Here is a 144179-nt window from a genome sequence, read left to right on the forward strand (position 1 = left end):
CCTACTTTGCGTCGGGCTCGACCAAAAAAGGGGGAGTAGGAGTACTGTTTCACAGGAAGATCCCCTTCAGTCTCACACAGATTGAAAAAGATCCTGAAGGCCGCTATATCATGATATTAGGTATCTTACATAACAGACCAGTAACACTCGTTAACATATACGCCCCAAATGCAGCACAGGCTGCCTTCCTCAAACGTGTAATACAAAAAACCTTGGAATTTCAGAAGGGAATTCTTTTTCTTGGAGGGGACTTCAATGTTCCCATGGACCCTCAACTTGACACCTCAGATGGCTCTTCCAGTGTTAAGCCCAAGGCCCTTAAAATGATATCACAATCCCTGAGAGACATAGTGGTTCATGATGTCTGGCGGATAACGCACCCACACACCAAAGACTTCACCTTTTATTCCCATCCCCACAATAAATACACCAGGATAGATTACATATACACAGACACAACGGGCCTTACCACCATTTCAGATTGCAACATACAAAATATCACATGGTCAGACCACGCCCCTGTCTCCTGCACGATTCATTGGCCAGAATCCCCGATTTCCACCTTTGTATGGAGGTTGGACGACACATTGCTAGATAACCCCACTACAATCACGGGGCTCACTAAGACACTCCAAGAATACTTCCAACTCAATCTAACAGACACCCTCCCAATAACTACCACCTGGGAAGCACATAAGTGCGTAATACGAGGGGAATTTATAAAAATAAGAGCTAGACAAAATAGGCTTAAAAGAGAAAGACTTCACTCTTTGCTGACCTCGATCTCCCACCTTGAACAACAACATAAGACTAGCCCCGCAGACACAGTCCTCCTAGCAGAACTAACACAAACTAGAATATCACTGAAGACACACTTGAATGAAGAACACCAAAAAAAAGCACTCTTTATGAAACAAGTATTCTATGAACAAGGAGACAAGGCAGGCAAACTACTGGCTAGGGCTTTGGCACGTAAAAAACTCAAAACATATATTCATGAGATTAGAGACCCCAAAAATGCCACATATTATGATGCAAAAAACATAGCAGACACCTTCAGAGAATACTATAAGACCCTTTATAACATAACCCCGACCCAAGGGGGATTAGCTAACCTGCAGAACCACGAGGAAGACCTACCTCAGGCACAAACCTATCTCGCGAAGGCCGTGCTGCCATCTCTTTCTGATGAAGAGAAGAACTCATTAGATGAGCCCTTTAGGCTCACCGAAATTTTACAAGTTATAAAAGACCAGCGGGCAAGAGCCCAGGCCCAAACGGCCTAAGTTCTAAATATTATAAAAAAATTGCCCCAATACTAGCCCCTCACTTACTAGGAATATTTAATGCCATCTTAGACACAACCTCCCTTCCAAGCTCCATGCTGGAGGCGCACTTAGTGGTACTGCCCAAACCCGGTAGACCCCCTATAAAACCGGAAAATTTCCGCCCAATTTCCCTGCTAAACTCCGACATTAAAATCCTAGCTAAGTTAATCGCGAATAGAATTAATAAGTTTCTCCCGCAACTAATCTCAACTGACCAAACAGGTTTTATACCACACAGAGAAGCAAGGGATAACACAATAAAAGTCATTCAACTCATTTCACATGCCAAAATAACATCTACCCCTCTCACCCTTCTTTCGACAGACGCGGAGAAGGCGTTTGACCGGGTTAACTGGTCATTCATGCTTTCTACCCTTAAGAGAATGAATTTCGGCCCGGGCCTTGTGAAATGGATATTGTCACTATACTCCACACCAAATGCCAGAATATATGTGAACGGAGTTCTGTCGGATTCCTTCCAAATTAAGAACGGAACGAGGCAGGGTTGTCCCCTTTCCCCTATTCTGTTCGCTATATCAATAGAACCCCTAGCTAGCAGAATAAGAGCGAACCCCTCCATCTCAGGTCTTAAAGTACACAACACAGAATATAAACTTGCCATGTACGCGGACGACATCTTACTCACATTCACAAACACCTCGCGCTCTTTACCAGAAGTACTGAAAGAAATGGAGTTATACAGCACTGTATCTAACTTCCATTTAAACCTAAACAAATCTGAACTCCTCAATATCAATGAATCAGATGAAAACTTCAACCTTATAGCCAGCACCTGCCCACTTAGAGTTGTTCGCAAAGAACTCATATCTGGGAATCATTATCAGGCCATCCTTGTCGGACACTATAGAGTCCAACTATAAAAAAATAAAAGACGAAATAATCGTTGACCTCTCTGGATGGCGGAAAAAATCTTTCTCGTGGATAGGTAGGATTAACATAATTAAAATGAACGTATTACCTCGTATCTTATACATCCTACAAACCATCCCACTGACATCAGCCACCCCACACATTAACACCATTCAAAGGGCGATGGAACACTACATATGGCAAGGAATTAAACCTAGAATAAACAAAAGTACCTTATATAGACCCCGCTCAGCGGGAGGCACAGGCCTTCCCAACCTACACACATATAGTCAGGCTATCTCATTACAACGCATAATAGAATGGAGCCAAAATCTAACACATAAGGCTTTGGTAGGGCTGGACTCTGATATCCTCCAATGTTATAACGTGGGATCCCTGGCGTGGACCCCCCAGAAACACCGCCCAACACACTTACAATCATACCCGCTCCTCAAGGAGACAATGTTGACATGGGACAAAATAGTGGCCACCCAGACCCACATCTCGACACCTACATAACCCCTCACTCCGATTAAAGGTAACCCAGCCACACACATCCAAGTACCCACAGGACAACTTAAACACACCCTACCTTTAAGCAAATTGTCGATATACAATGCTCTCTCCAACAATAAACTCAAAACACAACAAGAACTCAGAGAATGGGACCAGGACCTTTTTACATCCTGGTTCCGATGTGCACAAATATCACACTATGTAACAACACACCAACACAAAACATCTATTTTTCGGCCACTCACAGCTTTTGAGAAACTCTGCACTCTGACTATCCCAGCAAAACACCTGATCTCAAGACTCTATGAACTACTACATTGTGGAGGCCTCCACAATCTACCTGCATATGTGCAGGGATGGCACAGGGAATTGGGACAGGAATATGAACCCAAACTATGGCACAAGGTCTTTGACATAACAAAAAAATGCTCAATTTCGGCCAGAACCCAAGAAACCCAATATAAATTCCTGAGCAGATGGCACATGACCCCCATAGAATTAAAAAGATATACCCCAATGCTTCGGGGAGGTGCTGGAGGGGCTGTGGGGAGGAGGGCACTGTGCTGCATGTATGGTGGAACTGTCCCAAAATTAGAGACTACTGGGGAGGGGTATTTACTGAAATTAACAAAAAGCTACAACTCTCCATGCAACCAACCGCATCTATCCTACTCTATCTAGACCTCCCGAAATTCAACAACCAACACAACAGGACCCTATATATCATAATGCTAAACAGCGCTAAGGCCCTGATCCCTAAAAATTGGAAAACGGAGAACATACCTTCCCTACTAGACTGGGAAAATCTAGTGACCGCACAACTACAACTCGAAAGATACCACTACGCCAAGACAGGGAGACTAGATTTATACGAATATATGTCCCTAACATGGAAAGACACCCCTCCTTAACTAGACCCACCTGCACTCTGTATACTCTGCCCACTACTAATGAGGAGACCATTAACCTCTTAAACTGACCTTTCCCCCCCTCCACCTGCGGCAGCCCATAGCCTTCACCAAACCTTTTCCCCCATACTGACCTCCCTTTCCCCTCCCCCCTCTTATTCCCTACCCCCTTACAAAAAGATGAAACCCACCCCACCCTGTCCCTTCCTGATCTCAATCCTCCCCTCCTACACCCTACTCTTTCCTATAGACTAACCTTCCTACCACCCCCATCCATATTATGGAAACCCAGACTGTGAAAAATGTAAATTGAATTTATTGTTGTTTGTATTTGACAATCCAAAGTTTACTGTTCAAATTCTGAAAGGAAAAGAAAAGTTAAAACTAATGCAAAATGGACATAACCCACAATGGCCTTGATAATTGACTCAGAGACAGTTCCTGCCTTCGGGCAGACATGGACACTACTTCTCCACAGGAGGTTCCTGCGGCCTATCGGCCATGCGGACCCTCACGCGATGCCAAAAAACTCTCATGTACTGCCCTCTGGACTGTTAATATTGTACTTGTACCTACTTTCAAATGATTCTTGGTCTATGTAATGTATATCTTTTATTCAAATAAAGTTTTGCGCAAAAAAAAAAAGTCTTCCTCTTCCAAGAAGGAGCAGTCCAAGTCTTCTTGGAAGCCTAATCAGTCTTGGAATAAGGGGAAGCAATCAAAGAAACCCTCAGCTGAGTTTAAGTCAGCAAGAAGTGTCGACCTCCGGTCCGGGATCGGATCAAGTGGGTGGCAGACTTTCCCTGTTTGGTCAAGCGTGAAAACGAAATGTCCCAGATCCTTGGGCTGTGGACATAGTATCTCAGGGTTACAAAATACAATTCAAAACTTTCCCTCCCAGGGGCAAATTCCACCTCTCAAAATTATCTGCAGACCATGTAAAAGAGAGGCATTCTTAAACTGTGTTCAGGACCTTTCTTCCCTGGGAGTGATTGCTCCAGTTTCAGTAAGGGAACAGGGTCTAGGATTCTATTCAAATCTGTTTGTGGTTCCCAAAAAAGAGGGAACTTTTCGACCCATTTTAGACCTAAAGTGCCTCAAGGGTACCGTCCTTCAAAATGGAAACCATTCGTTCCATTCTTCCTTTGGTCCAAGAGGGTCAATTCATGTCGACCATAGATCTGAAGGACGCGTATCTTCATGTTCCCATCCACAGGGATCATGACAAATTACTGAGATTCGCCTTTCTAGACAAACACTTTCAGTTTGTGGCTCTTCTGTTTGGACTTGCCACAGCTCCCTAAATCAGGTATTGGGAAATTGCAGTGGCGCCATACCTGGACGATATATTGGTTCAGGCTCCATCTTTTCAACATCCGGAGGTGTTCTCCAGGTTAACCTTCAAATGGGGGTGCCGGAGTTGGATCTGATGGCGTCTCTGCAGAACGCCAAGCTTCCAAGGTACGGTTCAAGGTCAAGAGATCCTCAGGCTGCTCTGATAGATGCTCTGGTGGTTCCATGGGATTTCGGTCTAGCATATCTGTTTCCTCCGTTTGCGCTACTTCCACGAGTTATTGCTCATATCAAACAAGAGAGAGCATCGGTAATTGTAAAAGCTCCTGCATGGCCTCGCAGGATCTGGTATGCAGACCTAGTAAAGATGACCGCTCAGCCACCTTGGAGGTTGCCTCTGAGAAAGAACCTTCTAACTCAGGGTCCATTCCTCCATCCAAATTTTGTTTCTCTGAAGCTGACTGCTTGGTGATTGAACGCTTAGTTCTCTCCAGGCTCGCAAGGCTGTTACTCGAAATATTTACCATAAGGTATGGCATAAATACCTTTATTTGTGTGAATCTAAGGGCTACTCTTGGAGTAGGATCAGGATTCCTAGAATTTTGTCTTTTCTCCAGGAAGGTCTGGAGAAAGGGTTGTCAGACAGTTCTTTGAAAGGTCAGATTTCTGCATTATCTATTTTGTTACACAAGCGTCTGGCGGATGTGCCAGATGTTCAATCTTTTTGTCAGGCCCTGGTCAGAATCAGGCCTGTGTTTAAACCTGTTGCTCCTCCTTGGATCCTTAATCTTATTCTTAAAGTTTTGCAGCAGGCTTCGTTTGAGCCAATGCATTCCGTAGATATTAAGTTGCTATTTTGGAAGGTTTTGTTTCTTATTGCTATCTCTTCTGCTCAGAGTTTTGGAACTCTTGGCTTTGCAGTGTGATTCGCCTTACCTTATCTTTCATGCGGCTGTTCTTCGTACTAAATTGGTGTTTCTTCCTAAAGTGGTTTTGGATAGAAATATTAATCAGGAAATTGTTGTTCCTTCTCTCTCTCCCAATCCTTCTTCTCATAAAGAACGTCTTTTGCACAACTTGGATGTTGTGCATGCTCTAAAATTCTACCTACAGGCGACTAAGGATTTTCGCCAGTCTTCTGCCCTGTTTGTTTCTTTCTCAGGAAAGCGTAAGGGTCAGAAGGCTACTTCTACTTCTCTTTCCCTCTGGTTGAGAAGTATGATTCATTTGGCTTATGAGACTGTTGGACAGTAGCCTTCTGAGAGAATTACAGCTCATTCCACTAGGGCTGTCTCCTCTTCTTGGGCTTTCAAAAATGAAGCTTCTGTGGAACAGATTTGCAAGGCTGCAACTTGGTCCTCTCTGAATACGTTTTCCAAATTTTACAAATGTAATACTTTTTCCTCAGCTGAGGCCTCTTTTGAGAGAAAGGTTCTTCAAGCGGTGATGCCTTCTGTTTAGGTCTACCTGTCTTGTTATTCCTCCCTATTCATTCTGTGTCCTCTAGCTTGGGTATTGGTTCCCACTAGTAAATGAATGACGTTGTGGACTCTCCATATCTTAGGAAAGAAAACAAAATTCATGCTTACCTGATAAATTTATTTATTTACGGATATGGAAAGTCTGCGACCCCACCCTTTATTAAGACAGCTAATTTTGACTAAACCTCAGGCACCTCTACACCTTTGTGTTAATCCTTTTCCAATTCCCTTCAGTCGAATGACTGGGGATTATGGGTTAGTGACACTTAACAGCTTTGCTGTGGTGCTCTTTGTCTCCTCCTGCTGGCCAGGAGTGATATTCCCACTAGTAATTGAATGACGTTGTGGACTCTCCATACCCGGAAAGAAAGAAATTTATCAGGTAAGCATAAATTTAGTTTTTTTACCGTTCCTGCTGCAAGACATAGAAAAGGTGCACAAGGCTATTTGCAGTTTAATCTAAGGTAACACTTTAAGATGACTAAATTGTAGAATGCCTCTAAGTTTGATTTAACATATTTGTTTTTACCAAAAGGAGCACTGTCTAATATCCCTTTAATGCAGCAACCAAACAACACGCAGCTAGCCAGTTTATGTTGTACATGTCCAGTTTCTACCAGTGACTTCGACCACCCAGAAAGATTGGCAAACTGGAACCTCAGAGCAGTAGGGGTATGTTAAAGGGACAGTCTACTCCAAAATTGTTAATGTTTAAAAAGATAGATAATCCCTTTATTACCCATTCCCCAGTTTTGCACAGCCAACATGGTTATATTAATATACTTTTTACCTCTTTGAATACCTTGTAGCTAAGCCTCTTCTGACAGCCCCCTTATCTCATGGCTATTAATTTATTATCTATTGACTTGCATTTTAGCCAATTAGTGTTGTGTCAGGCACAACTCCACAAGAGAGAGCACAATGTTATCTATATGACTCACATGAATTAGCAGTCTCTTGTTATGAAAAACAAGTTAATATATATTGTTAATATAAAAGCATAAGATAAGAGGCTGTCTGTAGTGGCTTAGAAACAGGCAGTACTGTGATCATCCAAACATAATTGTATAGGGCCAAAATCAGTAATGAAAAAAGTGCTGCCTATAAACAATAAAAACGGCTAATTGATCTCCTCAACATCAAAACGGCTCATCTGCAGCAGTTAATATGCAGATAATTATTAAACAATAGGTTGTGACCCCCTTGGTTAGTATGTTACATATACTGGCATCTATTTATCAAGCCGTCAACCGCAAATACGCTGGAATTCTGCAGCGTATTTGTGGCGAGCCTGATTCCCCTTAGTTATCAAACCCTACAAACCGCAAAAGTAGAAATCTGTGACGTAACATACGATCCGCTGGACTCAGTCAGACACAGATCGATGCTTACGTCATTACAGATGTTCCGAATGCAAGTTCGGCACAATCTGACTACTTTTGCTAGTTATCAAATAACTACCAGGTACGCTCGGCACTATTCCGTACCTGGTTTTTAATCCGCCTGGAGGCGGCGGATGCCATAGGAATCAATGGGAGTCTGAAAGCAAGCGAAAGCTTCTGTTCGCTGCTGCCCGATATCCCATTGATTCCTATGGGAACGTTTACACCTAACACCCTAACATGTACCCCGAGTCTAAACACCCCTAATCTAACCCCCCTACACCGCCGCCACCTACATTATACTTATTAACCCCTAATCTGCCCCCCCTACATGCCACCACCTACATTATACTTATTAACCCCTAATCTGCCCCCCTACACCGCCGCCACCTACCTACATTTATTAACCACTAATCTGCCGCCCCAATGTCGCCGCCACTATATTAAATTTATTAACCCCTAAACCTAAGTCTAACCCTAACCCTAACACCCCCTAACTTAAATATAATTAAAATAAATCTAAATAAATATTCCTATCATTAAATAAATTATTCCTATTTAAAACTAAATACCTGTAAAATAAACCCTAAGATAGCTACAATATAACTAATAGTTACATTGTAGCTAGCTTATGGTTTATTTTTATTTTACAGGCAACTTTGTATTTATTTTAACTAGGTACAATAGTTATTAAATAGTTATTAACTATTTAATAACTTCCTAGTTAAAATAAATACAAATATACCTGTAAAATAAAACCTAACCTAAGTTACAATTACACCTAACACTACACTATAATTAAATTAATTCCCTAAACTAAATACAATTAAATAAAAATAAATAAAATTATCTAAAGTACAAAAAAAAACCCACTAAATTACAGAAAATAAAAAACAAATTACAAGTTTTTTAAACTAATTATACCTAATATAATCCCCCTAACAAAATAAAAAAGCCCCCCAAAATAAAAAAAGCCCTACCCTAAATTACAAATAGCCCTTAAAAGGGCCTTTTGCGGGGCATTGCCCCAAAGTAGTCAGCTCTTTTACCTGTAAAAAAAAATTACAACCCCCACCCAACATTTAAACCCACCACCCACACAACCTACCCTACTCTAAAACCCACCCAATCCCCCTTAAAGAAAAACTAACACTAACCCCTTGAAGATCAGCCTACCTTGAGAAGTCTTCATCCAACCGGGCCGAAGTCCTCAACGAAGCCGGCAGAAGTGGTCCTCCAGATGGGCAGAAGTGGTCCTCCAGACGGCATCTTCTATCTTCATCCATCCGGGGCGCGGAGCGGGTCCATCTTCAAGACATCCGACGCGGAGCATCCTCTTCATCCAGAGTCTTCTTCAATAATGACGGGTCCTTTAAGTGACGTCATTCAAGATGGCGTCCCTTCAATTCCGATTGGCTGATAGAATTCTATCAGTCAATCGGAATTAAGGTAGGAAAAATCCTTTTGACTGATGCAATCAGCCAATAGGATTGAAGTTCAATCCTATTGGCTGATCCAATCGGCCAATAGGATTGAGCTTGTATTCTATTGGCTGTTCCAATCAGCCAAAAGAATGCGAGCTCAATCCTTTTTACAGGTATATTTGTATTTATTTTAACTAGGAAGTTATTAAATAGTTAATAACTATTTAATAACTATTGTACCTAGTTAAAATAAATACAAAGTTGCCAGTAAAATAAAAATAAACCCTAAGATAGCTACGATGTAACTATTAGTTATATTGTAGCTATCTTAGGGTTTATTTTACAGGTAAGCATTTAGCTTTAAATAGGAATATTATTAGTAATATTTATTGAGATTTATTTAAACTATATTTAAGTTATGGGGTGTTAGGGTTAGACTTAGGTTTAGGGGTTAATATAGTGGCGGCGACGTTGGGGGGCGGCAGATTAGGGGTTAATAAATGTAGGTAGGTGGCTGCGGTGTAGGGGGGGCAGATTAGGGGTTAATAAGTATAATGTAGGTGGCAGCGGTGTAGGGGGGGCAAATTAGGTGTTAATAAATTTAATGTAGGTGTAAGGGGGGGCAGATTAGGGGTTAATAAGTATAATGTAGGTGGCGGTGGGCTCCAGGAGCGGCGGTTTAGGGGTTAAACACTTTATTTAGCTGTGGCAGGGTCCATGAGTGGCGGTTTAGGGGTTAATACACTTATTAGAGTTGCGACTGGGTCCGTGAGCGGCGGTTTAAGGGTTAATACATTTATTAGAGTTGCAGTGGGCTCCGGGAGCGGCGGAATAGGGGGTAAACAGTATAGTATAGTGTGGGTGTTTAATGACAGGGTACCAATAAAGCTGTAAAAAAGCTGAAGTGCAGCGAGATCGATGACTGTTAGTTAGCAACAGTCCGCTGCTCATCGCACCCTACTTGGTGCACGGCTTTTTGACAGCATTTTTGGAGAACGTATTCAGGTCCACGGCAGCGATGTTAGGCGATCTTAGGCGAGCGTATTGGTGCCGTCGAATGCAAGTAAGTTGACGGCTTGATAAATAGATGCCATTGAATACAGTCCAGGGGTTTACAATCTTATTTGGATCTTAGGAGACAGTGAAGAAACTGAAACAGAATAATAAAAAATTTAAAAAAAGCCATGGCTCCTTGCTGCCAGGATTTATAACATATATTACTCATTATTATTTGTTATCTCATCTATTAGCATTACTTGAAGCTCAGCAGAACTCTGAACCCTTCTGTCTTTGGGATGGAGTTGACTCATATTAGTTACTCAAATCAATCTAATGGTCTAGGAAGGGAAATATAAAAAGGCAGAAGTCATACAACTGCATAAGTCATACAACTATTCATAGATAATGGCTATGCATGGCTGTCCATACATTAAATATATTTTGACTTTGCATGTGTTGTGTCTCTATAGTGGTCACACTAGTCTGTTACAAGTAGGGAGGGGGCGAATGTTTTGCAACATTCCAAAAATTAAACAAATTAAACAGTTCGTTTTGAATTTCAAATGTTTGTACAACATTCTAACATTTGTTTCATGTAACAGTATTTCAAATGCTTTCTTTAAATGTAATATTCGATTCAAATTTTTCTGATAATTAGATTTGAATTATGCAATATTCAATTTTGAACAATTCAAATCGATATATTGATAATAGTATTTCTAATACTCTCTTTAAATGTATTATTCAAATTAATTCAAGGGCCAAGTCCTACAAAAAAATAGTGTAGGAACTCACCATGACTTCCACCCCCTCACAATTAATATTGTTTTTATATATATATATATATATATATATATATATATATATATATATACACACACACACACACACACACACACACACACACACATATACAAATACATACATATACACACACTGTATTTATATGTATATAAGCTATACAACCTTGGTTACTGAAAGCAAATTAAAACCAGTGAAGGGTTGATTGGTTGCCTTTGGGCCTGAGACTCCTCTTCTGTCACAGAGAGTCACCCACTTAAGGTGCAATAGTCCTATTTCTGCTGAGGTGAGCTAATTAGCCCCAGAGCAAGCAAGCCACATAGAAATGTAAGCACCATGTGTTCCACACAGTGCAGGGTGATCACACAGCAGGACAAGCTTGCATTTAGTGTATTGTAGGAACTGCTACTGCCTATTACAAGAGGATCTCACTATCCCTCTAACAAGACTGTGCTCCAGCACCTTCCACTAGCAGCAGCAGTGTTGACTGAAGGGATTCTGTTCTCTGTCTAGAGGGAACTTAGTTCCTCCTGAAAAAATAGAGCAGGAACTCCGTACCCATGCGTTCCCGCTCGACTTGACCCTTACAAATTATGCAATATTTGAAATAGAAAAATTCAAATTGATATATTTGTATCTATTTTGCATCAATTTACTAATATCCCTACCACATGAACTATTGAACTTCTGAATAATATTTGTTAATATGACTGTTACATTCAAAATCTAGAAATAACATTTGATAACCAAATTTTAATGGATTTTCCTTCTTAACAACATTCAGTTGCCAAAAACAAACGAATTACACTTTCGGCAAATTCGCCCATCCCTAGTAACAAGGTAATAATAAATCCAATAACACTTCCTACAGGTGAACTTATAAGCATAGATTAAGGAAGAACATAAATTGCTTTCAGACCACCCCCCCCTTCCCATGTTGAGGTTTGATACCAGTTGCTGTGCATATGTATGATGATGCAAATAAATGAGTCTGATATTGCAATAAAAAAGACCCAGTTTTAAAGAAAGTATGCACTGCATTCAGGAGCAGAATGAAAATATATTCGCAAGAAAGAAAAAAAAGATAATTCAAGGTGTCTCGCTAAGGGGCGTATACTGCATTTCCGTAAGGGAAGATCCATACAATATAAAAGTGCACAATGAAAATTATAATTTAAACAATATACAAAATTAATAATTGAACCATTCACACAAATATATTCAGGAAAAAAATTATATTGTTAAAGTGCATCAAAAATCGTAACAAAATTGTTCACCAAAAATCGTATTTGAGCAAAAACTTAAAATAAATTAAAAGTGAAATAAATGGTATTAAATATGCACAGTGTAAATCGTAATTTAAGTACACTGGATGTGCAAAAAACACATAGGCCTAGATTTGGAGTTTGGCGGTAGCCGTGAAAACCAGCGTTAGAGGCTCCTAACGCTGGTTTTAGGCTACCTCCGGTATTTGGAGTCATTAAAAAAAGGGTCTAACGCTCACTTTACAGCCGCAACTTTTCCATACCGCAGATCCCCTTACGTAAATTGCGTATCCTATCTTTTCAATGGGATTTTTCTAACTCCGGTATTTAGAGTCGTGTCTGAAGTGAGCGTTAACCTATGTACCCCTAAACCGAGGTCCCCCCACATCGCCGCCACTCGATTAAATTTTTTTAACCCCTAATCTGCCGACCGCCACCTACGTTATACTTATGTACCCCTAATCTGCTGCCCCTAACACCGCCGACCCCTATATTATATTTATTAACCCCTAATCTGCCCACACTTATTAACCCCTAATCTGCCGAGCGGACCGCACCGCTATTATTATAAAGTTATTAACCCCTAATCCACCTCACTAACCCTATAATAAATAGTATTAACCCCTAATCTGCCCTCCCTAACATCGCCGACACCTAACTTCAAACATTAACCCCTAATCTGCCGACTGGAGCTCACCGCTATTCTAATAAATGTATTAACCACTAAAGCTAAGTCTAACCCTAACACTAACACCCCCTAAGTTAAATATAATTTTAATCTAACAAAATTAATTAACTCTTATTAAATAAATTATTCCTATTTAAAGCTAAATACTTACCTGTAAAATAAATCCTAATATAGCTACAATATAAATTATAATTATATTATAGCTATTTTAGGATTAATATTTATTTTACAGGTAACTTTGTATTTATTTTAACCAGGTACAATAGCTATTAAATAGTTAAGAACTATTTAATAGCTAAAATAGTTAAAATAATTACAAATTTACCTGTAAAATAAATCCTAACCTAAGTTACAATTAAACCTAACTCTACACTATCAATAAATTAATTAAATAAAATACCTACAATTACCTACAATTAAACCTAACACTACACTATCAATAAATTAATTAAATACAATACCTACAAATAACTACAATGAAATAAACTAACTAAAGTACAAAAAATAAAAAAGAACTAAGTTACAAAAAATAAAAAAATATTTACAAACATAAGAAAAATATTACAACAATTTTAAACTAATTACACCTACTCTAAGCCCCCTAATAAAATAACAAAGCCCCCCAAAATAAAAAAATGCCCTACCCTATTCTAGATTACTAAAGTTCAAAGCTCTTTTACCTTACCAGCCCTGAACAGGGCCCTTTGCGGGGCATGCCCCAAGAAGTTCAACTCTTTTGCCTGTAAAAAAAAACATACAATACCCCCCCCAACATTACAACCCACCACCCACATACCCCTAATCTAACCCAAACCCCCCTTAAATAAACCTAACACTAAGCCCCTGAAGATCTCCCTACCTTGAGTCGTCTTCACCCAGCCGAGCCAAATTCTTCATCCAAGCGGAACAAGAAGAGGTCCTCCATCCGGTAGAAGTCTTCATCCAAGCGGGGCAGAAGAGGTCTTCCATCCGATTGAAGTCTTCATCCAAGCGGGATCTTCTATCATCATCCATGCGGAGCGGCAGGATTCTGAAGACCTCCGATGCGGAACATCCATCCTGGCCGACGACTGAACGACGAATGACGGTTCCTTTAAATGACGTCATCCAAGATGGTGTCCCTCGAATTCCGATTGGCTGATAGGATTCTATCAGCCAATCGGAATTAAGGTAGGAATATTCTGATTGGCTGATGGAATCAGCCAATCAGAATCAAGTTCAATCCGATTGGCTGATTCTACCCTATTCTAGTAATCTAGAATAGGGTAGGGCATTTTTTTATTTTGGGGGGCTTTGTTATTTTATTAGGGGGCTTAGAGTAGGTGTAATTAGTTTAAAATTGTTGTAATATTTTTCTTATGTTTGTAAATATTTTTTTATTTTTTGTAACTTAGTTCTTTTTTAATTTTTGTACTTTAGTTAGTTTATTTCATTGTAGTTATTTGTAGGTATTGTATTTAATTAATTTATTGATAGTGTAGTGTTAGGTTTAATTGTAGATAATTATAGGTATTTTATTTAATTAATTTATTGATAGTGTAGTGTTAGGTTTAATTGTAACTTAGGTTAGGATTTATTTTACAGGTAATTTTGTAATTATTTTAACTATTTTAGCTATTAAATAGTTCTTAACTATTTAATAGCTATTGTACCTGGTTAAAATAAATACAAAGTTACCTGTAAAATAAATATTAATCCTAAAATAGCTATAATATAATTATAATTTATATTGTAGCTATATTAGGATTTATTTTACAGGTATTTATCTTTAAATAGGAATAATTTATTTAATAAGAGTTAATTAATTTCGTTAGATTAAAATTATATTTAATTTAGGGGGGTGTTAGTGTTAGGGTTAGACTTAGCTTTAGGGGTTAATACATTTATTAGAATAGCGGTGAGCTCCAGTCGGCAGATTAGGGGTTAATAATTGAAGTTAGGTGTCGGCGATGTTAGGTAGGGCAGATTAGGGGTTAATACTATTTATTATAGGGTTAGTGAGGCGGATTAGGGGTTAATAACTTTATTATGATAGCGGTCCGGTCGGCAGATTAGGGGTTAATAAGTGTAGGCAGGTGGAGGCGACGTTGTGGGGGGCAGATTAGGGGTTAATAAATATAATATAGGGGTCGGCGGTATTAGGGACAGCAGATTAGGGGTACATAGGGATAATGTAAGTAGCGGCGGTTTACGGAGCGGCAGATTAGGGGTTAAAAATAATATGCAGGGGTCAGCGATAGCGGGGGCGGCAGAATAGGGGTTAATAAGTGTAAGGTTAGGGGTGTTTAGACTCGGGGTACATGTTAGGGTGTTAGGTGCAGACGTAGGAAGTGTTTCCCCATAGCAAACAATGGGGCTGCGTTAGGAGCTGAACGCAGCTTTTTTGCGGATGTTAGGTTTTTTTTTCAGCTCAAACAGCCCCATTGTTTCCTATGGGGGAATCGTGCACGAGCACGTTTTTGAGGCTGGCCGCGTCCGTAAGCAACTCTGGTATTGAGAGTTGAAGCTGCGTTAAATATGCTCTACGCTCCTTTTTTGGAGCCTAACGCAGCCTTTATGTGGACTCTCAATACCAGAGTTATTTTTATGGTGCGGCCAGAAAAAAGCTGGCGTTAGCTACGCGGGTCCTTACCGACAAAACTCTAAATCTAGCCGATAGAAATTCATACTTATAAATACAAAACACAAAGTATAATAACTGTTTTTTTCATAAAATGAGCTGAACATGGGTGTACCATAGGCGTATATGAAATGGTCTCTCAAATCCCAGCGTAATTCTGTAAGCATTTCCACTCACTGTTTTATCTCAAAACTTAAAAGATGACAAACTTTTATCAAAATACTCAGAAAATTAATTACATTGAGAAGAAAAGCTATGCATACAAAAATAATAGCGAATGTAGGGTACAGTGCAATGAAAACAGCGTAGTATTAAAATGTAAACATATTCTGGGGTCTCCCTTTGTACTAGTCCTCTATTGCAAACAGAGAGCTCTTGTTATTTCTATAGGAGACATCTCACCACTTGCAGGGACAGCCCCTTCCATGTGGGCTTCCCCTGTGAGTGTCAGCATGGAAAAACCACGTCTAGACTGGCGAACTTTATAAAATCCACCCCTTAAGAAGAAGTGCTATGAGGAATAAAGTTTTAGGGCTGATGGTTAAATAAAGTCAGGAAAGGGAGGGGAGCATGAATGTCGAAGAAGAGATGACAGAAAAATGCAAGGGGGGGAGGTGTAGGATAGCAGCAAGAAACTGTAAGGGAAATAAACTAACCCTGAACGTCTGCAGAAATGGGCACAAGGCATTAGATTCAGCTTAGAGAAAGCTCTATGACAGTAACACTGCAGATGATTGTAAGCTAAATAATAGTGCTCTCTGCTGACTGGGTATTTACAGAGGGTTATTTTTTGTTTTCCTTATGGCATCACAGAATTTTAGTAGATGTTTTGTAAAAGAACAACAATTTATCAATTGCACCACTTATCCAAGAGATTTTCATTTTACAACAGAAGTTTATGCTACAAGATAGGAACTGGCACCTTGGCTAAACTTTATAAAGACTGGTACAGTACTTTTTGCTGTAGCTGTATATAAATATTCTCATAGGGCCATATTGAAAAATATCACAATCTTCACATTGTAATAACTCAAAAAATACTATACTGGCTTATTTCACAGTTTCAGGGTTTGCAGTAATTATGAGTTTAAGGTGCTTTTGCAATCAATTATTAAACTTGGAATACTCATTTGAATCTAAACAATTAACCTTAGTGATTTAATTGAAGCATGCTAACTTTCCAGGGTTTAAATAAAGCATTGTTAAAGGGACATGAAACCCAATTTTTTTTTTTCTTTCATGATTCAGATAGAGCATGCAATTTTAAGCAACTTTCTAATATACTCCTATCATCAATTTTTCTCCGTTCTCTTGCTATCTTTATTTGAAAAAGAAGGCATCTAAACTTTTTGTTTGGTCCAGACTATGCACTTTTTTTATTGGTGGATGAATTTATCCACCAATCAGCAAGGACAACCCAGGTTGTTTACCAAAAATGGCCTGGCATCTAAACTTACATTCTTGCATTTCAAATAAAGATACCAAGAGAATAAAGAAAATTTGATAATAGGAGTAAATTAGAAAGTAGGAGTAAAATGTTATGCTCTATCTGAATCACGAAAAAGAAAAAATTTGGGTTCGGTGTCCCTTTAATTAAAGCATGCTAGCTTTCCAGGGTTTAAATAAAGCATTGTTAAAGGGATATGAAACCCACATTTTTTTCTTTCATGATTCAGATAGACCATGCAATTTCAAACAACTTTCTAATTTACTTCTATTATCAATTTTTCTTTGTTCTCTTGTTATCTTTTGCTGAAAAGCTGGGACATATACTTAGGAGCCAGCCCCTTTCTGGAGCACTCGATGGCAGCAGTTTTGCAAGAATGTTATTCATTTGCAAGAGCACTAGATGGCAGCACCATTTCCTGTCCTGCAGAACGCCATGGTATCTCTTCAACACAGAATATCCTGGGAATGAAGCAAATGTGATAATATAAGTAAATTGGAAACTTTTTAAAACTGGTCTGCTCTGTCTGAATCACAAAAGAAAATGTTTGGGTTTCATATCCCTTTAAATAAAACATTGATCCTCTCATTTCAGATAGGACTAAAAATATGAAAATGTAAAATGTTAGCTCATTAAGAAAAAAAGAAATTCACTTCTCAAAAACATCAATGTTATAAAATCTGAATTAAAATCATAAAATGTCTAAAGATTTTTTGTTTTTAGTATTCTTCAGTTGTTATATATGCAAATATTACAAATTCATGTCAATGATGATAATAAAGCACGGGAGTACCAATATTAACTATAAATGCACAGCTATTTTTTTTCATGGTTATATGTGTGCTCTGTAACATCAGCACCCTCTGCTGTTTTTTTTATTTATTATGCAACTGCAATAGTTTCTAGTTGATTAAATTTGATGATGCTAATTTGTAAAAATAAGGGAATATATTCTAAGTATTTATAAATAGATATTCCTGTATATATATATATCTATACTTATTATATTTTGTTTTTAACAATAAACATTTTATATATATATATAAGTATGTATGTATATGTATTTAAGAATAAATAGAACATATTCTGCAATGTCAAGAACATTAAAATGTTAAATATGAATATTTCATGTCGGGTCAGCACACTTCAGAAAACCGATTGGCTTTGCTCGAATTGTTGGGTGTTTTTTATCTCACTTTTCGTGCTTCATTGAAGTCTATGGGGAATGCATTAATGCGATCACGATATTCAAACTTCGGCTTTTTGCGTGCATTGTTTTTATTGTGCAAGCAAAAACTTTTACTTTCAACTTTTAATACACGCACACAAAAAAGCCGAAGTCAAGCAGAGTTAACACGAGAGCAGGAGCACACACTACCGCTCCACTCGTAATTTAGTCCTATTACAATAATCTTCCAGTGCAAACCAAATACATGAGATCAGCAAACTACAGACATTTTGTATGTCTTTTACTAAATGAATACAAGCAAATATACATTCTCAGTGTTTCCTGGAGGTATGCAGTAAAACCCATGCTGCTGCCTTACATTTGTGTGAACTATAGGTCTTTGCCTCCCAAACTATATAAGCAGCCCTAGTCAAGCATGTCATTATGTCTTACAAAACTTGTGCTTTCCTTGCTCATAGTAAGAAAAGAAATAAGTAATTTACACATAGTTTGCTTGAAGTGAGAAACAGAGTTTATTCAAAAATAAATACCACAGTATAATTTGTCCACATTTCTGCTCTGCTTCATCTCGACAAACTTTTTTAAATTGTTACAATTAGGACCTGTACAGTTTTTGGGCAATTGTAATGGTGACACTAGAAAGAGTGGTGCAATGACCCCATAAAACTGCTTAGAACTGCAACTCTTGCATGGTATCACACAAGTTTAATTAACTTCCGATCATTCTATATTATTTTTTTTTCAATTTGGTATAAGTAGATAAAACATGTTAAACAGACCGCAATCTGACAGTTCAGTTGCATCAAGTACAGAATTTTAAATGCAGTTTGAGAGTGTAAAATCAGCACTTCTAAAACCTCTGCTGGTTGTGCTTGCTGCCACTATCTACAGAACTGGAGCAGGAGGATATTGTAGCCACAGCTATCAGTAGCAGAACAGATCTGCCTCCATTATAAAACATAAGAGAAAACTAGCACAACACCATCATAATATGCATCATAATAGGCAGCCCCTTTAATCTAGGAATATGCAATCTGTTGAATACAGACATAATGTTGCACAGCAAAACAAAGTATATTTATTATAGCAAATTGTTTTCTATAAGCTTTACTTCCAAAAAGTACACTTTAAATTCTCACTGTAGCAGTTCTATAGTGCAACTATGTTATGTTACTAAGGTACTTTTTTTTTTTTTTTATGTGTCGATATTAATCCTAAATAGAAAAAGTGTTTTATCTTTTTTCTTGTGCGCTCAGGTCATACTTCTTTTTTGCTTATCTTTTCTTTGGGGAAGATATTCCGGGATAATTTTTCCACGTTTGACCCAGCTGAAGAGACACAGTTGCATGTAATATTTGTTGGATAAATAAATTACAAACCTTATGGTAGCTTAGCACAGTCCCAGAGACGTTTTTTTTTACCACAATCTCTTTTGCTCTTGTCTTCTAAATATATATACATATATACCGGTGTGTGTGTGTGTATATATATATATATATATATATATATATATACACGCACACACATAAATAAAGTTAACATTTAATTTATATGTATATTTATATATACTGTGTGTGTATGTATATGTGTGTGTGTGTATATATATATATATATATATATATATATATATATATATATATATATATATATATATATATATATATATATATATATATATATATAGGTCTGATGAATGGGAGCTGTCCCCGAAACGTCACGTTTGTTGTTGTTTTTTTTAATTCCACTCAGTCTCTTTAAACTTGAGTTTTACCCTTATCTATCTTTCCTCCTGATGACAATTAGTGACAGATAAAAACAGGCAATAAAAGAGACTGTGCAAACAAGGCTGTGTGAAACATAGTATTATCTTAAAAGGTTTCCACACTGCTTTGTTTGCACAAACAGACATAAATAGAAAACAAGTTCAAACATGGCTGCACCTATTACTAAAGTACTTATAGAAACTAAACCTTTACACTAATATTTTAAATAAACAACTAATATAATCGTAATATTATGTTTTGATTTGAATACATCACAGTGGGGCCTATCTATCAAGCTCCGAACGGAGCTTGACGGACCGTGTTTCTGGCGAGTCTTCAGACTCGCCAGAAACACAAGTTATGGAGCAGTGGTAACAAAGACCGCTGCTCTATAACCCTGTCCGCCTACTCTGAGCAGGTGGACAGGAATCGCCGGAATTCAACCCGATCGAGTACGATCGGTTGATTGACACCTCCCTGCTGGCGGCCCATTGGCCGCGAGTCTGCAGGGGGTGGCGTTGCACCAGCAGCTCTTGTCAGCTGCTGGTGCAATGCTGAATATGGAGAGCGTATTGCTCTCCGCATTCAGCGATGTCTTGCGGACCTGATCCGCACTGTCGGATCAGGTCCGCAAGACATTTGTTAAATTGGCCTCTATATCTTGAATGTATTTACAATTGAACATCTCTTTATTATATTTGAATATACCAGCTGCTTTATACTGGCAAATAATAATATTGTACATTTTGCAATATAATAGATATAACAGTATGCAGAAAGTAAAATATTTTAAAAAGAGTAAAACATTCTGACAAATATCACAAAAAAATCCTTCAAAATATGTAATATGAGGCGTTTCAATAAGTACATAAAGATCAAAGCCAACTTGTCATCTAATAGACAATTTAAAATTGACAATATCAGTATATCATTAACAATTATATGCATATATTAAAAATATAGCAAATTGTATTATTGTAGATAATATTGTTTTATATACACAACAGTGATAACTTACACACATTCCCAGTGTTGTCAAAGCTTGACAAAACATCAGCAACAACTAAGGTTCCAGGATTTTGCCTAGGGAAAAAAAAATTCAAAACAATATTTAATTGATGGCTTTAGGGACTTGTGTTTAAAGCAGATACATTCAGAAACTATAGAATTAAAATTAAATCTTAATACTGAATGACTTCATTTTAAAGGTAACCTAATTGTAATCTTAAATTGGCATTTAGTGTATGTGTAATTACACTGAGGAAATAAAACCAGTGTATGTGTTTATGTTAAAGGGTTACTAAAGTCAAAATTAAAAGGATATGAAAAAGTGCTGCGTTATAAAAAACAAATATGCTTAATCAAAGTAAACATAAAAAGTAACAGATAATGTAAAAAGAGCAAACAATTTACTTGTTTACTTTCAAAATGAGCACTTAGAAATTCTCAATGTAGCCACTGCCCTCTGGGAGACATGAGAGCAGACATGTTGGTAACTTAATTTGCATACTGTCCTCTTCTGAGCATGGGTAAAACAGACTGCCTGTTTCTCTTGTATTCACTAAACACTTATCCATCTTATAATAATTTAGTAGATTTATGAACTCAAGCTAAATACAGTAAGCCTTGTTAAAAAGACCCCAGTACCCTATTAGGGCTTTGACCAAAGTGGACACTGCATAAATGAAGTTAAAAATAAATAAAAGGTACAATACTTTAAAATGATGAATAAAACATATTGCATTGATTTCTATTAAGTATAATCCACTGCTTAGTGTTTTTATTTTACAACAATGAATGTTTTATATCCCTTTAAACATTCATAGTTTAAAAATCCAATTTAAGATACACCTTTTTAGTCAATTATTTTGCTTTCATTCAATAGTTTGCAGCATAGGCACCTCCTCTGGATAGAGTGTTGTTTCAGACAAAGCTGATAAACACCCTCAGCCAATCTCGGAACAGATTGCTAATTGCAATAAGATGATGTGCATGTGCACTTCCACTATCTATGTCAAACATTTTGTTACGTTTATGTGACACTTTAGTGAAATTACAGTTCACAGACTAAAAACTATAGCTTCTATTTTTTCTAGGCTATGTACTCTTATCATTGTAGTAAATCCAGCACTGATGGAAAAAATCTCTGTCTGGTATGTGCAGGCTGCACACCGGCATGCATTATGCCTAGTAAAGCTTTATCTTAAAGGGACAATAAACACTAAATAAATGCTAGATAGAATGAAGCATTCACAGAAAATACTAGTCTGAGAATAACATGTTCATGTATGTTTTATATTTTTATTAGCTGTTTAAATTTTGACAAAACAAGTGTAAAGTTTTAGTGTCTATAAACAATGGGAGCTGCCATGTTGTAACTTAGGTTACCTTATCTGCTGTGGCCAATTAGGGACAGTTATAAATAGGTCACTAGAGTGTGCAGCCAATGACTGTGGAATATAACAGTGTTCTGCACTTCCTTTTCTAACAGGAACTGAAAAGCTCACAATTTCAGAATGGAATTACAGGAAAAGGGGACAAAATAAATAATGAAAGTATATTGCAGACTTTATGAATATATATATATATATATATATATATATATATATGATTTATTTTATATTATCATATCACAGTGTTTAATGTCCCTTTAATGAATGGTGCAAGCAAGGTAAGAGCTAGTGAAGTTAAACATAGCATCCTTTGTGCTGGCTGCTCATGTGTGTCTCCCCTTATACCCGATACATCATCATCCATATGAACAACTTTTTCATTGGAGGAAAAGCTTTGACGAATCAACAATAAAAAAATGATGTTGGGTTTCCCTTTAAAATAACTTCAAGCTGGGACTGACTGGATCTTTAAGAAGCATGAGGGTCATTTGTTTATTTACTAGTTAGGGTAGCAACACCAGTGTTTTCACCAAGCCCTTTTTAATGGGTGCACCAACCGGCTGTTTTACCAATAACACCCCTAAAATTGTAGCCATAAATAAACTAAAATGGGCAATATTAATGTTTCTCAATGTTTATTGCTCAAATTATCATTAAATAAATGTATATTAAATGATGCAATAAATCTGTGATTTGGATAGCAGAATATTATAATATTAGAAAGTATTACACTGCCCCCAGACAGTTAATTCATAATGCCACCCGTCTGCCAACTTTATCTGTGGAGAACACTGAAAGCTAATTTGTAAGAGATGCATATTAAACTTGTTCATAAAGCATACTGTATATCACTTCTAAAATAAGATCCAAATGGGTTAAAAGATGGGTCAAAAGGCCAGAAGATGTCTGTGTCAAATGCCTTATAGATTACCTAGATCTGATCCATCTCTACTAGGATTACGCTAAACCAGTGTTTCTTAACTCCAGTCCTCAACTACCCCTAACAGACCAGATTTTCATGATATCTTAAGGGGATATGAAATCCAAATATTTTCATTTGTGATTCAAAAAAAGCATGCAATTTACTTTTATTAGCAAATTAAGAAAAATTATCAAACAAATACATTTTATAATAGAAGTAAATTAGAAAGTTGTTTAACCAGTTAAGGCATTTAGACGTAGATCTACATCATGCATTATGATTGATGGCGACATAAAGGACTCGATTTATCAAGCTACGGCGGATAGGGGAGAACATATGAGCCCCTGTCTGCCCCTACTCACCTCTGGCGGACAGAATTCCGCTGACAGGATTTAACATTGTACGCGAGTGATATTTTGTGCTTGCGTGCAATGCCGCCTCCTGCCTGCGCACAGCCAATTACGCGCGGGCAGGAGCTATCAATCTCCCCAGTCGGACGAGACCAGGGAAATTGAAATTCTCCACCTAAGGAGGTGGAGAAGAGTGTAGGAAGCAGTGGCCTGCTTCATAAATATGGACTGTAGGTTCTCTTGTGAGAACCAGCAGTCGAAAAGCAGGAGAAGGCTTGATAAATCGTGCCCAAACAAAATCCCTTTAAAAAAACAAGTGCAAAAGCATGTTACTCTGTCCCCCTCTGTCCCCCCCTCTCTTCCTCTGTTCTCCCCCTCTCTCTCTCTTACACTATTTTAACTTCTCCCCCTCTCTCTCTCCCTCTGTTCACCCCTCTTTCTCTCTCTCTCTACCTCTGTTCTCCCCCTCTCTATCTACCTCTGTTCCCCCCTCTCTATCTACCTCTGTTCTCCCCCCTCTATCTACCTCTGTTCTCCCCCTTTCTCTCATCCTCTGCCCCCCATCTCTCTCCTTCTCTGTTCTCCCCCATCCCCTCTCTCTCTTCCTCCCTCTGTTCTCCCCTCTCACTCTTCCTCTGTTCGCCCTCCCCACTCTCGCTTCCCCCCCTCGCTCTGTTCTCCCCTCTCTCCCTCTGTTCTCCCCCTCTCTCTCTCCTTCTGTTCTCCCCCCTCTCTCTCTCCCTCTGTTCACCCTCTTTCTCTCTCTCTACCTCTGTTCTCCCCCTCTCTCTCATCCTCTGCCCCCATCTTTCTACTCTGTTTTCCCCATCCCCTCTCTCTCTTTCTCCCTATGTTCTCCCCTCTCACTCTTCCTCTGTTCGCTCTCCTCTCTCTCTCTTACTCTGTTCTCCCCCTTCCTCTGTTCTCCCCTCTCTCCCTCTGTTCTCCCCCTCTCTCTCTACCTGTTCTCCCTCCTCTCTCTCTCTTCCTCTGTTCTCCCCATCCCTCTGTTCTCCCCCCTCTCTGTCTCCCTCTGTTCTCCCCCTCTCTCTCTTCCTCTGTCCTCCCCTCTCTCTCTCCCTCTATTCTCCCCTCTCTCTCTCCCTCTATTCTCCCCTCTCTCTCACTCTATTCTCCCCTCTCTATCTCTTTATTCTCACCCTCTCTCTTCCTGTCCTCCCCTCTCCCTCTTTTCTCCCCTCTCTCCCTCTGTTCTCCCCTCTCTCCCTCTGTTCTCCCCTCTCTCCCTCTGTTCTACCCCTCTCTCTCTCCCTCTGTTCTCCCCCTCTCTCTCTCCCTCTGTTCTCCCTCTTCTGTCTCTTCCTCTGTTCTCCCCATCCCTCTGTTCTTCCCTCTCTCTCTCTCTCTCTCTCTCTCCGTTTTCCCCCCTCTCTCTCTCCCTCTATTCTCCCCTCTCTCTCCCTCTATTCTCCCCCTCTATCTTCCTGTCCCCCCCTCCCTCTATTCTGCCCTCTTTTCTCCCCTCTCTCCCTCTATTCTCCCCTCTCTCCCTCTCCCTCTGTTCTCTCCTCACTCTCTCTCCCTCTGTTCTCTCCTTGCTTTCTCTCTCTCTGTTCTCTCCTCACTCTCTCTCCCTCTGTTCTCTCCTTGCTTTCTCTCTCTATGTTCTCTCCTCACTCTCTTTCCCTCTGTTCTCTCCTCACTCTCTCTCCCTCTGTTCTCTCCTCACTCTCTCTCCCTATGTTCTCTAGTCACTCTCTTTTCCTCAGTTCTCCCCTCTCTCTTTTCCTCAGTTCTCCCCTCTCTCTCTTCTTCTGTTCTCCCCTCTCTCTCTTCTTCTGTTCTCCCCTCTTCTTCTTCTGTTCTCCCATCTCTCTTCTTCTGTTCTCCCATCTCTCTTCTTCTGTTCTCCCATCTCTCTTCTTCTGTTCTCCCATCTCTCTTCTTCTGTTCTCCCATCTCTCTTCTTCTGTTCTCCCATCTCTCTTCTTCTGTTCTCCCATCTCTCTTCTTCTGTTCTCCCCTCTTCTTCTTCTATTCTCCCCTCTTCTTCTTCTGTTCTCCCCTCTTCTTCTTCTGTTCTCCCCTCTTCTTCTTCTGTTCTCCCCTCTTCTTCTTCTGTTCTCCCCTCTCTTCTTCTTCTGTTCTCCCCCTCTCTCTTCCTCTGTTCTCCCACCTCTCTCCCTCTGTTCTTCCCCTCCTCTCTCCCTCTGTAACCCTCACCCTGTCTGTCCCTTCCTCCTCCTCATGCAATTTGTTTTGTACACAGTGCTTAAAAAAAAATACAGGGAACATTGCACTTAAGTCAAAATTAAACTTTCATGATTCAGATAGAACATTCAATTTTAAATAACTTTCCAATGTACTTCCATTAACAAAATGTGCACAGGCTTTTTGAGTCACTGGCTCCTACTGAGCATGTGCAAAAATTCACAGAATATACTTATATGCATTTGTGATTGGCTGATGGCTGTCACATGATACAGGAGGAGTGGAAAAAGACAACTTTATAATTTGTCAGAAAAAAAATCTACTACAGTACTCATTTGAAGTTCAGACTAAGTGCTAATGTATTGTCTTTCTATAATGCATTTGTTGATTATGCAAATCTAATGTATTTACTGGTCTAACTTTTAAACTGTGCAAAAAACTGGAAAAATGTAAAACTTCTGCTCTCTATTATGTGAGATAAACTAAAATGAAAGGTACTGCTGTCAAAAAGCAGATCTGTGATGGCGAGCTGCTCCAATCACAGGATGCAACAATGCGCAAGCTACAAGATGGCGGCGCTCAGTATATAATGCAGAGCTTTACCAGCTGGATTTTGTTAAAATAAGAGAAAGATTTAAAAGAGAGCTGCAGATACAGGAGGAAACACAATAGCATGGTGAGTAGTAACCATGCTACTGTAGTTGTACTCAGAAGTTTAATGTCCCTTTAATGTCAGTAACAAAAAAGAATTAGATAGCACAGAAAAAAATAAAGGGTCGTGCTGGTGAGTTTTTGCTATTACTCGCCCAACAAGAAAGTGGATTATTTTTATTAATTATATGCCCTGTAGATGCATATGCATACTGTAGTTAGCCTGCAATTCCTGGTCTTACAATACACAACAGAGCAGCATCTGATTGGCCAAACCAAAGAACATGAATTTTCAAGAGGTGTGTGTCTGGACTGCTCTAAGACATCAAAACTCTGTAATTGCTAACAAAATGACAGTACAACAGAATTTCTGCAAAACAGAGCAGCATCTGATTGGCCAAACCAAAGAACATAAATTCCATCAGGTTTTTCAAGAGGTGTGCGCCTAGACTGCTCTGTAATTGCTAACAAAATGACAGTTCAACAGAATTTCTGCAATACAGAGCTTAACTGCTGTTATATACATTACAGTTTAATAAACACACTTTAATGGTCCTTTAAACAGAAACATTATTTCATTATTCAATACAACCACTAGAGGGAGAAAGACACATAGCAGCATTTCACTTTGCCAAATTTTAATTTGCATAGTAACCTGTTTTTTTGCAAATATTTTAGAAAACATAAACATTAGCTGCTAAATTTTTAATTTCACAAATAAAACTTTATACCAATACTACACTCTTAAAGGCATAATACAGTCAAAATTAAACTTTCATGATTCAGATAGGGCATGCAATTCTACTTATTTTATTAAGTTGACTTCGTTCTCTGGGTATTGTTTATTGCAGAGTAAACCTAGGTAAGCTCAGGAGCGTTATGTGTTTCCAGAATTTTATGGCAGCAGTGTTTGCAACAATGTACAACATTTTTTACTTTACTGTCTCTTTAAAACAAAAAACATAGAAGTGCTAAAGATTAAAACCAGGAACATTTATTAAATTAAGTATACAAAACATTTCCTCCTGAGACTACAGAAAAAATAAATATATTTTTTTATTAAATGGTCAAATCAAAGAGAATATTATATAATATATTTATGTCTGCAGGTCATATAAATAAGGTGCTTTGAACTACACACATGAAGGTCAATTATATTTTAAGGAGCCACAACAGCTGCAGAGCGTGATAAAATGCTTTATATACTTATATTTAGTAACCAGAAGAAAAATGTTATGAGCCCTGCCAAGTGGGTCACTGGTATTTATCGTCCCTACCAGATATAGTATCTCAAAATAATGTTTATATGAAACAATGTACAAGGACAGTAAGAACCTTTTGTGCTAAATTTACCAATTTTTTTATATCTACAATATAAAAGTAAATATGGTATTTATATTGCTAATTTTAAAGGGGAAGTAAACAAGGCATATTTTGCAATGCACTTTCAGAATTACAAGATGTTTGCTCATCTCTATGCTTACTAAAAAAAAAAAACATGTGCCGTACCTAGTGTTTGAAGCACTCCCATTGCAGCATTATTTGGCAGGCAGCCAGCACCATTCCTTTAAGCTTTTTTTTTTTACTTCAGGAAACTTGAGCCAACATTACAGACTATAAAATACAGTACAAGCCGCCCCATATACATACAGGAGCACACACATGACCTTGCATGTAAGTTCACAGGTCTACTTCTCCTATATATCATGCTTTAACAAGGTGATCTTCATCAGCTGGCAGATTGCAGACAAGGCCTCTAACCCTACATCAATTTTGTAGTTGCTTTCTTTGTAAATTATACCCTGGCATAATGCACCTAGGTTCTAAAGTTGCAGAATATGTTCACACTTTGTGAGAATACCTAAGTGTCAAGATGGTGGTGTCCAGAATGAAGACGCAGCGTTTCAGTGTCTTGCCACCTCGGCCATGTTTTCCTGGACACTTATGAGTTATACATGCTGCAGGGTGTGCAGACAGGAACATGAATAGTGCTGTCCAGTGTCACTATTTATGTGCTGATGAGCTGTTGTTCGTTCCTCGTAGAGCGCTTTTCTCTTTGTATGCAAATTAATATGACCCTGGGAAAGTCTCCCTATGGGTGATGGGGAAAACCAGACATGGACTCCTTGCCCAGTGTGCTTAGAGGAATGTGGCTACACCTCACTGACGAGTCCCAAAGAAGGCTGAAACGATCGGCTGGGGTTGTCATATTCCTTATTCAGAGGAGAACTGCCTGGTATTTTGGGGCTGGACTGACCTTACTTGGCGGGATCAGACTGATATATAAAGTTTTGCTCTGTGAAAAGCACACTGGTCTAAAAGAGGCTGCTCCTGGGTGGTAAATCACCATAGAACTAGCTGATGAGCTGTTGTTCGTTCCTGGTAGAGAGCTTTTATCTTTGTATGCAAATTAATATGACCCTGGGGAATTCTCCCTATGGGTGATGGGAGAAACCAGACGTGGACTCCTTGCCCAGTGTGCTTAGAGGAATGTGGCTGCACCTCACTGACAAGTCCCATAGGAGGCTGAAACTATCGGCTGGGGTTGTCATGTTCCTTGTTCATGTCAGGGTTTTTTCCCTGCTTTGTTTGCCATTTGCTGCTGGCAGCCATTTTACTTACCTCATACTGAATCTGGTGCAGAGTGTCTGATGCTTCTCATTTCCTGCACGCCCTCTTATGGCCAGACTGGTGTACATCATCCATGTGAGACAGGTTGCAGTCTCAGTATTGTGATGTCATTACTTATTATTTAAAGGGCCTCTGAGACAACGCAAGGGCAAAGCATACTGAACAGACCTGTTTGTGAGTTCCTGTTCCTGTGTATTACCTGGCTGTCTGACATCTCTCCTGGTTCCTGACTCGGCTCGTCTGACTACCAGCTCTGGCTTTGACTCCTGGCTCCTGGCTCCCATAGGAGGCTGAAACTATCGGCTGGGGTTGTCATGTTCCTTGTTCATGTCAGGGTTTTTTCCCTGCTTTGTTTGCCATTTGCTGCTGGCAGCCATTTTACTTACCTCATACTGAATCTGGTGCAGAGTGTCTGATGCTTCTCATTTCCTGCACGCCCTCTTATGGCCAGACTGGTGTACATCATCCATGTGAGACAGGTTGCAGTCTCAGTATTGTGATGTCATTACTTATTATTTAAAGGGCCTCTGAGACAACGCAAGGGCAAAGCATACTGAACAGACCTGTTTGTGAGTTCCTGTTCCTGTGTATTACCTGGCTGTCTGACATCTCTCCTGGTTCCTGACTCGGCTCGTCTGACTACCAGCTCTGGCTTTGACTCCTGGCTCATTTGACTTCTGGACATTATTATTTCTTTGTTATTAATAAAGTGTGATTATTTTTGCACTTCTCGTCTCAGTCTGATTCCTGGCACCCTGACATTATGCAAGGGCCATGAATTCTGCTAATAATTCACCTTTACCTACCATCATTTCCAGGATGGATGAACAGGATCATCGCTTGGATCAATTTGCACTAGCCCTGCTGACTCGCACTGCACATTTGGATCAGAGTGTCCCACAAGTTATGGCTGCTCCTGTTTCCGCTGCTGCACCTAGTCCTACCAGGTGCATGTTCGGTTCTGCACCTCTACCTCATCGATATGGAGGCGATTCTATTCAGTGCAGAGGGTTTTTGAACCAGGTTGGTATTTACTTTGAGGTGCTACCTCAGGCGTTTCCCTCTGACAGAGCTAAGGTGGGATTTCTCATTTCGTTACTCTCTGACACAGCTTTTGCCTGGGCTAATCCCTTGTGGGAGACTAATAAACCTGTGATTTCAAATTACCCTGAATTTGTGGCCTCCTTTCAAAGGGTTTTTGAAGTTCCGGCTCGCTCTTCCTCTGCTGCTAAACGACTCATGTCCATTCAGCAAGGTATGAGATCTGTTGCTCAGTATGCCATTAAGTTCCGTATGCTTGCCGCAGAGGTAGGTTGGAACAATGAAGCCCTTGTTGTCGCCTTCTTTCATGGGCTCTCTGATGCGATTAAAGATGAAGTTGCTGCCAGAGATTTACCAGAGGATCTCGAGGCATTGATATCTTTTTTAATCCTAATTGACATCAGACTAAGTGAGAGGCCCTCTTTCAAGGAGCGCTAGCGGAAGTCTCCTGTTACATTGTCTCCTACATGTTCGTTCCTACCCATGCCTCCCTGTCCTCCTATGCCTCCTGGTCTCGAGTCACCAGGTACTGTTGAGCCGATGCAGTTGGGATTCACGCATCTCTCCGTGGCGGAGAGGGCCTTTAGGAGGAGGGAGGGGCTCTGCCTCAAGTGTGGGTTACAGGGCCACTTTTTAAAGTCTTGTCCTACATGGCCGGGAAAACCTCGCACTTAAGGTCCTGTTGGGGGCAGACCTTGGGTGGTTTATCCTTGTCCCCGGAACCGCTAAAGGAGAAACCTTTGGTCACGGTTGTCCTTTCCTGGGTGGACTCCTCCATAGTCACCCAGGCTCTTGTTGACTCCGGTGGTGCGGGCTATTTCATTGACAGTGCTTCTGTATCAAAGCACTCCATTCCTGTATTGCCTCTGTCCGTTCCGCTTGCTATTGAGGCCATTGATGGCAGGTCCCTTCAGCTCGCACAAGTTACTCACGAAACCGCTCCGCTATCCATGGCTGTTGGGGCTCTCCATTTTGAAACCCTCCAGTTCCAGGTGATAAACTCTCTGCATTTTCCGGTAGTTCTGGGTTATCTCTAGCTCCAAAAGCACAATCCCAGTCTCGACTGGCGCTGGTCCAACATTTTCTCATGGTCCCCGCAATGTATCTCCAATTGTCTTCGGAAACCAGTCAAAGTCTTGTGCACTTCTTCCGTATCTCAATTGCAAGAGGAGTACAGAGAGTTCCTAGACATTTTTGACAAGGTGCGTGCCAGTACTTTGCCTCCTCACCGGTCTTAAGATTGTGCCATAGACCTGCAACCCGGAGCCATTCCTTCTCGGGGCCGGGTTTACCCTCTGTCTGTTGCAGAGAATTGTGCTATGGAGGAGTATGTTGCCAATGCTCTGTCCCTGGGGATCATCCACAAATCCTGCTCTCCTGCAGGGGCTGGCTTCTTCTTTGTGAAGAAAAAGGGTGGCGAGTTAAGACCATGCATCGATTATAGGGGTCTTAATCGTCTTACCATTAAGAATGCTTACCCTATTCCGCTCATTACGGAACTCTTTGACCGCCTCAAGGGAGCTACGGTCTTTTCTAAACTTGATTTGAGAGGAGCATACAATCTTGTTAGGATTAAGGTGGGCCACGAATGGAAAAAAGCATTTAACACCAGGAGCGGGCATTATGAGTATCTTGCAATGCCCTTTGTCCTATGTAATGCTCCAGCTGTTTTCCAGGAATTTATTAATGATGTCCTACGAAATATGTTGCAACAGTGTGTTGTGGTGTACTTAGATGATATCCTCATACACTCACCCACTCTTGAGGCTCATCATTCTGATGTTACACAGGTACTTCAGAGATTACGTGAGAATGGCCTGTTTTGTAAACTCGAGAAATGGGAGTTCCATCAGACTCAAGTAACCTTCCTAGGTTATGTTATCTCCGTTGCAGGGTTCTCCATGGATCCTGACAAGTTGTCTGCAGTTCTGCAGTGGCCTCGCCCAGTTGGTCTTCGCTCTATTCAACGTTTTTTGGGCTTTGCCAATTACTATAGGAAGTTTATTAAAATACTTTTCTTCCTTGGTCAAACCTATCACTCACATGACCCGTAAGGAGAATGATCCACTCCATTGGTCACCTACTGCCAATAAGGCTTTTGGGAGTCTTAAGATTGCCTTTGCTGCTGTTCCAGTTCTGGCTCATCCTAACCCTGTCCTGCCTTTCATTCTTGAGGACGAAGCGTCTGAGACTGGAGTAGGTGCCCTCTTGTCTCAATGTCCTACACCTGACGGTTCCTTGCATCCGTGCAGTTTCTTCTCTAAGAAATTGTCTGCGGCGGAGTGCAATTATGAAATTGGCGACAGGGAATTACTGGTCATAATTTTGGCACTCAAGGAATGGAGGCACCTTCTCGAGAGTACTAGCGTACCCGTGCTCATTCTTACTGACCACAAGAATTTAACTTATCTATCTGAAGCAAAACGTTTGTCGCCCCAACAGGCCAGATGGGCGCTATTTTTGTCTTGGTTTAATTATGTGGTCTCCTACCTGCCTGGTAGTAAGAATGTTAGGGCTGATGCCCTCTCTCGACAATTTCCGCCTCTGTCCAAGGAGGAGTCTGTACCTATTCCAGTTATACCTCCTAACCATATTTTGGCTACCATACAAACTAATTTGACTTCTCCCTTGGGAGAGGAGATCCTGGCTGCACAAACCAATGCACCTCCTGAGAAACCTAGTGGTAAGTGCTTTGTTCCTGAGAATCTTCGAACTAAACTATTGCACACTTACCACTATCCTAAAGTCGCAGGTCACCCGGGCAAGAACCAAATGATTTGGTCTGTCACTTGACAATTCTGGTGGCCAGGTCTTCGTTATGATGTTGCTGAGTATGTTGCCTCCTGCTCAGTCTGTGCACAGAATAAGACTCCTCGACGTCTTCCTGTGGGTCTTCTTCAACCTATTGCTAATGGTGAGCGTCCTTGGATACATCTTTCCATGGACTTCATTGTCGAGCTCCCTGTTTCCAATGGCAATACTGTTATCCTAATGGTGGTTGATAATTTTTCTAAAAGGTCACATTACATTCTCTTGAAGAAGCTGCCTACCGCTAAGGAACTTGCTTCAATTTTTGCCCGGGAGTTCTTCTGTTTACATGGGTTACCCAAGGAGATAGTCTCGGACCGGTGTAGCCAGATTGTCTCCAGATTTTGGCGTTCCTTTTGTGCTCAAATGGGGATCCAGCTTTCATTCTCCTCGACATTTCACCCTCAATTCAATGGGGCTGTGGAACGATCTAATCAAGCTCTGGAACAGTTCCTCTGTTGCTATGTCTCAGATCACCACAATAATTGGTCTGAACTGTTACCTTGGGCAGAGTTCGCTCGTAATAGTGCTATTAATGCTTCCTCCCACCCAGTTATCCCCATTCATGGCGAATTATGGGTTCCAACCATCCTTGTTGCCCGATTCATTCATGTCTCAGGGTATTCCGGCTTTGGAGGAGCATCTCCGGTAACTCTGTTCCATGTGGGTACAGATTCAGGATTGCCTTCATTCTATGCAGCACCAAAAGTTCCAGGCTGATTGTAGGCGTCTGCCCGCGACTTCCTACCAGGTTGGTGAGAGGGTTTGGCTGTCCACCCGCAACTTGAACCTTTGGGTGCCTTCCAATAAACTGGCTCCCTGTTATATTGGTCCTTTTCGAATACTCTGACGGGTCAATCCTGTGGCCTACGCAATGCGCATCTCCAATGTTTTTCATGTCTCCCTCTTGAAACCATTGGTTTGTAATCACCACTGTGTTGCCTCGTCCTATCTCTGTTGACAACCATGAAGAATATGAGGTCAGCAGCATTATTGACTCTCATATGTCCAGGGGCCGTGTACAGTATTTGGTTCACTGGAGGGGCTACAGTCCGGAGGAGCGTTCATGGGTTCCCTCCTCTGATGTTCATGCTCCCGCCCTCCTCCATGCCTTCCATGCCCGTTTCCCCAATAAGCCTTTTGTCCTCCTGCGGGGGAGGGGGTCGTTGAGGGGAGGCTACTGTCAGGGTTTTTTCCCTGCTTTGTTTGCCATGTGCTGCTGGCAGCCATTTTACTTACCTCTTACTGAATCTGGTGCAGAGTGTCTGATGCTTCTCATTTCCTGCACGCCCTCTTATGGCTGGACTGGTGTACACCATCCGTGTAAGACAGGTTGCAGTCTCAGTATTGTGATGTCATCACTTATTATTTAAAGGGCATATGTTCAGCATGCTTTGCCCTTGCGTTGTCTCAGACCTGTTTGTAAATTCCTGTTCCTGTGTATTACCTGGCTGTCTGACGTCTCTCCTGGTTCCTGACTCAGCTCGTCTGACTACTCGCTTTGGCTCCTGACTTGGCTCGTCTGACTACCAGCTCTGGCTTTGACTCCTGGCTTGTTATTTGACTTGTGGACTTTTTATTATTTCTTTGTTATTAATAAAGGTTTGATTATTTTTGCACTTCTTGTCTCAGTCTGATTCCTGGCACCCTGACAGTTCAGAGGAGAATTGCCTGGTATTTTGGGGCTAGACTGACCTTACTTGGCGGGATCAGACTGATATACTTCAGGAACGTTTTCCTCTGTTAAAAGCACACTGGTCTAAAAGAGGCTGCTCCTGGGTGGCAAATCGCCATAGAACTAGCTGATGAGCTGTTGTTCGTTTCTGGTAGGGAGCTTCTCTCTTTGTATGCAAATTAATATGACCCTGGGGAAGTCTCCCTATGGGCGATGAGAGAAACCAGACGTGAACTCCTTGCCCAGTGTGCTTAGAGGAATGTGGCTGCACCTCACTAACGAAGCCTATAGGAGGCCAAAACGATCATCTGGGGTTGTCATGTTCCTTGTTCAGAGGAGAATTGCCTGGTATTTCAGGGCTAGATTGACCTTACTTGGCGGGATCAGACTAATATACTTCAGGAAAGTTTTCCTCTGTGAAAAGCACACTGGTGAAAAAGGGGGTAGTGTACAAGCGCTAAGGTAATCCCCAAGCTGTATCCAAACAGAGATCCTAACCAACCTCCAAAAAATATGCACAAATAGTAAGAAGTGAATACAGCGCCATCAAGAGGCCAAGGGATAAATATACTCACAGAGAGATAAAAAAAGATTATTTAATGAACCATGTTAAAAAGCATCAGTAAAAAATGTAAAAAACACATATAGATAAAATTACAAAAACAGGAATATCTTGCAGGAGCAGCTAAAGCTGATAATTACAATAAAAACAGAGATAATCACAGGTGATCAGTGTGAGTGGTACACCAGATTAAGAGTGTAAACTAGTGAAGCAGAATAAGCCTAAGTACAACTATAACAAGTGCATCAAGCAAGAAATTAATAAACAATAGTACACACAGTAATGTTCAAAAAATAGTGTGTCAAAAAAAATAAATTTGAAAAATGCACTGCAGTGCAAAAAGAGGGTCAAATAGTAAGTGAGTGCAAATGGATATAACAAATGCTAGCTACTAATCCAGTGAGGTAAAGATATAATTAAATAAAATACACAATATGCAATAACATAAAAAATATATTCCAAAAAAGTGTTCCAAAAAGTTGATCAACAAATGTTAGTGAAGAACAAAAATAAGTCAATAAAAAACAAAAAAAATGAAAAAAATGGGTGATGAAAAACAAGGTGAAAGTGAGGAAATTGGTTCCTTCAATATTAGTTACTTTAACAGATCCAAATTCCTGAGTGTGGTAGCTGAAGTAGCTGATTGGATCCTAGCACCTGACAGCTGCTCCTATGATATCCTAAAAAGTGTCCCTGAAAAAAAGAAATTCACAACATAGTGTATCCAATATGAGAATGAAGTAAAGATTAAAATAATGCTTACCAATATGTCAACGCGTTTCTGCCCTCAAAAAAGGGCCTTTCTCAAGACTAAAATATTGGTAATGGTAGCTAGCCTTATATACAGTTTAGAAGTAGCCTATATGTTAGTTTAATTGATTAATTGTATTGTTTGGGCGCCAAATCCCTCCACTTCCTGTGTAACATCTAAAAGATTCCCCCATAAAGTGTAACATCACTTCCTATGTAACATCTAAAAAATTCCCCCATATGGCAAACAGGAAGTCCCTCCACTTCCTGTGTAACATCTAAAAGATTCCCCCATAAAGTGTAACATCACTTCCTATGTAACATCTAAAAAATCTAAAAAATTCCCCTATATGGCAAACCGGAAGTATATAAATCTTACCGGATTAATTTTATACATATCTAAATATATAAATCATTCAAAAGGCATATATATGGCCTTAGATTTATCCAGTTGTTTCTTTCTCAATTACCGGTATGTTTATTTTGACTTACCGGTTTCAAGCCCAATATCGGAGCTACCCGGAAGTGACGTAACCGTTGACGTCACTTCCGGTCTGGCGATATTACATAAACAAGCCGCTAGCCACGTTAGCATGCTGTACAATGCTAATATATGCGGCTGTCAGTTGCGCCTCCCATCTAGTATATTAAATCCTTAGAGAGCCCTGGGGATGAAAGTGTCAGAACAATGCCCACCAATGTGTCGCTCAAGGGGATAAGTGTCAAGGCACTATTGGCCCCCAAACGTTATAACAATAAATAAAGGCTATATCATCACAAACAGTGAGATTTACAAAAAACTAACACATATTTTATGTCAGTGGGACAAAGGAAACAGTAAAAACAATAAAGGCAAGTATTTTTGGAAATGAAAGAACGGTTTTGCTATCTATTTCTCTTAAGTCCAAAGGGAGTCAGATAATATTTTCTTTCTATAGCCATATTTTATATACCCATCATTACACTAGTAGATGGATTGAGTGATCTCAATTATTATAATATGTGTTAACATATTGTCAAAGTATATTTAAGATACACTAGTAGTGGATTAAGTGATCTTAAATATTATAATATGTGTTAACATATTGTTAAAATATTTTGAGATATGTTTGACATTTCATAAAGAGAAGAGGAGTTGTATGTACTTTTATGGATCCTTCAATGTCATTGAGCCATGCTCAGATGGTAAGATCTCGCATATTTATAAGAAATAAAGTTTTTTTTTATTTATTTTTATTTTTATTTAGTTTAAAATAGATCAGAATCATAGTGAGAGGAGGAAGAAATTGACCTGTGATTAATTATTTGCAGAGGGCAAACTGCTTAGTTATTAAAAAAGTCCTAGAATGTATTTATATATATATATCTCGTTTGCTCCAAAAATTGAGCATAGATAGATAAAAGATAAAAAATACAAAGTCCCAATGGAAACAATTTGGACTTAGTTGTCCATCTATCTGATATGCATAATCAGTTATACGTATATAAAGCTATAGATAAAACCAGGACATGGTATCTCATATTTAGCGAGAAGTAGGAGGGATATGTACCTGATTATGGTCGCATAAATATATTAGATTACAACGCCATCATAGTAATTGAATATGGAAACTAGTGATAGCTGGACAAGTCCAGTGTATAAATTTCTGTGTCAGAGAAAAAGAAACAAACAAGTGTATGCTCATAAGTGTAATTAAGGGTATATATATATAAAAGGGTATATAAATAGGAAAGAGTCTACATTTGCTATTTAATAGTTGAGAACTAGAACAATAGATGAAAAAACCTTCTTCTTATGTTAATAGGATAACTGTATAGATGTCCACACTAATTGCTTAGAAGGTTGAATCTGCAAAATCTACTTTTAAATCATTCTAACCCACAATTATATAGTATTGTGGAGCTTAGATTTTAGTGATGATCAGAAGATCAAACAGAGGTGGTAAACAAATATGTGGTAGGGTGAAGGGTAACCTTAAGCAGACAAAAATGGATACGCAATCAATGAGCAAAAATGGATGAACTTCTGTGTATTTAGTTGGAGGGCTAAAATGCCTATATAATGAGACTTTGGATTGGATATATACGATACCGGACCTTCTATAAATTAAAGTTAGGTCTTTATAAAGGCTAAATTGTTTAATAACCCAGAAGCTTTAAAACAGCGGGTTTTTAGAGTTCTAAATGATACAGCACTATCTTATAAGTCTAGGTTGTGTCTTTATATAGACTAGATTTTCAATAGCCCAGATGATTCAAAGGTTTTTTTATTTGTTAAAAAGTCTTTGGAGAGGAATTTTATGAAGACATTGGCAGATACATATCATAAATTGAAGAGGTAGATAAGATCCTCCCTATTATTCAGACCTTTCGGGTGTAAGCAGTCTAATGAGAAGATCCATTTGGATTCTGCTTTTAAGAGGCTCTTTTCAAAATTACCCCCTCTCCTGACAGTTCAGAGGAGAATTGCCTGGTATTTTGGGGCTAGACTGACCTTACTTGGCGGGATCAGACTGATATACTTCAGGAACGTTTTCCTCTGTTAAAAGCACACTGGTCTAAAAGAGGCTGCTCCTCGGTGGCAAATCGCCATAGAACTAGCTGATGAGCTGTTGTTCGTTTCTGGTAGAGAGCTTCTCTCTTTGTATGCAAATTAATATGACCCTGGGGAAGTCTCCCTATGGGTGATGAGAGAAACCAGACGTGAACTCCTTGCCCAGTGTGCTTAGAGGAATGTGGCTGCACCTCACTAACGAAGCCTATAGGAGGCCAAAATGATCATCTGGGGTTGTCATGTTCCTTGTTCAGAGGAGAATTGCCTGGTATTTCAGGACTAGATTGACCTTACTTGGCGGGATCAGACTAATATACTTCAGGAAAGTTTTCCTCTGTGAAAAGCACACTGGTGTAAAAGAGGCTGCTTTCGGGTGCTAAATCGCCATAGAACTAGCTGATGAGCTGTTGTTTGTTCCTGGTAGAGCCTCTCTCTCTTTGAGTGCAATTCATGTTACCCTCTGCACACCCTGCAACATGTGTAACTCATATGTGTCCTGGAAAACATATCTGAGATGGCAACCCTACCAAAGTGTAAGGTATTATAATAGGAGAAATGTTTTGAAAAGAGCTAAAGGCATAGGAGGAAACACAATTATATGGTGAATAGTTACAATTCTTCTGTAGTTGTGTATTACAACATTTGTTCAGCTCTCTGTTAACGAACCCTATAACAAGATGTCAAATCAATAAGTAAATACATTCTACTTTATTAGTAATGTTACTCAGGAGACTGAATACAAAATGAACATATAATTACAAATATCTTGCTCAACATTATTTAGGTAACTTTATATGTTAAATATCACAGAAGGGCTACACACTGTAAACAATGTAAAAGCATACTGATGTACAAAAGACATCAGCGTATGTAATAAAGCACTTTCATACAGAAAAGCACTTCTGACAATGTCAAAAAGGGAGCACACCTGATGCCAAAAGATGGATAAGGCAGCATTGTGCCTAATGTGTTGCTATGGCAACTGCTGCAATTGTAAAATGGTGCCCTTGACCTCTTTTGAGTATAATGAAATAAGCATAAAGTCATAAATGGCTTTTGATGGTTCAACTAGAAGGGCTAGTTTAAGTAGCAACCTAGATTATCAATGTTAAAATGCTCTAGATTTAGAAAACAGGTAAAGTTTGCATTAGAGCGTAAGGCAGAAATGACCGTGTGAAGGGATTACTTTTTGAAATGAAAAACCATCATAAGCCTACTTAGTTACTTGAGGTCAAGTACTTGGAAGCATTCATCCTATTTTTAAGGCAATAGATAAGTCTGAATAAAACTCTTGCACTGAGTTCACACTGGAACAAGTGTACTATTGCAATACTACCCGAAAAATTTGAGAATGTCACCTTCAACAACGATAGTAAAAAAAGGGTACCTCATGCTACTTTGTTATATAACAAACATAACTGTACTTTTTTTTCCAAAATCTAAGACATCAGAATTTAGAATGGGTGTAACAGGTTTAATGACAAAATTTAAAACTGGGATTACACAGTGCAATTCAAGCAATAAATAAAAAGTGTGAGTAAGTTGACAACTGGAAAAAATAAACACTTTAACCTTTTCGTTACTTAATCTTGTCCAACTTGCTATATCTATATTTTATATTACCATCTCAAAGGGTTTAATGTCCCTTTAAATTCAAAATAATGTATTAAACTAAAAAACATGAATTCTTAAACTCATTAATGAATTATAAATCAATCAATAAAAAGTGACTAGAACCTTAACACAATATATACAAACCACATCAAAACACCATAAGTTCCAGGTAAAGGCAGGTTCTTTTTAATTTAGAGTGGATAGATAACAGCAATGTTGACAGAAATCTTTAGGTTGGTTCCTCAAAAGGAGAAAACCATAGCTTGAAACTGTTTAATTCGATGATATACAGCAATGCAGCTGAGCAATCCTACTCACATGTTGCAGAGCTTCAATAACTCTAAAAATTGTGCTTTATAAGAGAAACCCAGGGTAATTCAAGATACACTGTAGTCTCCGGTGCTGGTTACAAAGTTTTTATTAAAAGATTACAAAAGAAACCAAATCACTTTCAACAAATTAGGGTGTGTGTCTGAATACACAGGACTGCTTTCTCTACACTGTGTTTTTAGGCTAATGCTGTACCACAATTTTGCCCTTCCTTGTGATCAATGTTCCTCCATTAACTCTGAGGATCGTTTCACTATATCCACATAGCTTTTTCACAGAGCTCCTTTAGATTTCTGTCAAAAAAAAAAGATGTCTGTCCTGTTTTCCATCCACTTTGGAAATTGTGGTGATTTGATGTAGTTTGTATATATTGTGTTAAGGTTCTAGTCCCTTTTTATTGATTGATTTATAATTTATATTATTGTTCACTTGTGTTAAGAACCTATCACTGTGATTCATTTTGGTTTTCACTAATGAATTATGTTAACATCACTTTAGCTCTGATCCTGTGAACTGTGGTCTTCTTGAAGCCAAGACAGCTTATCTCCTTTCTTTCATAAAACCCTAGCCTGGGCATCTCCACTGGTGGATAAACATTATTCTATGCTACATAAATAGTAATCAGTTTGATGCAGCCTTCAATAAGGTCTTTGAAACAATCAAAGGAAAGGATAAAATGGCTACCAGTATATCGTTGATCTATCTGGGCTCCCTCTCTGTAGCCATAGAATTTTATACCTTAAGATCTTTTATTGTAAGGGTTTATTTAAAAGTATAAAAGGATAAATTAGCACATCAAGAGATAAAAACAAGGGTAATGGTTTATATCTGAATATACAGAGAATTAATTATTACACAGAGATTCCAGCAGTGCTAGAAAATCAAATCTTTATTTTTATTTTTTTATTTTTTTGTTGAAAATTGCTTTTATTAGCATATGTTATAAAGTACAATTGAACATATTTTATATGAACATAACATAACTTCAGTGACTCATTCAGAAAATAAATTATTCCAGTTAACAGTCTAAAATTTTCAAATCATTCAGTTTAGGAAACTCTAGTAAATATGAAATACCTACATCCAGTATCAACATCTTCCCATGTGATAATGGGACCATCTGTTTCTAGCATTATCATATGTAAAGGGTTTGAAATGTACCAGCAACACAATCTTTATTTTTATTTTTTTAATGGAGCATTTCAAAGAAAAACAAGCTGAGATAGTGAGATCATTTAAGTCACACCATCAATTTTCATCTCAGCAAACTGCTTAGAAGCGTAAACAGTATTCAGGGACAACTGTGCTCTTCAACCAAGGACCGAATAAAATCTGTTCTTAAGACTAAATTGCCTCCAGCCTAAGCTGTTGCCCTTATCCTTATGGAAACAGAAGAAGTTTTTTTTTGCATACCCATGCTCTTTGTCTCTCTGTGTGGTTGTTTCATCAAGAGACAATCAAGATAGACAACTATTTTGATCTAGAAATCATATTGCCACTCCAATTTCTTTGTTTTGATAAGACCTTGATTGGTTGGACCATGTAAGAGTTTACCCCTGGAATCAACAGCATCACAAAGTGTGTATAATGATAACATGAACCACTTCCAGGCCTAAACCATAAAGCAAATAAATTGATTGCTATCATTTGCACTATAACTAAACTAAGTATTGCGAGATACTGGAAAACTGTAATCCTAACATTTTTGATAATCAGGAACAAGAGTGGTTGACTTCTATTACCAAATGAGTAGTGCCTCAGCAGATTTATTGGGCAACAAAGATCATTTCTTCTCGATTTGGGAACCCTGGATCATGTACATTGAAAATAGGAAGAGACAGCAGGTGGTTAATGTGACAGGCAGTTAGATATAATTAGGGTTTTAGGGGTGGGCCGCATCTTCTGCCTTCTCCGCTCCCGTCCAGCTTGTCTTTTCACACTTTTCCCCTTCCTTCGGGTCGAATCCCATTGTTCCTGAGGCAGGGGGTGAGCCTATGAGATAGAGCACCATATGGTACAATAGGGAACACATATATTGGTCACTTTAGGGCTGGGCCTCCACCCTGGTACGGGATCCTTTGTCTTGTGATAGATATTATGGTAATATGTGATTTGCCTGGAATATACAAACATTGTCCTCAAGAGAGACAGATGGACCGAAGTGTACAGAATACATGTTTGATGGCGATAATATGGCATGAATTTTTGTTGTATCAGAATTTCTTTGTATTTGGAAAACTCAATAAAAAACTTTTTCAATTAAAAAGTGTGTATAATATTTCAGCTTCTGGCAGAGATACTAAAACTTCCTCCTAAGGATCTAAAATGTCTAATGCCTCAGGATTTCTACGGTTTTCAAAAGGTATTACAAAAAATATAAAAGTACTTCCTCCACATTGAAAACATGAATGTTACCTATCACTTCTTTTCCCAAAAAAATAAACTCTCCTTACTCAAAACATAAGTCACGTAAAGGTATAATGCGTAAAATAGGTGTTAAGGTAGATCTGTCGATCCTCTATTCTTACTTTGACAGGGTTCTTTTTGCAAAGAAAAAGAAGGGCTGTCAGGTGCCCCACAATAACTGATTGAACAAGATTACAAAAAGAAAAGACTAGGAGTGGATCTATGAAAATGAACTATAAAGATTCAAATATCCGTACACATTTCACTATGGAAGACTTTTACTATTTTTTCTGTTCAGATAGTTTGGTGAGACTTGTGGTGGTCAAGGGAAAGAAAGAGTTCATTGTTAGGTGCTTACAGGGTATGAGAATGTTTTGAAAACACCTTACTGATAGGCATGGCTAGGTCTTCTGGGTGCAAGATGGGTTTTTTGATCAGGCACCTAGTGACATTACTTTAAAGGTGATGAGAAAATCCCGTTTAAAGGTGTAAAGGAGAATGTATGCTGTGTATAGTACAAGCAATTGAATGTCTGCAAAATTTGAGTAGACATGGTGTGTTTAGGTCAAATTTAAATAAAATAACATGGGGGAGAGTGTATAGGTTGTTTAAATTGGGATGGCAGAGAACTTTAAATTATTCTACTGATGGTGTGATAGTGCTTTTCAAGTGATTAATGCTTAAGTGAGCTTTCTAACAATCTGGAACTGTCTCACTAGCATCTTCTATGCCTCTGTATTAATCTGAACCTTTTTTCTGTTCTGCTTGTTCAGCTTACAGTAAGGATGATTTTCAGTCAGGAGGGCAATATTTTCAGTTATGATGATTTTTTAAAAGGAGGGACAGTATTTATTGTTACTAGTGAACAAACTTCTTATAGAGAGAAAAAACAGGTGATGGTCTGTCCAATGCTTAAGCATGTATGAATAAGATTGAGTTGGTTCTATGAAATGCTGAGTATAGTTCAGGGTATAATCAATACATGCATACTAAAAGGACAATGTAAAAGCACTTAGTTTGAATTTCAAATAAGTAGCAGATTTTTTTATGACAAATGTCAAAGTTAATTACATTTTCCTTCCTAGTGCATCATGTGACAGCCAACAGCCAATCAAAAAATGCATATACGTAAAATCCTGTGAAGGTTGCACATGCTTAGTAGGAGTTGGTGCCTCAGAAAGTGTGCACATCAAAAGAAACTGCACATGTAGATAATGGAAGGGAATTCGAAAAGTTGTTTAAAATAACTCAGATAAAGCACACCATTTTAAAGGGACGGTCTATTTAAAATTAAACATTCATGAGTCAGATAGGACATGCAATTTTAAACAACTTTCCTATTTACTTTTATCATCAAATTTCCTTTGTTCTCTTGGTAATTTTTTTTTGAAAGCTAAACCTAGGTATGATCAAACTGATTTCTAGCTAACTGTAGCCAGTAAATCAAGGATACCCAAACAGTAAATATGATGTACCTTCAAAAATATTGCACCTCCAGGTGCAATATAAGCAAGCTGTGACTTCACAGTCGCCCAGCTGACTGAAAACCTAGGTAAAACACAGGAATAGTTCCAGTGGTCCCAAATTGCAGCAAGCAAAGACAAGTGTATTATATATATATATATATATATATATATATTTATTAAAAACAACAGCGACGCGTTTCTCAGCCAAAAACAAGGGCTATTTCTTCAGGTTTAAGCTGCGAAACACATGGCTCAACCAACTTAAATTGCACCTGGAAGTGCAATATTTTTTAATCTACATCACATTTGCCGTTTGGACACCCTTGATTTACTGGATACAATTAGCTGGACAACTGCGAAGCTCCAGCACGCTCCATATGCGCCAGACAGGTGCTCCTCACTTGTGAGTTGAACTTATTTGTTTTTTTGTTTCCCTGTGTTGATACTGTACTACGCCATTTGCGCCTTTGTGTTCTTCATTTTCTACAGATTATTACTTTGAGAGGTTGACCACCTTTTCACTAAAGATCTGCCTGGGAGTGCATACAGTTTCTGGGGATTTGTACACATTTAAATCTTGTATGGACTTTTAAGTATTGCATATATATTACACTTGAGAGCGCCCTCTAGTGGCTATTTGTTTTTGTGTAGGCACCATTCTAGTGGGCACACATACACATAGCCCACATACATCTGTTTTCAAACTGATTTCTAAACTGTTGAAATCTGACTCTTATCTCAGTGCATTTTGACAGTTTCTAACACTTAGAGCTAGTTCATGTGTGTCATATAGATAACAATGTGCTTACTCTCATGGAGTTATTTAGGAGTCGGCACAGATTGGCTAAAATGCAAGTCTTTCAAAAGCACTATATAAAAAAAAATTCTCTGTTGACTTATATTTGGCATTTGTTGCCAGTTCTACAGCTAACATGACTAAATGTATTTTCATGAAATTAGCAAGGTGATGGCTTTTGACTTGATCTAATGCCCATTGGTAGTTGAATTTGATAAATTGTATTATTTTTAAGTAATTTAATACAAGTTAGCATTTGTTTTTTCACTATCCACAGTCTAGTAGAGTTGGTGAGTTATGAGTAAGAGATCTGATCTGAGGAGGGGCTGTGCGTGTAGAACGGTAAGACCAGCAGACACTGCTAAGCAAAGTTACTGTATACCTTTTCTTGGTGCTCCCAACCAAAATCTCCATTTCAAACAGCACTTAACAATCTGTGACTTCCCTTTTCTCTGTAGAGAAGATATCAGATATTATTTTTTTCTTGGTTGAAAAGAACTACCCACTTTAGTCTCAGTTCTTTTTCCTGATCTTTTCACATCCTATTAGAAATAATCACTGGTGTAATTAGTGCATTTTATGTACCACCACCACCTGCTGGCAGCAAGCAATATAGCAAAACCAAGAAAACTATATATGATACAGGATTCATAATCAATTCAAGGCACATTTTTACAATATTACCTATTTTAAGACAACTTCCACTATGCAGTGATGAGAGAGAAAAAAAGAGAGAAAAAAAGAGAGAAAGAGAAAAAGAGAGAGAAAGAGAAAAAGAAAGAGAGAAAAAGAAAGAGAAAGAGAGAAAGAGAAAAAACATAATTTATGTAAGAACTTACCTGATAAATTCATTTCTTTCATATTAGCAAGAGTCCATGAGCTAGTGACGTATGGGATATACATTCCTACCAGGAGGGGCAAAGTTTCCCAAACCTCAAAATGCCTATAAATACACCCCTCACCACACCCACAAATCAGTTTAACGCATAGCCAAGAAGTGGGGTGATAAGAAAAAAGTGCGAAAGCATAAAAAATAAGGAATTGGAATAATTGTGCTTTATACAAAAAAATCATAACCACCACAAAAAGGGTGGGCCTCATGGACTCTTGCTAATATGAAAGAAATGAATTTATCAGGTAAGTTCTTACATAAATTATGTTTTCTTTCATGTAATTAGCAAGAGTCCATGAGCTAGTGACGTATGGGATAATGACTACAAAAGATGTGGATCTTCCACGCAAGAGTCACTAGAGAGGGAGGGATAAAATAAAGACAGCCAATTCCGCTGAAAATAATACACACCCAAAATAAAGTTTAAATTTTATAATGAAAAAAACTGAAATTATAAGCAGAAGAATCAAACTGAAACAGCTGCCTGAAGTACTTTTCTACCAAAAACTGCTTCAGAAGAAGAAAACACATCAAAATGGTAGAATTTAGTAAAAGTATGCAAAGAAGACCAAGTTGCTGCTTTGCAAATCTGATCAACCGAAGCTTCATTCCTAAACGCCCAGGAAGTAGAAACTGACCTAGTAGAATGAGCTGTAATCCTTTGAGGCGGAGTTTTACCCGACTCGACATAAGCATGATGAATTAAAGATTTCAACCAAGATGCCAAAGAAATGGCAGAGGCCTTCTGACCTTTCCTAGAACCGGAAAAGATAACAAATAGACTAGAAGTCTTTCGGAAATTCTTAGTAGCTTCAACATAATATTTCAAAGCTCTAACTACATCCAAAGAATGCAATGATCTCTCCTTAGAATTCTTAGGATTAGGACACAATGAAGGAACCACAATTTCTCTACTAATGTTGTTAGAATTCACAACCTTAGGTAAAAATTTAAAAGAAGTTTGCAACACCGCCTTATCCTGATGAAAAATCAGAAAAGGAGACTCACAAGAAAGAGCAGATAATTCAGAAACTCTTCTAGCAGAAGAGATGGCCAAAAGAAACAAAACTTTCCAAGAAAGTAATTTAATGTCCAGTGAATGCATAGGTTCAAACGGAGGAGCTTGAAGAGCCCCCAGAACCAAATTCAAACTCCAAGGAGGAGAAATTGACTTAATAACAGGTTTTATACGAACCAAAGCTTGTACAAAACAATAATTATCAGGAAGATTAGCAATCTTTCTGTGAAAAAGAACAGAAAGAGCAGAGATTTGTCCTTTCAAGGAACTTGCAGACAAACCTTTATCCAAACCATCCTGAAGAAACTGTAAAATTCTCGGAATTCTAAAAGAATGCCAGGAAAAATGATGAGAAAGACACCAAGAAATGTAAGTCTTCCAAACTCGATAATATATCTTCCTAGATACAGATTTACGAGCCTGTAACATAGTATTAATCACAGAGTCAGAGAAACCTCTTTGACTAAGAATCAAGCGTTCAATCTCCATACCTTCAAATTTAAGGATTTGAGATCCTGATGGAAAAAAGGACCTTGTGACAAAAGGTCTGGTCTCAACGGAAGAGTCCACGGTTGGCAAGAGGCCATCCGGACAAGATCCGCATACCAAAACCTGTGAGGCCATGCTGGAGCCACCAGCAGAACAAACGAGCATTCCTTCAGAATCTTGGAGATTACTCTTGGAAGAAGAACTAGAGGCGGAAAGATATAGGCAGGATGATACTTCCAAGGAAGTGACAATGCATCCACTGCTTCCGCCTGAGGATCCCTGGATCTGGACAGATACCTGGGAAGTTTCTTGTTTAGATGAGAAGCCATCAGATCTATTTCTGGAAGTCCCCACATTTGAACAATCTGAAGAAATACCTCTGGGTGAAGAGACCATTCGCCCGGATGTAACGTTTGGCGACTGAGATAATCCGCTTCCCAATTGTCTATACCTGGGATATGAACCGCAGAAATTAGACAGGAGCTGGATTCCGCCCATACCAGTATTCGAGATACTTCTTTCATAGCCAGAGGACTGTGAGTCCCTCCTTGATGATTGATATATGCCACAGTTGTGACATTGTCTGTCTGAAAACAAATGAACGATTCTCTCTTTAGAAGAGGCCATGACTGAAGAGCTCTGAAAATTGCACGGAGTTCCAAAATATTGATTGGTAATGTCACCTCCTGAGATTCCCAAACCCCTTGTGCTGTCAGAGACCCCCAAACAGCTCCCCAACCTGTCAGACTTGCATCTGTTGAAATTACAGTCCAGGTCGGAAGAACAAAAGAAGCCCCCTGAACTAAACGATGGTGATCTGTCCACCACGTCAGAGAGTGTCGTACAATCGGTTTTAAAGATATCATTTGAGATATCTTTGTGTAATCCCTGCACCACTGGTTCAGCATACAGAGCTGAAGAGGTCGCATGTGAAAACGAGCAAAGGGGATCGAGTCCGATGCAGCAGTCATAAGACCTAGAATTTCCATGCATAAGGCTACCGAAGGGAATAATTGAGACTGAAGGTTTCGACAAGCTGAAATCAATTTTAGACGTCTCTTGTCTGTCAGAGACAGAGTCATGGACACTGAATCTATCTGGAAACCTAAAAAGGTTACCCTTGTCTGAGGAATCAATGAACTTTTTGGTAAATTGATCCTCCAACCATGATCTCAAAGAAACAATACAAGTCGATTCGTATGAGATTCTGCTAAATGTGAAGACTGAGCAAGTACCAAGATATCGTCCAAATAAGGAAATACCACAATACCCTGTTCTCTGATTACAGACAGAAGGGCACCGAGAACCTTTGTAAAAATCCTTGGAGCTGTTGCTAGGCCAAACGGCAGAGCCACAAACTGGTAATGCTTGTCTAGGAAAGAGAATCTCAGAAACTGAAAGTGATCTGGATGAATCGGAATATGCAGATATGCATCCTGTAAATCTATTGTGGACATATAATGCCCTTGCTGAACAAAAGGCAGGATAGTCCTTATAGTTACCATTTTGAATGTTGGTATCCTTACATAACGATTCAATATTTTTAAATCCAGAACTGGTCTGAAGGAATTCTCCTTCTTTGGTACAATGAAGAGATTTGAATAAAACCCCAGTCCCTGTTCCAGAACTGGAACTGGCATAATTACTCCAGCCAACTCTAGATCTGAAAGACATTTCAGAAATGCTTGAGCCTTCACTGGATTTACTGGGACACGGGAAAGAAAAAATCTTTTTGCAGGAGGCCTTATCTTGAAGACAATTCTGTACCATTCTGAAACAATGTTCTGAATCCAAAGATTGTGAATTGAATTGATCCAAATTTCTTTGAAAAATCGTAATCTGCCCCCTACCAGCTGGGCTGGAATGAGAGCCGCACCTTCATGTGGACTTTGGAGCTGGCTTTGGTTTTCTAAAAGGCTTGGATTTATTCCAGACTGGAGATGGTTTCCAAACTGATACCGCTCCTGTGGGTGAAGGATCAGGCTTTTGTTCCTTATTGTGACAAAAGGAACGAAAAAGATTATTAGACCTAAATTTACCTTTAGATTTTTTATCCTGTGGTAAAAAAGTTCCTTTCCCTCCAGTAACAGTTGAGATAATAGAATCCAACAGTGAACCAAATAATTTATTACCCTGGAAAGAAAGGGAAAGCAAAGTTGACTTAGAAGACATATCCGCATTCCAAGTTTTAAGCCATAAAGCTCTTCTAGCTAAAATGGCTAGAGACATATACCTGACATCAACCCTAATGATATCAAAGATGGCATCACAAATAAAGTTATTAGCATGTTGAAGAAGATTAACAATGCTATGAGAATTATGATCTGTTACTTGTTGCGCTAAAGCTTCTAACCAAAAAGTTGAAGCTGCAGCACCATCCGCTAAAGATATAGCAGGTCTAAGAAGATTACCTGAACATAAGTAAGCTTTTCTTAGAAAGGATTCAATTTTCCTATCTAAAGGATCCTTAAAGGAAGTACTATCTGCCGTAGGAATAGTAGTACGTTTAGCAAGAGTAGAGATAGCCCCATCAACCTTAGGGATTTTGTCCCAAAACTCTAATCTGTCAGATGGCACAGGATATAATTGTTTAAAACGTTTAGAAGGAGTAAAAGAATTACCCAAATTATTCCATTCCCTGGAGATTACTTCAGAAATAGCATCAGGGACAGGAAAAACTTCTGGAATAACTACAGGAGATTTAAAAATCTTATTTAAACGTTTAGATTTAGTATCAAGAGGACCAGAATCCTCTATTTCTAATGCAATTAAGACTTCTTTAAGTAAAGAACGAATAAATTCCATTTTGAATAAATATGAAGATTTATCAGCATCAACCTCTGAAACAGAATCCTCTGAACCAGAGGAATCATTATCAGAATGAGAACGATGATGTTCATTTAAAAATTCATCGGAAATATGAGAAGTTTTAAAAGACCTTTTACGTTTACTAGAAGGAGGAATAACAGACATAGCCTTCTTAATGGATTTAGAAACAAAATCTCTTATGTTAATAGGAACACTCTGAGTATTAGATGTTGAAGGAACAACAACAGGTAATGTAACATTACTAAAGGAAATATTATCTGCATTAACAAGTTTGTCATGACATTCATTACAAACAACAGCTGGAGGAACAGATACCACAAGTTTACAGCAAAAACACTTAACTTTGGTAGACCCAGCACTAGGCAGCGATTTTCCAGAAGTATCTTCTGACTCAGGGTCAATCTGGGACATCTTGCAATATGTAATAGAAAAAACAACATATAAAGCAAAATTTATCAAATTCCTTAAATGACAGTTTCAGGAATGGGAAAAAAATGCCAGTGAACAAGCTTCTAGCAACCAGAAGCAATAAACAATGAGACTCAAATAATGTGGAGACAATAGTGACGCCCATATTTTTTAGCGCCAAAAAAGACGCCCACATTATTTGGCACCTAAATGCTTTTGGAGCCAAAAATGACGCCACATCCGGAACGCAGACACTTTTGGCGCAAAAAACGTTAAAAATGACGCAACTTCCGGTGACACGTATGACGCCGGAAACAAAGAAAACATTTTTGCGCCAAAAAAGTCCGCGCCAAGAATGATGCAATAAAATGAAGCATTTTCAGCCCCTGCGAGCCTAACAGCCCACAGGGAAAAAGTCAAATTTTAAGGTAAGAAAAAAATTGATTTATCCATATGCATTATCCCAAATATGAAACTGACTGTCTGAAATAAGGAACGTTGAACATCCTGAATCAAGGCAAATAAATGTTTGAACACATATATTTAGAACTTTATATAAAAGTGCCCAACCATAGGTTAGAGTGTAACAGAAAATAAGACTTACTTACCCCAGGACACTCATCTACATGTAGTAGAAAGCCAAACCAGTACTGAAACGAGAATCAGTAGAGGTAATGGTATATATAAGAGTATATCGTCGATCTGAAAAGGGAGGTAAGAGATGAATCTCTACGACCGATAACAGAGAACCTATGAAATAGACCCCGTAGAAGGAGATCATTGAATTCAAATAGGCAATACTCTCTTCACATCCCTCTGACATTCACTGCACGCTGAGAGGAAAACCGGGCTCCAACCTGCTGCGGAGCGCATATCAACGTAGAATCTAGCACAAACTTCCTTCACCACCTCCATAGGAGGCAAAGTTTGTAAAACTGATTTGTGGGTGTGGTGAGGGGTGTATTTATAGGCATTTTGAGGTTTGGGAAACTTTGCCCCTCCTAGTAGGAATGTATATCCCATACGTCACTAGCTCATGGACTCTTGCTAATTACATTAAAGAAAGAGAGAAAGAGAGAAAGAGAAAAAGAGAGAAAGAGAGAAAGAGAGAGAAAGAGAAAAAGAAAGAGAGAGAGAGAAAGAGAGAGAGAAAAAGAAAGAGAGAAAGAGAAAAAGAGAAAAATAAAGAGAGAAAAAGAAAGAGAGAAAGAGAAAGAGAGAAAGAGAAAAAGAGAGAAAGAGAAAAAGAGAGAAAGAGAGAAAGAGAGAAAGAGAGAGAGAGAAAAAGAAAGAGAGAAAGAGAAAAAGAGAAAGAGAAAAAGAGAAAAAGAAAAAGAAAGAGAGAAAGAGAAAAAGAGAGAGAGAAAGAGAAAAAGAGAAAAGAAAGAGAGAGAGAGAAAGAGCGAGAGAGCGAGAGAGAGAGAAAGAGAGAGCGAGAGAAAGAAAGAGAGAGAGAGAGAAAGAAAGAGAGAGAGCGAGAGAGAGAGAGAGAGAGAGAAAGAGAGCGAGAAAGAGAAAGAAAGAGAAAGAGAAAGAAAGAGAAAGAGATTATATAGATTACTGTGATCTCATGGTATTTCACTGAAATCTCACAAGATTTCATAGTAAATTTCTTTAAACCGAGGAGGGACATGTCTCCCGGCTGCTTAAAGTCCCTTTACAAAGGAATGTGGCTACTAAGGACATTGAGGTAAAATATCTTCATTTCTCTTGCAAGGTGTATCCAGTCCACGGCTTCATCCTTTACTTGTGGGATATTCTCATTCCCTACAGGAAGTGGAAAAGAGAGCACACAGCAGAGCTGTCCATATAGCTCCCCCTCTAGCTCCACCCCCCAGTCATTCTCTTTGCCGGCTCTAAGCACTAGGGTCTCTCTACGGGAGGGTAAAGTGAATGTCGTGTTAGAATTGTAGTTTTATATCTTCAATCAAGAGTTTGTTATTTTTAAATGGTACCGGTTTGTACTATTTACTCTCTAGCAGAAAAGTGATGAAGAATTCTGCTGAGAGGAAAATGATTTTAGCATGTTGTAACTAAAATCCACTGCTGTTCCCACACAGGACTGAGGAGTACCAGAAAACTTCAGTTGGGGGGAACAGTTTGCAGGCTTGACTGCAATGAGGTATGTTCAGACATTTATTTCTAGACAAGACTGAGATAATGCAAGAAGACTGACAAGATCCCCATGTGGGGAGGGTAAGCTATGTTCTGAGACAAAGGGGCCTAGTTATCAAGCCGTCAACCTCAAATTAGCTGGAATTCCGCAGCGTATTTGTGGCGAGGCTGATTCGCCTTAGTTATCAAAGGATAGAGACCGGCAAAAGTAGAATTTTGTGACGTAAGCTTCGATCCACTGGACTCAGTCCGACACAGATCGATTCTTACATCACTCCAGATATTCCGCACACAAGTGCGGCACAATCTGACTACTTTTGCTAGTTATCAAAAAACTAGCAGGTACGCTCAGCACTTTTCCGGCCCAGCGTACCTGGTTTTCAATCCGCCACCCTGGAGGCGGCAGATCCCATAGGAATCAATGGGAGTCTGACCATAGCGAAAGTACAAGTTCGCTGCTGCCAGACATCCCATTGATTTATATGGGAGCTGTCTACACCTAACACACTAACATGTACCCCGAGTCTAAACACCCCTAAGCTGTCCCCCCCTACACCGCCGCAACTAAATAAAGTTATTACCCCCTAAACCGCCGCTCCCGGAGCCCACCGCAAGTTACTCTATACATATTAACCCCTAAACCGCCGCTCCCTGACCCCGCCGCAACTATAATAAATGTATTAACCCCTAAACCGTCGCTCCCGGACACCGCCACAACCTACATTATACCTAGTAACCCCATACTGCCCCCCCAATACCGCCGCCCTCTATAATAAAGTTATTAACCCCTATCCTGTTGATCCCGCACCTCGCCGCAACTAAATAAATTGTTTAACCCCTAAACAGCCGCTCCCGGATCCTGCCGCAACCTATATTAAATTTATTAACCCCTAATCTGCCCCCCCTACACCGTCGCCACCTATAATACATTTATTAACCCCTATCCTGCCCCCCACTACACCGCCGCCACTGTAATAAATTTATTAACCCCTAAACCTAAGTCTAACACTAACCCTAACACTCCCCTAACTTAAATATTAATTAAATAAATCTAAATATTATTTCTATTATTAACTAAATTAATCCTATTTAAAACTAAATAATTACCTTTAAAATAAACCCTAATATAGCTACAATATAATAATAATTATATTGTAGCTATCTTAGGATTTATTTTTATTTTACAGGTAACTTTCAATTTATTTTAACTAGGTACAATAGCTATTAAATAGTTATTAACTATTTAATAGCTACCTAGCTAAAATAAAGAGAAATTTACCTGTAAAATAAAAACTAACCTAAGTTACAATTACACCTAACACTACACTATACTTTAATAAATTATTCCTATTTAAAACTAAATACTTACCTGTAAAATAAACCCTAAGATAGCTACAATGTAATTAATAATTACATTGTAGCTATTTTAGGAATTATATTTATTTTACAGGTAACTTTGTATTTATTTTAGCTAGTTAGAATAGTTATTAAATAGTTATTAACTATTTAATAACTACCTAGCTAAAAGAAATACAAAATTACCTGTAAAATAAATCCTAACCTAAGTTACAATTAAACCTAACATTACACGATCATTACATTAATTAAATAAATTAACTACAAATAACTACAATTAAATACAATTACATAAACTAACTAAAGTACAAAAAATAAAAAAAGCTAAGTTACAAAAAAATAAATAGGTTACAAACATTTAAAAAATATTACAATTTTAAGCTAATTACACCTAATCTAAGCCCCCTAATAAAATAACAAAGCCCCCCAAAATAAAAAAATTCCCTACCCTATTCTACATTAAAAAAGTTCAAAGCTCTTTTACCTTACCAGCCCTTAAAAGGGCCTTTTGTGGGGCATGCCCCAAAGAAAACTGCTCTTTTGCCTGTAAAAGAAAAATACAACCCCCCCAATATTAAAACCCACCACCCACATACCCCTAATCTAACCCAAACCCCCCTTAAAATAACCTAACACTAATCCCCTGAAGATCATCCTACCTTGAGTCGTCTTCACTCAGCCGAGCAGCGATGGAACCGAAGAGGAGATCCGGAGCGGCAGAAGTTATCCTCCAAGGGGCGCTGAAGAAATCTTCCATTCGATGAAGTGATCCTCCAGTCGGCGCTGAAGAAGTCTTCCATCCGGGCGATGTCATCTTCCAAGCGGCGCTGAAGAAGTCTTCGATCCGGGCGATGTCATCTTCCAAGCGGGGTCTTCAATCTTCAATCTTCATCCCGCCGACGCGGAACATTTTTCTTACCCGACGGACTACCGACGAATGAAGGCTCCTTTAAGGGACGTCATCCAAGATGGTGTCCCTTCAATTCCGATTGGCTGATAGGATTCTATCAGCCAATCGGAATTAAGGTAGGAAAAATCTGATTGGCTGATTGAATCAGCCAATCAGATTGAGCTTGCATTCTATTGGCTGATTGGATCAGCCAATAGAATGCAAGCTCAATCTGATTGGCTGATTGGTGTAATTGTAACTTAGGTTAGTTTTTATTTTACAGGTTAATTTCTCTTTATTTTAGCTAGGTAAGCTATTAAATAGTTAATAACTATTTAATAGCTATTGTACCTAGTTAAAATAAATTGAAAGTTACCTGTAAAATAAAAATAAATCCTAACATAGCTACAATATAATTCAATATATTATTTATATTGTAGCTATATTAGGGTTTATTTTAAAGGTAAGTATTTAGTTTTAAATAGGATTAATTTAGTTCATAATAGAAATATTATTTAGATGTATTTAATTAATATTTAAGTTAGGGGGTGTTAGGGTTAGTGTTAGACTTAGGTTTAGGGGTTAATAATTTTATTACAGTGGCGGCGGTGTAGTGGGGGCAGGATAGGGGTTAATAAATGTAATATAGGTGGCGACGGTGTAGGGGGGGCAGGATAGGGGTTAATAAATTTAATATAGGTTGCGGCAGGGTCCGGGAGCTGCGGTTTAGGGGTTAATACATATATTATAGTTGCGGAGGGGTTAGGAAGAGGCGGTTTAGGGGTTAAACTATTTATTTAGTTGCGGCGAGGTGCGGGATCAGCAGGATAGGGGTTAATAACTTTATTATAGAGGGCGACGGTATGGGGGGCAGGATAGGGGTTACTAGGTATAATGTAGGTTGCGGCGGTGTCCGGGAGCGGCGGTTTAGGGGTTAATACATTTATAAGAGTTGCGGCGGGGTCTAGGAGCGGCGGTTTAGGGGTTACTAACTTTATTTAGTTGCGGGGGGCTCCGGGGGCGCCAGTATAGGGGGTAGAACAGTGTAGTTTAGTGTGGGTGCTTAGTGACAGGCTAGCAAGAAAGCTGTAAAAAGGCCGAAGAGCAGCGTGATCGGATGAGTGATAACTCTCACAGTCCGCTGCTCATGGCCCCGTACTTGGTGCGTGGCTTTTTGACAGCTTTTTTGATAACTTAGGCGAATTTTTGCAGGTCCGCGGCGGTGATGTGAGGCGAGCTTAGGCGGGCGTATTGGGCCGGCGAGGGCAGGTAAAGTAGACACGTTGATAACTACCCCCCATAGTATAGAATTGAATGCTTACATAACAGGGCTAAATAGGCTGGTTGACACTAATGCAGGGCAATCGATTATTTATTTAAGAAATACTCGTTGGAGACACTTTTTTAAGCACTTTGGAGTGTTTTACTGGGGTTATTATCCACATGGTATAAATTTAGTCACTTAGAAGTGATTTTTGTAGGCCTCACAACTCCGGAGTGGAGTGGGAGGGGCCTAATTTCGCGCCTCAGATGCGCAGTAAGAATTGAAAGACTGTTCATGCTGCTTCACATGGAGGGTCCAACTGCTGATTGAGGGCCTAAAAGAAGCTTTATTCCCCCAAAACTGATCCCTAAGGGCAGGTAGGGCCACAGCAGTAAGCTGTGGCAAGGTGCTGTAGTTAATTAACCGGTTGTTGGCTTTAGGCTGCTCCGGTTTGGGCATTAAGGGGTTAATCGTTCTGAAACGTGTGGTGCAATCATATTAAAGCCTTAGGTACATACTGTGAAAATTTCAAAATGATTGGTGCATTTTTCACTGTTTTGTAAAATTGTGTGCACTTTTTATTTCTTAAAGGCACAGTAACGTTTTTTCAGATTGTGTTTTTTATTTGATTAAAGTGTTTTCAAAGCCTGCTAGTCTGTTAAACATGTCTGACACTAAAGAAAATCCTTGTTCAATGTGTTTAGAAGCCATGGTGGAACCCCCTCTCAGAATGTGTCCCAATTGCACTAATATGTCTATACACTTTAAAGATCATATTGTTGCACTTAAAAGTGTGGCCCTAGATGATTCTCAGACTGAAGGTAATGAAGATAGTCCGCCTACCTCTCCCCATGTGTCACAACCAGTTACGCCCGCTCAGGCGATGCCTAGTACCTCTAGTGCGTTTGCCCCTATTACATTGCAACAACTAGCGACAGTCATGGATAATTCCCTTGCGGCCTTTCTATCCAAACTGCCAGTTTTTCCTGCAAAGCGCGATAGCTCTGTTTTAAGAACAGATTATGAGCAGTCTGAAGCTTTGGTAGCCTTATCTGATGTACCCTCACAGCACTCCGAAGTGGGGTGAGGGATTTGATGTCTGAGGGAGAAATTTCCGAGTCAGGAAAGGTTTCTCATCAGGCAGAGTCAGAGTCATTAGCATTAAAATTTAAACTGGAACACCTCCGCGTATTGCTCAGGGAGGTATTAGCCACTCTGGATGATTGTGACCCTATGGTGGTCCCAGAGAAATTGTGTAAAATGGACAAGTACCTAGAGGTCCCTGTATACACTGATGCGTTTCCGATCCCTAAAAGGGTTGCGGATATTGTTACTAGGGAGTGGGATAGACCAGGTGTCCCTTTTGTCCCCCCCCCCCTAATTTTAAGAAAATGTTCCCCATAACTGACCCCAGGCGGGACTCGTGGTAGATGGTCCCTAAGGTAGAGGGGGCTGTTTCTTCACTTGCTAAGCGCACAACCATACCAATTGAAGACAGTTGTGCTTTTAAAGATCCTATGGATAAAAAGTTAGAAGGTTTACTTAAGAAAATTTTTGTTCAACAAGGTTTCCTTCTCCAACCTATTGCCTGCATTATTCCTGTAACTACTGCAGCGGCTTTCTGGTTTGAGGCGCTGGAGGAGTCGCTCCAGACGGAGACCTCATATGACGAAATTATGGATAGAATTAAGGCTCTAAAGCTGGCTAATTATTTTATCACAGATGCCGCTTTGCAATTAGCTAAGTTAGCGGCAAAAAATTCAGGTTTCGCCATTATGGCGCGCAGAGCGCTTTGGCTCAAGTCATGGTCGGCCGATGTGTCGTCAAAATCCAAATTATTAAATATCCCTTTCAAGGGAAAGACCCTTTTCGGGCCAGAATTGAAAGAGATTATTTCAGAAATCACCGGGGGAAAGGGCCATACTCTCCCTCAGGACAAGCCCTTTAAGGCTAGAAACAAAGCTAATTTTCGTTCCTTTCGTAACTTCAGGAGCGGTCCCGCTTCAGCCTCTACAGCTGCAAAGCAAGAGGGTAACGCTTAACAGCCCAAGGCAACCTGGAAGCCTTACCAGGGCTGGAACAAGGGTAAACACGCCAAAAAGGTTACAGCTGCTACCAAGACAGCATGAAGGGGTAGCCCCCGATCCGGGACCGGATCTAGTAGGGGGCAGACTCTCTCTCTTCGCTCAGGCCTGGGCAAGAGATGTTCACGATCCCTGGGCATTAGAGATTGTTACCCAGGGATATCTTCTAGAATTCAAGGACTCCCCTCCAAGGGGAAGGTTCCACATTTCTCGTCTGTCTACAGACCAGACAAAGAAAGAGGCGTTCTTACGCTGTGTAGAAGATCTACATACGATGGGAGTGATATACCCAGTTCCAATTGCAGAACAAGTTCTGGGTTTTTACTCAAACCTGTTTGTGGTTCCCAAAAAAGAAGGAACTTTCAGACCAATCCTGGATCTAAAAATTCTAAACAGATTCCTCAGAGTCCCATCATTCAAGATGGAGACCATTCGGACAATCTTACCTATGATCCAGGAAGGTCAATATAGGACTACCGTGGATCTAAAGGATGCGTACCTGCATATCCCTATCCACAAAGATCATCATCAGTTCCTCAGGTTCGCTTTCCTAGACAAGCATTACCAGTTTGTGGCTCTTCCATTCGGTTTAGCCACTGCTCCCAGAATTTTCACAAAGGTGCTAGGGTGCCTTCTGGCGGTTCTAAGACCGCGGGGCATAGCAGTGGCGCCTTATTTGGACGACATCTTAATTCAGGCGCCGTCCTTTCACAGAGCCAAGGCTCACACGGAGATAGTATTGGCCTTTCTGAGGTCTCACGGGTGGAAGGTGAACATCAAAAAGAGTTCTCTGTCCCCACTCACAAGGGTTCCCTTCCTAGGAACACTAATAGATTCAGTAGAAATGAAAATATTTCTGACGGAGGTCAGAAAGTTGAAACTTTCAACTACTTGCCGAGTTCTTCATTCCATTCACCGGCCATCTGTAGCTCAGTGCATGGAGGCAATCGGATTAATGGTAGCGGCAATGGACATAGTCCCTTTTGCTCGGATACACCTCAGACCACTGCAACTATGCATGCTCAAACAGTGGAATGGGGATTATGCAGATTTGTCTCCTCAAATTCAGTTGGACCAGGAGACCAGAGATTCTCTTCTCTGGTGGTTGTCTCAGGACCACCTGTCTCAGGGAATATGTTTTCCGCAGGCCAGAGTGGGTCATTGTAAGTCTGTTAGGCTGGGGTGCGGTCTGGGACTCCCTGAAAGCTCAGGGCTTATGGTCTTGGGAAGAAACGCTTCTCCCGATAAACATTCTGGAACTGAGTGCGATATTCAACACTCTTCAGGCATGGCCTCAACTAGCTGCGGCCAAATTCATCAGATTTCAGTCGGACAACATCACGACTGTAGCTTACGTCAATCATCAGGGGGGAACAAAGAGTTCCCTAGCGATGACGGAAGTAACCAAAATAATCAGGTGGGCGGAGGATCACTCCTGCCATCTCTCAGCAATTCACATCCCAGGAGTAGACAACTGGGAGGCGGATTTTCTAAGTCGTCAGACTTTTCACCCGGGGGAGTGGGAACTCCACTCGGAGGTATTTGCCTAGCTGTTTCAGCTATGGGGCACTCCAGAATTAGATCTGATGGCGTCCCGTCAGAACACCAAACTTCCTCTCTACGGGTCCAGGTCCCGGGACCCCAAGGCGGTATTGATAGATGCTCTAGCAGCGCCTCGGTCCTTCAATCTGGCTTGTGTTTTTCCACCGTTTCTTCTCCTTCCTCGTCTGGTCGCCAGAGTCAAGCAGGAGAAGGCTTTGGTGATTCTGATAGCGCCTGTGTTGCCACGCAGGACTTGGTATGCAGACCTAGTGGACATGTCATCTGTCCCACCATGGACACTGCCAATGAGGCAGGATCTTCTAATACAGGGTCCGTTCAAGCATCCAAATCTAGTTTCTCTACGTCTGACTGCTTGGAGATTGAACGCTTAATTCTATCAAAGCGTGGTTTCTCTGAGTCAGTTATAGATACTCTGATTCAGGCTAGAAAGCCTGTCACCAGGAAAATCTAACATAAGATATGGCGGAAATATCGTTGTTGGTGTGAATCCAAGGGTTACTTATGGAGTAAGATTAGGATTCCCAGGATATTGTCCTTTCTCCAAGAAGGATTGGAGAAAGGATTGTCAGCTAGTTCCTTAAAAGGACAAATATCTGCTCTGTCTATCCTTTTACACAAGCGTCTGGTAGAGGTACCAGACGTTCAAGCGTTTGCTCAGGCTTTAGTCAGAATCAAGCCTGTTTATAAACCTGTGGCTCCGCCATGGAGTCTAAATTTAGTTCTTCAAGGGGTTCCGTTTGAACCTTTACATTCCATAGATATTAAGTTGTTATCTTGGAAAGTTTTGTTTTTGGTAGCTATCTCTTCTGCTCGAAGAGTTTCAGAATTATCTGCCTTACAGTGTGATTCACCTTACCTGGTGTTCCACGCAGATAAGGTAGTTTTGCGTACCAAGCCTGGTTTTCTTCCTAAAGTTGTTTCTAACAAGAATATTAACCAGGAAATAGTTGTTCCTTCTCTGTGTCCTAATCCTTCTTCGAAGAAGGAACGTCTGTTACACAATCTTGATGTAGTTCGTGCTTTAAAGTTCTATTAACAAGCAACTAAGGATTTCAGACAAACATCTTCCTTGTTTGTTATCTATTCTGGTAAGAGGAGAGTTCAGAAAGCGACTGCTACCTCTCTTTCCTTTTGGCTGAAAAGCATCATCCGTTTGGCCTATGAGACTGCTGGCCAGCAGCCTCCTGAAAGAATTACTGCTCATTCTACCAGAGCAGTGGCTTCCACATGGGCTTTCAAAAAACATAATTTATGCTTACCTGATAAATTCCTTTCTTCTGTAGTGTGATCAGTCCACGGGTCATCATTACTTCTGGGATATTACTCCTCCCCAACAGGAAGTGCAAGAGGATTCACCCAGCAGAGCTGCATATAGCTCCTCCCCTCTACGTCACTCCCAGTCATTCGACCAAGGACCAACGAGAAAGGAGAAGCCAAGGGTGTAGTGGTGACTGGAGAATAACTTAAAAAATATTTACCTGCCTTAAAAACAGGGCGGGCCGTGGACTGATCACACTACAGAAGAAAGGAATTTATCAGGTAAGCATAAATTATGTTTTCTTCTGTTAAGTGTGATCAGTCCACGGGTCATCATTACTTCTGGATACCAATACCAAAGCAAAAGTACACGGATGACGGGAGGGATAGGCAGGCTCTTTATACAGAAGGAACCACTGCCTGAAGAACCTTTCTCCCAAAAATAGCCTCCGAGGAAGCAAAAGTGTCAAATTTATAAAATTTGGAAAAAGTATGAAGCGAAGACCAAGTTGCAGCCTTGCAAATCTGCTCAACAGAGGCCTCATTCTTGAAGGCCCAAGTGGAAGCCACAGCTCTAGTAGAATGAGCTGTAATTCTTTCAGGAGGCTGCTGTCCAGCAGTCTCATAAGCTAAACGAATTATGCTACGAAGCCAAAAAGAAAGAGAGGTAGCAGAAGCCTTTTGACCTCTCCTCTGACCAGAGTAAACGACAAACAGAGCAACAGTTTTAAACACAGGCTTAATCCTGGCCAAAGCCTGACAAAAAGCCTGGACGTCAGGAACTTCTGACAGACGTTTGTGTAACAGAATGGACAGAGCTGAGATCTGTCCCTTTAAAGAACTAGCAGATAAACCCTTTTCTAAACCTTCTTGTAGAAAAGACAATATCCTAGGAATCCTAACCTTACTCCAAGAGTAACCTTTGGATTCACACCAATATAGGTATTTACGCCATATCTTATGGTAAATCCTTCTGGTAACAGGCTTCCTAGCCTGTATTAAGGTATCAATAACTGACTCAGAAAACCCACGTCTTGATAAAATCAAGCGTTCAATTTCCAAGCAGTCAGCTTCAGAGAAGTTAGATTTTGATGTTTGAAAGGACCCTGTATCAGAAGGTCCTGTTTCAGAGGTAGAGACCAAGGTGGACAGGATGACATGTCCACTAGGTCTGCATACCAAGTCCTGCGTGGCCATGCAGGTGCTATTAGAATTACTGATGCTCTCTCCTGTTTGATTCTGGCAATCAATCGAGGAAGCATCGGGAAGGGTGGAAACACGTAAGCCATCCTGAAATCCCAAGGTGCTGTCAGGGCATCTATCAGGACTGCTCCTGGATCCCTGGATCTGGACCCGTAACGAGGAAGCTTGGCGTTCTGACGAGACGCCATGAGATCTATCTCTGGTTTGCCCCAACGTCGAAGTATTTGGGCAAAGACCTCCGGATGAAGTTCCCACTCCCCCGGATGAAAAGTCTGACGACTTAAGAAATCCGCCTCTCAGTTCTCCACTCCCGGGATGTGGATTGCTGACAGGTGGCAAGAGTGAGACTCTGCCCAGCGAATTATCTTTGATACTTCCATCATTGCTAGGGAGCTTCTTGTCCCTCCCTGATGGTTGATGTAAGCTACAGTCGTGATGTTGTCCGACTGAAACCTGATGAACCCCCGAGTTGTCAACTGGGGCCAAGCCAGGAGTGCATTGAGAACTGCTCTCAATTCCAGAATGTTTATTGGCAGGAGACTCTCCTCCTGACTCCATTGTCCCTGAGCCTTCAGAGAATTCCAGACGGCACCCCAACCTAGAAGGCTGGCGTCTGTTGTTACAATTGTCCAGTCTGGTCTGCTGAATGGCATCCCCCTGGACAGATGTGGCCGAGAAAGCCACCATAGAAGAGAATTTCTGGTCTCTTGATCCAGATTCAGAGAAGGGGACAAGTCTGAGTAATCCCCATTCCACTGACTTAGCATGCACAGTTGCAGTGGTCTGAGGTGTAAGCGTGCAAAGGGTACTATGTCCATTGCCGCTACCATTAAGCCGATTACCTCCATGCATTGAGCCACTGACGGGTGTTGAATGGAATGAAGGGTGCGGCAAGCACTTTGAAGTCTTGTTAGCCTGTCCTCTGTCAGGTAAATCTTCATTTCTACAGAATCTATAAGAGTCCCCAGGAAGGGAACTCTTGTGAGTGGAACGAGTGAACTTTTCTTTTCGTTCACCTTCCATCCATGTGACCTTAGAAATGCCAGTACTAACTCTGTATGAAACTTGGCAGTTTGAAAGCTTGAAGCTTGTATCAGAATGTCGTCTAGGTATGGAGCTACCGAGATTCCCCGCGGTCTTAGTACCGCCAGAAGAGCACCCAGAACCTTTGTGAAGATTCTTGGAGCTGTAGCCAATCCGAATGGAAGAGCCACAAACTGGTAATGCCTGTCTAGGAAGGCAAACCTTAGGTACCGGTAATGATCTTTGTGAATCGGTATGTGAAGGTAAGCATCTTTTAAATCTACAGTGGTCATGTACTGACCCTCTTGGATCATAGGTAAAATTGTCCGAATAGTCTCCATCTTGAACGATGGAACTCTTAGGAATTTGTTTAGGATCTTTAAGTCCAGGATTGGTCTGAAAGTTCCCTCTTTTTTGGGAACCACAAACAGATTTGAGTAAAACCCTTGTCCCTGTTCCGACCGTGGAACTGGATGGATTACTCCCATTAACAAGAGCTCTTGTACGCAGCGTAGAAACGCCTCTTTCTTTGTCTGGATTGTTGACAACCTTGACAGATGAAATCTCTCTCTTGGAGGAGAGTATTTGAAGTCCAGAAGGTATCCCTGGACATCTCTTGCCCAAGCCTGGGCGAAGAGAGAAAGTCTGCCCCCCACTAGATCCGATCCCGGATCGGGGGCCCTCAATTCATGCTGTTTTAGGGGCAGCAGCAGGTTTCCTGGCCTGCTTGCCCTTGTTCCAAGACTGGTTAGGTCTCCAGTTTTGTCTGTAGCGAGCAACAGATCCTTCTTGCTTTGGGGCAGAGGAAGTTGATGCTGCTCCTGCTTTGAAATTCCGAAAGGAACGAAAATTAGACTGTTTGGCCTTAGGTTTGGCCCTGTCTTGAGGCAGGGCGTGGCCTTTACCTCCTGTAATGTCAGCGATAATTTCTTTCAAACCAGGCCCAAATAAGGACTGCCCTTTAAAAGCTATATTAAGCAATTTAGACTTAGAAGTAACATCAGCTGACCAGGATTTTAGCCACAGCGCCCTGCGTGCCTGAATGGCGAATCCTGAATTCTTAGCCGTAAGTTTAGTTAAATGTACTACGGCCTCCGAAATGAATGAATTAGCTAGTTTAAGGACTCTAAGCCTGTCCGTAATGTCGTCCAGAGTAGCTGAACTAATGTTCTCTTCCAGAGACTCAATCCAGAATGCCGCTGCAGCCGTGACCGGCGCAATGCATGCAAGGGGTTGCAATATAAAACCTTGTTGAACAAACATTTTCTTAAGGTAACCCTCTAATTTTTTATCCATTGGATCTGAAAAAGCACAGCTATCCTCCACCGGGATAGTGGTACGCTTAGCTAAAGTAGAAACTGCTCCCTCCACCTTAGGGACCGTTTGCCACAAGTCCCGTGTGGTGGCGTCTATTGGAAACATCTTTCTAAATATCGGAGGGGGTGAGAACGGCACACCGGGTCTATTCCACTCCTTAGTAACAATTTCAGTAAGTCTCTTAGGTATAGGAAAAACATCAGTACTCGCCGGTACCGCAAAATATTTATCCAACCTACACATTTTCTCTGGTATTGCAACTGTGTTACAATCATTCAGAGCCGCTAACACCTCCCCTAGTAATACACGGAGGTTTTCCAGCTTAAATTTAAAATTTGAAATATCTGAATCCAGTCTGTTTGGATCAGAACCGTCACCCACAGAATGAAGTTCTCCGTCCTCATGTTCTGCCACCTGTGACGCAGTGTCTGACATGGCCCTAATATTATCAGCGCACTCTGTTCTCACCCCAGAGTGATCACGCTTGCCTCTTAGTTCTGGTAATTTAGCCAAAACTTCAGTCATAACAGTGGCCATATCTTGTAAAGTTATCTGTAATGGCCGCCCAGCTGTACTGGGCGTCACCATATCGCGCACCTCCCGAGCGGGAGATGCAGGTACTGACACGTGAGGCGAGTTAGTCGGCATAACTCTCCCCTCGTTGTTTGGTGAAATTTGTTCAATTTGTACAGATTGACTTTTATTTAAAGTAGCATCAATACAGTTAGTACATAAATTTATATTGGGCTCCACTTTGGCATTGCAACAAATGACACAGGTATCTTCCTCTGAATCAGACATGTTTAACACACTAGCAAATAAACTTGCAACTTGGAATACAATTCTATTAGAATATTATTAAAAACGTACTGTGCCTTTAAGAAGCACAGAAGATTTATGACAGTTGAAAATTAATAAATTGAAACAGTTATAGCCTCAATCCTTGTAAACAACACAACTTTAGCAAAGGTATGATCCCATTAGCAAAAGACAACTAATTCTGAAAGCAGAAAAAAATTACAGAATAAACGTTTTTTATCTCAGTCAACTATAATCTCACAGCTCTGCTGAGAGAAATTACCTCCCTCAAAACAAGTTTTGAAGACCCCTGAGCTCTGTAGAGATGAACCGGATCATGCAGGAAATACAATGAGCTGCTGACTGAAATTTCTGATGCGTAGCAAAAGCGCCAAAAAACGGCCCCTCCCCCTCACACACAGCAGTGAGAGAGAACAGAAACTGTCAGAAAAAAGATCAAGCAACTGCCAAGTGGAAAAATAGTGCCCAAACATTTATTCACTCAGTACCTCAGCAAATGAAAACGATTTTACATTCCAGCAAAAACGTTAAACATAATTTCTTAGTTATTAAAAAGTTTTATGTATTTCTTACAGTGTAATTCCAGTGAAGTACCATTCCCCAGAATACTGAAGTGTAAAGTATACATACATGACATTATATCGGTATGGCAGGATTTTCTCATCAATTCCATTGTCAGAAAATAAAAGCTGCTACATACCTCTATGCAGATTCATCTGCCCGCTGTCCCCTGATCTGAAGTTTACCTCTCCTCAGATGGCCGAGAAACAGCAATATGATCTTAACTACTCCGGCTAAAATCATAGTAAAAACTCTGGTAGATTCTTCTTCAAACTCTGCCAGAGAGGTAATAACACACTCCGGTGCTATTTTAAAATAACAAACTTTTGATTGAAGATATAAAACTAAGTATAATCACCATAGTCCTCTCACACATCCTATCTAGTCGTTGGGTGCAAGAGAATGACTGGGAGTGACGTAGAGGGGAGGAGCTATATGCAGCTCTGCTGGGTGAATCCTCTTGCACTTCCTGTTGGGGAGGAGTAATATCCCAGAAGTAATGATGACCCGTGGACTGATCACACTTAACAGAAGAAATGAGGCTTATGTTGAACAGATTTGTAAGGCAGCGACTTGGTTTTCACTGCATACTTTTGCCAAATTTTACAAATTCGATACTTTTGCTTCTTCGGAGGCTATTTTTGGGAGAAAGGTTTTGCAAGCAGTGGTGCCTTCCGTTTAAGGTACCTGTCTTGTTCCCTCCCTTCATCCGTGTCCTAAAGCTTTGGTATTGGTATTCCACAAGTAAAGGATGAAGCCGTAGACTGGATACACCTTGCAAGAGAAAACAGAATTTATGCTTACCTGATAAATTACTTTCTCTTGCGGTGTATCCAGTCCACGGCCCGCCCTGGCATTTAAGTCAGGTAAAAAATTTTTTGTTTAAACTACAGTCACCACTGCACCCTATGGTTTCTCCTTTTTCTTCCTAACCTTTGGTCGAATGACTGGGGGGTGGAGCTAGAGGGGGAGCTATATGGACAGCTCTGCTGTGTGCTCTCTTTGCCACTTCCTGTAGGGAATGAGAATATCCCACAAGTAAAGGATGAAGCCGTGGACTGGATACACCGCAAGAGAAAGTAATTTATCAGGTAAGCATAAATTCTGTTCTTTTACATAGAGATGTTTAGGTGATAGTTTCTAGTTTCTGTTTTTTATAGCTATCTTGTATCACTTTCATGTTTTAAAGGGACATTGTTCATTGACTCCTAACCAAGCCCCAAAGTATCAAATGTAGACTGAAGTCTACAGATTCCTGCTTGCTCCTGCTTGTATAATCTGTCTTTTCATATGCAGGGGAGAGGGGAAGTGTCTGTTCTTCCTGCTTTCCCAGGCCATTTCACTGGGTGTCTCAGCCTGACCTCTTCAACAATGCTAAACTAGGAGCTTTTAAGAAAGTTTTTTTAAAAAAAATTATACTTGATATTTAGATCAGTATCTGTGCATATTCTTCTTTATAGTAGTGTCTATTACATGCAGTTATATGAAAATTGGTGTACACTGTCCCTTTAAGTGATTCATCATAGAAAGTGGATAGTGATTCTCACAGGATATAAAGTCTCAGTTTGTAGTAAATACAAAATAAGCTAAAATATTTTCACTATAATTTAACTTGTATTTGCTTCAAGTTCGGTAACATTCTTTTCTGTTAGGTAAATAAGTGTATTGTGAACTTTGACTACATTTCAACTGACAGTAAACATGTTAGGATGTTTATATAAAATGTTTAGTTATGTTTTTGAAACAACTTTGCAATATAATTTTAATTAGTTTGCCACCTTTTCAGGTAATTTAGCTCTGTGAATTTAGCAATATCTAATTCTTATAACTTGAAATGCACCCTGCTGACTTTTCAAGGATAACTCTGCTACATATTTGTTCATAAGTGGTTTATCAGATAACAACTGCAAAACAATGCATTTTATACTAACTATACGACCATGGGTAGCCTTGTTGTCTGCAGACTAAAGCCCAGATTGGTTCCTCAAAATAAGGCAAATGGTGGGTGGAGTCTGGCTACTGAAAATGAATTGTAGTAATAAGGTTGTTATTTTGTTTTAAAAATGTGAAGACTTGACTGATATGTTATTCTATAGCAACACAGCAGAAATGTCTTGTAATTACAATATGTTTACTATCCCTTTAAATCAGTGATATCTGCAATTGTAAAATGCTTAGAAAATAGAATGCATCCTATCTGCATTGTGACACGGTAGCAAAGCAGTTTAGGTCTGTCTTTTGCTTGAAAGGGAAGTTGTTTTAATTACAATTTTCCCACAAACATACTGTATATCCATATAATATAATATACTGTATTAGTGCCCCTTCTAGCAGAATAAAAGTGTTGGTTATGTTTTCTTAAAGGGATAGTCTAGTTAAAATTAAACTTTCATTTTGAGATACAACATGCAATTTTAAGCAACTTTTTAATTTACTCCTATTATCAATTTTTTTCGTTCTCTTGGTATCTTTATATGAATGTAAGCTTATGAGCCGGTCCATTTTTTGTTCAGCAACTGGCTAGCGCTTGTTGATTGGTGGCTACATTTAGACTCCAATCAAAAAGTGCTATGCAGGAGCTGAAACAAAAATGGGCCGGCCCCTATGCTTTCATTCCTGCTTTTTCGAATATAGATACCAAGAGAACAAAGAAAAATTAATAATAGGAGTAAATTAGAAAGTTGCTTTAAATTGCATGCTCTATCTGATACATGAAAGTTTAATTTTGACTAGACTATTCCTTTAAACAGGAATTTAAACGTATATGTAGCTTATATTATATTTGCTTTATTTTATTTGGGAAAAAACAAGGAGATTAATTGGCAAAAAACGTGCATTAAAGCCATAGTTTAAATGGACAGTAACGTCAAAATTTAACATTCATAATTCTGATAGAGATTGCAATTTTAAACAACTTTCAAATTAACTTTATTTTTAAAATTTGCAATTGTGTTTGCAACATTGTTTATTGTAGTGTTATACAATGTTCCAAATACTGCTGCCATAGGCTACTAAAGACAGATGCAAGAGAAAGGATACCAAGAGAACTAAGCAAAACAGATATTAAAAGTATTTTGTAAATGTTTAAAATACAATACAGTACTATATCCCAGAAATTAAGATTCATTTTGACTTTACTGTTCCTTTAAAGGGACAGTTTAGTCAAAATTAAACTTTTATGATTCAGATAGATGCAATTTTAAATAACTTTCCAATTCACTTTTATCATCAAATTTGCTTTTTCTCTTGGTATTCTTGGTTGAAAGCTAAACCTAGGTAGGCTCATATGCTAATTTCAAAGAATGACAGTTTTTCACAGATAGAGGGTGTAAGTTCATGTGTGCCATATAGATAATATCGTGCTCATGCCTGTGGAGTTAATTATGATAGGACACTGACTGGCTAAAATGCAAGTCTGGCAAAAGGACTTAAATAAGGTTTCAGTCTACAGAGGCTTAGATACAAGATAATCACAGAGGTAAAAAGTATATTATTTAAACCGTGTTGGTTATGCAAAACTCAGAAATGGATAATGCAGGAATTAGCTATATGTTTAAACAAGAAAAATTCTGGAGTACTCTGTCCCTTTAAGTTTCCTATCAAATGTTTGAAAGCAAGGACATTCATAACTTAAACTGCCCCCACTCCCACCATGGGTATAACATCACTAGAAAAAAGTGCAATATATATATATATATATATATATATATATATATATATATATATACACACACACACACACACACACACATATATATATACACACATACACACACACTCATCGGTCACTTTATTAGGTACACCTTGCTAGGACCCCCTTTTACCTTCAGAACTGCCTTAATTCTTTGTGGCATAGATTCAACAAGATGTTGGAAACATTCCTTTGAGATTTTGGTCCATATTGACATGATAGCATCACGCAATTACTGCAGATTTGTCGGCTGAACATCCATGATGCAAATCTCTCGTTCCACAACATCCCAAACGTGCTCTTTTGGATTGAGATCTGGTGACTGTGGAGGCCATTGGAGTACAGTGAACTTATTGTCAAGTTCAAGAAACTAGTCTGAGATGATTTGAGCATTGTGACATGGTGCATTATCCTGCTGAAAGTAGCCAGCAGAAGATGGGTACTTTGTAGTCATAAAGGGTTGGTTATGGTCAGCAATAATACTCAGGTGAGCCGTGGTGTTTAAACAATGCTCAATTGGTACTAAGGGGCACAAAGTGTGCCAAGAAAATATCCCCCATACCATTACACCACCACCACTAGCCTGAACCCTTGATACAAGGTACAAGGTAGGATGGATCCATGCTTTCATGTTGTTTACTCCAAATTCTGACCCTACCATCTGAATGTCACAGCTGAAATCGAGACTCATCAGACCAGGCAACGTTTTTCCAATCTTCTATTGTCCAATTTTGGTGAGCCTGTGCGAATTGTAGCCTCAGTTTCCTGTTCTTAGCTGACAGGAGAGGCACCTGGTGTGGTCTTCTGCTGCTGTACCCCCTCTGCTTCAAGGTTCGACGTGTTGTGCATTCAGAGATGGTATTCTGCATACCTTGGTTGTAACAAGTGGTTATTTGAGTTATTAGTGCTGTTCTATCATCTCAAACCAGTCTGCCCATTCTCCTCTGACATCAACAAGGCATTGTCTTCCACACAACTGCTGCTCACTGGATATTTTCTCTTTTTTGGACCATTCTCTGTAAACCCTAGAGATGGTTGTGCATGAAAATCCCAGTAGATAAGCAGTTTTTTTTTTAAATACTCAGACCAGCCCGTCTGGCACCAACAACCATGCCATGTTCAAAGTCACTTAAATCCCCTTTCTTCCCCATTCTGATGCTCGGTTTGAACTTCAGCAAGTTGTCTTCACCACGTCTAGATGCCTTAATGCATTGCGTTGCTGCCATGTGATTGGCTGATTAGCAATTTGTGTTACGAAGCAATTGAACAGGTGTACCTAATAAAGTGGCCGGTGAGTGAGTATATATATATATATATATATATATATATATATATATATATATATATATATATATATATATATATATATATATATATATACATATATATATATATATATATATATATATATATTGTGTATACAGTTTGTGCAGAATTATATATTAAATGTTTTTTTACTTTTATAACAGTACAGGTGATGCCACTAGAGATATGTATTAATGTGGTGTTAATAAGTGAGCAGAAGTTATATACAAGGTAGGGGATAAGAGGATAAGGAGTCAGTGCATATGGGACAGAGGGGTGAGCAAGGTCTAGAACATGAAGGGCAGTGAGCTAAGAGGATAAACAGGGCTGTGTATAGAGAAGTGGTGAGAGGATAAAGAGGAGGTTGTATGAAAAACATAGCAGATGAGGGGGGAGCGGTGTATGAGGGAGAGAGAAATAAGAGAGTGCAAAGCAGCTTGTGAAGAGGAAGCTGTGTGAGAGGGGGAGGATGATGATATCAGGGAGGTGGGAAGTGAGGATGAGGAGGCGGCTGTGTTTAAGGAGGGAGGGCTAAAGGGATAAACAGAAGCTGGAGTGTGAGGGTTAGTTTGATTGAGAGGGTAAGCAGAGTGTGAGGTAAGGTTTCTGAGAAGATAAGCTATAGGGTGTGACAGGTCAATGTATGTGGGGTAAACATACATGAGAGTGTGAGGAGAAGTTTAAGTGTGAGGATAAGAAGGTGGTTGCATGTAAGGAAGAAGGGAATGAAAAGGTTACTAGGGGCTTATGTAAGGGAGAGTGAGCTTAGATGGTTCAGATTATAATATATATCATAGGTGATGCCACTAGTGATGTCACTGATGATGCCATCAACAATGTCATGTGTGATGTCATCAGTGATGTTGTTGATGTCATGCAAAGCACTCAAGGGGGGAGAGAGGGCAGTTTAAGCTTTTCTTGCTTTTAGAAGTTTGATAGAAATCCTAAACTTCCATCTTGTCGAACTCTCTGCCTCGCTCCACAAGACTCCCCCCTAGTTTTGAAAGCTTCAAGCGCTCCCTAAAGACTCTTCTGTTCAGGGATGCATACAACCCACACTAACCTTTCTGTATACCAGTTCCTCTCCTCCATTGCTATCCCCTTGAACCCCCTTAGCATGTAAGCCTAAGAGCCCAACTGTTTGTAGATAACCTTCTTAAGAGCCGACTACAACAGTGCGACTCTTGGCAGGGCCCTCTACCCATTTGATTCCTATAAATGTTTCCATGTATTCCGCCTATGTTTATAGAGCTGCGGAATCTGTTGGCACTCTACAAATAACCGATTATAATAATAAACTCTGACTTAAACATAAGTTTATTGAGATACAATTTTAAGATACTTTTCAATCAAACCAAACCTTACATGTAATTACTGGCAGTGAAGGGGTTAGTCCATTACCTTGTAAGGTTAATTTTTGATGCAGAGTAGAGATTACCCTCCCACATGACACCTCTCACTCTCTGATCCCTCCCAAATAGCTCTCTTTGGTCCCTCAACCCCACTGGTCACCACCATCTTAGTTACTGGCAGAAGGTCTACCAGTGTGCAGTTTAGGGCTTTTTATTTTTTAATTAATTTTTAATTATTATTATTGTCCTCACAGTGAAGTGATCACTCCTCAACCCACCCACCACTCTGATCCCCCTCCCAAACAGCTCTTTAACCCCTCCCCCCCCATACTACTGGTGGCCATCTTAGACAGCTGCCAGTACATGCTTTTTTTAATATACTTTTAATTATTCTGTCATGTAGTGGTGTCCCCTACCTCCCCCCCTGCAATAATTAATTATGGCACCACCCTTATTTCCGTAGTGTAGCTTTAAATCACTGCCTCACCCTTTTTTCTGCAGCATAGGCCATGGGGCTCTTCCCACCCCCATGATTACAATACTACATTTTTATCCAAATTAGCTGAAATAATAATTCCAAAGTCCTGATCCTCTTTTGTAACAGTCAGAAATGTGTAATTGACTCTGGAATTAAAAGGGATAGTAAACACCTTGTTATTTTTATGTAAAATGTTTAGTTTTACATAATGAAACAACTTTTGGTTCAACATTATTACATTATAAAGTATTATCAATATTTATTGTGTCCCCCTTTCCATTCAATTTAGCTGTTAAAATCATGTTTTTTTGTAATTCTGAGAACTGGAAACACACATTGCAAACTTATCAAGGCAAATCCTGCCCCATATATTACTCTAAGTGGCGTTTAACTGATAACTACTGCAAAAAAATGCATTTCCTACTAACATTATAACCATGGATAGCCTTGCTGTCTGCAGACTCAAGTCTAGATTGGCTCCTCCAAATAAGGCAAATAGTTGGTAGAGTTTGGCTATTATAAAAACAATTGAAGAAAACAAGATGTTAATTTGTTTTAAAAATGTTTAGACTTGGCGAATATATTATTCTATAGCAACACAACAGAAATGTCTTGTAATTACAAGGTGTTTACTGTCCCTTTAACCTTTGAAATGTTTTCCTAAATGTAATTTATCCAATCCTACATGGTTTTATATTTCTTCTCAATTTATCCCCCCAGGGCAACATCACTTATTATAATTGACAGACAAACCTTCCCCTGCAGCCCTTTGTTGGTGATATTGCTGACAAATATATTAAACAATACCCAGGTGAGCTAAGGAGCAAGAGTGAATTACTGTAGATTGGTGGCTACACACATATGCCTGTTATTAGCTCACCAGGTGTGCATTTCTGCATCAGAACTGGCTTTTTAATAAAGGATAACAAGAGAAGAAAGCAAACTTGATAATAGATGTAAATGGTAAAGGATCATATAATTACATCCACTCTCCGAATCATGATATAATTTAAGTTGGAATTTCATGTACCTTTAAACAAAGTTAGGTTTTAAACCTTTGATGACAATGTTCATTTGTCTACATGTAAACAAATTATCCCGCAATCGTGCACGCGATTGCGAGATTTTAATGATGGGATCTGGTAAGGGGGGCATCCCTATGACGCTAGGCACGCCATCCATGACCCGATCGCATTCTGGAAGCGCCATTGGCTTCAGTACAGCCAAACAGCTAGGACGTTCTATGCCGTCCTAACGGCGCTAAAGCCCAGCACATTTAGGACGGAATGGAACTTCCTAATGGCGTTAAAAGGTTAAACCAAACTATTTTTTTTTTATTTATTTGTTTGTTTTTATTTGGAATCCTGACCGATATGTGCAGTTTATATCTGTTAGTGTAGATATTAAAAGGTATCACAATCACAGTAGCATACATTTTATCTTGTGCGATATTGAAGAGAAATAAACTTACAAGTAGACAAATTGTATTGAAGAGTATGGAAATGTGACATTTTTAATAAAATAATTAGATATTTAATTTAGAATTTTAACATTATTGTGCTTTAGAACAGGCTAAATTGCATACTCAAAGCATAATACAATTGTACACAAACTGATGCAAATAAAGTAGAATTCTCCACAATCATCACATAATTCTCTATCTACAAGCATATTTATTTTTACATTTTTGTTCCTAAAAATGTTTATGCTCGTCATTCTTATATACAAAGCAATATCATTAAAATTCTACCTTAAAATAAGGTTGTATTCTGGATAAAAGACGCTTGAGCACCGAATCCACTGCTGACAGTCAAAGTCTGTTTTCTCATCTTTTACTTCAGTCATTGAGAACAGATGAAAAGAATTAAATCTTCTGACAGATACTTTTTGCAGATTCTCTTCATCCAAATATTTTTGTCTCAGAGCCTGGGAAAGGCATAAATTAAAACATTTACAGAATGCTATTGACAAACAGGGAAACCTGTAATGAATTTGTTTATTGTTAGTGTAAACTGTTAACTGATTATTATATAAAAACAGTCAATCTAAAAATACTTAGCTCAGAGTAAAGACTGATAGCAGTTAAAAACATAAATGTATTACTAACCATGTGATTTAAAAACGAGAAAATAAATAATACAAATTCAGAAAAAGAATGGGCATTTTATTTATAGTCATTTATAGAAAAAAAAAGATACATAAAGAGCAAAAAGAAAGTACTCTAATGTGCTAGAGCATTTTATTATTGGGTTATTATTTAACAGAATTAGTAGTTCAGTTATATATGCAGTGGAGACACAGATAAATAATCCCACACTGATTCATCTAGCTCTCAATGTATACAAAACCACCAATGATCAGTCATGTTCCGCTCAAGATCAACGGAGATGACTTTAACTACATGTTTAACGTAGCCGTTCTGATATAGTGTAGGAAAGAAAAAGAAAAAATACCTTTTATTAATTTATCTTAAAAGACAGCAACTATTACTGGTATTATTGCTGCCCACTGTGACATTAAAAACACATCTCCTGTATGCGATTTGAGACCTATTACTTTAAACAGTGGGAATCTGTAGGATCTATTGCAACTTGGTTCAATATATTTCTATCCCTTTAGACTGTGGGTCACTTAGCCTTTATATTGGCTTGTATATACATATGTCTGGGGTAATACCCTCTTTACTTGTGAGAGGGAATACCTCTTTAAATTACGAATACAAACGTATGCCTAATAGATTCCCGCTGAGCTATTTTGAACTGTTATCTGATTAATAGCAAGATACATAAATAAAATATCCAGAGATTGACTTTAAATTTAAATGTATCATTCAGTCTTAGCAACAAATTATGTTTCTGACAGTGTTGTGCTTTGGATATGCTTTTACTTTGCACCTAGAGACGTGTACTTTGGGTGCTGTGCTATATGCTAGCATGCCAGTTTTTGTTACAGTTACACTGCTACAATTATTGAAAAAACGTCTCAACATTTAAGCTGTTACAAAAACAATTAAGTTACTCTGTTTTCACCGTAATTGATATATAACCCCTTGTATTTAAATATATATTGACTTAATAGTCATATTATACTGGAGCACACTGATAATTAACCCATCCTGTCAACAGTGATAGCAAAATAGATATTAGTTTACAGACAACTTTTAAGCTCCAAGTAATATCTAAGTAACGTATATACAATACAATCGGTGGTATATCCTCAGTCATAATATGACTATTAAGTCAATATATATTTAAATACAAGGGGTTATATATTAATTACGGTGAAAACAGAGTAACTTAATTGAACAGCTTAAATGTTAAGACGTTTTTTCGATAATTGTAGCAGTGTAACCGTAACAAAAACTGGCATGCTAGCATATAGCACAGCACCCAAAGTACACGTCTCTAGGTGCAAAGTAAAAGCATATCCAAAGCACAACACTGTCAGAAATATAATTTGTTGCTAAGACTGAAGGATACATTTAAAGCCAATCTCTGGATATTTTATTTATGTATCTTGCTATTAATCAGATAACAGTTCAAAATAGCTCAGCAGGAAACTATTAGGCATAAGTTTGTATTTGTAATTTAAAGAGGTATTCCCTCTCAAAAGAAAATAGGGTATTACCCCAGACATATGTATATACAAGCCAATAAAAAGGCTAAGTTACCCACAGTCTAAAGAGATAGAAATATATTGAACCAAGTTGCAATAGATACTACAGATTCCCACTGTTTAAAGTAATAGGTCTCAAATCGCAATATTACATACAGGAGATGTGTTTTTAATGTCACAGTGGGCAGTAATAATACCAGTAATAGTTGCTGTCTTTTGATAAATTAATAAAAGTTATTTTTTATTTTCCTTTCTTACACTATATCAGAACGAATAAACACAACTACAGTGCATGAAGCATACTTGCCGGACACACTCACACACAGTGAGTTCTGTCTACTCTGTTGAAATTAATACTCATGCTTAAGCACTGCTCTGTAAAGTGACCCAAAGCACATATATGTTTATATTCACACAAACAAAGTCCTTACAGAGAGGTACATATCTACTCAAAAAAATTCTTAAGTCTCAAATTCTAGTGTTCCTTATCAGTATTCAATGTTTAACGTAGCGTTAACAGCGTTAAAGCCCAGCATTTTTTGGACTGCATGGAATGTCCTAACGGCGTGAAGTAGTTAACCACTTTGAAAAGGTCAAACACATAGGTCTGCTCAAGCAATAGTACAATAACAAAATCCCCTAGCACGTTATTATTTTGGGTATTTGTAGAGTGCCAACAGATTCCATAGCGCTAACGTTAAGACTGTGCAAAATAAAAATGTCAGTCAATTTTCTATCCTCTTTTACCTGGCTTTTTACAGGGTTTTTCCAACATTGATCAACATGAAAGCCAACTATACACAGACAATGACAAAGGAAAATATGGAGATTGATTCCGTACTGATGATAATGAATGCATTTTTTCCAATCAATATGTTCTATTTATTCATAAATAAATATTTCTACATATATCCGAGTTTCTTTGGCACAATATTAAAAGTTCAAGCCTTAAGCTACTAGCCAGCCCAAAATGTTACTCGCCTCTTTTGATCCCACCCACCACCTCGCCCACATTTCACCGACTAACCCAACCCGCCCTTATTACTAATTAAAATCAAGTAGGAAGATGTTATAATCACATGCAATTTCAAGGGACAGATTCATTTCAAAAGTATTTTTAGAAATCTTTGGTTTATTCGTATTTGTTTTTCCATCAGTTCAGCCTGCCATGCAAGTTTATAATGACTAAACCACCTATAATGACAGGTAATGCCTGTCTGGCAGCAGCACTAGTAGATATAGGGATATAAATTAAATAAATACTTTACATAATATAGCTAACTCCCTTTTTTGATAAATCTATTTGCACCATGTTTAATGCATGGAATACACGTCCCACTCTCCACTTCGCACCAAATTTGACGCAATACTCAAACTCCCACAAACGAGTAAAATTTTCCACCACTTTTTTATTGGGAAATGCATAATCACGTGATAAATGAAATCAGCCAATCTGATTTAAATATACATTTTCTAACTAATCATATTGCTCTATACTCGTGTGATCATTCATCAGAACTTGTGCCATTTGTTACATTGTGTATTATACTTTGAAAACAGAATTTATGTTTACCTGATAAATTACTTTCTCCAACGGTGTGTCCGGTCCACGGCGTCATCCTTACTTGTGGGATATTCTCCTCCCCAACAGGAAATGGCAAAGAGCCCAGCAAAGCTGGTCACATGATCCCTCCTAGGCTCCGCCTTCCCCAGTCATTCGACCGACGTAAAGGAGGAATATTTGCATAGGAGAAATCATATGATACCGTGGTGACTGTAGTTAAAGAAAATAAATTATCAGACCTGATTAAAAAACCAGGGCCGGCCGTGGACCGGACACACCGTTGGAGAAAGTAATTTATCAGGTAAACATAAATTCTGTTTTCTCCAACATAGGTGTGTCCGGTCCACGGCGTCATCCTTACTTGTGGGAACCAATACCAAAGCTTTAGGACACGGATGAAGGGAGGGAGCAAATCAGGTCACCTAGATAGAAGGCACCACGGCTTGCAAAACCTTTCTCCCAAAAATAGCCTCAGAAGAAGCAAAAGTATCAAACTTGTAAAATTTAGTAAAAGTGTGCAGTGAAGACCAAGTCGCTGCCTTACATATCTGATCAACAGAAGCCTCGTTCTTGAAGGCCCATGTGGAAGCCACAGCCCTAGTGGAATGAGCTGTGATTCTGTCAGGAGGCTGCCGTCCGGCAGTCTCGTAAGCCAATCTGATGATGCTTTTAATCCAAAAAGAGAGAGAGGTAGAAGTTGCTTTTTGACCTCTCCTTTTACCAGAATAAACAACAAACAAGGAAGATGTTTGTCTAAAATCCTTTGTAGCATCTAAATAGAATTTTAGAGCACGAACAACATCCAAATTGTGCAACAAACGTTCCTTCTTTGAAACTGGATTCGGACACAAAGAAGGCACGACTATCTCCTGGTTAATGTTTTTGTTAGAAACAACTTTCGGAAGAAAACCAGGTTTAGTACGTAAAACCACCTTATCTGCATGGAACACCAGATAAGGAGGAGAACACTGCAGAGCAGATAATTCTGAAACTCTTCTAGCAGAAGAAATTGCAACCAAAAACAAAACTTTCCAAGATAATAACTTAATATCAACGGAATGTAAGGGTTCAAACGGAACCCCCTGAAGAACTGAAAGAACTAAATTGAGACTCCAAGGAGGAGTCAAAGGTTTGTAAACAGGCTTGATTCTAACCAGAGCCTGAACAAAGGCTTGAACATCTGGCACAGCTGCCAGCTTTTTGTGAAGTAACACAGACAAGGCAGAGATCTGTCCCTTCAAGGAACTTGCAGATAATCCTTTCTCCAAACCTTCTTGAAGAAAGGATAGAATCTTAGGAATTTTTACCTTGTCCCAAGGGAATCCTTTAGATTCACACCAACAGATATATTTTTTCCATATTTTGTGGTAAATTTTTCTAGTTACAGGCTTTCTGGCCTGAACAAGAGTATCAATGACAGAATCTGAGAATCCTCGCTTTGATAAGATCAAGCGTTCAATCTCCAAGCAGTCAGTTGGAGTGAGACCAGATTCGGATGTTCGAACGGACCTTGAACAAGAAGGTCTCGTCTCAAAGGTAGCTTCCATGGTGGAGCCGATGACATATTCACCAGGTCTGCATACCAAGTCCTGCGTGGCCACGCAGGAGCTATCAAGATCACCCATGCCCTCTCCTGATTGATCCTGGCTACCAGCCTGGGGATGAGAGGAAATGGCGGGAATACATAAGCTAGTTTGAAGGTCCAAGGTGCTACTAGTGCATCTACTAGAGTCGCCTTGGGATCCCTGGATCTGGACCCGTAGCAAGGAACCTTGAAGTTCTGACGAGAGGCCATCCGATCCATGTCTGGAATGCCCCACAGTTGAGTAATTTGGGCAAAGATTTCCGGATGGAGTTCCCACTCCCCCGGATGAAAAGTCTGACGACTCAGAAAATCCGCTTCCCAATTTTCCACTCCTGGGATGTGGATTGCAGACAAGTGGCAGGAGTGAGTCTCCGCCCATTGAATGATTTTGGTCACTTCTTCCATCGCCAGGGAACTCCTTGTTCCCCCCTGATGGTTGATGTACGCAACAGTTGTCATGTTGTCTGATTGAAACCGTATGAACTTGGCCTTTACTAGCTGAGGCCAAGCCTTGAGAGCATTGAATATCGCTCTCAGTTCCAGAATATTTATCGGTAGAAGAGATTCTTCCCGAGACCAAAGACCCTGAGCTTTCAGGGGTCCCCAGACCGCACCCCAGCCCACCAGACTGGCGTCGGTCGTGACAATGACCCACTCTGGTCTGCGGAAGCTCATCCCCTGTGACAGGTTGTCCAGGGACAGCCACCAACGGAGTGAATCTCTGGTCCTCTGATTTACTTGTATCGTCGGAGACAAGACTGTATAATCCCCATTCCACTGACTGAGCATGCACAGTTGTAATGGTCTTAGATGAATGCGCGCAAAAGGAACTATGTCCATTGCCGCTACCATCAAACCTATTACTTCCATGCACTGCGCTATGGAAGGAAGAGGAACAGAATGAAGTATTTGACAAGAGTTCAGAAGTTTTGTTTTTCTGGCCTCTGTCAGAAAAATCCTCATTTCTAAGGAGTCTATTATTGTTCCCAAGAAGGGAACCCTTGTTGACGGAGATAGAGAACTCTTTTCTACGTTCACTTTCCATCCGTGAGATCTGAGAAAGGCCAGGACAATGTCCGTGTGAGCCTTTGCTTGAGGAAGGGACGACGCTTGAATCAGAATGTCGTCCAAGTAAGGTACTACTGCAAAGCCCCTTGGTCTTAGCACCGCTAGAAGGGACCCTAGTACCTTTGTGAAAATCCTTGGAGCAGTGGCTAATCCGAACGGAAGTGCCACAAACTGGTAATGCTTGTCCAGGAATGCGAACCTTAGGAACCAATGATGTTCCTTGTGGATAGGAATATGTAGATACGCATCCTTTAAATCCACCGTGGTCATGAATTGACCTTCCTGGATGGAAGGAAGAATTGTTCGAATGGTTTCCATTTTGAACGATGGAACCTTGAGAAACTTGTTTAGGATCTTGAGATCTAAGATTGGTCTGAACGTTCCCTCTTTTTTGGGAACTACGAACAGATTGGAGTAGAACCCCATCCCTTGTTCTCCTAATGGAACAGGATGAATCACTCCCATTTTTAACAGGTCTTCTACACAATGCAAGAATGCCTGTTTTTTTATGTGGTCTGAAGACAATTGAGACCTGTGGAACCTCCCCCTTGGGGGAAGCCCCTTGAATTCCAGAAGATAACCTTGGGAGACTAGTTCTAGCGCCCAAGGATCCAGAACATCTCTTGCCCAAGCCTGAGCGAAGAGAGAGAGTCTGCCCCCCACCAGATCCGGTCCCGGATCGGGGGCCAACATCTCATGCTGTCTTGGTAGCAGTGGCAGGTTTCTTGGCCTGCTTTCCTTTGTTCCAGCCTTGCATTGGTCTCCAGGCTGGTTTGGCTTGAGAAGTGTTACCCTCCTGCTTAGAGGACGTAGCACTTGGGGCTGGTCCGTTTCTGCGAAAGGGACGAAAATTAGGTTTATTTTTGGCCTTGAAAGACCTATCCTGAGGAAGGGCGTGGCCCTTGCCCCCAGTGATATCAGAGATAATCTCTTTCAAGTCAGGGCCAAACAGCGTTTTCCCCTTGAAAGGAATGTTAAGCAATTTGTTCTTGGAAGACGCATCCGCTGACCAAGATTTTAACCAAAGCGCTCTGCGCGCCACAATAGCAAACCCAGAATTTTTCGCCGCTAACCTAGCCAATTGCAAAGTGGCGTCTAGGGTGAAAGAATTAGCCAATTTGAGAGCACGAATTCTGTCCATAATCTCCTCATAAGAAGAAGAATTATTAATGATCGCCTTTTCTAGCTCATCGAACCAGAAGCACGCGGCTGTAGTGACAGGGACAATGCATGAAATTGGTTGTAGAAGGTAACCTTGCTGAACAAACATCTTTTTAAGCAAACCTTCTAATTTTTTATCCATAGGATCTTTGAAAGCACAACTATCTTCTATGGGTATAGTGGTGCGTTTGTTTAGAGTAGAAACCGCCCCCTCGACCTTGGGGACTGTCTGCCATAAGTCCTTTCTGGGGTCGACCATAGGAAACAATTTTTTAAATATGGGGGGAGGGACGAAAGGTATACCGGGCCTTTCCCATTCTTTATTTACAATGTCCGCCACCCGCTTGGGTATAGGAAAAGCTTCGGGGGGCCCCGGGACCTCTAGGAACTTGTCCATTTTACATAGTTTCTCTGGAATGACCAAGTTCTCACAATCATCCAGAGTGGATAACACCTCCTTAAGCAGAGCGCGGAGATGTTCCAACTTAAATTTAAATGTAATCACATCAGGTTCAGCTTGTTGAGAAATTTTCCCTGAATCTGAAATTTCTCCCTCAGACAAAACCTCCCTGGCCCCCTCAGACTGGTGTAGGGGCACTTCAGAAACAATATCATCAGCGTCCTCATGCTCTTCAGTATTTTCTAAAACAGAGCAGTCGCGCTTTCGCTGATAAGTGGGCATTTTGGCTAAAATGTTTTTGATAGAATTATCCATTACAGCCGTTAATTGTTGCATAGTAAGGAGTATTGGCGCGCTAGATGTACTAGGGGCCTCCTGTGTGGGCAAGACTGGTGTAGACGAAGGAGGGGATGATGCAGTACCATGCTTACTCCCCTCACTTGAGGAATCATCTTGGGCATCATTTTCTCTAAATTTTGTGTCACATAAATCACATCTATTTAAATGAGAAGGAACCTTGGCTTCCCCACATTCAGAACACAGTCTATCTGGTAGTTCAGACATGTTAAACAGGCATAAACTTGATAACAAAGTACAAAAAACGTTTTAAAATAAAACCGTTACTGTCACTTTAAATTTTAAACTGAACACACTTTATTACTGCAATTGCGAAAAAGTATGAAGGAATTGTTCAAAATTCACCAAAATTTCACCACAGTGTCTTAAAGCCTTAAAAGTATTGCACACCAAGTTTGGAAGCTTTAACCCTTAAAATAACGGAACCGGAGCCGTTTTTATATTTAACCCCTTTACAGTCCCTGGTATCTGCTTTGCTGAGACCCAACCAAGCCCAAAGGGGAATACGATACCAAATGACGCCTTCAGAAAGTCTTTTCTATGTATCAGAGCTCCTCACACATGCATCTGCATGTCATGCTTCTCAAAAACAAGTGCGCAATACAGGCGCGAAAATGAGACTCTGCCTATGATTAGGGAAAGCCCCTAGAGAATAAGGTGTCCAATACAGTGCCTGCCGGTTATTTTACAAAATTCCCAAGATTAAAATAATTCCTCAAGGCTATGGAGTATAAAATATGTTTATATATAAATTGATTTAGCCCAGAAAATGTCTACAGTCTTAAAAAGCCCTTGTGAAGCCCTTTTTTTCTGTCTGTAATAAAAATGGCTTACCGGATCCCATAGGGAAAATGACAGCTTCCAGCATTACATCGTCTTGTTAGAATGTGTCATACCTCAAGCAGCAAAAGTCTGCTCACTGTTCCCCCAACTGAAGTTAATTCCTCTCAACAGTCCTGTGTGGAGACAGCCATCGATTTTAGTAACGGTTGCTAAAATCATTTTCCTCTTACAAACAGAAATCTTCATCTCTTTTCTGTTTCAGAGTAAATAGTACATACCAGCACTATTTTAAAATAACAAACTCTTGATTGAATAATAAAAACTACAGTTAAACACTAAAAAACTCTAAGCCATCTCCGTGGAGATGTTGCCTGTACAACGGCAAAGAGAATGACTGGGGAAGGCGGAGCCTAGGAGGGATCATGTGACCAGCTTTGCTGGGCTCTTTGCCATTTCCTGTTGGGGAGGAGAATATCCCACAAGTAAGGATGACGCCGTGGACCGGACACACCTATGTTGGAGAAAGTATGTATATGTGAAATTAGTATTAAAGATAATCATTGATGGTGACATTAGGCCACACAGTGTAATATTTTTGACAATGATTTTAATAATCAAATGATGTTTGATTCAATGTAATCTTAAGTTGATAGCTCAAAGTGATAGACTACCTAACATTAAACTGTCATGAATCAGAAAAAGCAGAAATTAAAACCACCTCTTTAATGTCATCCTATTTTCTTCTCTTGAATTTAATTTTCATTAAGAAATGCCATCTAAAATGCCAGCCTATTTTTTAACACCTGTGTAGAAGTGGTGTTTAATACTAGATTCAATCAGGAAGTGATACACAGCTGCAGAAAGAAAACTGGCCCAGTTCTTAAAATATCCATATTATACCCTGATTACATGTTATATTCACAATTATTCTTGCTCAGAATAATTATATATTTACACTATATACATATAGTGGTATAAATAAACACAGAGATATGAAAGACAACATTTTTAGAACAAAAAATAATTTAGGGACATGTAAATATGTTTGTAAAAGATTTCTGACATAACACACTATAGATATAAGTATGTGCAAAAATATATGTACAATATCAGATTTTTTGTATAAAAAATAAATAGAAAAATAACTTTCTATGAGATATTATTGTTTGTTCAGGTATAAATCTAGCTATTTCTTGGACATTAACAGGTGAAAAATAAAAGATTAGCGTTAGAAAAATGTGCTTGTTCATGGACAGTAATGAAATGGTATAAATAAAGTTGGAAAAAACAGACAAAACTGTCTTCATTTGATGGACATTCAGGGTAGATCATTTGATACGTAAGGATACCCGCGACATCGATGACTCTTATTTATCAACAGTCCGATGCTAATCGCACTGGACTTTGTGTTTTTGACAGACTTGATGATAAATAAGGCCGTTGAATGTAGATTCGCGTCAGCAATGTATGTTGAGCGTATAGCCCATAGTGAATGTGTTGATATTGACGCCTTGATAAGTCAGCCCCCATATCTTCTCTTTACACTCTCTCTCCTCTCTCATATCTCTTCACTCTTTTTTTTCTCTCCACTCTTTTTAACTCTATCTTTTTCTCTACTTTCACTTTTCCTCTCCAATCTCTCTCTCTCTCTGCCCCTGTTTACCCTCTCAGAAGTAACAGTCTAAGCATAAATGGGGTCCCTATAGCCCAAGAGGAATATCATACACTTGCCCTTTTATGGAGATATAATATCCCTTTAGATAATATTTGTAGCAGGTAGCCCAACATTCACTCACTAACTTTTACTCGCCACTGGCTAGTGGAAATTTTGAGCCCTGATATATCTATTTAGAACTTATTCTACTATGTGCAGAACATTGGAATGTGAAATATTTACAGTAAACACTTTATTAAATATGAATATTCCATAAATATGCTTTTACATATTTTCATCTACTTGACAGCCTATATATGTCTATAAGTGTGTACATATGTATTTATGTGTTTATATATTTAGACATGTACATGTATGTATCTCAATGTTAAAGTCCTTTGCCTACCTTCTTTTTTCTAACACCAGAGACCTCATATGTTTGAGCCCTTATAATTTTTGTGGGCAATATTTTTTTGAAATAATTATTTTGAGATAGTGTTATTATAAGTGTAACTGTACATTTAATGTATTTTTGATGTGTCTTATGACACTTTTTTGTTTCGCGAAGCAGTTAACCAGAGCTCTGAGGATGCGGTAACCATTCTAGCGTAAATCACGATTGCAATCACGTTTACTTTCAACTTGCAATACCAGCGGTAAGCCCGACAAGCGCAAACACCTTTGATAAACCCCTTATTGCTCGTTCTCAAACATTTGCGCTCCATTCGTAATCTGGCCCTGTGGGTTTATGTCCCTTTAAGGTTTATTTCTCATCTTAGTTTATTTTATAACATTTTTGATGTGAAGAAGAGGGACATTATTTCTGCAGACACTAATTCACAGTTTTGAGAACTACAAAACCAATAATATTTCTAGAAAGAAAAAAAGGCAAAAATAATCTTACAGAAACCTCTGGGAGATCATAACATTGTGACCGGATTAATGGAATTAATTTAACAAAAAATTAAACATTTCAACCATGATTACAGAGCCTCATGCTACATAATTAAAAACTAATCTTTATTTCAGGATGAATAACCTTTAAATTATAATGTATCTAAAATAGAAACTACATTTATAGATAGATATTGTGTCTGGTGCACATTTTTCTTTAAAACATAGTCTTTATGTAAATTCTTCAGTCGTGCTAACCCAACGTGCCCAAATTTTATTTGAACTCGAGGGAACAAGTTTACTTTCAACTTGCAATATGAGTGAAAGTTAGCACGGTCCCGATATTGCTTACCGTGACTCGCGCAAACAATAGCTTGCAACTTGTAATCTAGCTCTAAGCGTTTAATATCCCTTTAAACACTGTTTTTCAGGTGTTTGTAATCTTAGATCATATGAACAAATTTCTGGAAATGATGAAGAGTTGAAGTTAATTGATTATTTTTAGATCAAAAAAAGATACATTTTCCCTATCTTATTGAGGGCTTGATGATCTAAAGCTCTCTGCTCACATGAGGTCATCTATGAAGTCTCGTCAGTATGGCGAGGTCCCTCAAAGATTTTACCTTGAGAAATGTTTATCTCACTTTCTGGGGTTCTGTACAAAAAGGAGAGACTCCTATATTACAATGTAAAGTCTAAAAAAATCCCAAAGATTTTGTGTAATTTCTCTCCATGGCAACGAGTTTAACATCAGGCCCTGAAAATGATTAGCTAAATCTACAATAAAAAGAAGAAGAAATTTGGCCTGCAGATATATTTTAAAGGATGTAACCTATATTATGTAATGTTAATAATAATATGATTTTTTTTACAATGATGTACTAAGGCAGGGCTTGACAAAACCTGGAGACAGGATTAAGCCCTGACTGCTAACTTTTTGGGTTACCGGTATTCTCCTGTCAGGTTTGGTTCCTGTACCTTTAAGCTGAGGTTACTTAAGGCTGCTCCTCCCCCTTCCACCTGCCGATTAATGTTTAGTATTCTGACTTTTCAACAAGAGAAGACACCTATCTAAACCAGGAGGCTAAATTATCAGAGATCACCTTTTCCCACATTGGATTTACAAACTATCAGTATCTGCTGACATCAGGATTTATTTCCCTGCTCACAACGTGCTATTCTAACAGTTGCTGTTAAATTACCTACCCGGTTCTCAACCGGCATCAATCTTATCCAGCGTGCTTCTAATAGCATTCCAGAGAGGACTCATTCATTCAGACTGCCATTCTTATGATTATCGGAGCTTTCTACTTTTAACCAATACTGGTTATAACAAGCCGAAGTACTTCAGCGTTCACACGCTGTCCGTCAGATAACTCACAGAGACACTCCTGCCTACAAACAAGCTAAAGTCTTGCAGCGCTCACACGCTGCCTGTCAGGTAATCCGGGGCTCTGATTGGAGGAACAACACACACCCTCACTCTGCCTCTCTGCACGCCGCAGCGGCATCATCTCTCCCCTCTCAGTCTTTCCACGCTGGTTTAAGGGGTTTACAGCAGACGCCGATTCTCACTCCGGCTCATTGCTAACAGTAGTACAATTGCAGCATATTAGCACTTCTACAACCAAGATAAGATACAATATACCAAGTACTGTAAATTTGTGAGTTGTAGCGTTCAGGACTGTATATAAAATACCAGCTTGCTACTAAAGGTGCTAAATACAGCAAACATGGATATACATTAACTGTATATGTTGCAAACTCCATATTTCTGGCTTCCTTGCCACTCTCCTGTAACAAGGATTACAAGAGCTCCACAAGGTTCTTGCTTTTGTGATACATTAATATTTATCTGCAGTTGAGATCCACTCACGTATATTAGGGTAACCAGTATATCCTGACAGATTAATCGGCCATTTTATGGATCCAGCGGATTTACCCACAGTGGTCTACAACCTTACTCAAACGGTTGAAAGACTATCCCAAGGCATGAGAGACTTGCAACTCCAAAATGATAACCTCAGAGCAGCAGTAAGGGACAGTACCCCAGAACCTCATGTCTGCCTACCTGAAAGATTCACAGGGGACAGGAAACTATTTCGGCAATTCAGGAATGCCTGTTACTTGCTTTTTCAAATGAAGCCTAGAACCTACCATACTGAGAGGCTTAAAGTCATGACTGTGATATCCTTCCTCACAGGGGAGCCTAGAATTTAGGCAGCTCAGAAGTACTACACTACACCTGTACCCTCAAAGGACAGTTCCACCCCTATGGAGATTGGGTTTACTAAAGGACCGCTAACCATGGAGGAAAGACACCGCAGACAGCAAAAGAATTTGTGCATGTACTGCGCTTCTCCCGCACACTTAGTAAAGGAATGTCCATTGCTACAACGCAATAAGAGAAGTAAGCTAAGTACTTTTAACCAGTGCTTGACTAATAAGATTGTGAACGCAGCTTACTGTACCTTGTCTCTCTTTTTGCAGTGGGAACAGCGAGCCCTACGAACTGAAGCTATCATAGATTCAGGAGCTTACTCCAACTTTCTTGATTTATCACTTGCACAACAGGCTTTTGATCTCCTTAAACGATCCTTCACAACTGCTCCCATACTTCACTTCCCAGATACCAACCTCCAATACATTTTGGAATGTATAGCTTCGGACTATGCGCTGGGCGCTATATTGTCTCAACAAAGATCCCCAAAGGATCCCATACATCCAGTTGCTTTTTTTTCCCGACTTATGACAGCCCCAGAACGCAACTATCCTGTAGGTGAAAAGGAGCTTCTGGTTATCAAAGCATCATTGGAGCATTGGAGGCATCTACTAGAAGGGACTTCCTACCCAATTCTGATATATACTGACCATCGCAATTTGGAATACCTCCAATCAAGTAAGACTTTATCCGCTCGCCAGTTACGTTGGAGTATGTTTTTTACCAGATTCCAGTTCCACATTACATATAGGCCTGGAAAAAAGAATGGCAAGGCAGACTCTCTTTCCAGATATCTACAACCTCCTGATCAAGTCATATCTAACCAACCTATCCTTCCTCCTGACAGATTCATTGGTATGCTGAAGGATTCCTACGACACACTACGTACCCACCAAAACAATGATACTACATATCCGAAGAATCTCCAGGAACTGGATTCAAATGGTATTGGACATATCCATGGTAAGATATACATACCACCTACATTCAGGAATGACATTCTACGTTACCATCATGAATCACCCTTAGCAGGACATCCAGGTGTTGAAAGAACGATTGAACTCATCAGAAGAAATTATTGGTGGCCTAACCTTCATCAATCCGTTCTCCAGTTCATTAAAACTTGCCAAGTTTGTGCCACCTCTAAGTCCGACAGAGCTAAACCCTATGGGACCTTGTTGTCCCTTCCTATTCCTGACCGGCCTTGGCATACCATCGGTATGGACTTTATAGTGGATCTTCCTCCATCCAACCATTGTACCACCATAATGGTAGTAGTGGATGGTTTTACGAAGATGGCTCACTTCATTCCTTATAAGAAATTACCAACAGCATCTGAAACAGCATCTTTGTTTTTAGATCATGTCGTTCGTCTCCATGGGTTACCCTCCATAATCATCTCTGATAGAGGTACACAATTTACCTCCAGGTTCTGGAAACAGTTATGCTCCGTGCTCAAAATAGAACATCGTTATAGCACCTCTTACCATCCACAAACTAACGGTCAAACAGAACGTGTAAACCAGTGGATAGAACAATACATCAGGTGTTATTGTGCTCACCAGCAAGATGAATGGGCAACAAACTTAGCGATGGCTGAATACTCATACAATAACACCTTAAATAGTTCTACCAAGAGTACACCATTCTATGCTAACTATGGATACCATCCGACCTTTCATTTATTCCCTAGCCTCAATACCACATCACCAGTGGTTGACGAGACTGTCAATTCTATGTTAGATGTATTCACCTTCCTTAAGCATAACATACTACATGCTCAGGAGACTCAACAACGTTACTACAATCAAAAGAAAAGGAAACCTCCCGAGTACCAGATCGGTGATCTTGTTTGGCTATCTACCCGTCACCTAAAACTTAAAACCCCCAGTAGGAAATTCTCTCATTTATTCATCGGACCTTATGAAGTATCCAAGATTGTGAACCTCAATGCTGTGACTCTGAAGTTGCCCCCAGAAATCCCCGTTCATCCCACTTTCCATGTTTCCTTGTTGAAACCTTACGTTCCGACCAGACAACAGTCATCTCTATCTCAGACCCCTCCTATTGTGGTGGATGACACAATTTATGAAGTCTCCTCTGTTCTTGACTCCAGATGGTTCCGTGGCGAACTTCAGTACTTGATCCACTGGAAGGGGTTTTCTGCTGAGGAGGATTCCTGGGAGCCTTCCTCCAACATCAATGCTTCCCGCTTGATTGCTCGGTTTCACAGCCTTCATCCGCACAAGCCGGCTCCTTCTGCTGCTGGGCAGCAGTTTTGATGGGGGGACCTGTCAGGTTTGGTTCCTGTACCTTTAAGCTGAGGTTACTTAAGGCTGCTCCTCCCCCTTCCACCTGCCGATTAATGTTTAGTATTCTGACTTTTCAACAAGAGAAGACACCTATCTAAACCAGGAGGCTAAATTATCAGAGATCACCTTTTCCCACATTGGATTTACAAACTATCAGTATCTGCTGACATCAGGATTTATTTCCCTGCTCACAACGTGCTATTCTAACAGTTGCTGTTAAATTACCTACCCGGTTCTCAACCGGCATCAATCTTATCCAGCGTGCTTCTAATAGCATTCCAGAGAGGACTCATTCATTCAGACTGCCATTCTTATGATTATCGGAGCTTTCTACTTTTAACCAATACTGGTTATAACAAGCCGAAGTACTTCAGCGTTCACACGCTGTCCGTCAGATAACTCACAGAGACACTCCTGCCTACAAACAAGCTAAAGTCTTGCAGCGCTCACACGCTGCCTGTCAGGTAATCTGGGGCTCTGATTGGAGGAACAACACACACCCTCACTCTGCCTCTCTGCACGCCGCAGCGGCATCATCTCTCCCCTCTCAGTCTTTCCACGCTGGTTTAAGGGGTTTACAGCAGACGCCGATTCTCACTCCGGCTCATTGCTAGCAGTAGTACAATTGCAGCATATTAGCACTTCTACAACCAAGATAAGATACAATATACCAAGTACTGTAAATTTGTGAGTTGTAGCGTTCAGGACTGTATATAAAATACCAGCTTGCTACTAAAGGTGCTAAATACAGCAAACATGGATATACATTAACTGTATATGTTGCAAACTCCATATTTCTGGCTTCCTTGCCACTCTCCTGTAACAAGGATTACAAGAGCTCCACAAGGTTCTTGCTTTTGTGATACATTAATATTTATCTGCAGTTGAGATCCACTCACGTATATTAGGGTAACCAGTATATCCTGACATCTCCATATCTACATTATAGAAATACCACTGTCTGGCTACTTAAATATTCTTAATTGGCTACTAATTTTTAAACCAAATTTTCAAGCACTATAATGTTTTACCTATATAAATTCCCACCCTAGCTGACACGATTGTCTTTTTGCTGTTTTCTATACTATAGAAACTCATTAAAAGAGGCATGTTACTCAGCTTAAATTCTCCCTCATACCTTACACAATTGTGAGAGAAACAGTTTAAAGGGACAGTAAAGTAAAAATAAATCTTTGATGATTCAGATACAACATGCAGTTTTAAGCAACCTTCCAGTTTACTTCTGTTATTAAATTTGTTTTAACCCTTTGAGTGCTAAGCACTTTCCCACCTGGGTGCTACGATTTTTTTTAAGTTTTTTTTTTTTTTTCAGACCCCCAAGACTTACACTGTTGGAAAGGTTAGACGATTGCCTTTCCAATGGTGGGTCTTGGGGGTCAGTAGCTGCTTAGATGTCTGAGATACGGGCTTCTAAGCAGCATGCCCCCTGCTCCTATACTTAACATTAAGAGAAAAGAGAACAAACAAATGATGCAGACAATGAATGAGCAAGCGTTAGTGGAGACCGCTGTTACTGTCGCAACATGCAGAGTTAGTAAGATTCTTGAGGGATGATATCATGTTAATGTTTGTATCACAATCCAAACATCCAAAACATGTGTTATGTAATAGTATGCAGTCACAGCAAGAAGATAAAGCAAACGAAGGATATAATGGCAAATGAGAGGTTAATCAAGCTGTGTAAGTCAGGAAAGCCAGGTCCTGCATATTCAAGTGCTTGCATAAGTGCTCAGATGTAATCAACCAATCAGTCCGTATGACCTAATACACATGCATATGCTGAAAAAATATGTAACATATAATCCTCTTTCAGAGTGGGTCATAAACATCTATCCAATCGCTCACTTGTTAGAGATAAGTGCTGCAGATGCAGTGGCAAACGTGTGTAATGGATGTATAAGTGTAACAAGCAGGCTTCCACCACTTCCCGAAGGTCCACAAGAGTCTTGAAAATGTCCAGGGACGACCCATTGTGGCAGGTATTGGCTCTTTAATAGAGCCACTATCTAAAGGGGTCGATAACTTCTTGCAACCAATAGTACATAGACTACCCAGCTATGTATGTGACACTGCTCATGCCCTATCTAAATTGGAACAGATTAGATGGGAGCCGAACTATAGCTGGATAACCATTGACGTGGTGGCTTTATACTCCAGTATTCCCCACGAATTTGGACTCCAGGCTGTAGAATTTTTTCTGGATATGGTCACTGACCTGGATTCTCAACACAAAGATTTTGTTTTGAGGGTCATTAGGTTCCTGCTCCAACATAACTTCTTCAAGTTTTCTGACACTTTCTACCTCCAAAGGTGTGGAACCGCCATGGGGGCAAAATTCGCCCCCTCCTACGCCAACCTTTTTATGGGGTGATGGGAGCGGTTCCACGTCTATGGGGGTAGAAATACATTCACTGGGTCCATCCATAAATACCTGAGGTTCATAGATGACATATTGATCATCTGGTCCTCAGGTGAGATACAAGCAAAGGAATGGGTGGACCAATTGAATTGCAATGAAGTGGGTCTCAGATTCACCTACCAGTGGCACCACAGGACTATGAATTACTTGGATGTAACTCTGACAGGCGATTCTGACACCCATAAAATCATATCTTCACTCTACCGCAAGCCTATCTCCGGCAACACATTATTGCACGCTAATAGCAGTCACCCTAAACATGTGTTTAGGGGGATTGCTAAAGGCCAGTTTATGCGTGTCAAACGTAATTGTACCCGGGGTGAGGACTGCGATAGAGAGGGTGAGGATCTGGAAAAGCGCCTACGGGATAGGAACTATCCTGTTAAAGCTATTAGGAGAGCACGAAATGAGGTGGATCGGATGGATCGGTCAGGGTTGTTCCACAGGACCATTAGCCCAGCTGATGAAAGAACCAAGACAGTACAGACACGCAATACTCCTACCCTTATTACAGCCTACTCGAATCAATACTATCAGGTCTGTAATATAATTAGGAAAAACATTCCAATTCTGCGGGGAGATAAATCCCTACGCAATGTTATTAAGGGTGGCTGTAATTATGTTTATAGGAAGAATCTGACCTTAGGCAATCTGTTGTCCCCCAGCCTCTTAAGGGAAGAACCAAGCAGGAGCTCTTGGCTACATTTCAAGGGCACTTTCCGGTGTGGAAAGAGGTCCTGTGGGTCCTGTGACTACATCAAAGTAGCCACTCACTTCACGTCAGCTTCTGGGGCAGAATCATTCGAGAAGGGCTGTGTTAAATGTGGTAGTAAATTCATGGTATAACTCATAGAGTGCACCCTATGCCACAGGCAGTACATGGGTAGAACCACCAGAGCAGTGGGGACACGCATTAAAGAGCATCTAGCCCACATTTCCCATGAAAGAGCAGTTTCTGCTCTTTCAAAACACTTTTTGGAGGTACATCAAAGCCGAGTTGGATCCTTTAGGTGGCAGGCAATCGAGCAGATAGTCAGACCCCCTAGGGTAGGTGACAAATTTGGCATTTTATGCCAACAGGAGATTTATTGGATCCATAAGCTCGGTTGCCTGTTACCAAGGGGATTCAACTCTGAATTCGACATCATTAATTATTGGCAACACTGATAGTCTTTATAATTCGAAGCGCATATCTCCTGTTGGAGTATCCATGTGTCCATCTTTACAAAACCATGTATACATTAGCTCATGGAGGAATTTTATTTTAGACTAGGCCTGTACCCAGACTATGTTCCCCCATTTTGTTCCCACTGAGTCTAGACATATATATCTGGTTGTATTTTTTGAGATCATTAATGCCTTTTTTAGGCTATCTATTAATACATATCAAAAATCTCTCATTTTAGACTCGAAACACTCTAATCCTATATACTCCTACCTTGCTAGCACATGTGTTTTGTACTATCTACATGTTAAAACTAGATATAAACACGATCATTATTCACATCCTAAAACTTCATGTCCTTAAACTACAGTAGATTGAGCATTTTATTCATCTTATATATATATATACATTAGCTAGATATTATTATGATTTCAGCAAGAATACTCTTTAGTACAATAAGCACAAGAGCTCGCCTTAGCATTAGTTAAATTAAATTTTATTATGTCCCTTTAACATCTTATACACCATTTATGATATTCTCTCTTTTTTTTGTATCATATGCATTTTCTTTTTCTTTTCTTTTTATTTCATGATTTGAATACACTTGATATGCTGCGGCTGTTGAGCAAATTGGGGCTGCAAATGTCTGACAGTAATGTATTCATTTTATGTTAGCTGTCTATTTATTTTTATATGCATGTATATATACCGCTCTATTCATTTCTCCACAAGGGGTTAAACATTGGGAGTCAGTTTTCTTTTATCACCTCCCTGAGGAGGAGCTAAGAGTTTTAAATAGAGTGCACCTGCACAGGTGCAACATGTCTATGACTACAGCCTGTTAGGCTGAAACCGGTCAGACCTTTCTTACTCCCCATGTTTATTGGAGTCTGCCTATTTTTTCGTTTTTAATTGATCCTAATAAAGTACATTTTTATTTTTCTACAACTCTCTTGTCTGCTGGAACATATTCTTGGATCTATTTGTTATTATACTTAACATTGTTAAAGGGACATTATACACTCATTTTTTCTTTGCATAAATGTTTTGTAGATTATCTATTTATATAGCCCATAACGTTTTTTTTTTTTTTAAATGTATAGTTTTGCTTATTTTTAAATAGCATTGCTCTGATTTTCAGACTCCTAACCAAGCCCCAAAGTTTTATGAGAATACCGTCAGCTACCTACTCCAGCCTGCTCCTGTTTGTGTAAAGGGTCTTTTCATATGCAAAAGAAGGGGGAGGGGTGTCTTATTTCCCACTTGCAGTGGGCTTTCCAACTACTTTTTCAACAGAGCTAAACTGAGAGCTTCTACGTACGTTTTTAAACAGTTTTATACTGGATTTTTATATCAGTATCTGTGCATCTTATTCTTTATAGTAGTGTCTATTACATGCAGTTATATAAAAATTAGTGTATACTGTCCCTTTAAGTATAAATAAAGTTGTGCTGTGACATCACCACATTATTGCGCGTGACGTCACCACGCAAAACGGGTAGCCCGTCACTCTACAGGCACGATCGCCAGGGTAGGAGCGGGTGGTAGCCCCCAGATCTCCCTCAAGGTGGGAGAGTTCTAGTGACGGCTCTGAGCCGTCATTAGCACCAGAGTGGGAAACTCTGTGACGGCTCAGAGCCGTCATTAGCATTCAAAGGGTTAAGGGTCAGTATAGTCCAAATCAAACTTTCATGATTCAGATAGGGCATGTCATTTTAAACAACTTTCCAATTTACTTTTATCATCAAATTTGCTTTGTTCTCTGGGTATTCTTAAATCAAAGCTAAACCTAGGTAGGCTCATATGCTAATGTCTAATCAATTGAAGGCTGCCTCTTAGATACAAAGTAATCACAGAGGTAAAAAGTATATTAATATAACCGTGTTGGTTATGTAAAACTGGGGAATGGTTAATAAAGGGATTATCTATATTTTTAAACAATAAAAATTCTGACTGTCCCAACTCTCAAACACCCCTTTACAAATTCCCAGAGTATAACACAATGTTCCATTCCTCTTATGTGGAGAAGTCACGGGGAGTAGCCATTCTGGTCCATAAAAATATAGGCGTTGAGATGGTACATGTGGAATTTGACGATGAGGGTAGATATTTGATTCTAATCTGCAAACTCAATGGCTCTCTGTTCACTCTAGTTAAAAGTATAGTAAACCACAACATTTTATTTTATGATTCAGATAAAACATACCATTTTAAACAAATTTGCATTTTACTTCTATTATCAAATTTGCTTCATTCTCTTGTTATCCATTGCTGAAGGGACTGGCAGCTAGATGAACACATCTAGTTATCCAATCACAAGAGACAAATGTGTGCAGGCACCAATTAGCAGCAGCTCCCACTAGTGTATATGTGCATATTCATTTTTTAACAAGGAATACTAAGAGAACAAAGCACATTTGAACATAGAAGTAAATTTAAAAGTGTCTTAAAATTGCATGCTCTATGTGAATCATGCAAGTTTAATTTAATCCCTTTAATCTCTATGCCCCCAACCAATCTCAGCCCAGATTTTTGCACAGGATCCTGACTAAGGTGGAGATCATTAAATCTGGTACATTGGCCCTTGGAGGCGATTTTAATATGGTCTGGGACCATGTTCTAGATAAAAAAAAAGTTCAGAATGGGAAGCAGACTCTTACACTATTAATACAGCCACTAAGTTTTGGAACATTATCTCTCAATTCAATCTTTATGATATTTGGCGGGCACTCCATTCAACTCTAAAGATTAGACATTTTACTCCAGGCCCCACAACTCCTACTCTAGGCTTGATTATTTTTTTTACTGATTCTTGGACGTTAAACAACATTCGACTCTCCCGAATCCGCGTTTGCTCTTTGTCTGAGCAGGAGGTTTTGACCTTCACTCTATCCACGGATTCCACTAGATCCTCTGTCCCTTCTTGGAGATTATCTAACTACCTGTGGTCAGACCCCGAGTTTAAGCCACTCATACAATCCTCTATTTCCAAATTTCTCATGTTTCATACAGATCCGCTTATTTCCCATCAAACCCTATGGGCCACTCTCAAAGAATATTTGAAAGGGATTTGTATCCAGAAACAGGCAGCCCTAAAAACTCAGCAAAGTGTCCCCCTAGGCCTCCTGGTCTCCAAACTCAGAGCCAAAGAAGCCTTAAATAAAATGAATCCATCTCCCCAACTAGCCAAGAAAATTGGAACATTACGTTCACAGATTCAGGATATAGAATTGGAAAAAGTTCAGGCAAACGTACAAAGATTTAAACAGCTCATGTATTACCAGGGCAACAAAGCTTCATCATTGCTAGCCCGTAAACTGAGAGACAGGGTTGCAGCCTCCAGAATTTTGATGATTGAATCTGGGAATGGTAAGGTCACGTCCTCTAAAGATATTGGTGAGGCTTTTTGCTACATATTACTCATCGCTTTATAACCTAGATGCTAATCATACCAACTCAGATAACTCAGAGATTCCTCCCCCCAACATGTCATCCTTCTTAGACAATTTGAAACTCCCAAAGAAGTGTAACCTCCAAAGAAGTATTACTAGCCCATTTTACATTAGACAAACTTGATAAGGTTATTCGGCAACTGCAAAACAACAAAGCCCCGGAGCCAGACGGTTACATACCCATGTTCTATAAATCCTTACGCACCCTTCTCACTCCCACGCTTCTGAATGTATTTTAGGCGAGAGAATCAGGCTCCTTCAGAGGTGAGTTCCTTTATGCCATCATATTAACTATTCCGAAAAAAGGGAAAGACCCTAGCCAATGCGGGAGTTATGGACCCATTTCCCTAATTAACCTCAATGTGAAATTGTATGCGAAATTATGGACCAACTGCCTTAATAGAATGCTACCTACTTTCCTCCACCTGGATCAGGTTGGGTTTACGCTTGGCAGAGAAGGTCCTGATAATACAAGGAGAGTACTGAATATACTGTCAAAAGCTGATTGAATCCCATGCTGGCCCTGTCTCTAGACGCTGAAAAGGCGTTTGACAGGGTCAGATGGGGATACCTATGGGAGATTCTGGGCTGCTTCGGCTTCCCACCGAAGTAATGCCAGAGTCAAAGGTCTGGGTTTTGCCTCAGCTGAGTTTGTTATCTCCAATGTTACTCGACAGGGCTGCCCCCTATCTCCATTAATATTAACCTTGGCAATCGAGCCCTTGGCCCAAGCTATCCGTACTTCAAATAAGGTTCAGGGGGTGTCGAATTAGAAATTTTAAAAAAGATACATAGGACTTTCAGTGGTCGTCTTCGTCCCTAAAGCATCTGGGAGTCCAGGTTGGTCCTGATCTAACCAAGGTTAGAGATACAAATTATACCCATATGCTTCAAGACATTAAAGCCTTACTGACCTCCTGGTCATTCCAAGAAGTATCATGGTTAGGCCGCATGGCTTCCATCAAGATGACCATCTTACGTAAGGTAGTCTACTATTTTCGGTGTTTGCCTATTAATCTTTCTAAGTCTTTCTTAAACTCCATTCACTCTATGTTTCTCAATTTCATATGACAGGGTGGTAAGCCAAGAGTCTCAGGGAACATTTTACAGAGACGGTTTGACCGTGGGGGAGTCTCCTTACCTAATATAACAGCCTACTTTGAGACGACCTGCCTATCTCATGTTTTCGCATGGTCTTATTCAAATGCGACACAACGCTGGAAGGGAGTATAACAGGCCTCACTTCCTTCAGGGCTGACCCTGGCAGATTTACCATGGCTACCCACTTATAAATGGAGTGACCTAGGGATTCAGAATAGAATTGTCTTGAATCTTGAATCCTGGAAATCGCTTAGACATTACCCTGAGATCTCGCCTCACCCTGCACTTATTCATTCGATTGCAGGCCTTCTGGGAGAGGCTTTTGGACTCCCACGCTCCCCAGTGGAAATTATTGGACATAATTATGGTCTCACAGCTGTATTCCTCAGATCAGCTGACAATCCCGAGCCAGGTGCAGCCTCCTATTCCCCTGACTCCACGGTGTGAATGAACCAGATTTTACACTTTACCCATTTCATGGGGCTTCCCAAAATCGAACCTAAGAGACCCCACTAGCTGGGAGAAGGTGTGGAGTTCAGGGATTTGACCCCTCAGAACTCTATTATGGCACTATACGGCGATATTGTCGTCAAGTGAAACTGACAAGATCTGGCAGATCAAGGCATGGGAACATGATTTGGCGACTTCTTTTTCGGATAAGGAAATTAGTAGGGCTATTATTCTCACAGAGAAAACGCTACATTGCGCCAACTCATTGGAACTGTACATGAAAATACTACTAAGGTGGCACTATACCCCTCTCAGACTCTCTCAGATTTTCCCCAACCGTTCCCCTTTGTGTTGGCGACAATGTGGTGAACAGGGATCCGACCTTCACATTTGGTGGAGCTGCCCCGTATTGAAAACTTCATGGAATTGGGTTTTCCACCTGTGTCAGAAGCTGGGCATTAATCTTCCTAAGACACCTGAAACGGCTCTATTCAATGTTTTTCCCCTCCAAAATTCCTAAGTCGCTTCTGCATCTAGCGATCTTTATTTTCGCAGCCATAAAAATTAATATAGCAAAGGATTGGAAACAGCATGCTCCCCTGGACTTCTCCAAGATTATTTCCACCATTAAACTTTTTGCTAGTATGGAGAGAGGCTTCTACTTGAGTTTTAACAGAATTAAAGCCTATTGGAACATATGGGAAACTTGGCAACACATCTGCGGCCAGTCCTCACCCTCATAGTTTAAAGGGGCAGTATACTATAAAATTATTTTTCCCTTAATTTGTTTCCAATTACTTTACCAGCTGCAGAGTATAAAATGTATGAGATTTGCTTTTTAAGGCTTATTTGTGTATATGAATTAGCTGATTTTGTGTTTTGAAGCCACAACCTAATAAAATGGGTTGATCTTGTAGGTATAATCAGATCTCATTACTTTATCACATTGTGTACATAAACTTGCTTTTTTGTCTTATATCTGTCCATAAACCAATCACCAACACTTGGAGAGAACAATGGAAAATTAACATTTTATTACCTTATCTCTTCTATAACCCACTGGGAGTGTAATTTATTCTACTGGCTGTGTTAATACAGCTTGGCCTCGTGGCCAAAAACTTTCAGGATGGGTGGGGATACCACAGACTAAATAAACTAATTCAAATGCCAGTATAAGGTTAATGGAAATACTTGTAAACAATTTAATACACTCCAGCAGGTAAAGTGGATCATTGGGAACAAATTAAAGGGGAGAAATTTTTTGAGTAAACTGTCCCTTTAAGTCCTTCCTTCTGCCTTCTCATTCTACTTTGCCCTGTCTCTCCTTTTCCCCTTCCCCCACCCCTTTTTTTCTCCCCTCCCTTATCCCCTGGAACCTAGATAGCAGGAAAACCCCTGCAGGGGCCCCGGTGACCATGCGGTGTACAAAGTAGCACGGCCTTTCAACAATTGCTCATATATGATACTAGATACTATACATATTCACCTATGTTCAACACAGTCTAGATATAAGGTAAAACAGTTATTTTAAAAATCTGTTAAGATACTTATGTTAGATAATGAGACATATCTTTATGTATGCATATATTGTCTAATTAGTTACAGTTTTTTTTCTGTTTCTGTACTTTTGTGAATAATATCAGATAATTCTCCTAAGATGATTCCAACAGTTCAAGTTCTTATTAAGGATACCCCATGGAATAGAGACTTTCCTGTTCACTTGACAAGTCAAATTCACATTACAAGAATGTATGTCTTGGATCCACAACTGTTTCATTAGTGTTCCTTATGTTATTTCATGTACTGTGCTCCTATAGGAGCCTTGCTGTTTATTCCATTATCCAATTTTTAACCTTGAATATCAATAAAAATATTAAACATAAAAAAAAACACAATAAAAATTCTGGAGTAGACTGTCTCTTTAATTATTAGGTATCCTGTATGAAAAAAAAGGGTCAGGAACAGCAATTCAATACTGGGAGCTAGCTAAACACATGTGATAAGCCAATGACAAGAGGAATATATTGTGCAGCCACCAAACACCAGCTAGCTCCCAGCAGTGTATTGCTAATCCTACTAAGGTGCCCTCTTCAACAAAGGGATAGCGAGAGAACTAAGTAAACCTGTAAATAAAAGTAAATTGGAAAGCTCTTTAAAACTGTATGCACTATCCAAATCGTAAACGTTTAATTTTTCACTTCACTTTCCCTTTAATGCAGGCTTGATAAATGTATTGGGGGGGGGGGGGGAAACAGCAGCCAGAAATCTTCAGTTTCTGATGATTATAGTTGCAGCTCTTTCTCCAGGCTGTTACTTCTTACAATACAGCTTCAGAGACCCCAATAACTTTTGAACATTTGCCAGAAGACATCATGGTAAGAAAGACAGAGCAATGGATTAGGTAGGTAAAGTGTAAATAAGAGATGTCTGGAAAGAAAAAGAAGATAGAGATAGATTAAAGACATTTAGAAAAAAAAAAGTAACCAGAGTGAGAGTGTGTAAGGTGGATAATGGAAGCTTGCAAATGTATAGAGCAGGAGTATCAAGCTCATTGTATCTGGGGGCCACTGACCAAGTGTTCTTCTCCCATGGGGGCCACTTGAACAGTGTGTGCTCTGGAAGTGACATTTACCTAAGTAGTGGTGCATGGTGGGAGCTGTAGCCCACAATAGACATACACAGTGTATATTTATCTTGTGCGTGCCAAGGGAAGTGATCATTCTGGAACTGAATAAAAAGTGACATTTATCCAAGCAGTGCACAATGGTAATCTGCACTGGACAATGCATACTTGTCTTTATATGTATCTTGTGAGTGCCTATATCAACTTGTTATACCTCTTAGAACCCTAAAAAATGGATTGGGCCAAATTAATAATTTACTTGATAAACAAGGGAGTGACAGATTAAACTATATTGGAGGGGCGCATATGGCCCCAGGGCTAGTCCTTTGAGACCACTGGTATAGAGAAGGATTAAAGTGAATGTCAGTTCAGATGAATCGGTGCCCGTTTTTTAATAATCCTATTAAAAACAAGGGCACTCTTATTCATAAAAATTTACATTTCACTAGTTTTCTTCAAATACTTACCTTTTAATCTTCACAGCCGCTCCAGTGATTCCCACGGCCTTCGGAAACCTCTTCATATATGTCAGAAATGACGAATCCGGCTTCCTCCAATCATGGCTTCCCCCCCCCCCCCCGGGGGAATCATGACCTGAGGCAACGCCGTGATTGGAGGAAGCCGGATTCGTCATTTTGGACCCGAGAAGAGGGCTAGCGATGGGCGGAGAAAGCGCAGGAGCGACTGTCAGGATTAAAAAGGTAAGTATTTGAAGAAATCAAGTGAAATGTAAATTTTGATGAATTAAAGTGCCCTTGTTTTTAATAGGATTGTTAAAAACCGGGCACCGATTCATCTAAATTGACATTCACTTTAAGTAAAAAGATGTGTAGAAGTCAAGAGTCAAAGATAGGGAGATGTTTATAAATGTGAAAGATCACAATTTGTTAAATAGAGTGCAGACAGCCTGGAGTTATGCACAGAAAAGGAGCATAGCTGTCAAAAAGAAACTTTCATAGTTCAGATAGAGCATGCAGTTTTAAGAGACATCACTTTACTTCTGTTATCAAATTTACTTTATTCCCTTGGTATCCTTTGTTGAAAAGCATAACTAGGTACGCTCAGGAGCAGCAGTGCACTATTTGAAGCTTGCTGCTGATTGGTGGCTACACATATGCCTCATCTCATTGGCTCACCAGATGTGTTCAGCTAGGTCCCAGCAGTGCATTGGTGCCCTGGAGCATACTTTAAATATAGTTATAAACCCTTAACATGGGTTAAAGGGGCACTGAACCCAATTTTTTTCTTTCATGATTCAGATAGAGCATGCAATTTTAAGCAACTTTTTAATCTAATTCTATTATCATTTTTTCTTCATTCTCTTGCTATATTTATTTGAAAAAGAAAGCATCTAAGCTAAGGAGCCAGCATTTTTTTGGTTTAGAACCATGGACAGCACTTGTTTATTAGTGCTGTCCAATCAGCAAGGACAACCCAGGCTGTTCACAAAAAATGGGCCGGCATCTAAACTTACATTTTTGCTTCTTCAAATAAACATACCAAGAGAATGAAGAAAATTTGATAATATTAGTAAACTAGAAAGTTGCTTAAAATTGCATGCTTTATCTCAGCGGTCGCCAACCAGTGGTCCATGGACCAATGGTGGTCCACGAGAAGATGTTGGTGGTCCTTGACACCATCAAGCACAAATTAGTCTCCTCTGATGGTGTCACCCTGTCATGCCGCAACTCCCTACAGTGCCTGGCTGGGCATCAGTGAAAATGGAGGAGTTAAATTACAATCTCCCTACTCATTAGGAAGTATTCTCTCAGTTTTGTCATTCAGTTAGTTAATTCCAAAAAATAATTCTTAAACATGTAAATATATGCATAATGTAAACTTAGCTATGGTTATACTAGTTATGTACAGTATGTGTGTGTTTGTATATATATATATATATATATATATATATATATATATATATATATATATATATATATATATATATACACACACACATACATACACACACATATAAAAAATATATATATATATTTTATATATATATATGTGTGTGTGTGTGCGCATGTATGTATGTATATATATATATATATATATATATATATATCACAATTATTATTATGTTAGTGGTCCACGGGATTCAAAATTGTGAGTTTAGTGGTCCCTGAGGTCCAAAAGGTTGGCGACCCCTGCTCTATCTGAATCACGAAAGAAAAAAATTTGGGTTCAGTGTCCCTTTAAACACATAATTATATGTAAGTATTGGGGCAGTAATAAAATTCTCTAACATACAAGAGCATTTTGTTATTGCAATTTTATGTCCCTTTAAGGGAGAGAGTGTTAGTGAAAACACCACCTGACACTACTGACTGATGGGAGTCAGCAGAGCTGAAGGGGTTATCTAGGCAGTTTCAGGGTTAATTTGGTTGTAGCTAGTTTGGTACAGGCAGTTTGGATTAATAGTACTGGTGAGGTCACAGTGATGGTGGAGGCTACTATATAGGGTAGATTACATTGGTGAGGTTCACAGGATTATTAAATGTTGTAGGACAGCCAGAGTTTATTTTAGCGGCAACAAACTCTTCCTTCATGTAGATAAAGGAGTGATAAGAGTTTGCTGCATCATTATAATAATACACTAAGCCGCAGTCACTATGAAAGATCAGTGCAGTCAGATTGTAGACACTGAACACTTCACCCACTTTGAGTCAACCAAGACACTGCCACTTCCCCTAGTCTGCAACAGCAGCACATGACAATTAAAGTTACATAAAACTCAAAATTAAACGTTTTTGGTTCATATGAGCTTGCAATTTAAGCAGACTTTCTATTTACTTCTCTAAAGTAATGATTAAATTGACTTGACTATCTTGGTATCCAATGTTTAACGCATATCTAGATAGGCTCAAGGAGCAGCAATGCACTACCAGAAGCAAGCTGGTGATTGGCGGCAACACCCATATGCATCTTGTCATTGGATCACCAAATGTGTTCAGCTAGCTCCCAGTAGTGCTCTGGAGTTTACTAACTATGTGGTGCAAGGGTTAAGCACAGTTATACGCAAGCAACAGTGCCAATATATAATGCTATAACACAATAGAGTATTTTATGTTTTGCACATTTATGTATTTTTTAAAAAAAGCAGACCCCATCACGTGTCCGATCCTGAATCATAGAATTTATTATACAGCATTATTGCAACAGACTGCTCCTTTAATCTGGAACAGTACACTAACACAGTGTTCAAAAAAGCCAAGTGATACATTTCAGCACAAGTATAAAGGAAATATATTGCTATGGGAAAAGAAGATCTGCTTTGTGCAATGGCATTTAAATAATGCTGCTTCAATAGTATCCTATAAATCACTGTCTTTCTTGAGACAGCCCATTGTCATCAATTGCCTTTTTAGGGCAATGAAACTGAAGTAACTTTATTCTCTTCTAGTTTGACTACAATAAAAGCTGTGTAGTGTTTAATATACAAAAAAAAAGTGTTATACCTGTCCTAGTAGTTTCCAGCGGGCTCTGGCGACACCTGACTTTGTTGTGACAGCTGTTGCAGGCTCCCCACTATTGTTCAGTCTGCCTGTGTTTAGCATCCCTCTGTCACCACTTCCAGGAAGACACTCTTTGTTTGTGAGCTGTCCGGCCCCCTCCATAGGTTATATTTGATGACTTGGTGATTGCCAGCTCAGGTTATAAATCCCAGTCTGCAAGACACTACAAACTGCTGCAATTGATCCTATACTCCAAGCAGATTCAGTATCTTTCTCATGCTTCAGCATTCAGGCTCTGACACCGCCTCTCTTGCTCTTTGTTCATTTAAGGTGGATTAATAAAGTTGCCACTCAGAAGTGAACAAATTGAAATTCATTAGAGAAACAAAAAGTAAAACTCAGATTTTCTATAATAAATAGAATCCCAACTCTCCCTGAAGTTCAGGGAGTCTCCCTGATTGTAATAGCGGCTCCCTGATGCCAGCAAATGGAATCCAATCTCCCTGAAGCTCCAAGTACCATGATCCAATGTGGCCCAAATCTGGAAAAGTGTTTCTTTAAGGAATGCCTTTAGTTACTGAGACGTTATAGAACCCTTAAAGCATGCATCAGTAACCAAAAGCCCCCACTGATTTTAATAAAATAAAACACAAATACTACCTTATTTACTGCACGTAATTAAACTTCGTATTCTAAAATATTTAAGCATTCAACAAGCTTACAATCATTTTAAAAAAGGTTTGTTGTTTGTGGTTGTGCAACAAAGCTACTTTTTTAAAATGTGACTTTAGTGGGAAGCTACTTTAATTATAATTCTCTATCTTATTTAGTGTTTCAAGGTGTCCAATATATAACTGGGGGGGGGGGGGGGGGTTGGCGGCGCAGTAGCGGATGACGCCACCTCCCTGAAATGAGTTTTTGCAGTTTTGGATGTCTGTAAATAGCTGCCTTTAAATGTGTGTGTGGTTGTGTGTTATTTTTGGTCACGGATGAAGTAAAATATATATGAAACACGTTTGACCTGCTTTTTATATGCCTGTCTGTACACTTTTATGCCGATGTTCTAAGAGTTGAAATACAGACATTTTTTGCCAACTTATTTTTTGAGCCTCTGTTTCATATTTATTCGTTGCTATTACCGTGTGCATTGGATGTTGTTCTTTGTTATTTTAAACATGTAAGATTACCATTTTAGTTGTTTTTTTTACTTATATTTTGGGTGTGGAGGGTCATATAGGCAGGGAGCACAGTAAGTTCCATGGACAATGGGGAAGAGTAAACTCAGCAGCAGCTTTCCACTCCCAGGGAGCAGGGGAAGGGGGGAGCTACGTTCAAACCAAAAAAAGGGGGGTAGTAGGGAGAGGAATAGGGATAGGCCAAGGGAGGTAGCAAGAGAGGGGGGGTAGGGATATAAGGGCTTACCTTGCTCAGCAGCAGCACTTTAAAAATGTATTTTCCCCACTCGCCCGTCCCCCAAGGAAAGGAAATTATTGTAATGATCTTTACCAGTGTTTTTCTTTTATTGCAGTTGTTCAAGCGTCAAAACGGTCACAGAGGGCAATGAATCCAATTGGAAAGAAGAGAATGTCGTGCTAGTCGGTCGACACGAAATGGCAAATATGTTGTTAGTTAATTCCTGGCTATCCCCATCTGTCAGGTATCGTACCAAACGGGCGTAACTGTAGTTGGTGGAATGGCAAACCCCCTAGGAGGCGGTAATTTGCGGCCAGTATTGGTGCACGGTTTGACCGAGTAACGTACAGGGCGTAAGTAGAACTATAGGCCACGACCCCGACGGGCGAGCCAGTAAAAATTTCCACATGCGCAATGCAGCGTTTGTTGTGGTGTAATTTAAGCACATAATAGGCTGGCTGGGGGAGTGCGGGCTCCCTCCATGTTTGAGAACAATTTGGTGTAATTGTCTAGTCTGCCGCAATTAAGGGGAGTTTAGTTAGGGGACTCATTGCCGTTACTGATAATTATATAAATAAAGTGACCTTTACAAATGTTGTCACTAAGACAGTGTTGTTTATTTAGTGGTAAAGGGAACAAAGGGGGTGTGTGTTTGTCAAATAGGAGGTTGCTATAATGGAATATGGTCTTATGAAGGGAACAGTCGGCCCTAAGCCACTTATAACAAATAATATAATTATTATTTACAGGGGCAGTGGCAGAACTTATTAATGGAAGGCCCCAGGCCAAGAAATTTCTTTTGGGCACCCCAAATGTAACACACAATCTGAAACATTGTTTGATATATTAATAATTAAGTAAAATAATATTTAGCTATAGTGACATTTCCTTGCAGGCCTTTATGCCAGCTACATAATCAGATGACACCTGAGATCAGAATGATAAACTACATTCCTACAAAAGATAGGTTAGGTACATGAACCTAGCAAGCCTCTCACTACTGTCCAAACTAGACCTCAAATTAGTTAGATGGTCCTTAAAGCATCTAATTGGCAGTTATTGAGATTTCAGATCAGATGTAAATTACCTTAAAATTGTACACATTACAACTTAGTAAACAAATACAGAAGGAATCTGAAATACCATTTGCCATACTTTCTTTAAATGCCTGATTTATTGGAAAATTATGTGGTGCGTGGATATTAAATTAACAGTTTAATAATAAAATACTATTTTCTGAGCACTTTTTTATTAAATAAATACTTATTAAAATGTGTTTAGCCCTGCAAAGATGTTAAACATATAACTAAAGGGACAATGTGCTCAGCCAAGCACCTGATACAAGTTCATTGTATTCAAAGTTACTGCAAGAGCACTGTTTTAAATGGGTTGGAGCCTCCCTGTCTCCATCTACTCCCACTGAGAAGTTGATTTCTGCTACTGCCTCTAGTTTAAATAGCTTTTTCTATAGCAAAGACTGCATAGTTTAAATTTACATGTTAACATCTTGTATAATTGAATCCACTCACTAGTTCATATGTGTGCCACTTTATTTTTATTTGTGCACATATTTGTGTCACTTTAGTTAAAAAAAAGCTTTGGATAAAGAGTTTATCACAATCTAATCAAATAATTTTTTGAAACCAATACAGCTGTGAAGAGTATGTAGACTGCTTTGGACTATTGAAATATTGGGACACATGTTTTTAAAATCTGATAGCGTATTCTAGTAGATGCATAGAATCAATATTTGTACGTTCCAGTTAAAGTTTAGATACCTGTAATATAACTTTCATCTCTAGTATTCCACCTTAAGAGAGTAGTGAGAGAGTAGGTTTGGTTAAGAAAATGGAGGGCGGGGCTTAGAGCTAAATGTTGGTGAATGCAGGAGACGGATGCAGGAACTACTGGCTGTCGGCTTCTTCCAGTCACTAGGCAGCGGGCTGCTTACGGAACATAAAGCCACTCAAACCGTCTTATCGCACACCCTCTTTACAGCAAGTAGCCAATAGTCAGCCCAGCTCCTCCTTGTTCCAAACCATCATTTGACGTCATCTTTCTGCGCCGTGTTTACATTTATTGACATTCCCACATGTGCTGCCGTTACCAGCTATACTGACATAAGCCATCCAAACGTGTAGTTTTCATATGTTTTTATTTTCTATTAATTTTATTGCTATTTATAAATGTAATTACACCACTATACGCAGATAGAGTATAGTCTTCCTTCTTTTGAGCTTGGTACATCTAGTTTATAGTTTAACTATAAGAAATTAATGCAACTGGTTACCAGCCCATGAAGCATCAGCGGCTGTAATCAGTAACAGTAGACGGCAGGTCAGGATGAGGTTGTTTTTACGAATAGCGGGGTTAGTTCCTATCAGGAGCCGGGCAGTGTGTAAATCTATTACACAGTCACTTCAGACTTGTTTCTTGTGTTCTAAAGTGAATCAGAATTACACAAAAGGTTCTGGATATCGACGATTTAACTCATGGCAAGTATGTATATTACTTTATTTGTGTACTGTGTTAGTGTGTTTATATTTTATTGGTTAAATTGAGGCATTTCTCATTCTTGTCTAATAGACAGATTCAAACAGGGAGAATGGGAATCTTTCATATAAATACTTCTTAAAGGTTTCTTAAAAGAGCTTTGTATCTGAGCCAGTCATTTTTTAAACACAATTGTTAAATTACTTATCTGTTCTGGTAATATATGTACTTAAAGGGCCATGATACCCAAATGTTCAAACACTTTAAAGTGCTGCAGCATAGCTGTATAAAGCTGACTAGAAAATATCACCTGAACATCATCATGTAAAAAAGGAAGATAGTTTACTTCAAAAATGTCCTAAGTATTCACACCCCATTGTAAAGGACTTTAAAGGGATAGTAAACCCCAACATTTTATTTTATGATTTGGATAGAACAGACATTTTTAAACAATTTTCCAATTTACTTCTATTATCAAATTTGCTTCCTTCTCTTCTTATCCATTGCTGAAGGAACAGACAGCATTGCACTACTGGCAGCTAGCTGAACACATCTACAGGAGACAGGACGCAATTACAGGAGACAAATGTGTGCTGGCACCATTTAGCGGCAGCTCCCACTGGTGTATGATTTGTGCGTATTCATTTTTAACAAGGGATACTAAGAGTACAAAGCACATTTGAAAATAGAAGTAAAGTTAGAAGTGTCTTAAAATGACATGCTCTATCTGAATCATGCAAGTTTAATTTTGACTTTCCTATCCCTTTAAGCAGCAAATCAGTATGCTTGTCCCGGGACCTGCAAGGGAGTGAACCTCGTGCACACTCATGTTATTTCCCTATTCAGTTTAAGTATGAAATCTCATAAGAGTTAATTAAAATCGGGCAATTGAGGCCATTAGGAGACCACCTAGAGGTGGGGATAAAGATGCTATATTATCACGCCAGGAAGCATTCTGGATCTTTAAACTCCGCATTCAGATCCCTAATGGCTTCAATTCGGAGTTTGATCTGATCAATCACTGGTGCTGAACACATATATATAGTCTTTTCAGCTACAGTGCAGCCCAAAGTATCCATTTTTTAGATGCTAACAGTACTCTGATTATTTAGGTACTCACATATTTTAAGATTTTATTTTTTGGTTTTGAGATCAGTAATTCTTAGTACATCAAGTTGGTTTTGGTCTAATATCATGCCCATATAGATACCATAAGGGTTTCATGGTTATCAGTTTTGATAAGTATACTTTGTTTATGCAATAATCTGATTGTTCCTGTATTGATAACATCATGGGTGCCAAGATGTCTAAATTAGAGAAGGCCCATTTACTTGATTGTTGAGTGTTTGGTCAACTTCACTTATATTTGATACTTTACTAATTTTTAGTACTAGAGAGTAGGACTGAATATTCAGCAACCAATTCTAAATACTTTAGTTTTTTGGTGTCTAAACATTTAATAATCCATCTTTGGCACCTTCATGATGTATTACTTCAATAGAGGATTCATTCTTGTGAGATTGCATTTTTTGTTCTTATCTCGTACTACGACCAGGACTTGTATCACTGGTGTTTATTTCTGTGCATTTTTCATCACAATATATACTGCTGTTTATGCTGTAACCCTTTCATTTCCTTTTGACATCTTTAGTATTCATTACCAATTTGAATATTGCATTCTTACTAAATTGTATTTGTTTGTACCTATTTTTATTCAGTTTAATTATACTGTTGTTTACACTTTTTTTGATATAATTACAATCCCATGTTGGCAATACAAGGGTTGCTACATCTTGACATGACATGTTCATCTATGCTGTTGGAATTTATTAACCCCTTTACAATTGTAATTGAGACTTTTCAATCTATGTATTTATTTATCCATACCACCCTGTGTATTACATTATATTATATAGTTTTGCAACAATGTTGATTATTTCCCCCACTGTTCCCTTATCCATGTAAGGGTTAAGGGGGAGTTGTTTTATACACTCCCCTGTAGCCAATGACTGTGATGAGTTACTTTTAAACACCCACTTTGTAACACACATCAGGTCTTAGATTACGGCATTTCGCCGAAACTAGTAGGGCCAGCTGTCTCTCCGCTACCGTGCTGGTATTTACTAGGATTTTATCTTCACTAATAAAGCCATTTGAATTTTTGTAATTGGATCTCTTGAATCTCTTTTTTTTGCTCTATGCTCTATCTGAATCATGCAAGTTTAATTTTGACTTTCCTATCCCTTTAAGCAGCAAATCAGTATGCTTGTCCCCGGACCTGCAAGGGAGTGAACCTCGTGCTCACTCATGTTATTTCCCTATTCAGTTTAAGTATGAAATCTCATAAGAGTTAATTAAAATCTCATGAGATCACAGTAAAAGAGTTCATGATCTATTCTCAGCACTGATGATGCTGATTGGCTGCTGTTCATTTCTTCATTACCTGCAACTGGACAGCAGCTGAAGTATAACTTTTTACACAGAACTTACACTGCTGATCTGAGGAAATTGTGAGGTAAAATATCTTTATTTATTACATAGTGATGCTCAGGTGATATTTTCCTGTCAGCTTTTTACGGTTATACTGCATCAGTTTCAAGTGATTTTGCATATGAGTATTATGTCCCTTTAATACCTGTAGTTTTTTTGTTTTTTTTTTACTGCTTAAGAAAACTGATATGCATTTCCTCTTTTTGGTTACCATGGGGTTAATCATATTTGTTTTTGTCCAGCACTCACGTACAATCTCTCAGCTAAGATCAAAAGCAAAAATGGAAGGGTTAGTTACCGCATTTGGCCAAATGGGACAAGCCCATGTACCACGTCAAGGTCCCTTCCAAAAATCTATTACCCTAAAACAGCCACACAATGCAAGCTCTCAATCCAACAAACTGGGAACAAGTGAAGGGTGCACAGGCTTATGTAATCACTCCAGACATATACAAAACACGGAAGGGGACTGACCTCTCAGACCGGACTGGGTACACATCCCATGACCCCCTTCCGTGTTTTTTATATGTCTCGGGTGATTACATAATCCTGTGCACCCTTCACTTGTTTCCAGTTTGTTGGATTGAGAGCTTGCATTGTGTGGCTGTTTTAGGGTCCCAGGTTTTTGAAAGGGACCTTGACGTGGTACCTGGGTTTGTCCCATTTGACCAAATGCGGTAACTAACCCTTCCATTTTTGCTTTTAATCTTAGCTGAGAGATTGTAAGTGAGTGCTGGACTTTCTCTGTGTGTTGTATTAATTTGTTTTGTAATTTTCCCTATGGTTCTTGCACTCAGACCTGTCTGGGGTTAACTGCCCCTGTGACTCTGGGGACAGCACAGCTTCTTGTGAGTGCCAGTGATCACCCGTGGCTGAGCATGTTGCAGGGTCGTGGGATGTGTACCCGGTCCGGTCTGAGAGTGCAGTCCCCTTCCGTGTTTTGTGTATATATATATATATATATATATATATATCATTTAACCACTCATAGAAGACTGCCCTATATTTTATATGAAGCCTATATATTATATGAAGCAAAGTGTAGCAGTGCAAGAGGCCAGACAGAAAAAGAAATGGCCAATAAAATATGACTGTGATTAGGATCCTTCCCAGTTGACAATGGGTCAGATAATAGGGGCATTATAGATTAGTATTATCTCCGCTTATTTGTAGTGCCTTATCTAATATGTATTGAGTACCTTCTTTTTGTACAATCTTATTATCAGCATCAAATGACTTCACTGAATCAGCTTTTAAAAAATGTTCCATGCAAGACGCTAGCTGTAGTAATCATTGTATGGGGTAAAAGGACAATTATCTAAGTGACTTTAAAACATAATAAAACCATAAAGACTTTGCAATATTTACCTAGTTCTTGTTTATTTGCTTGCAATGCAAATACGTACACCCTATTGTGTAACAGTAACAAATGAAATATTCTTACAAACTAATTTGTAAACAGTCATCGTGTTTGTATTTCTTTCTTTTTACGTGACATATTTAACTATTTAATAGTAATCTAATCTAGATAGATAGATGATAGATACAGATAAATAGATCGATAATAGATATTAGATAGATAGATATGTAAGAGTTAGTTTCAAATTTAAAAAGTCTAGGATTAGTATTGGAATAATGTTTAAACAAAACTAAAAATTTATCATTTCCAGTTTTATAAATGTTTAAACAAAACTAATTGTGTCCCTTTTTAATACCTGTAGTTTTTTGTTTTTTTCTGCTTAAGAAAACTGATATGCATTTCCTCTTTTTGGTTACCAAGGGGTTAATCATATTTGTTTTTGTTGCTGTACATGATCACCTGAGATGTTATGTATTTAACTTATTTAGACACATTTGTTTTATTATGTTACAAGTTTTGCAAATTCCTTACATTAAATGTAGTGTTGTTAATTTTCATTTGCAATGTTATAGTCCAATACTAATTTTAAAACACATTTCTGTAGAAGTTCATCTTGTACAATAGGTGCAATTCACCTTACTGAATCTGTTTTGTATGATTTGTTTGCATAGTTATAAAATAAAATGTATTTTATTTCACCAGACCTTAAAGTTAAAAAAAATAACTAGTATTACCTCTTGGCAGTGTTAAAACCATATGAATACTAAGGGGTTAAATATAATGCAGCTTTCACTTAGTCATAAATTAGCAGATAGATGCTGGAGATCAAGTATTTAAAGGGACAGTAAACACCTTGAGATTTTTTTTATAAAATGTTTAGTAATGCATAATGAAACAACTTTGCAATATATTTTAATTGTTTATTTTGCCCCTTTTCGTGTAATTTTAGCTCTGAAATATGAGCAAGCCAGCACTGAGTCTGATTACAGGAAGAGTGTCAGTTTGTACCATGGTGGATAAAATTAAATGTTTTTTTGTTTTTAAATTTAAGGATAATTTTTTTATTAAACACACATTATAGTACAAAGGTTATTAATCCTGAAATAAGGATTTGTTTTAATTCTGTAATACGAGGCTGTATATGCAAAGCTGCAGTATTTTAAATTTTTTTTGGTAAATTAATTCCATTAATCCGCTCACAAAGTAATTTTTTTGTTTAGAAGATATTATCACAAATGCTTGGTTTTGCAGTTCTCAAAACTGTCAATTTGTGTCTGCAGAGATAACATACCACATCTTTACAGCAAAATGTTATAAAATAAACATAAAGAGTTGAGAAAAAGACCTTAATCCCATTATTCCTCTGCAAATCTTCATACACAGAATCAACCCAATACCTCTTAAAGTGATGGTAAATCCTAGCGTTTAGGAAACGCTAGGATTTACAAACGTAACAAATAAAGGGGACTTTCATTCATGAAGTATAAAATACTTCATTCTGAAAGCCCCTTTATTTGTTAGCAGCGTTTGCTGCGCTGAGCTGCTAAAGGCAGAACGCAATTTGGCTGAGAGGTGACGTTTCCACCTCTTAGCCAATAGCAGTGCGGGAAATACAGCTTGGCGCCGCAAAACCTGGCGCCAAGCTATATTTTTTTTTAAATTGTATGCTCTGCCTGAATAACAAAACAATTTTGGGTTTCATATCCCTTTTAAAGTGTGAAGCTTAGATTTGTATAGGTTGAACTCGATGGGCTTCATCCTCATCTACTATATTACTATGTAAGCTTCAAAAAGGAGTGGAACAAATCTGCACAAGGAGCTAAGTGTGAGGAGGGAGGGTCAAGTAGCAATGAAAATGAAACACATAATTTTGTTGTTCTATTTAAATTCTTATCATTAAGGTAATGCTTATTTTTCTCCGTCTAATAAAGTACAGCAGAAAATGTGTTCAAAATTAATGATTAACCTATTAAAATGGAGATAATTATTACATTTTTGTGAGTTGAGCTTCCTATGTATTTGTAATGGTATACAAGCAAATACAAAATATTCAGATGTAACTGTAAAGCTAATCAAAAAGTTATTGTAAAAATTAAACATTTATCTGGTTGTCAGTGTAAAGATTATAACAACCAGCAATAATCAGTCTTTAGGTAGCAAAGCAATATTTAAATCAAGTCTTAATGACTTGATTTAAATTGTGATTTTAAAGTGAAGTTCAAGTCCGCTGCTCTCAATTACATAATTCTATTTATCATAATAAAAAACTATAATGTTCATTCATCAAAACTCTCTAAATAATCGCTAACGTTTCATTTTTTTAATTTTAATTTACCCTCCGTATTCCCGCAATTGTCCGCCCGACATTGTTTGCCTTTTGATTGACATTTTTTCAGAATTTGATTTCCAATCCCTTCACTTCCCCCGGGGCGTCCTGCCCCTTTTTCCCCGCGTCATAACACAGTTTCGCGCATGCGTATAACAGCGATTGTCTCGTTTGTCGTCATGCTCATGCATGACTTGCGCTTGCGTCTTAGCCTGTGTCTCTGTATCCGATACTCTGATCCTGTATGAACTGCGGAACGGAACGAAAATTTTTACGCATGCGCGAATGAAGACAGGATACGCATGCGCATATCGCATCCGTTCTTGTGCACGAGCATTGAAGTGACGACATCAGCTTGTTCTTATGATCGCGACGTCAGTTGAGGGAAATAAGGAAGTAGACCGGGGGAGGGGTAAAGGTAAGAAAGGTAAGAAAGAGTGATATAATATATATATAAATAACTCCGAAATCATATCCATTTTCTGAAAAAAAAAAAAAAGTAAGCGACTATTATATTGGGAGGTTAATGTATACATGGGTGGTGCGCAGTTGTTTGAAATTGAACTTCACTTTAAAGGGACATGAATCCCAACTTTTTTTTTTTTTCATGATTCAATTAGAATATGCATTTTTAAACAACTTTTCAATTTGCTTCTATTTAATTTGCTTTGTTTATTTGGTATCCCTTGTTGAAAAACATATCTAGGAAGGCTTAGAGCTGAGAGCTAGCTTTTGATTGGTGGCTGCAAATGCATGGCTGTTGTCATTGGCTTATTGATGTGTTCAGCTGGCTCCCGGAAGAGCATTGCTGCTCCCTCAATAAAGGATACCAAGAGCTTACTTATAATAAAATAGTATAAAAACAAACACAAATTACATATTATCTGTAGTTCACAATTAATTTATTCTAAGCTTGGTTGATTGCCAGTAAATAACATACACATCAAACATAATTTGGCTTTTCAAATCAATTCATATTACACAGCACAATCACTCACAGGCTTTGGTTGGTCCCAACATATCACTTACAAGCACAAAACATTATTAGAATATTATGGAGAAACACATTACATTAAGGAAGGGCTCAACAAACCCAGGGGCCAGGGATCCATTGGCTCATAGAATTTTACCACTGACTCCTAATTTGTGGGTCATTCTCAATTTATCTATATACAAATATATATATAGATAAATATTTTCATTAGCGCCTAAATTTTGAAAAGATTTGTCAACCCCTGCAACTAAGTTGTTGTTTTTTTTTTCTTTCACATAGTGAATACTGTTAGGGTAACATATTATTCACAATGTTTTCCTTATTTAGAAGTCATGAAGTTAGACTCTGGGGTGGGCCCTAATATTTAAAAAAAAATTGTCAGACCAACAAGACATTGCCTGTTTGGGTTTGCCAGGCTTGCAGTCCCGTGATCTGGCAATATATTCTAAAAAGTGAGCTGAACCTCGTTGTGCTGACGAGTAGCGATGTGCCTCCAATAGGGTATAAAGGGATCTCCACGGAGTGTGATGTAGGCAGCGCGTGAGGGAGGGTTCTCTCTTAAAAGCATGTTTACAAAATATAGACACTACATTTGTGAAAATAGACCATGTTTTCTGTGTAGTAACACTTCAGATTATGCATATGTAAATTCAGTTTCACTGTACAATCACTAGATTTGTCACACTGGGAAATATTGCCACTAAAAATGTAATTCTAAAATGGAGGACAGTGTTTTGAATATTAGAAACCCACAGCAATGTTTCCCCATTAAAATGCAGGTTGCTTCAGTGGAACGCCCTTGAAACTCCCACAGAACGTCTAGATATGTGTCATGTTTGCGATACAAAAAAATCCTATTAAAACTACAGGAGCTTGGGATAGAATATTTTGGCTATAAATACACGGCGAAGTGGCCGAGCCATGCCTTTTTATAAAGCTGCATTTCCGGCGAAACATGTTGAGGGAGGGTGGGGGAGTGTAATGAGTACTCCTTTGTAGTTTTTAATCGCCAGACTCGATGCAAACTTTCACTCACTAATATAGTGGAGAATCTGTTAATATGTGGGAGTGTGGTATATAAGGGCACTTGACTTGAAAATGAATCATGCTTAAATAATTACTTTGATCAAATATAATATGGTGTCAGAATACAGACATAGATATTGATACAGATTAGAGCCATCGTCTGCCCGATATTTCCTAAAAGTATAAACGTATCTAGTTCGTAGGATAGCCTTATGCTCATCCCATGTAATCTTAAAGTCCCCCACAGTGTTTGTCATTACTACCTCTTGTGGAAGTTTATTCCATGAATCAATCACCCTTTCTGTAAAGAAGTGCTTCCTCAAATTACTCATGCTATATTAAAGGGATAGGCAACCCCAAATTTTTCTTTCATGATTTGGATAGAACATTAAATTTTAAACAACTTTCCAATTTACTTCCATTATCAAATTTGCTTCATTCTCTTTAGAGCTACAACAACTAATCGATATAATCAATAATAATAGATTATTAAAATAGTTGTCAACGAATCTCATAATCGATTAGTTGGTCTGTACATGACACCAGCTGCTTCACTCTAATGAGCTCCTGCACATGGTATTGTGTTTTATGGTTATGTCCTTAGCCAAAAGGACATTTACAGACATTTACTTTTCACTTTTTCAGTACAGTATAAGTTTACAACTACTTTTGGCTTATGTGCAACCCAGAAATAATAGGAGTCATCATTTGGATTGTTTATATTAAATCGGGTGGTTAGGGACCATGCTTTGCAGGATATAGTGCTGAGCTTGTTATTTACACTTAGCCCCAAATTGAGGATTTGTTATTTGAATTGATGCGCACTATTACCCGTTTGCATGATTATTAGCGGATTGCATGCTATTGCTGATTATATGTACTGTATAGATAAATGTGTAATGTTTTATCCTGTTATTGATATATAGTATTTTTGTATTTTTTGTATTTTTAATTAATTGTAATATGTACCAGATTCAACCTCCTATAAGTATATATCTGTTATTTTAAGAACGGACTTGATATTTTATCCCTAACCTTATAATTGGTTATTTACCATTGCATATAGATACTCATTTTTTTATGTTAGAATGAAGTCCATGCTTACTTTGTTAAGAGGCTCTTTTGCATTGGTGGAGCTAACAAAGATAAATATCCCACCTTGGCAAAACCCTACTTATGCATCTCAGACACCTTAACACCATCTGAACGCCTCTTTACTGCTGCAGGCAAAATAGCTTTCAAAAAGAGAGCCAGCCTTAGCCAGGAGCATGTGGACATGTTGACATTTTTGCATTTCAATGCAAAGTTTCTGAAAGAGTGAATAACAGAATGTTATAAACAGTGATAGTCTAACTCTTTATAGTTTTACCTCTTTTCAAACAGTTTGTGGTTTTAGTTTGCTTAACTCTAGAAATTTGTTCTGCTGCTTAAAAATTGGACAAACAGTTGTGTTAATGTAAAGTTTTAGTCTGAAGTTTATATTTGTAACACTCAGTATATGGATTTTAATTTTAAATATAGGAAAATATTTTTTAATCGAAAAAAATAATCGGCCGATTTAATCGATTATGAAAATAATCATTAGTTGCAGCCTTAATTCTCTTGTTATCCTTTGCTGAAGGAACATCATTGCACTACTGGCAGCTAAGTGAACACATCTTGTTAGCCAATCACACAAGACAAATGTGTGCAGGAACCAATGAGCAGCAGCTCCCACTAGTGTAGGATATGTGCGTATTCTTTTTCAACATGGGATACCAGTGTCTTAAAATTAGATGCTCTATCGTAATGGTTCAAGTTTCATTTTGACTTTCCTACCCCTTTAAATCATATAGCAAGTGGACATAAAGCGTTACTTTTAAGTTAATAGGAACAGAGATTTTTTATTGAGGTTAATATAGAGATTTATGTTACAATATTCACAAGCAGTAAGATATAGTTGCAATATTTATTAAAAGAACAAATTTGATTCCCTTATATGTCACTGTAGAGCAGAGCTTTCCAAACTTTTCATGTTGGTGACACACTTTGTAGACCTACATCATTTCGCGACACAGTAATTCAGTTGTACTAGCAAAAAGGATGTATGAGGTTGATGGGATGAACACAGTTTCAGAATATTTGGTGTAATATTAGATAAAGACTCTCACATTTCATCATCAAGCATTTTTAAGCTTCCACTTCCTATCCATATATCAAGAGCAGGAGCAGCAATGCACTACTGGGAGCTAGCTGCAAAAAAATCCCACTGACTTCTGACTTCAACTCAGCGTTTAAGTTGCCACCCTCAGAGCTCTGTGAGTCCGACTGACTACTGCCCGTGCTGCAAACACACTGCTGTACCACTCACTGGCTACACTTGTAGTCACGAGCCAATTAAGGAGACTACACGTGCAGTCAGGAGCCAATGTGCCGCCAAATCCGCCAATTGTAATAGTTTTAGTTCCCACTGAGCTGTGCCAATTGGTTAAGATGATCTGTGACCCACTAGGTATCAATCACGTGTCAACCATGTGATATGCGTAGCAGGCAGGTGGAAAGTCAGAAACCAAAAAACAATTTAAAAAAAAAAAATTAAATTTAAAAAAAATTGTGCTGAAGCAGGGACACACCTACACACTGCTGCCGACACACTAGTGTGTCCCGACACACAGTTTGGAAAGCACTGCTGTAGAGACTAAATGATGGAATAACTTAAAAGGATATGAACCCCAGTTTTTTTATTTCATGAATCAGAGAGAGCATTCAATTTTAAAAAAACTTTCTAATTTATTTCTATTATCATTTTGTTTGTTTTCTTGGTATATTTGGTTGAAAAGCAGGGATTTAAAGGGACATGAAACCCATTTTTTCATGATTTAGATAGAGGATACAATTTTAAACATTTTTCCAATTTACTTCTATCATCTAATTTGCTTCATTCTATTGGTATCCTTTGTTGAAGCAGCAGCAATGCACTACTAAGAACAAGTTAATGCATTGGACAAAGCCAATAACATGATGCATTTATGTGCAGACACCAATCAGCAGCTCCTGAGTCTACCTAGGTATCCTTTTCAACAAATTATATTAAGCGAACCAAACAAATTTGATAATAGAACTAAATGGGAAAGTTGTTTAAAAGCATATGTTCTATCTGAATCATAAAAGAAAATATTGGGTTTTATGTCCCTTTAAGCTCAGAAGCCTGCCCATTTAAGGAACACTATATGGCAGCAGCTTTGCAAGAATGTTATCCAATTGCAAGAGAACTAGATAGCAGCACTATTTCCTGCCATGCAGTCTTCCAGACGCCTACCTAGGTATCTATTGGACACAGAATATCATGGAAGCAAAGCAAATTTGAGAATAGACGTAAATTGGAAACTTCTTTATGCTCTTTCTTAGTCACATAAGAAAATTTTGGGTTTTCATATCCTTTTAAAGGGACAGTCTAGTCTAAAATACACCTTCATGATTCACATAGAGAATGTAATTTTCCAATTTACTTTTATCACCAATTTTGCTTTGTACTTTTGGTATTCTTAGTTGAAAGCTAAATCTAGGAGGTTCATATGCTAATTTCTTAGCCCTTGAAGGCCGCCCCTTCTCTCAGGGCATTTTAACGGTTTTTCACCACTAGAGGGTGTTAGTTCATGTGTGTCATATAGATAACACTGTGCTCACACACAAGGAGTTTCTAGGAGCCAGCACTGATTGGCTAAAATGCAAGTCTGTCAAAAGAACTGAAATAAGGGGACAGTTTGCAGAGGCTTAGATACAAGATAATCACAGAGGTAAAAAGTGTATTTATATAACTGTGTTGGTTATGAAAAACTAGGGAATGGGTAATAAAGGGATTATCTATCTTTTAAAACAATAAAAATTCTGGTGCAGACTGTCCCTTTAAATGCACTTATGACCTTAGTTAATAATGTGCATGAGACTTACAATAATAGAATAATGAAGCTCATAGTTTAAATGGAAATTGCTTCCAGGTAATAAAGCAGCATTATATTGGTACTAAATATAAATATTGCCAAGTGACTTATTTCAAGCCAGGACATTAGTTCTCACTGTAATAATCATATACTATGATATATATTTGAGAATCCATGCACAGATTTTGAGAAACATATACGGTGATTTATTTCAGCGGATTTATACCTAATAACACTAGGATTATTACAACCTCATACATGAGAATGGATATTGTCATATTGTGATATTTTTGCACACTCATTTTAAATCAATTTAAGTTAATACGTGTTATAACTTTTAAATAATTTTCAGGATACATATGCTATTGTAAAAACACAACAAATAATGTATATTTAGCACATGAACAAATGAGTGCGTAATGTGTATTCTGTAGGTTCAGTGTCTATACTGATCAAAAACACTAAAAGCTACAGCATTTATTGTTCTTACAGTTTTTTCTTGACAGTTTACCCTTTAGTGCTAAGCTAAATGTTAGAATGTTGCATTTAAACTTCAATTTCACTATTTCTTGTTTGAGTTTCACAACCCAGGACGTGATTTTTTGCAGCAAGCCTAACACTATGCAGAAACCTTTCATTTTATTAATAACCTCTAAAATGTCAATGTTACTTTGATGTATACCAAAAAAAAATTATGGATAATTTTAAAAATAATGTTTAGTCAACATATTTTTAAACTTTGCAATCCATAGTTTTATGGTTCCGTATTTAAACGGATATTGTAGTGCAAACATTTCACATTCTTATTCGCTAGAATTAAACAAATTAGCAGCAGTACTAAAAAGATAAAACTTTTATTTGAGAACTTAAACAAGTTATATATTACTGAGTAAAGAACTGCTGCCTACCAACTGAGATTGAGTGAAATATGATAGGCCTTGTGGGGCCTGGCAAATGATTTGTGGGAAAGAATTTTACACCTACTTTAGCAAATGATTACTGTGTTTCAAAGCTGTTCGTAGAAGTATTAGACTTGTTTTGGTTGTGAAAGTATTATTGTATCCTTGAAGCTAGAAACAAAAGGGACATGGAGCGCAAAGGAAAAAAAGAAATGATCATAGTGCAGTATATCCAATAAAATCGTTATTTATTATATAAAACAAATAGGTAAACTAACAAACGAGACCTCAAACAATGTGAGGTATGTTACAAGCGTTGGTACAGATGACACCCCACTGAATCCTGGAGCACTCTCCGTATCCCCGATCTCCTATGTCCATGAGCGCTACCACCAGCTGCAGAACTGGAGGATATCCGAGTGTAACCCGGTTCCTAAAGTTAGTCCCTCCTCTAGGTAGCATACCCGGATTGCCGGCAAAGGTTCACCACCAAACAGGATAGGCAAGCGTCACTGTACGTCTGTATGGGCATGGCCTTACGCGTTTCGTAGGGCTCTTCCCCGCTTCATCAGAGGCTGTTATTGTATCCTTGTGTTAGTATAAACAATAAGGTAAAAAAAAAAAGAAAATTATTTATTTAATGACATATAGGAAAGAACCACAGACTACTTTTCGAGCATGACATGACTAAGGGCCAATAGCTGGCCTGAAATAGAAATGTATAAACACAAATTTTTAGATACAACAAGTCTGCTCAAAATTACCCCTTGTTCTAGAATTGTTCTTTTTGTGAAAAATACTCATTGCCTCATTATTACTAAATGGCTTAACCCTTTCGTGTCAGGGCTAAAGTGCCTACATCGGAACAACTGTTCTGATGTAGACAAATTGAAACAACGCGATCCTGCACACGATTGCGAGATTTCAATTATTGGATCGCGTCTGAGGAGCGTCCCTACAACCCTAGGAACGCCCTCCAGACCGCAATCAAATCCTGACAGCACAGAAGGCTTCAGGACAGCCGTTAGCTATGACGTTCTATTCCGTCATAACAACTTTAAAGCCCAGTCTAATTATGACGGAATAGAACGGCATAACGGATTTAAAAGGTTAATATACTTGAAAGTTTCTATATCACCTCTTTCTCTTCTCCCCTCTAGGCTATACATATTTAGGTAATTGAGCTTTTCTTGATAAGATATGACCCCCATAACTGCACATGAAACTCAAGATGAGGCTTAGTTTGAGTTCTGTTTCCTTGGACCCTAATGCAGTGAGAAAATAAAGGTCCATTTTAAATCGAAAAGGCTGGAATTGTTCTCTATGTTTAACACAACTGGGTTATACAACTGCTGCTGCCATTTGGCTAAGCAGACATATCGTCTCTGAACCAGCAGTTCTCTGCAGCTCATAATCAGTACTTTTAACATCAGCATATGTTGTGGGACTCCCTACAATATTTAATCTAGAAATTGCTTAAAGGGACACTCAAGTAAAAATACACTTTTAGGATTCAGAAAGAGCATGCAGTTTTAAGACACTTTCCGATTTACTTCCATTATTAAATGTTGCAAAGTCCTTTTTTATATTCACACTTTCTGGGGAACAAGATACTACTGAGCATGTACACAAGCTCACAGGGTATATGTATGCTAGTCTGTGATTGGTTGATGTCTGTCACATGATACAAGGGGCTGGAAAATGCGAGAAAAAAATAAATGTGTCCGAATTTTTTTTACTGCTTATTAGAAATTCAGAGTAGGTGTTAAAGGATTACTTTCTGTTATAATTTTTAAGCTAAACAACTAACATATTAAAGTTAATAAACATTAATTAAAACCTACTGACCTATATTTTCTCCAAAACGAAGTTTCATAACGTTCTAAAAGTTATATTTTTTATTCGCCGATGATGTCACGTTATCCTGCCCACTATTTTCAGCACTGCGTGTTCAAAATACTTAAACCAATAACTTTGTGTTTAAAGCGCCATTTTGAAACCTAGGTATTGTAAACGGATTGGTACAGAACAAAGGATACCCACGGAGTGGGTTTGGAAAACAATTACATTTGCAGACAAGATTTCTGATATACGGTAGAGATATGTTAATGAAATGCTATTGATAAAAAGCGTATTTGTGGTTGTTAGTTAGTAACAGGCATAGAAAATATTTACTTACAGTGGCCCTTTAACCCCTTAATGACCACAGCACTTTTCCATTTTCTGTCCGTTTGGGACCAAGGCTATTTTTACATTTTTGAGGTGTTTGTGTTTAGCTGTAATTTTCCTCTTACTCGTTTACTGTACCCACACATATTATATACCGTTTTTCTCGCCATTAAATGGACTTTCAAAATATACCATTATTTTCATCATATCTTATAATTTACTTTAAAAAAAATTATAAAATATGAGGAAAAAATGGAAAAAAACACACTTTTTCTAACTTTGACCCCCAAAATCTGTTATACATCTACAACCACCAAAAAAAACATATGCTAAATAGTTTCTAAATTTTGTCCTGAGTTTAGAAATACCCAATGTTTACATGTTCTTTGCTTTTTTTGCAAGTTATAGGGCCATAAATACAAGTAGCACTTTGCTATTTCCAACCCACTTTTTTTCAAAATTAGCGATAGTTATATTGGGACACTGATATCTTTCAGGAATCCCCGAATATCCATTGACATGTGTATATATATTTTTTTAGAAGACATCCCAAAGTATTGATCTAGGCCCATTTTGATATATTTCATGCCACCATTTCACCGCCAAATGCGATCAAATAAAAAAAATTGTTCACTTTTTCACAATTTTTTTCACAAACTTTAGGTTTCTCACTGAAATTATTTACAAAAAACTTATGCAATTATAGCATACATGGTTGTAAATGCTTCTCTGGGATCCCCTTTGTTCATAAATAGCAGACATATATGGCTTTGGTTTTGCTTTTTACTAATTAGAAGGCTGCTAAATGCGACTGCGCACCACACGTGTAATATGCCCAGCAGTGAAGGGGTTAATTAGGGAGCATGTAGGGAGCTTCTAGGGTTAATTTTATCTTCAGTGCAGTGTAGTAGACAACCCCAAGAATTGATCTAGGCCCATTTTGGCATATTTCATGCCACCATTTCACCGCCAAATGCAATCAAATTAAAAAAAAAACGCTAAATTTTTCACAATTTTAGGTTTCTCACTAAAATTACCGTATTTTTCGCACCATAAGACGCACCTGACCATAAGACGCACCTAGTTTTTAGAGGAGGAAAACAAGAAAAAAAGTATTCTGAATCAAATGGTGTAGTAAACTATTTAATAAACTATAACAGAATAATAGAACAGTCAACAGTGGAATAAAGAACCATCATCAGTGTCATCAACAAATGAAGAGAGACTTTAAGCTTTCAAGTACTCTTCTAGTCTGTGTACCCCAAGAATTCTGAATCGCTAGAGTCAGAATTTAAGAAGCTGAGATCACAAACATCACTTTCTTCATCTTCAGCTAAGAAATCATCTTCGGTTCCATCCAAAGCATTGCTAATGCCACATTTTTTGAATGACTGTACAACGATTTCCTCCTTCACTGAGTGCCATGATGTTTTCACCCATTCACAAACTTGAGTGATAGAGGGCCTCTTCATTCGTCCAGTAGGTGTCAGATCATGATTACCAGCAGCCATCCATTTGTTCCACTCCTCTCGCATAAAGACCTTAAATGGTTTGTTGATAGAAACGTCGAGAGGTTGCAGCTGGCTGGTAAGACCTCCCGGAATTACAGCTAGATGAGTCTTTACTTCTTTAAAGCACTTTTTTGTAGTTTCGCTAATATGTGCTCTAAACTGGTCAAGCACTAATAAGGCAGGTTTTTTCAGAAGCCCTCCAGGACGTTTGCACCACACTTTTTCAAGCCATATTCTCATTCCATTTTCGTCCATCCATCCTTTCTCATGAACATGTACAACAACTCCTCTTGGAATAACTTCTTTTGGAAATGTTTTTCTTTTGAAAATTAACATGGGTGGCAATTTGGTGCCGTCTGCACAGCAAGACAACACAACCGTGTAATGGGTTTTCTCATGTCCGGAGGTTTTCACGGTGATAGTTTTGGCACCTTTCAGATCAACAGTCCTATTAGATGGCACATCAAAGGTTAGCGGGACTTCATCCATATTCCCAATCTGGCCAATTTCAAACCCATTTTTCTTCCTAGCATCAATGACAAATTTATGAAAAGACAGAATCTTATTTTCATATTCTTCTGGCATTTTTTGCGCAATTCTAGTTTTGGTGCGCATAGCAAGGCCACATCGCCTCATAAACCTGTAGCACCATGATGGTGATCCAGTAAAATCATGAATGCCATTCTCTACAGCAATGCGTTTGGCTTCATATATTATCATTTTTGTAGAGACTGATAAGCCATTATTCCGGTGATGTGTGATCCATTCTTTCATGGTCACGTCTAACTGTGGCCACTTTGCAGCATGCCCACGAAAAGTGTGCTTACTTTTATTCGCTTTTTGCAGCTGATCCTCCTGTTTTCTCCACTCTCTTATCATTTTTTCAGTTGGAGGTGGCCCAAAATGTCTCTCTGCTGCTCTGTTTCCATGCTCCTTTGCATATTTTACTACCTCTAGTTTAAAAGGAATCTTATATGCTATTCTTTTCTGCTTTATCATCTTTGTACCAGTATCTACGGACAAGGTTTTCTGCAAGAAAATACAGTGATGAAAAAAACTGTCAGTAACACACACACATTTGCTCCATAAGACCTGTACACACTGTGATTGTGTTTGGTGAATAGCAGTGTTTTATGGAGGCTTTTAAAGTTTGAAATGAAATACCGTAAAGCATCTTGGATTTACCGGTATACGGTACATACAGTAGATTTTGCCTTCTGGACTTTCTGGGATATACGGTAGTGCGCTATGGCGATGATACATTTTGCCGCCCCCCACCCCGCCATGATTACCGGTACATACCATCCCCATTGCTAGTTAAAGGGATATCAAACACCAATTTTTTCTTTCATGATTCAGACAGAGCATGCAATGTTAAGCAAATTCGATTATCAATTTTGTTTCTTCTCTTGCTATCTGTAGGTTAGGACTGTAAGGTTAGGAGTAGTCTCATTTTTGGTTCAGCACCTGAGTAGCTCTTGCTACCGTAATTGGTGGCTAAAATCAAACATACCGGTATACTGTATACAAATACATTAAATACGGTAAATAAAGGACTGTAATGTTTAACCAAAACCCTAAACCAAAACCATAACCCCAAACCTAAACCAAACCCTAACCCCAAACCTAAACCAAACCCTAACCCTAACCCCAAACCTAACCCTAACCCCAAACCTAACCCTAACCAAACCCAAAACCCTAACCCCAAACCTAACCCTAAACCTAACCCCAAACCTAACCCTAAACCTAACCCCAAACCTAACCCTAAACCTAACCCTAAACCCTAACCCCAAACCTAACCCTAAACCAAAACCCTAACCCTTAAACCCTAAACCAAAACCCTAACCCCAAACCTAACCCTAACCTAAACCTAACCCTAACCCCAAACCTAACCCTAACCGTAAACCCTAACCCCAAACCTAACCCCAAACCTAACCCTAACCCCTAACCAAACCTAACCCTAAACCCTAACCAAACCTAACCCTAACCCTAACCCCAAACCTAACCCTAACCCCAAACCTAACCCCTAACCCTAAACCCTAACCCTTAAACCCTAACCCTAAACTCTAAACCCTAACCCAAAACAAGAATATTCATATCACAAAATAAAAATAGGGAGAAGTGTGTGTTAGGTACTATGAAACTGTAAACAATCAAACTGTCGGGTCCTCTGTTGTGCCGGTCATGTGACACACTCCCTTCTGCTACGGTCAAACTGTCGGGTCCTCTGTGTTGTTCCGGTCATGTGACATGTGACACACAACATTCTGCAATGGTAGCTGATAGAACTTGCCGCCGGACTGGGCCCCAGATGGAAAGCAGGTCAGGATCCATTTATGAACATTAAAACACTTTATTGCAGCTTATTAAAATTTAAATCCATAGTGGCAAAAGACATCCAGCATGTCCGCCGGATCAGCGGACATGCTGGATGTTTTTTGCCACTATGGATTTAAATTTTAATAAGCTACCGTAGGTACCGTAATCCGGTAATCAACCTGTAGATTTCAAACAGCTTCCATTACCTCGATCCGGACCGGTATTCATGATAAATCCATTTAAAGGATTCATGGCAGGCAGACACAAAATGAGAGGACAGCCTGGATTTATCATGAATATCGGTCCAGACCGAGGTAATAGAGGCTGTTTGAAATGCCGGTAAATGTATTGGAAGTTGATTTGCCCTAAACGTTTGTTTTTACGGTAAATGAACATGAGCGGGGGGGGGCGAATCCTCTCACCTGTTGCTCTCACTAGATGCAGATAGTATACCGGGCCTTTATATAGGAGCTTCCGGTTCACTCAATTCAGCCCCCAGGCTCCCGCAGATTGTGCAGCCAAGTGAAGTGCTTGAAAAAATATAAAGCTATTTTAAATCACTATGCACACCATTAGTAAGTAAGCAACGCTTGCTACAACTACCCAGTGTCAGTTAGCCTAAAAATGCAAGCACAGGGCCTGCATTCGCACCATAAGACGCACAGACATTTCTCCTTACTTTTGAGAGGGAAAAAAGTGCGTCTTATGGTGCGAAAAATACGGTATTTACAGTATGTGCAATTATGGCACAAATGGTTGTAAATGGTTCTCTGGGATCCCCTTTGTTCAGAAATAGCAGACATATATGACTTTGGCGTTGCTTTTTGGTAATTAGAAGGCCGCTAAATGCTGCTGCGCATCACACGTGTATTATGCCCAGCAGTGCAGGGGTTAATTAGGTAGTTTGTAGGGAGCTTGCAGGGTTAATTTTAGCTTTAGTGTAGAGATCAGACTCCCACCTGACACATCAGACCCCCTGATCCCTCCCAAACAGCTCCCTTCCCTCCCCCACCCCACAATTGTCCCCGCCATCTTAAGTACTGGCAGAAAGTCTGCCAGTACTAAAATAAGTGTTTTTTTTTTTTTAAATAAAATACATTTTTAGCATATTTACATATGCTACTTTGTAGGATCCCCCCTTAGCCCCCAACCTCCCTGATCCCCCCCAAAACAGCTCTCTAACCCCCCCTCTGCCTTATTGGGGGCCATCTTGGGTACTGGCAGCTGTCTGCCAGTACCCAGTTTGCAAGAGAAATGTTTTTTTTTAATTATTATGTTCTTTTTCTGTAGTGTAGCTTCCCCCCCCCCCCCCCACAGACCAATCCCCCACCCCCTGACTAATGTATTTTATATGAATAAATACTATTTTTTTTAAACTTTTAATACATCTTTTTTTCTGTAGTGTAGCGGTTCCCACCCGCTCCCTCCCCGTGCACGCGCCCGCCCCCGCCCTCCCGTGCGCGCCTCCGATCACCCCCGCCCACGATCCCGCCCCCCCAACACATCTTCAGGGCCATCGATGGCCGCCACCCGCCTCCCGAACCAGCTCCCACCCACCAACGAATTTAGCCGGTGATGTCCGGTGCAGAGAGGGCCACAGAGTGGCTCTCTCTGCACCGGATTGCTAAAAAAGGTTATTGCAGGATGCCTCAATATCGAGGCATCACTGCAATAACCGGAAAGCAACTGGAAGCGAGCAGGATCGCTTCCAGCTGCTTTCCAGACCAAGGACGTACGCCACACGTCCTCGGTCATTAAGTGTATTTTTTTTGAGGACGTGTGGCGTACGTCCTTGGTCGTTAAGGGGTTAAATAATTTGTCTTTTTATTATGCGCTTCTTAATTATGCAATTCTACTGCATTGAGTGTTCCTTTAATGTTGCTTGACGTGCAAAAATGTGCCTAAACAGCAATCCATTACCAGAAAACTTTTCACAAGCAAAGTTTATCACTGCCGAAACCTATTCCAGAAGTTCCATGAATTTTGAATTACCACACTGCAAATAAATTGTGTTAAGCACATTTATTTGGTTGCTTAATGTTGCGTAGCATACAAAAATAATCTTTAATATCACTCAATTGCCACCAAATTTTCCACATTACAATATTATAACCTCACACATGTGCACAGACCTTTTGGTGAAACCCACTCAAAGTTATACATATTTTAATCTTTTTGCCAATTCTAAAATGTTTAATGTAATTTGCTTAATATAAAAAAGTGCTTAATGAGCCAAAAAAATGCCTAAACAACAATCAATTAACCAGGAAAGTTTTTTTTTCTACCAATATAAATGAATTTATCAACTCATTTTCTAACTGCTACTGTTAATGGTGCCATTATTAAATAATATATGAAAGCAGGGGTAGAAAGAACACGTTTGAACAAATAATAATCTGTAGTTTTGCTTGGGGGAGGGGAGTAAAGTGTTGCGCATGAATCAGAACCTATGTTTTTTTATTCTCCAGGAAGGAACTTATTCTATTAAATGCCTTTTCTGTATCTAAGGCCAATGCCGTTAAATGCTTCCTAGAGAAGTTTGCATGAAATATAACGATTTTAAGGGACAGTTTAATCCAGAATTTTTATTGTTTAAAATAAAATAGATAATCCCTTTATTACCCATTCCCCAGTTTTGTATAACCAACACTGTTATGTTAATACACTTTTTACCTCTGTGACAGACTTACATTTTGGTCAATCAGTGCTGACTCATAAATTACTCCACGGGTGTGAGCATAATGTTATTTGTATGGCATACATGAACTAGTGCTGTGAAAAACTGTCAAAATGCATTGAGATAAGAGGTGGCCTTTAAGGGTTTAGAAATTAGCATATGAACCTACCTGTGTTTAGCTTTAAACAAAGAATACCATGAGAACAAATCAAGTTTGATGATAAAAGTAAACTGGAAAGTTATTTTAAATTGCATGCCCTATCTGAATCTTTAAAGTTTAATTTTGACTAGACTGTCCCTTTTTAAGTGTTTTCAAAGCCCTCACTTCTAGTATAAAGGTTTGTCTACTCAAGATAATCAAATCTTGTGAGTAGGTCAAAGAATCTTGAGGGAAGACCCATTGTATATATTTGTATACCAGCTTAGTAATAATATTGGCCTGCCAATTACCCAGAAGTTTAATCTTTTCACAGTTTGAAAATTACCAGGTGAGTTTCTCACATTTAAGATGAAAACACTTTGTTTTGCAAAGTTTTACAAATTGTTCTTTCTGATTTTTGTTTTTTAACCCTTTTGGGTTGCCCAACTTTCATTAGGCATTTCATTAGTTTAAGACAAATTTATTTAACAAATATTAATTTAACAAACATTTGTTTGTTAAAGAAATTAATTAAAACAAATGAAATGCCTAAGTTAAATTAAAAAAACAACTTACCTACTAGCCCCAAAACTGCCCCAAACCCCATCGCAAAAAAAACCCTACACTACAACCCCCATCGCAAAAACCTCTTACACTACTTAAAGGGATAGGAAAGTCAAAATTAAACTTGCGTGATTCCGATAGAGCATGCAATTTTAAGACACTTTTAAATTCACTTCTATTTTCAAATGTGCTTTGTTCTCTTGGTATTCATTGTTTAAAAAGAATAAGCACATATCCTACACTAGTGGGATCTGCTACTAATTGGTGCCTGCACACATTTGTCTCTTGTGATTGGCTAACTAGATGTGTTCATCTTTCTGCCAGTAGTGCAATGCTGTTCCTTCAGCAAAGGATAACAAGAGAACAAAGCAAATTTTTTAATGGAAGTCAATTGGAAAGTTGTTTAAAATTGTATGTTCTATCCAAATAATGAAAGAAAATTAGTTTTTTTTCTTTCAGATACAGAATACAATTTTGAAAAGTTCTCTTGTTGTTCTTTGTTGAAGAGATAGCTAGATAGGTAGCCTGCACGTGTGGAGCACTACATAACATGAATTAGTGCTGCCATCTAGTGCTCTTGTTAATGTATAACATTGTTACAAAACTGTTGCCATATATTTCTGCCAACTTGTGCATACTCCTGAACTTAACTTCTACATTGAAGCGTTTTTTTTTTTGTTTTGTTTTTTAAATACCTTTTTTTTCTTTAGGAAACCCAGACCGGCGATCCTCTGCTCGCAGCTCCTGCTGTAGTTAGCAGATCGATTACGAAACCGGCTTCCTCCGATTGTTGCGCCTCGGGGTGCACGCCATGATTGGAAGAAGCCAGTTTTGTCAGTGCTCCTGTTTTTTAATAGTATTTTTAAAAACCAGGCACTCATTTATTCAAATTTACATTCACTTTAATCTGCCAAACACGAGGACACTCTGCCTGGCTACTCATTTTGTTCTGTGCAGCTTCTTCTTTCTGGTGTACCCCTATCACATGGTGCACATACTGCCTGAGCTCTAAACACCTTCAACAAAGGCCACAAATGGCTTCTCTCTACACTGCGCTTTTTAATCTGTATGTTAACATTTGTATGAATGTACCTTCTGAACAAATCATCAGCTAGTTCCTCTGGCTCACAAAAAACACTGCATCTCTCATATTATTAGCCATAACTTTTTACCACTCGCCTGACCCCATTAGCATTTTAAAAAAAAGGGTTTATTATTTATCTATTTATACACCGCAACCTCACCCATAAATTAATCCTTTTCATCCCTCTTCATCTTTTTTTTTTAAATTTTTTTAATCATCTGCTTTTGTTGTAGGAAGCTTTACAAATATGTTGATATACATGTCACGTTTTATGCTTCTTTTGGTACTTTGTAATCTTGTCTATGATTAATATCACTTTCTATGAGTTCAAATGAGCAAGTATTTAAAGGGACAGTCAAGTAAAAAAAAAAACTTTCATGATTTAAATAGGGAATGTAATTTTAAACAACTTTCCAATTTACTTTTATTACCAATTTTGCTTTGTTCTTTTGGTATTCTTAGTTGAAAGCTAAGCCTAGGAAGTTCATATGCTAGTTTCTTAGACCTTGAAAGCCGCCTCTAATCTGAAAGCATTTTGACAGTTTTTCACCACTAGAGGGTGTTAGTTCATGTGTTTCCCATAGATAACATTGAACTCATGCACGTGAAGCTCCTAGGAGCCAGCATTGATTGGCTAAAAAATCATGTCTGTCAAAAGAACTGAAATAAGGGGGCAGTTTGCAGAGGCTTAGATACAAGGTAATCACAGAGGTAAAAAGTATATTATTATTATAACTGTGTTGGTTATGCAAAGCTGGGGAATGGGTAATAAAGGGATTATCTACATTTTTAAACAACAATAATTCTGGTGTTTACTGTCCCTTTAACTCCTCTTCCAGTCCTGAAAGAATCAAAGTATTGTCCTTTAAATGTACAGCTTTTAAATATCGTCAATCCCCTAGGATTTGTCTTTTTCTCTTTATCCTTCTTTAACGTATCCAAGTCCCACCTATGTTCAATTTTTATTAGATCTTCCATCTTGGGAAACAAGCAATTCAGAGAAGACGTCTGTGACGATTTAAATTCACCAATATCGCAGGCCAGTAGCCACATAGGTAGAGAGATTTCCCAAATATGAAGCTATAAAACTCTGTGATGGTTTGTCATTCTTCATTAAAGGGACATTTCTGGAGATGCATGGTTAAAGGGACATTATGGTGTAAAAATGTCAGAGCATGCAATGTTTTGTATTAGTAACCGTAGTTAATTATGTATTTAAAGGGACATGAAACCCAAATTTTTTATTTCATGATTCAGATAGAGAATACAATTTAAAAAAAAAGTTTCCAATGTAGTTCTATTATCAAATTTGCTTTGCTCTCTTGTTATTCTTTGTTGAAGAGATATCTAGTCATGTCATGACTGGAACACTGCATGACAGGAAATAATGCTGCCATCTAGTGCTCTTGCTAATGTATAATATTGTTACAATGCTGCAGACACGTGCACACCCCTGAGCTTACCTTCTTGCTTTTCAATAAATAACCCAAAAAAAAAGAAAATTGATAATAGAAGTAAAATGGATAGTTGTTTAAAATGATATGTTCTATCTGAATTATGAAAGAGATTTTTTGTCGTTGATTTACATAGATAACTATAATCAGTAATGCAAAATTACCAGCTTTAATAAAAGATTATGCTGAGCAGCAAGGTTACCAAATCTCAGTCTATTCCTGTAAATCTTAGATAAGGCACTGACTTTGTCAGACAATGCAACAAGGAAGAAGAGAAATAGAACAGCCCCTATTTGTCCTCTTTTATTTCTACATTATTATTGTTTTCATTATTGATTATTTCTTTGCAAAGCGTTCATAGATTATGCATTTTAAGACTATGATATCAAAATGCATACAATACATGTCCTGTAATGCAGATGTAACATTATGCATTTTAAGACTAAGATATCAAAATGCATACAATACATGTCCTGTAATGCAGATGTAACATTTAAATTGTCAGATTGACCTTTTAAATCTGAGAACAATTTATTTCCCAACAACAGTAAAAAAAAAAACAACTTGTTCTAGTGATTCATAGCAACTATTGGTATATATAGCAGAAAAGTCTTTATAGAATGCACCTTTTGTAAAGCCTAATTCTGTAAATGATAATTACTAAAGCAAAGCTAGAAATACTGTTCAATCTCTTGGCTTTTTCCTACTACCGTAATCAGTCACAAATCCCTTAAACAACCTGCCTCTAGACTGCAGTGGCTTATTTTTATAGAATAAGTTACCAGGGTGCAAAACAATGTTCTTGATTAAAACTGGTAGCAACCTTTTTAATTTGGCAAGTTTTCTAAAGAGTGCACTACATGGTAAATACCGCCGGTGTTCACCGTTTGCTGTACATTTCTAAAATATGTACATAATATTTAGTAAAGATTGCATGTCTGGTCCTCGGGTCCATTAGTTGGGTAAATCTGTGTCTTGTTGTGATGTATTCAGGAGAGCAACATGTTCAAACAATTCCTAATGTTATAGTGACTTAAAAATACTGAGTGATTTAATGCCTTTCAGGCTTCACAGTAGGGGGTGTGGCTGGAACGAATCACTCGGCAAATAGTTTAATTTATAGTTTCCCCCCAAAAAGTTAGAAATTCAGCAAATATTTATTTTGAAATGTTTTGATGTTATTCTATATCAAACTGGAAAACAAATTCCTATAATGCTGTTTTTAACAGGGAGTGGGTTTTACAGTCACATTATTGATTCATAATTATAGTTATTTCTCATTTAATATTTGGATATTTGGATTTCCATTTTACTATTATAAAAATTTGCTTTTGTTCTTTTGTTTAGAGTAAACCTAGATAGGCTGATAGGAGCTTAGGAGTGTGCACGTGTCTATAGCAGTCTAAGGCAGTAGTGTTTGCAACTATGCAAAGCATCTCTATAAACAATGTTGCAAACACTTGTGCCAGGTGGCTAAAGGCATGTGCACACTCCTGAGCTCACCTAGGATTACTCTTTAAAGGGACATGAACCCCATGTTTTTCTTTTAATGATTCACATAGAGCATGTCATTTTCAATAACTTTTCAATATACTTCTATTATATAGTTTGCTTTGTTCTCTTGCTATTCTTTGATGAAAATAATATCTAGGTAGGCTCAAGAGAAGCAAATCATTACTGGGAGCTAGCTACTGATTGGTAGCTGCACATACTGTATATACCTCTTGTCATTGGCTTACTTGAAGTGTTCAGCTAGCTCCCATTAGTGCATTGCTGCTCCTCCTTCAACAACGAATACCAAGAGAACAAAGCAAAATTTATAATAGAAATTAATTGATTTTTTTTTTTTTTAAATTGCATGCTCTATCTGAATCATGAAAGAAAAATTGTGGGTTTCATATCACTAACAATGGATACCAAGAGACCTAAGCAAAATTGATAATTTAAGTAAACTGGAAAGTTGTTTAAAGTTGTGTGCTCTATCCAATCCATGTAAGTTTAATTTTGACTTTACTGTCCCTTTAATAATGTATTATATTTATTGATCCTAATGTTTATTGAATTTACTTTTTTTCATGAGCCACATACTAGGGACACTAAAGTCAAAATTAACATTTTCATGATTCAGATAACTTTCGCAGTTTTGAGAGACTTTCCAATTTACTTCCATGCTCATATTTTGAACAGTCTTTTTACTGTATATACACACTTTCTGAGGCACCAGCTCCTATTGAGCATGTGCAAAAGTTCACAGTGATATGTATACTAGTCAGTGATTGGCTGATATCTGTCACTTGATACGGGATGCTGGCAAATGGGGGGGGGGGGAACATTTGTCAGAAAAAAATGCTTATTTGAAATTCAGAGTAAGTGTTATTGCATTGCCTTTCTCCAACATAGGTGTGTCCGGTCCACGGCGTCATCCTTACTTGTGGGATATTCTCCTCCCCAACAGGAAATGGCAAAGAGCCCAGCAAAGCTGGTCACATGATCCCTCCTAGGCTCCGCCTTCCCCAGTCATTCTCTTTGCCGTTGTACAGGCAACATCTCCACGGAGATGGCTTAGAGTTTTTTAGTGTTTAACTGTAGTTTTTATTATTCAATCAAGAGTTTGTTATTTTAAAATAGTGCTGGTATGTACTATTTACTCTGAAACAGAAAAGAGATGAAGATTTCTGTTTGTAAGAGGAAAATGATTTTAGCAACCGTTACTAAAATCGATGGCTGTTCCACACAGGACTGTTGAGAGGAATTAACTTCAGTTGGGGGAACAGTGAGCAGACTTTTGCTGCTTGAGGTATGACACATTCTAACAAGACGATGTAATGCTGGAAGCTGTCATTTTCCCTATGGGATCCGGTAAGCCATTTTTATTACAGACAGTAAATAAGGGCTTCACAAGGGCTTTTTAAGACTGTAGACATTTTCTGGGCTAAATCGATTTATATATAAACATATTTTATACTCCATAGCCTTGAGGAATTATTTTAATCTTGGGAATTTTGTAAAATAACCGGCAGGCACTGTATTGGACACCTTATTCTCTAGGGGCTTTCCCTAATCATAGGCAGAGTCTCATTTTCGCGCCTGTATTGCGCACTTGTTTTTGAGAAGCATGACATGCAGATGCATGTGTGAGGAGCTCTGATACATAGAAAAGACTTTCTGAAGGCGTCATTTGGTATCGTATTCCCCTTTGGGCTTGGTTGGGTCTCAGCAAAGCAGATACCAGGGACTGTAAAGGGGTTAAATATAAAAACGGCTCCGGTTCCGTTATTTTAAGGGTTAAAGCTTCCAAATTTGGTGTGCAATACTTTTAAGGCTTTAAGACACTGTGGTGAAATTTTGGTGAATTTTGAACAATTCCTTCATACTTTTTCGCAATTGCAGTAATAAAGTGTGTTCAGTTTAAAATTTAAAGTGACAGTAACGGTTTTATTTTCAAACGTTTTTTGTACTTTGTTATCAAGTTTATGCCTGTTTAACATGTCTGAACTGCCAGATAGACTGTGTTCTGAATGTGGGGAAGCCAAGGTTCCTTCTCATTTAAATAGATGTGATTTATGTGACACAAAATTTAGAGAAAATGATGCCCAAGATGATTCCTCAAGTGAGGGGAGTAAGCATGGTACTGCATCATCCCCTCCTTCGTCTACACCAGTCTTGCCCACACAGGAGGCCCCTAGTACATCTAGCGCGCCAATACTCCTTACTATGCAACAATTAACGGCTGTAATGGATAATTCTATCAAAAACATTTTAGCCAAAATGCCCACTTATCAGCGAAAGCGCGACTGCTCTGTTTTAGAAAATACTGAAGAGCATGAGGACGCTGATGATATTGTTTCTGAAGGGCCCCTACACCAGTCTGAGGGGGCCAGGGAGGTTTTGTCTGAGGGAGAAATTTCAGATTCAGGGAAAATTTCTCAACAAGCTGAACCTGATGTGATTACATTTAAATTTAAGTTGGAACATCTCCGCGCTCTGCTTAAGGAGGTGTTATCCACTCTGGATGATTGTGAGAATTTGGTCATCCCAGAGAAACTATGTAAAATGGACAAGTTCCTAGAGGTCCCGGGGCCCCCCGAAGCTTTTCCTATACCCAAGCGGGTGGCGGACATTGTAAATAAAGAATGGGAAAGGCCCGGTATACCTTTCGTCCCTCCCCCCATATTTAAAAAATTGTTTCCTATGGTCGACCCCAGAAAGGACTTATGGCAGACAGTCCCCAAGGTCGAGGGGGCGGTTTCTACTCTAAACAAACGCACCACTATACCCATAGAAGATAGTTGTGCTTTCAAAGATCCTATGGATAAAAAATTAGAAGGTTTGCTTAAAAAGATGTTTGTTCAGCAAGGTTACCTTCTACAACCAATTTCATGCATTGTCCCTGTCACTACAGCCGCGTGTTTCTGGTTCGATGAGCTAGAAAAGGCGATCACTAGTAATTCTCCTTCTTATGAGGAGATTATGGACAGAATCCGTGCTCTCAAATTGGCTAATTCTTTCACCCTAGACGTCACTTTGCAATTGGCTAGGTTAGCGGCGAAAAATTCTGGGTTTGCTATTGTGGCGCGCAGAGCGCTTTGGTTAAAATCTTGGTCAGCGGATGCGTCTTCCAAGAACAAATTGCTTAACATTCCTTTCAAGGGGAAAACGCTGTTTGGCCCTGACTTGAAAGAGATTATCTCTGATATCACTGGGGGCAAGGGCCACGCCCTTCCTCAGGATAGGTCTTTCAAGGCCAAAAATAAACCTAATTTTCGTCCCTTTCGTAGAAACGGACCAGCCCCAAGTGCTACGTCCTCTAAGCAAGAGGGTAATACTTCTCAAGCCAAGCCAGCCTGGAGACCAATGCAAGGCTGGAACAAGGGAAAGCAGGCCAAGAAACCTGCCACTGCTACCAAGACAGCATGAGATGTTGGCCCCCGATCCGGGACCGGATCTGGTGGGGGGCAGACTCTCTCTCTTCGCTCAGGCTTGGGCAAGAGATGTTCTGGATCCTTGGGCGCTAGAAATAGTCTCCCAAGGTTATCTTCTGGAATTCAAGGGGCTTCCCCCAAGGGGGAGGTTCCACAGGTCTCAATTGTCTTCAGACCACATAAAAAAACAGGCATTCTTACATTGTGTAGAAGACCTGTTAAAAATGGGAGTGATTCATCCTGTTCCATTAGGAGAACAAGGGATGGGGTTCTACTCCAATCTGTTCGTAGTTCCCAAAAAAGAGGGAACGTTCAGACCAATCTTAGATCTCAAGATCCTAAACAAGTTTCTCAAGGTTCCATCGTTCAAAATGGAAACCATTCGAACAATTCTTCCTTCCATCCAGGAAGGTCAATTCATGACCACGGTGGATTTAAAGGATGCGTATCTACATATTCCTATCCACAAGGAACATCATCGGTTCCTAAGGTTCGCATTCCTGGACAAGCATTACCAGTTCGTGGCACTTCCGTTCGGATTAGCCACTGCTCCAAGGATTTTCACAAAGGTACTAGGGTCCCTTCTAGCGGTGCTAAGACCAAGGGGCATTGCAGTAGTACCTTACTTGGACGACATTCTGATTCAAGCGTCGTCCCTTCCTCTAGCAAAGGCTCACACGGACATTGTCCTGGCCTTTCTCAGATCTCACGGATGGAAAGTGAACGTAGAAAAGAGTTCTCTATCTCCGTCAACGAGGGTTCCCTTCTTGGGAACAATAATAGACTCCTTAGAAATGAGGATTTTTCTGACAGAGGCCAGAAAAACAAAACTTCTAAACTCTTGTCAAATACTTCATTCCGTTCCTCTTCCTTCCATAGCGCAGTGCATGGAAGTAATAGGTTTGATGGTAGCGGCAATGGACATAGTTCCTTTTGCGCGCATTCATCTAAGACCATTACAACTGTGCATGCTCAGTCAGTGGAATGGGGACTATACAGACTTGTCTCCGACGATACAAGTAAATCAGAGGACCAGAGATTCACTCCGTTGGTGGCTGTCCCTGGACAACCTGTCACAGGGGATGAGCTTCCGCAGACCAGAGTGGGTCATTGTCACGACCGACGCCAGTCTGATGGGCTGGGGCGCGGTGTGGGGACCCCTGAAAGCTCAGGGTCTTTGGTCTCGGGAAGAATCTCTTCTACCGATAAATATTCTGGAACTGAGAGCGATACTCAATGCTCTCAAGGCTTGGCCTCAGCTAGCAAAGGCCAAGTTCATACGGTTTCAATCAGACAACATGACGACTGTTGCGTACATCAACCATCAGGGGGGAACAAGGAGTTCCCTGGCGATGGAAGAAGTGACCAAAATCATTCAATGGGCGGAGACTCACTCCTGCCACTTGTCTGCAATCCACATCCCAGGAGTGGAAAATTGGGAAGCGGATTTTCTGAGTCGTCAGACATTACATCCGGGGGAGTGGGAACTCCATCCGGAAATCTTTGCCCAAATTACTCAACTGTGGGGCATTCCAGACATGGATCTGATGGCCTCTCGTCAGAACTTCAAGGTTCCTTGCTACGGGTCCAGATCCAGGGATCCCAAGGCGACTCTAGTAGATGCACTAGTAGCACCTTGGACCTTCAAACTAGCCTATGTATTCCCGCCGTTTCCTCTCATCCCCAGGCTGGTAGCCAGGATCAATCAGGAGAGGGCATCGGTGATCTTGATAGCTCCTGCGTGGCCACGCAGGACTTGGTATGCAGACCTGGTGAATATGTCATCGGCTCCACCATGGAAGCTACCTTTGAGACGAGACCTTCTTGTTCAAGGTCCGTTCGAACATCCGAATCTGGTCTCACTCCAACTGACTGCTTGGAGATTGAACGCTTGATCTTATCAAAGCGAGGGTTCTCAGATTCTGTTATTGATACTCTTGTTCAGGCCAGAAAGCCTGTAACTAGAAAAATTTACCACAAAATATGGAAAAAATATATCTGTTGGTGTGAATCTAAAGGATTCCCTTGGGACAAGGTAAAAATTCCTAAGATTCTATCCTTTCTTCAAGAAGGATTGGAGAAAGGATTATCTGCAAGTTCCTTGAAGGGACAGATTTCTGCCTTGTCTGTGTTACTTCACAAAAAGCTGGCAGCTGTGCCAGATGTTCAAGCCTTTGTTCAGGCTCTGGTTAGAATCAAGCCTGTTTACAAACCTTTGACTCCTCCTTGGAGTCTCAATTTAGTTCTTTCAGTTCTTCAGGGGGTTCCGTTTGAACCCTTACATTCCGTTGATATTAAGTTATTATCTTGGAAAGTTTTGTTTTTGGTTGCAATTTCTTCTGCTAGAAGAGTTTCAGAATTATCTGCTCTGCAGTGTTCTCCTCCTTATCTGGTGTTCCATGCAGATAAGGTGGTTTTACGTACTAAACCTGGTTTTCTTCCGAAAGTTGTTTCTAACAAAAACATTAACCAGGAGATAGTCGTGCCTTCTTTGTGTCCGAATCCAGTTTCAAAGAAGGAACGTTTGTTGCACAATTTGGATGTTGTTCGCGCTCTAAAATTCTATTTAGATGCTACAAAGGATTTTAGACAAACATCTTCCTTGTTTGTTGTTTATTCTGGTAAAAGGAGAGGTCAAAAAGCAACTTCTACCTCTCTCTCTTTTTGGATTAAAAGCATCATCAGATTGGCTTATGAGACTGCCGGACGGCAGCCTCCTGAAAGAATCACAGCTCATTCCACTAGGGCTGTGGCTTCCACATGGGCCTTCAAGAACGAGGCTTCTGTTGATCAGATATGTAAGGCAGCGACTTGGTCTTCACTGCACACTTTTACCAAATTTTACAAGTTTGATACTTTTGCTTCTTCTGAGGCTATTTTTGGGAGAAAGGTTTTGCAAGCCGTGGTGCCTTCCATTTAGGTGACCTGATTTGCTCCCTCCCTTCATCCGTGTCCTAAAGCTTTGGTATTGGTTCCCACAAGTAAGGATGACGCCGTGGACCGGACACACCTATGTTGGAGAAAACAGAATTTATGTTTACCTGATAAATTACTTTCTCCAACGGTGTGTCCGGTCCACGGCCCGCCCTGGTTTTTTAATCAGGTCTGATAATTTATTTTCTTTAACTACAGTCACCACGGTATCATATGGTTTCTCCTATGCAAATATTCCTCCTTTACGTCGGTCGAATGACTGGGGAAGGCGGAGCCTAGGAGGGATCATGTGACCAGCTTTGCTGGGCTCTTTGCCATTTCCTGTTGGGGAGGAGAATATCCCACAAGTAAGGATGACGCCGTGGACCGGACACACCGTTGGAGAAAGTAATTTATCAGGTAAACATAAATTCTGTTTTTTATTATGCCTGTGTTAATTATGCAATTCTACTATATTTAATGGTCTTTTAAAGTGATTGTAAAGTTGTAACGTTTTGGTTGATTATACATGTAACCTATCTGTTTATGAGCAAAATCACAAAGTTTTTTTTGTGTGTGTTTTTTTAGTTGTTTCTAAATCTGATATATGAATGATATAAAAAGTCTGTGTTACAGTGTTTCGCTCTTCCCATGTTGTACTTCCTGCTCTAAGATACGATTATCGTAGAGAGCGTTCCCACCTGCTCCCTATGTCAGCATCTAGGCTCGATTTTAGTTTGGAAGAACGAGAAATCACTTGTGCATGCTTTATAGACGAAGGGAGCTGATTAGATAAAGTCCTGGATAAAAACAAAAAAACGTTGCAGGAGAAAAAAAATAATAATAACACGGAGCCTGGTGGAATACGTGACCATAGGAACTGAACGTTGAAACAGTAATAACTTTAAAGTAATTGTTAAAAAAAAAAAAAATCATGAATGAAAATACTATTTATTTTTCAAAAGCAATTAAACACCGGTTTGACATTTGCCTAACTTTACAATCACTTTAACAAAAGAAATTTGTAGTTAATACTAATATGAATGTTGCTCTTATATGGACAGACATGATTAAAATTAAGTGGTATCCTTCTCACCAACCAGTGGGCAATGAGGCCCTAAGACCCAGTTGTACTTCCTATTTCAAAGCCAAAATAGGCAGATTTAATGTAACCTTTTTCTTTCCTAAGATATGGTGAGTCCACGACTTGAGTAATTACTGTTGTGAATATCACTCCTGGCCAGCAGGAGGAGGCAAAGAGCACCACAGTTAAACTGCTAAGTATCACTCCCTTACTCACAACCCCCAGTCATTCTCTTTGCCTTCGGTGCATGGAGGAGGTGAAGTTTAGGTGTCTGAATAAAATTTTTGATTTAATCTACAAGCAAGTTTTGGGGTATAGCCGTATTCCATGTCATTCCTTGCAGTCAGGTAGTGGTGGCTTTAAAGCAGTTAGGAACTTGTAAAAAGGTACTTACTGTGTTTTCCTTTTGCTGCCCTAGTTTAGAAAGCCAGAGTTGGCTACTCTGTTCTTTCTTTTTCAAAGGTCTCTGTGAGGAACTGTGTCCTCTCATACCTTATGACGGACAACGGAGCAGGTCAGTGCTTTTTCTTCCAGTTGGGGAGACCATGCACTTAACAAATTAAAAACACAGCTTTTCTCTTGTAAGATGTGTCGAGTTTACGGATTCATCCTTTACTTGTGGGATATTCTCCTTCCCAACAGGAAGTGACAAAGAGAGCACACAGCAGAGCTGTCCATATAGCTCCCCCTCCAGCTCCACCCCCCAGTCATTCTCTTTGCCGGCTCTAAGCAATCGGAAGGGTAAAGTGAATGTGGTGTAAAAAATGTAGTTTTTATTTCTACAAGCAAGAGTTTGTTATTTTAAATGGTACCGGTGTGTACTATTTACTCTCTAGCAGAAAGGGGATGAAGATTTCTGCAGGGAGGAAGATGATTTTAGCATGTTGTAACTAAAATCCACTGCTATTCCCACAAAGGACTGAGGAGTGCAAGAAAACTTCAGTTGGGGGGAACGGTTTGCAGGTTAGGCTGCAATAAGGTATGTTCAGTCATTTATTTCTAGACAAGACTGTGATAATGCTAGAAAAGACTGATAATTTCCCCATGAGGGAAGGGTAAGCTGCATTCAGAGACTAAGTATGGAATTTCAAGCTTACATGACAGGGCTAGT

General features: G+C 39.1%; 1 protein-coding gene across 1 annotated transcript; it reads right to left on the bottom strand.

The window, feature by feature from the left end:
* Nucleotides 1-19061: 19061 nt before the first annotated feature.
* On the bottom strand, nucleotides 19062-105619 carry LOC128658203 (calmodulin-lysine N-methyltransferase). Its single transcript, XM_053712730.1, has 4 exons — nucleotides 105315-105619; nucleotides 74759-74934; nucleotides 20993-21057; nucleotides 19062-19156 (listed from the first exon to the last, which is right to left on the bottom strand). The coding sequence occupies exons 1-4, from the start codon at nucleotides 105471-105473 to the stop codon at nucleotides 19062-19064; spliced, it is 495 nt and encodes a 164-aa protein (XP_053568705.1). The 5' UTR covers nucleotides 105474-105619.
* Between the last annotated feature and the right edge of the window lie 38560 nt (nucleotides 105620-144179).

Source organism: Bombina bombina, chromosome 4, assembly GCF_027579735.1.
Source record: "Bombina bombina isolate aBomBom1 chromosome 4, aBomBom1.pri, whole genome shotgun sequence".
NCBI classification, from domain to species: Eukaryota; Metazoa; Chordata; class Amphibia; order Anura; family Bombinatoridae; genus Bombina; species Bombina bombina.

Excerpts from the sequence above, each read along its gene's own strand:
- LOC128658203 (XM_053712730.1), bottom strand. The coding sequence starts at position 105,473 with ATGGAGGGGGCCGGACAGCTCACAAACAAAGAGTGTCTTCCTGGAAGT. Across the intron at positions 74,935-105,314 it reads GCTGGAAACTACTAGGACAG|GCTCTGAGACAAAAATATTT; the intron begins GTATAACACTTT and ends TGCCTTTCCCAG. Across the intron at positions 21,058-74,758 it reads GAATACAACCTTATTTTAAG|GCAAAATCCTGGAACCTTAG; the intron begins GTAGAATTTTAA and ends TTTTTTCCCTAG.